Here is a 140,945-nt window from a genome sequence, read left to right on the forward strand (position 1 = left end):
TGACTCTAGGTGCAGCACTCTATCCATGATGCTACCTGGATGAAAGGGTATGCCATGTGCACAAATAAGCAAATGAAAAGGTAGTATGATGTCATTTCAAAAGGAACAGAGTTCTTAACTAGAAAGGCTTCTTGTAGAATGCTGCACTGACCTGTGCTTTAAAGGAAACAGTTCTACAAGGTAGAGATGAAGAGGGAGGGTATTATGAAATGAGGGAAAGCTTGGGTCAAAGGGCCTGAGACCCATATCATAGCCCAACATCCACACACAGACACTCACACTCACAATGCTCCCTTAATCCCAATAAATTCAGGTTCCAATTTCTTTGAAGACTCCACTCTCTTTTCATGGGTCTCCTACTCCTCTAACTCTACATCTGCTCTCAAGTCCCAAGGGTTCCTAAACTCCTGATACCCCATTTATATTTGACATGACAAACTGTTTTTTTTTATATTACTGGCCTCCTAAAAAGTTCTATAAGCTACTCAATTATTTTGTCAAAACTACATTTTTTTCCCTCTAAGTGCCAACTTTGTGGCAGTTAGATGGTGGAGTGGATAGAATGCCAGGCCTGGATACAGGAAGACCTGAGTTCAAATCTAGCCTGTGTGACCCTGGACAAGTCACTTAACCCTGTTTGCCTCAGTTTCCTCATGTGTAAAATGAGCTGCAGAAGGAAATGGCAAACCACTCCAGTATCTTTGCCAAGAAAACCCCAAATGGGGTCATGACTAAAACAACTCAACTGCAAAAAAAGCACCAGCTTCACACACTTGGAGGGACAGTTTCTACCACTGAGTTGTCTAATACCAGTCTCCTGGGTACATATAGCCCAAGGAATCACTATATATTAAAGACAGCTGCATAACCCTGCAGCCTCAGTTACACAGATGAACACTCTATCAGCATTCCCAAATTCTAATAATAATAACTAACATTTATATAGTGCTTTAAGGTTTGCAAAGCACTTTACAAATATTATTTCATTTTAGCAAGGGAAGTAAATGCTATTATTTTTCCATTTTACAGTTGTGGAAACTGAGGCACAGAGGAGTTAAGTGACTTGCTCAGAGTTACACAGCTAGTTAGTATCTGAGGCTTGAATTGAACTCAGGTCTTCCTGAATCCAGACTTAGAGCTCTAGCCACTGTACCACCTAGCTACCTATAAGACTTCATTATCATCATCATCATTTTTACCACCACCACTACCATCATCATCATTGTCTTTCACTCTAACCAATATGTTGAATCCATGATTTGGATGACAACTTGGTGAAATGGCATTGGCCAAGAATCATGGGCATGATTATGATCTCAAGGGCATAGGCTTATAGGATCACAGATTTAGAACTCAAGGGAACATTAGAAGTCATCTAGTTCAGTCATTCGGTCAATGAACTAGCATTTATTAAGCACCTACTTTGTGCCAGGCACAGTGCTAAGTGCTAGGCATACAGAGAAAGGCAAAAAACAGTCCCTGCTCTCGAGAAGCTCACAGTCCAATGAGGGAAACAACATGCAAACAACTATGTACAAACACAATATTTACAGGTTAAATGAGATAATCAACAGAAGGAAGGAATCAGGAGAGGCTTTTTGTAGGAGGTAGGATTTTAGCTGCAACTTGAAGGAAGCCAGGAGGCAGATTTGAGGAGGGAGAGTGTTCCAGGCATGGGGGACAATCAGTTAAAGCGCCTGGGGTTGAAGATGAAGTATCTTGTGCAAGGAAAAGAAAGGAGGCTGGTATCACCGAATCAAGTGACATGTAAGAAAGACTAGAAAGGTAGGCAGGGACCAGTTTATGAAGGGCTTTGAATGCCAGGTAGAGTGGTTTGTCTTTTATTCTGGAGGTAATAGGGAGTTAATTGAATTGGAGGGGCAGGGATGAAATGGTCAGGTATGTTTTAGGAAGAACAATTTGGCACCTGAATGAAGGATGGATGAGAGTGGGGAGAAGCTTGAGGCAGGTAGACTGACCACCAGACTATTGTATTAGTCCAGGAATGAGGAGATGAAGGCCTGTAGCAGAGTGGTGGTAGTGCCAAAGGAGAGAAGGGACTTATACAAGAGACATTACAAGGGTTTAAATGACAGGACTTGACCATTAATTGGATATGGGGAGAGATGTGGATGGCACCTAGATTTCAAACCTGAGTGACTGGGAGGATGGTGGTACCCTCCACAGTAAGAGAGAAGTTAGGAAGAGGGGAGGTCACTCCTCTCATTTTATAGTTAAGGAAAGTGACACCGAAAAAGATGACTTGACTTTCCCAAAGCTACAACAAGTAGTAAGTGCCAGAAGCAGGGTTTGTAGGTCCCAGTTCCTCTGATTCCAGCCAGCTTTCTACTGGTTAATAGGAGGCAAGGTAAGCAATAATGCAGTTCATCTTCCTTTTGGGCATGTCCCTACCATTTTTACCAGATCTATATTGGAAAACAATGGGGGCAGCTAGGTGGCGCAGTGGATAGAGCACCGGTCCTGGATTCAGGAGGACCTGAGTTCAAATGAGGTCTTAGACACACAACACTTATTAGCTGTGTGACCCTGGGCAAGTCACTTAAGCCCATTGCCTAACCAAACAAACAACGGAGAAAAAAATGGATAGATTTTGTCATATATTTATGTTTGATCAAAAAATAGAGCTTATAAGGAAAGATCAGAAGAACTAAAATTATTTAGACTAGAAGAGAGAAAGCTGAGGAGAGATTTACTTGTTTTCTCCAAGTATAGGAAGGGATAAATATTAGTGCCTTCCTATAAAAGTAGAGCAGTCCTGTCATTAAAAAGTGCTTAGGCTGTTAACGAAAAAATTAATAATGACCTGTGTGCCCAGGCATGAGCTTGCTAGGGTATCAGTACCTCTGCTGAGGAGCCTATGTAGCATAAGGCCCATGTGGCAAAGTGAATACAGTACTGAACTTAGAATCAAGAAGACCTGAATTTAAATCCTGCCTCAGTCACTTACCAGCTGGGTAACCCTTAGGTAAGTCATTTAACCTCTCTCAATCTCAGTTTTCTCATCTGAAAAATGGGGATAATAACAGCACCTACCTCACAGGGATGTTGTGAACATCAAGTGAGTTTAACACTCGTAACACCCTTTGTAAACTTTAAAGCACTACATAAGTGCTAGCTATTATCATTATAGTATTTACCTAGAGCCTGTTGTAGTTACTCACAAATGGACATCTCAACACAAGCCTGGCAAAGGCGTGACCATGGCAGGCCCGTGACTCCTGTCCATCCCGCAGAGGCGCCCATTTTGTTTGCAGAGAACAGTGTGGGGATAATTCATCAGTTTTATTGGTCTCTGGGCTTAAGCCTCACCGAGAGATGGATGAATGACAAGGACAGAAGGGGGTCCCTGAAGAGAGCTCAGCTGGTGAGCTAGCACTGGGAATGTTGGTGATTGTCACGACCCCAAGTAAAAGAGTAGGGGATAGGCTCAGATTCCTATAATCTAGCCAATAGCTCACTAATGTTCAGACTCCTTAAGAGCCTGGCCAGTGTAATGGATATTCTAATAAACCTTGTCTTTGGCTGAAAAAAAAAAGAGTAGGGGATAATTAGGGCTTTATCTTGTTTGCCTTACACCACAGCAATGACTTCGGACAGGGCTGCTCTTTATTTGGAAACACAGAGAAGGGTTACCCAAGCAGAGGAATTCTGCTTGGGGACTGAATTCTCCCTGTTGCTACCAGGTTAACTAGAATGACCAAAGAAACATAAGGAGCCAATTATTTTTTTAAAAATTTGATACATTTTGATTGATATATTTTTATATCACCAAAATTTTCCCTTGCACCCTTCCCCTTCCCCTCCTACCAAACACCCTAAAAACCCAAACACCCAAACACCATAAAACATATTATATTTGCTTAAAAAGAAGATAAAAATAATCAGCAAGGCTGATCATAAAAAAAAATATGAAAATATATGCAATATACCATTCCCAGGGACCTCCCACGTCTCCAAAGGGGTAGAATGGGAATGTCTTCTCACAACTCCTTCAAATCTCTGCTGGTTCTTTATAATTTTGCAACATTCCCTTTTGACTGTTTTGTGTTTGTTCTTTCTGTTTATATTGTTGCAGTAACTGTGTATATTGTTTTCTTAGCCCTGCTTACTTCACTCTTCATCAGTCGTATCAATCTTTCCTTGCACCTCTGTATTCATCATATTCATTAATTCATACAACAGAGTAATATTCTTTCATGTTCGTGTACCACATTTTTTTTTTAGCCATTTCTCAATTGATGGGCATCTAGCATGGGGATTTAATTCTATTTATTAAATACCTACTACATTCAGGAAAATATGTTATTAGATAATACAGAAGCCCTGTCCTTAAGGAACTAAGATATAAACACCAACATGATGACCTGCTACTTCTTCTAAGCCTAGATATTCTTTGTCAGTAGTTTCAGGGCTTACACCTGAGGTTAGGTGGGGAGCCCTTGGGGTTCTCTGTCCACTTATTTTATAACAGGAAGGTGGTATTTGGTTGAAATCAGCCAAGGATCTGCTTAGGGTCCTACCCCAATGAAAGGAGCTATGCCCTGAGGACTCAGAACTTTAGTATCAATCACAGGTCTTGGACAAATTATGGTAAGAGCTGTCATTTGGACAATCCAGCTACAGTTGGTAAACAGTCCTTGTGGAATGTTTCCACAATAACTAACTGAGGTCAGTTGGAAGACTTTTTAGGCATCAATGCTTTCTTATCACCTTTATCTAGTCATATTTATGGCTTTTATCTCTCTCATTGTTACTACCAACACCATCCTTATTGACATCATTACTCGTTCATTTATTCAACAAGTTTTTTATTAAATTTATTTTTTGTTCTGAACTTTAAAACACCAAATATAATGAACATTTCCATACATAGTAGAAAACAAAAAGGATCGTATGAGAAACAGTAAATATTATGTACAGTTTGCTTTTCTTTTATATGATACATGATAAATTCATTTGATAAATTCAATATGTGACTTTCAAAGTTGTCCTCATTGTTTGTTATTCTTTTTGACCTTTCTGTTTTTTTAATATGCTTTTAAAAATTGTTTCAAGGACACTTTAAAAAAAATTTGGGAGAAAGGAAGGAAGGAAAGAAAGAAAAACAAAACCTCCTAACAAATATTCAGTCAAGCAATAGAAATCCCCACATTGGATGCATTCAAAACTTTATCTCGTTCTGTATCTAGAGTCCATCACCTTTCTGTCAAGAGGTGGGTAAGGGTGCTTTATCATCAGTCTTCTAGAAACATAGTTGGTCACTGTATTGATCAGAGTTCTTAAGCCATTCAAAGTTGTTTTTCTTTACAGTATTAATATTATTGTATAAATTGTTCTCCTGGTTCTGCACACTTTGCTCAGCATGATTTCCCAAGTGCCAATTAGTATTTATTAAGAGCTTATTATGTAATCAGCACTGCTCTAACTGAAGGGGAAACAAAAGAAATTTAAGACATGATTCCTGACTTTTAAGAGCCCACAATCTATATGGTAACAAAGAAAGCTTTATTTTAAAATCATGTCATGTTCTTTTTGAAATGCGTTAAATTGTTCTGAAAAAAAAAAGAGAGAGAGAGAGAGAGGTCTCTGTAAGAATTTTAAAACAACTTATGTCAAAACTTTGTCAGAGTCCAGGCAAGGATTGCTCTAAGTTTGCAGAGCCAAGTGAAGAAACTAATTGTATTCAAGTTGCCTGTTGAAAGGGAGGGAACTACTTTCAATTTGGAAAAAAAAAAGACCATCACTACAGATTTCTCTGTCATATCTGCTTTTACTCATTGGCTGGCTACAATCACTAGCAAACTGTTTTAAAGCTTTTAACAAACTGGGAGTAGGCTAGGGATCTCAGAGCCACAGACAGGTTGCCAACAGGCCAAGAAATTATAAGAGTAAATGAGCAGTTTTTCCTTGAGATAGGAGTTAAGACTAATTTTATGTTTGGCAGTAATCAACAACAAATTAGGGAGAAAGGTATCAAAGTATACCTACATGTTTATACTTTTTAAATTTTCTTCTAAACTACATTTTCCTTTCAAATCAGCAGTTCTAATATTAGCAATTAGTGGTTAATTCATATTAGAATTTCATTGTTTTAATAAAGAGTATTGTTTGTGTAGAGAAAGCCTAATTGTATGTTATAATCCAAGACTTAGTTAACCATGCCTATGGGAAGCCTCTTTGTTCAGTTTAGGGCCACAGATCATCTTAAGGAGAGAGGTCCATGATAAATTTCAGAGGATGTGTAAACTAGGATAGGAAAATAATTACAGCTTTATTTTCACCACTCTCTAAATGTAATTTAGCACTTCTATTGTTTTTTTTAAAAAAAAAAACATTGTGAGGGAGCAGCTAGGTGGTACAGTGGACAGAGCACCAGCCCTGGATTCAGGAGGACCTGAGTTCAAATGTGACCTCAGACATATAACACTTACTAGCTGTGTAGCCCTTGGGGAAGTCACTTAAACCCATTGCCTAGCCAAAAAAAAAAAAAACTTTCTGACAAGAAATCCATAGGTTTTACCAGACTGCCAATCAGGTCTATGACAAAAAAATGCTAAGGAATTCTACCATTGACCAAGCATTGCTTTTTCTGTAGCAGTGGCTTATCAGAAATGCAAACGTTTATCTAAGAGGAAATAAACACCCTTATAAAAGCTAGTGTCCAACCCTATATATATATATATATATATATATATATATATATATATATACATATATATATATATATCTCAATAGTAAATGCCACTCACACACACACAATACTTAAGAATTAATCCAAAGTATAAGTACTATCATATTTCATCTAGGGCAAGTGATTAGCACAAACTGAAAAGGGGCAATCTCTTTCTGGGCAGAGGCAATTGATAGGCTTCCTTGTTCTTCTAGATGTAGCAGATGGTTGACATTGGGTAACTTGCCTTTGGAAGCTGTGATGCTTTGTGTGGTCATTTATTTTTGCCATTTTTTCTGTGCTAATAGTTCCCTTAAATAAATCAGGTTGTAGTTACTTTGACTCTAAAGCCCCCATCTCTACTCTGGAGAGCTCTTCTCATTCACAACTCTATTTATTATTGTTACACATACAGTCCATTCTGTAAACCCACATGTTTATGATATAGGACAGAATTAACAGAAGTGTCTCTGACCATTTTCCAAAATGAAAACCTCATCCCATTGCCTTTCTTACTTTCCCCAGGTAGTGAAAGGATTAACAAAAGGAGTTACATGTGGCATTCCTCTTCAGAGGTCAAAGGCCTACATCAACATGAAGCAAGTGAATGTTGTAGGAGGAGACTTTATCTCTCCATCTCACCAGCTGATATAGCTCTCAAAACCTTCTAATGTCAGGTGGCCCCAAATCCATCTCTAACCAGATCTGCTTTGCCTTACTCTGATCCGCTAGTTCCTATAGACCCAGTAAGCAGTTCACATCTCTATTCTAGGTCTGGGTCACAGTTCTTGTACTTACTTCCTATTCCCCACTTACCCCTGGTGGCCAGGTACTAACAGGTGGACAATAAACTAGGCCCAGAACTGAATAGAAATAAAAAGAGTCATGGCATGTAGGAAACTTTTCAGTGTTTTCAATGACCCCAAGTCTCTCCCTGAAATAAAGAACTACATTTTAAACATTCATATTCTTCCTGTGAGTCTATATGGGCATATGGCCCAAAGGACTACAGCCTCCAAAGAATATAGGGTAAAGGCTTCCCAAAGGACATTGGAGAGGTACATGGTTGGGTTGCATGCATATTATCAATAAAGAATTGCAAACAACAATAATAAAATATTTATATAGTGCTTTACATCTAATGCCTCATTTGAGACTCACAGCAACCCTGTGGAATAGGTACTATAATTATTCCCATTTTATAGGTGAGGAAACTAAAACTGAGAGATATTAGACAGATAAGGCATTTATTAAGAGCTTACCTTGTTTTGTGTCAGGCACTGGAGAAACAAATACAAGCAAACAAGACTTGCCTTCAAGGGGCTTCCATTCCAAAAGATAACACATAAAGGGGAACTGAAAAGTAAGGTGGGAGGGGGGGAGTTCACCCAAGGTCACACAACCATTAAGTATAAGAGGCAAGAACTGAACTCAGAACTTACAGATACCAAGACTACCTCTCTCTCTCTACTATACCACCTACCTGCCTAGGTATAAAGGATATTGTCCAAGGGGATTTATTAAAACTTGAAAAGGAAGTCCCCTGGTCATTTAGTGAGAGGGATGGATAACCAATGAACAATCCAAAGCTCCATCAAAAGATCTAGACAGAGGAAGACCCACAGCATGTAAATGGACTCCCTAGGGGAGATTTCTAGGAGGACACAGACAAGAGTTTACACAGCAAGAAAAGCTGTCGACAAGTCACCATCTGCACCAATAGGGGGTGGATCCACAGATCCATCAGAGTAACATTTATGAAGCATTCACTCTTATTCTAACTCTTCATTTTCCAGTAGCTGCCCTGCTTAGTTTCAACTCCACAAACATCATGCCCCTGCACCTGAAGCCCTCATGCCAGTACCCTCAGGTGCTCCCCCTTTTCAGTTTTCTTTCTGTGTGTAAGTTCCTTGAAGGAAGGGGCTGTCTTTATTTTCTTTTATGTGTATACTCAGTGCTTAGCTTGGTACCACTAAATGTTTATTGACTGATGGACTGTGCCAGTTAACTTGATGAATGTAGATGGTGCTAATTAAATCAAAGCCCTGGATTAATTCCCCAAATGAGACAATTAGTTTAGCTCTGGTCCGTAGGCAGACACTCCATTCCCTGCTAAGTCCCACAACACAAATGCAACACCATATAAGAGAATGCAGACAGCTCAATGTTACCCATCCTCACCACTGGGAAAACAATCCAGAGCCCATGAAAGTTCTGCTTATAGAAAGTCCATCATAAAATAGAATGCTAGAGCTTGAAGGATCTTAGAGATAATCTGAGTCCATACCCTTCATATTACACATTTAGGAACTGATGCCCAGAGATGCCAAGATGACCTTCCTAAGGTCATGCAATAGGTTAATGCCAGTTTTAGAACTAGAACTCAGGTCTTCTGACTCCAGTCCAATTCTCTTTCCCCTATATCATTTCCAAAGATACAACCCATCATCATTACAGAATATAGAAAACAGATAAAATCCAGCCTCCATTTTCTTTCTCCACACTGGCAAACTCCCATATATCAATTAGACCCTAACTTAGCCAATAAGACAAAGGGTCCTCTTCCATCCGAACCATTGGTAAAGATGCTCCAAATTCATACTAAGTCTATTAGGAAGAGGGAAGGACCTGATAACTAAGTGGAGGCCAATGAAAAACCAATCGTAAAAAGAAGCCTAGTAGAGAAAGTACTGAACTATGAGCCAGAACACTGGTGTTCTAGGCTCAGTTCTGGTAATGACTGTGGGACATTGGACTCATCACTTACCCTCACTAGCTCTACTTCATCTGTGAAATGTAGATGGAAGGAGTTAAGAAGACCTGGGTTCAAGTCCCAGCCCTTTTACTTTCTGTATCATCTCGGGCAAGTCACTTAATATCTCTGGGACTCAGTTTCCTCATATGTAAAATAAAAAGATGGACTTTATAGCTTCTTTAGATCTTTTATAGCTCAAAATCTGCGATCCTATTAGTATTCTTTCTATTTCTATTTGGGGAAAAATGGAGACAGCTCAGAGCACATAAAGGGATGGTGACTCAAACTGGATATAATAGTATTAAAAGTTCTCTAAGTCAGAGATTCATCAATGGAGCCCAGAAAATAAATGGATTTAGAGTGGATAAAATAATTAACCTTTCCAAGGAAAGTCTTGAGACTGAGCCTGAAACAAAGCCTAGAAACTTCTCAATTTCTGTTTCTCCTTTTCTTGGGAATTGTTTTTGGGTTTGTTTGCTGTTTGTTTTTAATACTTTTCCATTCTCCAGTGCCTCTGTTCAGGAGAGAATTGCAAACTGAGAAAAGGTCATGAGTTTTGGCAATTAGGAGAGCACTGACAACCTGGAGAGAGCAATTTTAGTTGGGTGATGAGTCAAGGATAACACAGAGGTTGAGAGCCTGGAAAACTAAAAGGATGGTGGTACACTCAACAGAAATAGGAAACTCTAGGATTTATGGAGAAAGATAATGTATTGAAATAAGCATGCAGATTATAATCTATTCATATCTGGTTATCTTGTGCAGTTCATTCTGTCTCACTGAAAATAGGAATGGAAGAGGTCAGGCTCTATTTTACTAGCCCCTGTCCCCAATCACAAAGCATGGCCCACTGAGGGGCCCCTGTTGTATGAGGTAATCAAGAGGAAAGAAAATGGGTACACTGCATGAGAGGGCATCAGGGGTCCCCAACAATATCTATAAAGATGTTACAGATGCCCAAGAGCCAATGCCCAGCCTAGAAGATGAAAGGTTTGGCATCTGCACAGCCACAGAGGGCAGAGTGGGACACGGTTGCACAATAATGGGTAAAGGGGGTAATGTAATTGCTGGAGACAAATCACAGTAAGGGTAGGTGCAACCCATCTTCACAACATAGGCTACTATGGATATACAACCCCAGCTTTAGAGACCAATGCCCTAAACAACTTTCTTAGACTAGAAGTTGCAGAGAAGGTACCAGTTTGCATCTGCAGATGAAGTTTCCTCTTTGGGAATTCCCTATACCAAAAAAAAAAAATCTCAGATCTAATCACATCTCCAAAGGTCTGATATGAAAGAAGAGTAGGGAATGAATACGAATATATAAGACTAAAAGACATTCCCCATTGGATCAAAATATGTAAACAAAAAATTCTCAAAAGAAGAATTTCAGATGATTAATAATCATATGAGGTACATAGCATTTCAAAAATCTTGGTGCCATTTTAAGCTTTAATAAAACTGTATTAAAACTTTTTAAATACTCTGCAAGCTCCAAATCACTAATTAATAACAATAAAAACACAAACTAAAACAACTGAGTTTTTACCTTGCACTCAACAAATTTGCAAAAATGATAAAAGATAGAAACAACCAATGTGGAGGGGTTATGGAAGGATAATAACAGCGTATTAAGGTACAGTTAGAGTTGGTTCAACTATTCTAGAACACCATTTGGAATTATGTGGGGAAAAGTGACTAAAATCTCTCTACCTTTTGACACAGAGATTCTGTTGTTAGGTATATCCCCAAGGAGGTGAATGGCAAAAAGAAAGGCCCATACACACCAAAATATTTATAGCAGCACTTTTTTGTAGTAAAAAAGACCTAAAAATAATGTAAAAGTCTATCAGTTGGAGAATAGCTAAAAAATATTCCACTGCATGAATGTAATGAAATATTACTTCCCTGTAAGAAATCATGAGTATGAAAAATACAGAGAAACATGGGAAAACATATGAACTGATGCAAAATAAAGTACACAGAACCAGGGAAACAATATACATACACACTGACTGCAACAATATAAATAGAAAAACCCAGTAATTAAAAAATTGAAATTGAACACTACATAATTATGATGACCGAGCTTGACGCCAAAGAAGACATATGAGAATGTACCTCTCTTCCTTCTTTTCAGGGACAGATGATTGATATTATGGTTAGTTTTACTGAACTGTTCCCCCTCCCCCTTTTTTTTAATTCTTTAAGATAGCTCTCTGGGTAGGGGAGGAAAAAGAAATATATTGGAAAATAAGGTGACAAAAACCAAAAGAAATTAATAAAAAATTTAGTTGTCTATCAGCACTGATACAGAGTTTCCATTTGTTCGTTGTCAGCCAGTCAGTTAGCATTTATCATGTACACAGGAAATATAAAGAAAGACCAAAAAAAAAATCCCATCCTCAAGAAACCATATTCTAATGGAGGAGAAGTGCAAAAACAAAATAAAACAACAACAACAACAAAAACCCCACAACTATGTATGTACAAAATATAAATAGTGTCAATGGGGAATAATATCAGAGGGAAGTCACTAGCAATGCCCCTTAATGCTTTAGTCAGTATCTGGCACATAGTAAATTCTTAATATTTGCTGAATGACTAGCATGGGGGGAAGGGGAACAAGGAGTGGGGAAAGGCCTCTTGAAGAAGGTAAGATTTGAACTGAATTTTAAAGACAGCCAAAGAAGCCAGGAAGTGGAGATAAGGAGAGAGAACATTCCATGTAAGAGGTATATCCAGTGGAAAAAACACAAAGTCCGGAGATGGAATGTTTATTGGAAGAACAAGAAGTAGGTCAGTCTAGCTGGGTCATAGAATTTGAGGAAAGGCATAAGGACACAAGCAGAGATCTCTGAGGGCTGGAGCCAGGAGGCAAAAAGCAGGAGGAGGCCAAGGAGGAGTCACACCAGGAGCAAGGCTCTCTGCAATTAGTTTAAGAACGCGCATGGTCCCTAAGCAGCCAGAAAGCCTTGGAAGGGGGAGACTCTTCAACCTCCTATAACTCAAGCCCCTTTCACACCAAAACCCATGAATTCCTTGAGGTCAGGGACCATGTCTTCTCCATTGCTGGTTCATTCAAGCATAGCCACAGGGCTGGGCACACAATATGTTGATTGATGGTTGAACTTCTAGGTTCTCTGTCCTCTGAGTTTACAATCTTGGGCAGATATCAACATGCTTGCACATTGCAAGCAAATATAACAAAGGGCAAAAGAAAGGCAAGTGGAAAGCTATTTGTACCATGAGTCTAGAACCAATGCAATTATAAAATACAAGTATACAGAGCCATCCCCAGCCATGGGCTATTAGGTCTTCACCCACCTTGGGGGGAGGAGAATATACTATCTCCTTCCCAGTCTTCTCAGGCTTTTTTTTGTTGTTGTTGAGTTTTCTATTAAGGAATAACTGAGTACAAGGCAATTAAAGATACATAAAACATTTCTATCATCTATTAAAGTTAAATAGAGAAGCCTTTCTTGGCTACAAATGGAATAACAGCTCCTCCAATGGATGCCTCTTTGAGGGCAGAGACCACCTTAACTATCTCTGGAGCTTTCGTTATTGCTTCTATACTGTATTCTAGCACAAGTCTGATCATGACACTACCCAACTCAAGAAGCTTCAAAGGCTCCCTATTGTTTCTATGGTAAAATGCAAACTTCCCCGTAGTATTTAAAGCCCTTCACAATCTGGCTCCAGCCTAGCTTTCTGGACTGATTTACACATTATCTCCTCTAATATCTTCTACATTCCCCATCAAATTAGCCTATTTGTTGGACCTAGTACCTGATATTCAATCTCTTAGGGTGTGTGGGACATTCAGGAGGACTAGCATCTCTGGTTCAAGGGCTTCCTGAGCCCTTCTCAGGGCTACTCATCACCTTTGGTATCCAACCAGTCACCCAACTCTCACCTATAGCTCCAAGAAGCTACACCTCAATAAACCATCTTGGCAGATGGGCTAACCCAGGTTGAGGGTAACTGACAGGCCTCAAACCCATTGGTGAGTTGGGGGGGTGTCTACCCCAACCATGTGAAGACTTCTCCCAGTGGGAATGGGCAGATGAGGACAGTTTGTTCTGATGACTGTGAAGGTGGCTGAAGCAGGCACTGTGGAGCACTTAGAGCTTGGTTAGACATGGAAGACGCCAAGGTCATCCACTGCATCCTGGGCCATAGCCAGTCATCTTGACTTTTGTCTTGCCACTGGACTTTGATGACTCTGGAAGAGAGAATGTGGCTAATGATTTTGTGCAGCTCTGTCTCATTTATAATCCAAGTGAGTCAAGACATCACCGGTGATGTCACTGGTGCTCTTGAAAACAAATAACAATTCAATCTCCTGTACCTGGGCCTTTGCAAGGCTGCCCCTGCCTCTTGGAACCCAAAGCTCCCTTCAAGGTTGGCTGAAACCCCCTCCTCTTAGAGGTCTTTCTTGATTACCCCTATTATTAGTGTCCTCCCCAAAATTATTCCCTATGTACTTATCCATGTACATAGGATTATAGATTCTAAGCTGAAAGGAATTTAGAGGCTACCAAGCCCACCTCCCTTATTTACATATAAGGAAAGTGAGGCACAGAAAAGTTAAATGTCTTGCCCAGGGTCACACAACTTGTAAATATCTGAGGTGGGATTTGAATCCAGGTCTTCCTGACACTAAGTCCAATGATCTACCCACTAACATTCTGCCACTATCGTTCTATATCATACTCTCCCCCCGCCCCCCGCCACCAAGTACAACATGAGGTCCTTGAGGAGGGTGACTTTCTTTTTTGTCTTTGTATTGCCAGTGCCTGCTACATAGTAAGATTTTAATAAATGATGGTTGAATGGAACTGAATTGAACTGAAAAAAAAATGATTACTGACCAAAGAATAGCCCCTGGAGATTTAATTTCCAGATTCCATATAGAGGAGTTATTTAGAATGACTGGATAATGACCATAAGGCCTAATTTGATTCTTTTCTCAAGGTCATTTTTGGAGTATGGATCATAGAGTTAGAGATGAAAGGGACTTCATCAATTATCTGCTTTCAGATGAAGAAACTGATACCAGAGATGTTAAGTAGTTAAATGTAAAGGTCACACCAGCGTTAATGGAAGAGGTGGGGTTTCAGCTGAGGTTCTCTGACTCTTTCCTCTCCACTTAGCAGAGTTGCCAATTAACAATCCTGCTGGAGAGTGACTCTACGAACCTGCCATTGACTGCTGACCTGCCAGCTCTGAATTCTGAGTTTGCAAGATTGGATCTGATTCAAATCTGGGAATTGGCAATCCCCTACTCAACCTCAAATATATTTGAAGTTTTCTTGGCAAAGATACTGAAGTGGTTTGCCATTTCCTCCTCCAGCTCATTTGACAGATGAGGAAACTGAGATGCCTTTGGTGCTCTCTCCAAAAGAGAAATATTGGAATGGAAGGACTAACTTAGGAAAAGGATATAGGTGGTCAGTAGGAGTACCCTTTCTTGTACCTAGTACAATTTAGACAACTGGGCAGCACTATGCATAGAACACTGGACCTGGAATAAGGAAGATTTGAATCAAATGTGACCTCAGATACTTCCTGGCCAAGTGACCCTAGGCAAGTCACTTAACCTCTGTCTGCCTCATTTGTAAAATGGAGATAATGATAGAACCTACCTCCTAGGGTTGTTGTGAGAATAAAATGAGATAATTTTTACAAAGTGCTTTGTAAACCTTAAGGTGTTATATAAATGCTATTGTTATTATCATCATTATTATTATTATCATATCATATGTTATAAAAGTGTAAGGGACCTTAGAAATCATTTGACCCAGTACCCTCACTGTACAGATAAAGAAATGGAGACCCAAAAATTTAACTAACCTGGAACTAGTATCTTTCCACCACACAACACTGCCAGTTATCACACAGAGACTGAGACTTGATTAGATCTTCTAGTATTTTTCACAGACTGATGATTAAAAAAAAAAATCTGTCATTTTCCCCTTTTCCCTCCTTCAGGTTCCTGCTCCTTTCCAGTCTGGGTTCCAAAGACTACTAGAATAAAACGGAAGGATGTCATTCAATAGGGAGGGGTTACAAACCAACAGTGTGGTTTAGTAGGTAGAGTGCCAGATTGGGGGTCAAGAAAATCTGGGTTTGAATCCCACCCCAGACATTTACCAGCTGTGAGACCATAGGCAAGACAATTTACTTCTCTGCACTAGTTTCCTCATCTCTTAAATAAGGGGTTTGGACTAGATGACCTCTAAGGGTCCTTCCAGCTCCAAAATCTATGTATGTCGATAACACTATACATAGAAAAGACTGTCTTCTATGAAATGTGAGAGGGAACTTGGCATTGGATTGGGTCATTTTATTTCTTGGTTAATGGGGAAAAATTCACTATAGGAGACACTTTTTATCCTAAGTGCTGAATGAGGCATGGATTTTCACACATGGCCAATGTGTATATTTGTTTCACTTTACCGAACTTTTATTATAAGGGAGAGTCCCATTGAGGTGGTGGTGTATAAGAATGTCACAATGTTCCAAAATGTCTTTGAGAAATGACAGTGAGGCATCATTGTGCTGTGGGGAAGAGGAGACAGCTTTCTGAGCCCTAGAGAGTGAGATTCTACCTTCCTGAGGTCGTATCCCAAGAAGACAAGGACAAGCAAATTCAGTTTAAGGTGAAAATGATGATATCTCAAGAAACTCAGACATATGCTGTCAAAAACAAGGTGTATCAACTAACTCACTCAAATTTGTCTTAGAAGGTTAGAGAATTGCTAATAATCATACTCCAAAAGAATTGGTCATAGAGGAAGAAGATGTGATTGAAGTTTATCATAGACAGGGGGTCATTCAACAGTTTAGATAGCCTTTTTTTTCTTTTCCATTAATCTTTTTCTATTTTTTAACAATAGTTCTTTTGTAATGTGGTATTTGAAACTGGCACACTATCTATGGGAGTCTTATTTTCAAAGTCTGGTATTTTGAATTCTGGTGCTATTCTGGTACGCTATCATTTGTTTTCATTTTGCTGAACTCTTGTGATTAAGCCTCAGCCCTCTTCCTACTTCCTTATCATCTCCTTTTCTTAAATATGCATATGGACTTGCATGCCATATTCACTAGGACTGTGCATTGCAGACTTGATGGTGATAAAATCTCCCAGAGTGAGTGTTCTAAATGACTTTCCTATTGACCCTGGAGTTCTGTTCTGTCATTGCTTCACTTCTGAATTATAACTTTCAGCAGGGTGCTGAAAGTTTTCAGTGAATTGAACTGTGAAAAGAAAATGACATTTCCTTCATTTGAAGGTACTTTTTATATTAATCTGATGGTCTGGACTAGAAAGGAATATCAGGCTGGAAATGGAGATGATAGACCAATCAGGTTACAGTCATGACTAATTCTAGAAGTACTTTCCCAAAGACATAAATCATTTTAAGATTTAAAATCTTGTCAGAAGTTTGCAGAAAAGTTACTAATTTTCCATTAGCAATTAATAAAGGCATTGGTGAAGAAATGTATGTGGCAGACCAATGCTAACTTTTGATCTCTCTTGTACTTTTTGGCCTGAGACATGGACATTGTCTGTACCAGCTTCATTAAAGTAAATAAAATATTTATATTAAAAATAAGAAAGAAGTGGCAATGATGAAGAGAAAAGAGGGAAGGCTTGATAAAATATTTTAAAAAGAAAAAAAGAATTTAAGACGTAAAATGAAAAGAAAGCTAAACTGTTCCCCTCCCCCCACAACAATAAAGGGGCTTCCAAATTGGCTAAGAGTAAGCAGCAGAGAGTTTTAGCAGAGGCAGAGCTGGCCTCAGGGTATGGAATATCTGGGTTGAAATCCTGCCCCTGATACTGTTAGTTTTGTGACCCTGGGCAACTTCTCAGAGCCTCAGATAAATACCTGAGGATATAAATTGCAGAACAGTTGCAAAACTACATCTGGCAAAGTAGGTTTACTCACCAAGAGTTCTCTACACCTGGGATATCACAGCTCTGAGAGAAAAAAAAGAAAGAAAGAGAGGGAGGGAGAAAGAAAGAAAGGAGGGAGGAGTAGAGAGAGAGAAAAGGAAAGGACCAAGGAAGGAAAGAAGAGAGAGGGAGGAAGAATAAATAACTGATCTAAGCCAAGTTACCAAGCATTTATTAAATGCCTACTCTGCGCCAGGCATTACACTAAGCACTGAAGATACCCTGCCCTCAAGGGGCTCACCATCTAATGCAGAAATCATTATGAAAACAACTACATTCAAACAAGATATACACAGGATAAAGTAGAGATCATCTCAGAGAGAAGGTACTAAGATTAGGGAGAAACAGGAAAGATGAGACTTTAGCTGAACCTTGAAGGAAGCTGGGAGGTGGAGTGAGGAGGGAGAAAATTCCAGTCATGGTGGACAGCCGGTGAAAATGCAATTTGGGAGATGGAGTGTCCCATAGGAGGTATGTGGAGGGGAGTAAGATATAAGAAGGCTAGACAAGTAGGAAAGGGCTAAGTTATTAAAGGCTTCATAAGCCAAATAGAGGATTTTATATAGCAGCAATAGGGAGTCACTAGAGTTTATTGAGTAGAGGAGTGACATAGTTAGATCTGAGCATTAGGAAGATTCACTTTGAGTGATGAGTGGAAGACAGAGCAGAATGGTGACAGACTTGAGTCAAGGAGACCAACCAGAAGGCTACTGAATTAGTAGAGGGGTGAGGCAACAATCACCAGGGTGATGGCACTGTCTGAGGAGAGAAGGGGGCACTGAGTGATGTTTTTGAACACAGAATCCACCAGACTTGGAACAGATTGCATATTAAAGATGAGAGAATGAGGAGTCAAGGATGAAGTCTAGGTTGGGAGCCTGGGTAACTGGAAGAATGGTGGTGTCCTGGACAATAATAAGGAAATGAGGAAGAGGAGAGGGCTTGGGAGGAAAGATAATGAGTTCAGTTTAGAACATGTTGAGTTTAAGATGTCTATAAAACAGCCAGTTCTAGATGTCCAGTAGATAGTTGGAGATGTGAGTGGAGGTCAGAGAGAGAAGTTAGTGCTGGATAAACAGATCTGAGTCATCTGCATTGAGATAGAAATTGAATCCATGGGAGCTGAGGAGATAATTAAATGTGCCCAAGTGAGTGAAATTCACATTTGAGTTGAGGAGGGGAGGTTCTGTTACAGAATAGCACCATTTGGGGGCAGCTAGGTGGCACAGTGGATAGAGCACCAGCCCTGAAGTCAGGAGGACCTGAGTTCAAATCCAGCCTCGGACCAAACACTTGACACTAGCTGGGTGACTCTGGGCAAGTCGCTTAACACCGATTGCCTAAAAAAAAAAAAAAGAATAGCACCATTTTGAGGGGTGCAGAGGGTGGGCCATGATGGAAGCAGACATTATGACCCCTAGCCTACAGAGAATCATGGGAATCAAGCTCAGCTTGATAAAATAGATTGAATGTTTAACTACTATTTAGCCTGTGATGGTGACTAGAATCTTTTATACATATATCTTATCACCCTACACTAGCATATTATTTCTTTTTTTCTTTTACATAGTATTTTTTTCCAGTTACATGTAAAGACTTTCTAACATTCATTTTTTAAATAAAATTTTGAGTTCTAAATTTTTTCCTTCCCTCCTTCTTCTCCCTCCTCCCTAAGATGGTAAGCAATTTGATATAGGTTATTTGTGTGCAATCACATAAAACATATTTCCCTATTAGTCATGTTGTGAAAGAAGAAACAGAACAAAAAGAAAAAACTATGAAAAAATAAAGAAAGTGAAAATAGTATGCTTCAATCTGCATTCAGACTCCAGCAGTTCTTTCTCTGGATATGGATAGCATTTTCCATCCTGAGTCTTTTGGAATTGTCTTGGATCATTGAGAAGAGCTGTGTCAATCATAGTTGATCATCACAAAATGTTGCTGTTACTGTGTACAATATTCTCCTGATTCTGTTCACTTCACGTAGCATCAGTTCATACAAGCCTTTCCAGGTTTTTGTGAAATCTGCCTGCTCATCATTTCTTATAGCACAATAGTACTCCATTATATTCATACACCACAACTTGTTCAACCATTTCCCAGTTGATGGATAGCATATTATTTCTGAATTAGATAACTGATTCTGGAATCTGAGGATCTAGATTCAAATTATATCTTTGTGCATTTGAAAGGTCATACAACACATTCTCCAAGGGCACATATCACTTAACCTACCTGAGCCTCAGTTTCCTCATATGTAAAATGAGGAGTTTGGATTAGATAATTTTCAGCTCTAGATTTAAAATCCTATGAGTTGATAGTGGTTTTTTTCCAATCTAAACAAACCCTAGAAAATGTGCCCTTATGGTCTAGAATGACTGGTGCCAGGGGTAAGAAAGTAAAGGAATGGGTACTAGACTAATCAGTGTCAGAAGAAGGGGAAAAGGTGTCTGGGGGACTGAGTGTAACAGATCTCCAATTCAATTCAATCCAATCCAAAAAGCATTTACTGAGCACCTATAATATGCAAGGTGCCAGGCAAAATGAAAAAGACAAAACCAAAAACAATCCTGCCCTCAAAGAGCTTACATTTTCCTTGGGAGAAATAACATGTAAACAGATACATTTATACTATACACAATCATTTGAGGAAGAAAAAGGCACTAGCAACTAAGGGACTCATGAATGGGTTCTTTGAGGAGATGGCAAATGAACTGAGTCTTGAAGGAAGATAGAGATTCTGAAGTGAAGGTGAGAAGCAAGTCTATTTCAGGCATGGAGGACAGCTTATGCAAAGGCTTTCATAGGCAGGAAATGGAGTATCCAGTTCAAGAAACAACAGCCAGACCAGTCTGGCTGAAACATGGAATACATGAAGAGGAATGACATGAAATTAATCTGGAAAGCTAGGCTGAAGCCAGACTGTCAAGGACTTTAATCCTCTTCAGAAAAGGTTTGTAATTTATTTTAGAGGCAAAACAGCACCATTAAAGTTTCGTGAGGAAAGAAAAAAACTAGCGGAGAATAAACATAGGCAAAGAAAAAAATAATTAACACTTTTTGCAGATGATACGATGGTTTGCTTAGAGAACCATAAACAATTATCTTAAAATAGACTCAAAACAAGTAACAATATCAGCAAAACTACAGAATATTTTAAAAAACCCATGCAGATCACCAGCATTTCTGTATAATACCCAAAAATTGTCTTAAGTAGAGGAGTAACTGGATCAGATTCACGCTTCAGGAAGATTATTTTGGGAACTGGGTAAAGAATGGATTGGAGAAGGGAGACACTGGAAGCAGAGATACTAATCAAGAGACCTATGCAATAGTCCCATCTTGGGATAATGAGGGCCTGAACTAGGGAGGTAGTGGTGGCATTAGAAGTGAGAAGAGGACATATTAGAGAAAAATTTTAGAGATAAAATTGATAAGACTTAGCAAATGATTGAATATGAAGGGGAAAAGTTAAAGATGAGTCAAAGGTTGCAAGTCCAGGTGACCAGAAGGATGATGATTTCCTCAACAGAAAAAGGAACATTTTGAGAAGGGCTAGGTTTAGAATAAGAAGATAATGACTTCTGCGTCAAGGAAATCAAGAAAGATCCAAAGCTAAGGTCAAGAGACTTGCCGAGATATTTGGAATTGAGAGTTTAGTGATTAATGAGGTTTAGAAAGCATTAATTGGGTCAAGGTCATGGTCCCTTAGACCAGTTACAAGAAGGATCTGATGCCTCAAAAAGAAAATCATGCTTCAACTAGAACTAAGGCTGGATCCTTCCAGTTTGACAGTTCTGGTCTGACGTTTCTCCCATCTTGTGCTAAGTCCTTTACTGAACATGGTCAGTGATGCTAATCCACTATGTCAGAGTCAACAAAATATAAAGAAAACAAAGCAAAAAGAAAACAGGTGGGTTTGGGAACACCTGGTGTTTGGGGCTAGGAGTCAGTTTCAAGGTGAAATGGTTCTGAGCATCTGGTTTCTTATTTATTTCACCGCTAGTTATTACATGAACAGCATACTCATGGTGCTATGAGCAAAACTAGGAAGAGCTGGCATTTTCTGAGATAAGGTGGAGGTAGAGGTAATGGGGAGGGGGGAAGGGAAAGAGACAACCACAGGTAGGCTTCTCTCTAATCCATATCCTTCAGCTGTATTTTCAACAGGAGGCCTCTGCTTAGACAATAAGCATCTCTGGATGGAAGGACAAGACAGGAGGATGCCATGTCAGCTTAAGGTCACTTTCAGGGTCCACTGACTCCAAATTACCTGCTGAGCTGCTTTATCCATCCTAAAGCCACCAGCAATTCAGAGAAAGGGCTCTATAGAAGTCTAAAGAACTCTTATGAGATGGAGGTGGAGTTGGCTGCTTCCCATAAACACTGCTCTTGTGGGTGATTACTGTTTAAAGGGAGGATCAGAAAGAAATGTGCTGGTCTTTGCAGCATGGCACTAGAATATGCTTCACACTCCCACCACTACCTACCGTGCTTGACCCTTAATACCAGTGCAGCAAAGGACTATCCTAGCACTTTCCCCTCCCAAAGGTCTTTTGCCAACAGCTAGTCCAGGATGTACTGAGAGAAAAAGGATGAGCAGGAGACCTCAGTGGTTTGGGAAGGGTGAATTCACAAGGATACGGAACATCAGTGAAGGAAGGGGCCAATTCAGCTATCCATCCATCCATCCCTTCAAAAAGCATTTATTAAGTGTTTTTATGTTAGGCGCCAGGGATATAAAGGAAAAAATGGAAAAAATGTCCTTACCTTCAAGGCTCTTACTTTCTATCAGGGAACAACAATATATGTTGTTGTTGTTCGTTCTTCATTTTCAAAAAGGACCAATGACATCCCAGAGTGATGTCTTGACTTGCAAGTGAACTGGATTTAAGTGAGGCAGAGTTGCACAAAGTTGTCAGCCTCACTTTCTCTTCCAGGGTCAATGAAGCCCCAGTGGCAGGACAAAAATCAAGATGACTGGTAACGGCCTAGGATGCAGTGGATGACTTTGGCATCTTTGACGTCTGACCAAGTTCTACGTGCTCCATAGAGCCTGCTTCAGCCACCTTCGTGGCTATTGGAACAAATTGTTCTCATCTGCCCATTTTGCCTGGGAAAGTCTTCACATGCTTGGGGGAGACATCTTCCTAACTCACAGATAGATTTTTTGTTTGTTTGTTTGTTTTAGGGCTAGGCAATGGGGTTGAGTGACTTGCCCAGGATCACACAGCTAGTAAGTGTCAAGTGTCTGTGGCCACATTTGAACTCAGGTCCTCCTGACTCCGGGGCCGGCGCTCTACCCACTGAGCCACCTAGCTGCCCCCTCACAGGTAGATTTGAGGACTGTTGGTTACCCTCAGCCTGATTTAGCCTCACTGCTAAGACAGTTTTACTAGGGTATGGTCACTACAAATACTACAGCTTCTTGGAGCCAGAGGAAAGAGCATTTGTTAAAGGCCTACTATATGCTAGGCACAATCCTAGCATCTGTAGATACAAATGCAAGGAATAAAAGTCTCTACTCCCAAGGTTGGGCAGCTATGTGGGACAGTGGACTTGGTGTCAGGAAGATCAAATCCTTCCTCAGATTCTTACTAGCTATGTGACCCTGGGCAAGTCACTTAACCCTGTTTGCCTTAGTTTCCTCATCTATAAAAATGATCTGGAGAAAGAAATGGCAAACCATTCCAGTATCTTTGCCAAGAAAACCCCATATGGGGTCACGAAGAGTAAGACATGACTGAAACAACTGAACAACTCAAGGAATTTAAGGGAGAAGCATCAAGTACAAAGATAAGTATATACAAAATAAATTAAAAGATAATAAATGCAAGTGGGGGAGGGCACTAGCAAGTAGGATTTTATATATTTATATAAAATACATTACACATGTTTGTGTACATATACATGTGTATATGAATACATATACATGCATACATATATGTGTGCATACATACATACACATATGTGTATATATACATATATATGTATATATACATATATGTATATATACATATATATGTATGTATGTATATATATATGTATATATATATATATACATAAATATGTATATATATATATATGGCCTCATTTTACAGGTAAGGAACTAAGGGACCCAAGATCAAAGCTAGTGTGTGTCAAAGCTGGGACTCCCCAAATTCAGATGTTCTGACTCAAAGGTTAAATGGTTACTTAATAGTTAATTTGCAAATCACTCCTTGGCTTACAAAGTACTTTAGAATACATTATCTCTTTTGTTCCTTGGGTGAGTTGTTCGAGTGTTATTGTTATCCTAATTTTACAAAGGAGGAAACTTAAGTCCCATGATGTGACTTGTTCAACATTCCACAGCTGGTAACTAAAGGAACCTGAATAGGGACCTGGCTTCTCTGAGACCAGACCCTGTCATAGGCCCTGGCTGGCAGACCCCTTCCAAAAATGTCAGAAGGTGCCCAGAAACATTTAGGCCTCCAGAGAGGAGAACGCTCTGTAATGTTTCTACCACCATGTCGACTGGGCCTCACTACTCTTGCTAGATGCCTGTTAGTTTTGTTTCAAGCCTGCTGAGACTTGTCTGTTAAGAAAATCACAAAGACCGAGCAGGTTGGTTAACACCAGCAGTTCTGCCAAACTGAGGGTTATAATATTTGGAGGGGGGTAGGGGGTGGAGAAATCTTCCAGTCTTGGAGGTCAAGGTTAACAACAGATAATTATAAGCTATTGCAAAGAATGCAAACAGGAAATGTCACAAGATGCAAAGGGATTCCTCCCACGTGCACTGAAGTGCCTATGCTCTAAATAGAAAAAATGAGACAGCCTCATTAATAATACCACCTACAAAGTGTAGTAGCTGTGATCTGGGGAATCCCTGATTTGCTCGACAGGGCAACTTCCCACGGGGCTGGACGTGAATTCTGGATCTTTGAGAGGTGGCTCAGTCTAGCAAATCAGGGGTTCCCCAAACTCATAATTTCTGATGCAGAAGATTCCTTATACCTCTCAAGGAGAGGGAAGAAGGAGAGGAGGGGACTGTGTCAGAGAGAATTCTAGAGGGGAAAAGACCTTAGAAGGAATGCAAATTTTTCTTGCCCAAGGTAAGATAACTCCTTGAGGATGTTGGAGAGGGGAAGTATGGCTTGGAGTAAGAATGATGCTTGAAGGTCATGTTCTAGTCTGGCTATTCTCTGATTCCATAAAAATTGTTGTTGTGTGCCCTTCATTTTTGGAGAGACCAATGACATGACAGGGTGATATCTTGACTCGCTTATGAATTGGATTTAAGTGAGGCAGAGCCGTACCAAGTCATCAGCCTCACTCTCTCTTACAGAGTCATTGAAGTCCAGTAGCAGGACAAAAGTCCAACTGGCAGTGGTTCAGGATGCAGTGGATTACCTTGGTGTCTTTAGTGCCTGACACAGTGCCTGCTTCAGCTGCCTTCTTGGTCACTGGAACCAATCATTCTCATCTACCCATTCTGCCAAGGAAAGTCTAAATAAATTAGCATTCACCCATGGTCCTACAATAGCCCCTCTCCATCTGTTTCCTCAAAGCTTTAGGAACCATCTGCTAGAGACACAGTAATCCATAGCTAAAGCCATGGGTGTTCACTATTGGCTTCCCTTCTGCATCAAACAATTGTCTAACCCTTCCCAATTCAGTCTTGACCCAGAAAGGAACTGGGCTTCTGGGGCCCTATGAAATCCCCATAGAAAATTATGAAGTTTAACGGTTGGAAAACTGCCCACAATTACAAAATCTCTGTTGTATAGCATCTCCAAAGGATGCTGTACTCTCTCCCAAATGCTCATGACCACATTCCTATTCCCCTAAAAACGGCAGCATTCAGTTATGCTAAATACCAAAGAAGGCATCCACCAAGTTGGCAAAAATGATGAACTCGACCAAGGCAGAATCATAGAGAAACAGATACACATATACATGGATGGTAGAACTGCAAAATGGTGAGAGTTTTTATTTTTTGGACAGCAATATAGCAATTTATTACCAAAAAAAGAAAAAAAACCCAGAGCTGGAAGATGGCTAAACAAACTGGTATAGCCATGTAATGAAATATTACTATGCAATTAAGAATGACAAAGATGAGCAATACAAAGAAATCCCTTAGGATCATAGATTTAGAGCTCACTTTAGAAATGCAGACGCTGAGTTCCAGAGAGGTCCGGCTCTATAGGTAGCCCGCTAGATAGAGTACTAGGCCAGGAGTCAAGACCCAAGTTCAACTCTGGCCTCAGATACTTACTAGCTGTGTGACCTTGGGCAAGTCACTTAACCCCTCTCTGTCCCAGTTTCCTCATGTGTAAAATGGGGATAATAATAGCACCTACCTCCCAAGATTATTGTGAGGATCAAATGAGATAATTTTTACAATCATAAAGCACTTAGCACAATGCCTGGCACATAATAAGTACTATATTAATAAATGTTAGTTATTGTTAAATGACTCACCCAAGGCCACGCAGATAATAGATGACAAAGCTGTGACATAAAGCCAGCTCCTCCCAACACAGCTTTTTTTTTAGGCAATTGGGGTTAAGTGACTTGCCCAGGGTCACACAGCTAGTAAGTGTCAAGTGTTTGGTCTGAGGCCGGATTTGAACTCAGGTCCTCCTGACTTCAGGGCCAGTGCTCTATCCACTGCACCACTTAGCTGCCCCCGCTGTGCCACCTAGCTGCTCCACCAACACAGCTTTCTTTTCACCATGCCACAAAACCTCTGGGCAAACATCACAGGATTTAGACTTATAGTAGAAATAGTTTTACAAGATCATAGGATTTAGAATTCAGAAAGAACTCTGAAATCACCTAAATCAAGAGTTCTTAACCTGGGGATCCACACAGAGATTTCAGAGGGTCTGTAAACTTGGATGGAGGCAAAAAAAAATACATTTTTGTTTTCATTAAATTCTAAGAGAAACTCAGTATATTCCTCAGTCATTTAAAAGCATTATTCTTAGAAAAGGGTCATAGGCTTCACCAGTCTGTTAAAGGATCCATGACACAAAACAGGTTGAAAACCGCTGATCTAGACCAACTTTTTATTTTATAGATGAGGAATCTGAGCTCCAGAGCTTGGAAAGGAATTGTCCAAGGTGACAACAGCAGAGCTTGGATTCTAACCCAGCCCCTCTAACTTCAAATATAAAAAAGACATAAAATAATACAAAGCAAAGAAAGTGAGAAAAGAATAACAGTGAACATACTGATTATGACTAGATAAAAAGATAAAAGGTACACACAAGTACAGGAATAAATAGGCAAAAAAGAATGGAAGGGGATACAGAGTAATATGTTCTATAGTAATTACATGTTAAAGTTCATTTTTAAAAAGTTATTCAGTCATGCCCAACTCTTCATGACCCCATTTGGGTCATGATACTAGATACCAGAGTGGCAAAGATATGAGAGTGGTTTGCCATTTCTTTTCCCAGCACATTTTACAGATGAGGAAACTGAGGCAAACAGGGCTAAGTGACTTGCCTAGGGTCATATTGCTAGTATCTGAGATCAGATTTGAACTCAGGCCTTCCTTACCACCTAGCTGCTTTCAAAAATATAGTTTAAAATATATAGTTAACTAAATTTGTGGTCATGTAAAGTTAAGTTCAAATAAAAAATAATGGGCAGAGGTGGTGCAGTGAATAGAGCACCGGCCCTGGAGTCAGGAGGACCTGAGTTCAAATCTGACCTCAGACCAAACACTTGACGCTTACTAGCTGTGTGACCCTGGGCAAGTCACCTAACCCCAATTGCCAGAAGGAAAAAAAAAAGGAATAAAAAATAAAATTCTTTTCATTCAAAGAACTCAAAAGAAGCCCAGCTATCTTGAAAGCATTTCTTCATATCCCCCCTCATAACACCCCTTTCATATCTCCCCTCGAATCTACCCACTCGCTTGACAAGGCCCACAACCACTGGCCTCTTCTTCACACTGCCTGGTCTGCTCTGTGAGCCCGACTCAAGCTTGGTTATGAGGTTTCAAGTCAGAAATCTGGCCAGAACTGGTTAGGTGAAAGATAATGCAGCTAAAAGAAAAAAAAATCCAACTCCCCTCATGGAACAGCTATCTCCGAGGGACTTGTGCCCTGGTTGAAAGTGAGCCACACCTACATTCTTTAACTAAGAAGGAAACAAAACCACTCAAAAGAATGAGGGACCCAGACCCTGACTCCCAGCTTTCACCATCAGGAAACCTTCATAATGGCAAACCTGCCCCATTGCGGTAGAAAGAGCACTAAATTTAAAGCCAGACCATGAGGATTTGAATCCTGGTTAGATTCCTTCTGTGTTCATGTTTCAGTCAAACCTCTTTGCACCTCAGTTTTCTCATCTGTAAAATGAGAATATAGTATTAAATCAGTGGGGTCAAACTTTACACAAGGATCTCTCTGGGCTGTGTATATTGACTTAGCTTTAAAATGCAATATCTACATTTTATGGTATTTTAATTTTATTATATATTGTTTTATTGCATTAATTTGGTTAAATATTTCCCAATTCTATTTTAATCTCATTCAGTGGCAGTCAGGTGTGTTGTGGGCCATCTTTCTAGCTCTAAATTTCACACTTCAAAAATTCTCCCATTTATATAATTACTTTAAGGTTTGCAAAGCACTTTACAAGCCTCATCTCATCTGATCCTCACAATGACCCTGTGAGGTAGGTGCTATTATTATCCCTACTTTAGAGACGAGAAAGCTGAAGCTGAAAGAGGTTAAATGATTGTCCAGAGTTGCAATGCTAATAAATTATCTGAGGCTAGATTTTCACTCAGGTCTTCCGGGCCCCAAGTCCAACACTCTATCCACCGTACCACCTAACTATTGAGGTTAGGCACCCAGGGACAGTGGAGGCAGAATAACAGAGCCAGACCTGGAAGGGACATCATGGACCACATAGTCTATCTCCCACATTTTACAGATGAGGAGGGTAAGTGATTTGCCCAAGGTCATACAGTAAACTTCTGAGGCAGAATTTGAGCCCAAGATCTCTGACTCCAGAGTCAGTACTCTTTGAGAGAAGTGGAAAGGTATGGGTGAGTTCTTGTCCTTTGCACTAAGAGCTACAGTAGTTTATTATGTATGCTCTGGACCCATATAGTCATCTCTCTGAGAATGAAAGTTAAACTTGACCAGTGTTTGATAGGAGCTTACAATAAATCAGGACAGATTTTCAGGGAAATAGAAAGTAAAGACCAGTTGAAGGGGAGGAATGAACCGGGAAGAACCATAAAGAGAAATGTTTGGTAAAGCAATTGGAGATTCACAGAGGCTTTTATAAAAACCCAGAATATGAAAATTTGACCTCAGTTTGGAGCTGGCAGTGGTCCCAGCAGAAGGCTATAAGGCCAGAGGCTGCTTACACTAATCTCAGGGAAGACTTCAATGCAGGGCAGAAGGCCAGGAATTTGGTTGGAAGGCCAGACGACAAACTTTATAACCAAAAGGAGACCCCTCAGGCTGAGGGCTCCTGGCCAGCAGTTCTGGCTGTAGCTATTACAAGGATCTACTTATTGGGTGTCTGTGAGTGGTTGGTGAGGCAGGGGTGGCAGGGAAGGAGTAGACGTGGAACTGTGACCAACATGATCATGTGAGACATTTTGTCTTCCTGGAGACTTTTTTCTTCTAGAGGAAGGAAATTCAATCTTCCTTTTCTCTCCATTTGCCAATACCCCACCTTAATTCCATTGTCCCATTCCCTTGGTTTAAAACTCCCAACACAAGTGGCCTCTTTTACGTAGACAAGAAGGATGAACAGCCTCCACCCAAAATTAGGAAATCCCAACTAGTTTTCCATCTAGTCTGACATCTTTGGAAGGCTCACTCCCAGGGGAGGGATAGTCCCAGTTCTATTAATGACTGAGCACACCACCTACTGAAAATGTGAGAACAGGAGTCACGTTATGGACTTAGCAACATACAGCATGATGTAGGGTATTAATCAATCGATCACTCAATAAACATTAATTAAGCATGATGTGACAGGTACAGTACTAAGTGCTGGGGATCCAAAGAAAGCCAAAATCAATCCCTGACCTCAAGACACTTACATTCTTACAGGGGAGATAACATAAAGAGAGGTACCTACAAAAGACACAGAGTACCTTTAGTATCTACAAAGAAGGAGGAAGATAACCTTAAAAGGAAGACTCTGGTAGTTGGGAAGCCCTTGTAGAAGGTGACATTTGAGTTGACTCTTGAAGGAAGTCAGGGATTCTAACAGGAAGAGGTAAGGAGGGAGAACATTTCAGAAGTAGACAGATACTGCAAAGGCATGGAGAACAACGTGTTATGAGGAACAGCCAGTGTATTGCAGAGTGTGTGGAGAGAATAGAATATAGGAAGATTGATAATGGTAGAATGGGGTCAGATTGTGAAGGATTCAGTTCCAAACAAAGTACTTAATATTTGATCCTAGGGGTAATAGGGAGCCACTGGAGTTTACCGGGTAGCTGGGTATCATGAGCAGACTTACTTTTTAGGAAAATCTCTTTGGGAACTGTGTGGAAGATGAACTGGAGTGGAGAGAAAAGAGGCACCAAGGATGACATCAAGGTGGCACCTAGTCCAATCACTCAATTAGAAGAGGAATATAGAATCCACCCTCCCCAAATGTTTAATTACTTTCATTGCCAGGGAGCTACTTTACAAGGCAGCAACATTCTTGAACAGCTCTAAATGTTAGCAGGTATATATATATACATATATATATATATATATATATATACATATATATATATATAAAAACACAGGTATGTATATACACATGTATATGTACCTATGTACGCATACACGTGTATGTGGATAGGTATACACATATGCACATATACATATGGGTATATGCATGTGTGTATGTACACATGCCTATATTTATACACATGTACATGTATGTATGCATATATACATACATAAGCACATCTGTATCCGTATAAATGCACATTCATATGCATGTACACATAGGTGTATTATCATGTGTATATGTGTATATTTGTGTGTGTACACATATATAGATATCCTGTGTTGAAATCTAACTCCTTGTAGCTACACTGATCCTAGTACTGCCCTTTGGAAGGACAAAATTCTAATCTCTCTTCCATACAATAGCCTTTAAATATTTGAAGAACGCTAATAGGTCTTCTCCAGGTTAAATGTCCCTAGTTTCTATGTCTCTTCTCCATAACACATGGTTGTCAGATTTCTTCACCATCCCAGTCATGCTTCAGTCTCTTTAAGTGTGACTCTCAAAACTGAACAAAGTATTACAGATGAGGTCAGACCAGAGCAGCTATTAGTCCATTTTCAGATTGTTAAAAGAGGGGAAAGTACCAAATGATTTTTTTTAAAAATCCAGACATCATTATACCACCACCCCCAAAGCAATTAATAGGATTGCCTAATTTATTTTAGAAATAGCTAGTGGCACAATAGATAGAGTGCTGGGCCTAGGCTTACTAGTCCTGAGTTCAAATTTGGCCTAAAACACTTGCTAGCTAGTGTGAGTTTTCTCAACAGTAAAACGGGAATAAGAATACCACCCATCTCAAAGGGTTATTGTGAGGATCAAGTGAGATATTTATAAAAGCAATTAGCCCAGTACCTGGCACACAGTAGGCATCATATAAACACTTTCTCCCTTCCCCTTTACAAATTTTTTAAGAGAACAATTTACACATACATTGAGGGTAACATTGAGGAAGAAAAAATGAAAAAAGAACAGACAGTCTTTCACAAGACCAAAAATAGGTGCTGGAGAGAGTATGACTGGGAGAAGCAGGGTGGATTAAAGGGCCAGTTTTGAAATCAGCAAACTGCCTGTGATCTGTACTAGCCCCATGATTATGTCTATAGTCATTTAACTTCTCAGTGAGTCAGGCAACTCTGTCAAATAATGATGTGTAGGGTTGGAAGGATTTTTTACAAGAGTTCCCTATACTGATTGACTGAAAAGCACAGAGAATATAAGACACCACGGTGCTTCCTCACCAGACACACACACACACACACACACACACACACACAAATTGACTTGGTAAGGCAAAATGCAGTCTTAAAGGGTGTCTTCTCCAACTTGATGGAAACATCAGTAGTCACATCAATTGAAGTATAAAACAGAAAGGGATGGTGCCAAAGCTATTTGTCACTGTCACAGAAGACAAAAAGAAGAGGGAATGTGACCTACAGATGATCATGTTCTTCAGAAGTTCCTATCTGCCAATAACACTATGCTGATGGCATCTATCTTCATTTCTGGCATCTAACCCCTTCCCTCCACCAACACGTTTGCCCTGGTTGAAGGCCTCATCTCTTCTGGTCTAAACTTTTGCCTCCTAACAGATCTTGTTTCCGCTCTTTCCCTCTCTCCAATTCATATTCTATACAATTACCAAATTATTATTTCTAGAACATAGAGCCATGTCACTCCTCTACTAAAAAGAAATCATCAGTGGCTCTCTATTGTTTCTAGGATAAAATACAAAATCCTCAGCCTGGCATTCAAAGACCTTCACAATGTTGCTGCAGCCTTACTAGTCTTCCTTGATATCATTCTTCTTCATAACACTCTCCATTCTCATCAAACTGATCCACTAACTATTCCCAGTATATGACATCCAATCTCCTGCTTCCCTGACTTTACCCAGCTTTCCTCCCATAGCTGGAATGCCCTCCCTCTTCACCTCTGCTTATTAGAATACCTCAGCACAGTCTATGGCCTTTGCTAATCACCCCAATTGTTGATGCTTTGTCTGGCTTCAAATTTCCCTGCGGTGTATTTATTTGTGTGTATATTGTATCCCCTCAGTGAAATGTAAACTTCTTTGAGGACAAGAACTGGCTTTGAGTTTGTCTTTGGTGCCCAGGACCTAGCATATGCCTTGTATGTAGTAGTTGCCCCCCAAATGGTTAATGAACTGAGAAACCCAGGTCTCCTATAGCGCTACTATGTTCGTTCTGCTACATTCACAGCTGCCTTCCAATTCTTAACGATGTTTGTTTCCACTCTTTCTAGATGAAAAGATAAATTCTCCTTGATGAAGCCAACCAGAAATGGACTGGTCTTGCTTTCTCTGTCTCATTTTTGTCAGTTCCACCCCCACTTCTCTTCCCACATACACAAGCTGCTAAAACAAGACCTCCAAACCTTGACTTGGAAACAACCTCGGCGGCCAAAGTGCTCCTTCACGAAATTGACACACCCTGCAAAGGGACAAGTCGGCCGGGCATGGGACAGAGGGAAAGTAGGTGAGGACAACTGCCAAGTCCAGAGGGCCCAAAAATAATGTAGAGGACACAGTACTTAGCAAGTTCTAGGGAATGGGCCAAAACAAAGATATACAAAATGCCCAATCCTGGGCCACTCCTCACCCCACCCCAAGCTGGAACCCTAGTGTGAGCCATGGAGTGCTGCCCAGCACCCCCTCCCCCATCTCCTTTGGCTGAGATATGACCACCAGAAAGTTAGGAGCCCGAATACTTTTGGAGGAAAGTTAGATATATAACAGCCTCTGGCCTTTCTAACTCGACCTGACTCGCCTGCACCCCAAGCGCCGAGCTCTAAGTCCCATGCCTTCTAGGAAGTCGGATCCTGGGCTTCAGTGGCAACAGGGTGGGTCGTTCTCGGGTTAGGGGAGTAGAGCCAAAGCCCCAGCTGCAGGCGGGCCGAGCCCGGGAAGGGCCAGGGTGGAGTGGGCTGAGCTGGGGAGGGAGGAACGTCCCGCCAGCCCGGACCAGAGCTCCCTTAGGCAACTTTCTGGGATCTCACGGTCATATACAGGGAGCTCCCAATACAAGCCAGAACACGGCACCCAGCTAGTGAGCCGCGGAAACTCTACGGACTTTGCGGTGCTGTGCGCTAGCCAGACAACCAGCTCGCTCCCTCCCGGGATTCCCTCGCGTGACCACAGCCGGGCGCACCCGAGCCCACGCCCTCCTCCATCTCCCCCGCCCCCGCGCTCCCCGCCCCTGCCTCTCGTCTACCTCCCTCGGTCCTTCCCAGGACAGCGGCGGAGCCGACTAAGGTAGGAAGCCGAGCTAACCCAGCCTGCCGCCTGCCTTCTGACCCCCGCCCAGGCGCATCTTCTCCAGAGCCGCCCCCGCCACAGCCGCACAGGTAAGGTGGCACTCAAGCTAAAGGATACCCATCTAGATTCTGGCATCCTGGGAGCTTCCAGGGACTGCTGGGGACGGGGGACACTTAAATCCTGACGGAGTGCGAAGGGAGGAGGTGCGGGACCAAGGGAATATCAAGCCTTCCCGGAGAGAATCTTTCCCCAGGAAAGCTCAGGCACCAGCGGGCAGTCAAGTGCAGGAAGGGCGTGTGGGGCTCTGAAGGAGACCGGGCCGAGAAGAAAGGAAGTCACAACTGCGTTGTAATACCACTTCTACCCTGGTTACCTGGCTCAACCCTTGTCCTATTCCGTGCCTCAGTTTCCCTAGCTGTGAATAGCGAGTGACCACTTGCCTGACGATTTGGCCTTATTGAAGTCTTGTAAAGCTAACCAAAAGAGAGCTCAGTCATGGGAAAAACAGAAGAGGGGAATGGGAATGAAAAGAGAATTCTGCCCATCCCAATGTCTCACCTCTACTTAACCCAGCCAAATCAGATGTCCACAAGGGCGATGGCAGGGGGAGGGATTTCCATCCTGTTGAAATTTTCACCAATCCCTTTGCCCAACTATCCTTGGAAATTAAAAGTTCTTGCATTAAGTAGTCAATAATAAAAACCAGAGGGCAGGATACAGGAGACAGCTATGAATAGGTCTGGAGTATATACTTCTGGAGATGCTTAGAAGAACATACACCACTACACACACACACACACACCAGATTATGTGTGTGTCCCGAGTCTGCTTGGGAGAGGTAGAGTTGCCTCAATATTCTGTTCTGGTTCCTGGAATTGTATGTGTTTGTATATGCAGTGGATTAAGCCAAGGTTGTAGATTGTAGGTATAGTGTTGACTGAAAGGCATATCCTTGACTTGAAAAATAACAGGATGGTGCTGTGCTTTTTACATCTTCTTGGAATCCTAGAACTAGAACTGGAAGGGACTGAGAGGCCATCTAGAACAAACCTCCTCCAAGAAGTATTCCAACTCCAGCCCCTCACATTAATTCTTTTATTTAATCACAAACCATCCCTATATGGGGTACTTTTTTTCTTACAGGAGGATAAGCTGAGACAGAAAATTTATTAAGTAAGCAGCAGAATGGGTTCTTCACACACAAAATAAAAACAGCAAAAATGCTGCTCTGGTTCAGCCACAAGAGCCATCATCTAGACTAGGATTTTGTTTGTCCTGTAAGTACTCTCCCTTGGGCCCTTGGGAGAGTAGGGTAATATAGGGAAAAGAAGACAAGGAGTTAAAAGACTTGGGTTATAAGCCAGCTTTGCCACTAATTTTATATATATAATATTACTATATTATTTATTTATTATAATATCTTTATATATTTATAATAATTTTAAATTTTATTTTTAATTTGAGTTCCAAATTCTCTTGCTCCTTCCACCCCCTTCTCAACTATTTGAGAAATCTGCAACTATTTCTCTATGTAACCTTGAGCAAATAACTTCTCTGGGCCTTAGTTTCCTCATATGGAAAATGAAAGGATTATACCAGATGATTTATAAGGGCTCCTATGTATTTGAGAAACTAGGATTCTATATATGGTTTCTCCTTATCAAATTCTAAGGTCAGGATAAGGCATAGGGATAGGGGCCTGACCTATGATTTCATTGGTACAGGAATCCTGAAATTCACCAAGGCTTTACTAAGCAGTCCCTATATACTGGGCACTTTGCTAAGCCCTGAGGATAAAAGGAAAGGCAAAAAAAAAAGTCTCAAGGAACTCACATTTTAATAGGGTAGAAAGTATGCAAACAATTCTATGTACAAGATAACAGTGTAAATCAGAGAGGATCTCAGAGGGAAGACGCAAGCATTGAGGGGAACCAAGAAAAGTGTCTTTTTGCAGAAGGTGGGACTTCAGCTGAGATTTGAAGGGAAGCCAGGAGGTGCAGTTGAGGAAAGAGAGAATTCCAGGACAGTCAGTGAAAATGCACAGTCAAGGAACAGCAGAGGAAGCCACTGCTTTGGAGAGTATGTGAAGAGAGCAAAGTGTAAGAAGACTGGAGAAGTAGGAAGACAGTGAGTTGTAAAAGGCTTTAAAAGCCAAACCAAGGTAATAGGGAACCACTGGAATTTACTCAGTAAGGGAGTGACTTGGGTTTAAGGAAGACTTGTGTTTAAGGGGAAAAAAATATTTTGTCAGCTGAGGAGAGGATGAATTAGCATGGAAACCAACCAGAATGCTATTGCAGTTGGCTAAGCAGGAGGTGACTTGGCTCTGCTCCAGGATTGGTGGTAATTGTCAGAGAAAAGAAGGGGTCAGAAGTAAAGAAATTCTCTCACCAATGTAGGTCAGCACCTTCTCTGCAGCTGATAGCCAAAGAACTAGCTGCCTACAGCATTAAGAGGTTAAGGGACTTGCCCAAGGTGATACAGTCCATATGTGCCAGAGATAGGACCAGAACCCAAGTCTTCCTGGCTTCTCCTGCATCTCTTCACTGTTCTAGGCTGTCCATAAGATTAATGATATCTAACTTACCTATTAACCCATTATGAATCTGCTATTCATTTTTCAAAACCATTTTTGTTACTGTTACTTTTTAGCCTACCAATGCATCATAAGATACGAGTTCTATAAATTTACTATCTCCTGGGTGAAGTAGGACTGTCTTCTGTCTTAAATTCGTCTCTCTCAAACTACCAGGGCTTCCTCCACGTTGACCCTTAACCCCACACCCTTTCCTGGAGTGCCCCAGCTTCTCCGATTTGGGGAACAATGCATGTTCTCCATGCCCTTCCCTGCTTGTCTGTAAGACTCAAAGCAAACCCAGCCTTTTCTCACTTACCAGCTTATGTGTCCTGAAACTAAGGGAAGATGCAGAAATGTAAATGTACTTACATGCATACCCAGATAACAATCAGTGACCTTTCCAAGGACCAGAGCCACTGTTTCTGCTCTAAGGATTAATAGCTCCTCTGTGGGAGCAGGGCTTCTAGAAAAAAATATTTGAGCAGGTCTTTTCAATGAGGTTTTTATCGGTAAAAGGAGTTGGGGGGACTTTGAATTCCCAATTATCTTCCTTTACTCTAATTGTGCACTCTGCTAAAAAAAAAAGTTTTATTTTTGTCATTAGTTTTTATACCACAGTCATCTCCCCCACCATGTGATAAAGCAAGACATTTAAACAAAAAAAAAATCAATTAACCAATCGGTAAACCTTTATTGAGTGTGCCTATTACATGCCGGGAACTATGCTAAGTGCTGGGGCTACAAAAAGAGGCAAAAGAAAGCAGCAGGATCTACCAGCATCTACCACATTCCACATCCAAAGTCCGCTGCCTCTTCTATGAGGATAGGGAGGTGTTGTCTTCGGCTCTCAGGCCTAAGAATGATCATTAGAATTTAACCCTAAATCCGATCATGTACCACATTTGGCTTAACTGTTCTCCAATTCAGTCCAATTCACTTCGAATTCACATTTTTAAAGTGTTGACTTTGTGCCAGGTACTGTGCGACAAAACTGTAATAGTTCCTGCTGTCAAAGGATCTTATGTTCTTTTGAAGATCTGCAAATAATGGATGCCTACTCTGTTTACAATTCTTTTCCTAACACCAAAAAAAAAAATAGTACAGCCTGACTAGCAGTAGTAGACTCAGCCCTACAATCTATCCACACCAGACCTTTAGCAGGTAAGTCAATTTGCCCCAGGATGGGAAGAATGGAACATCTGAAGCTCATTTGAAAATCTTGGTCAGCTGAAACCTGGGTCCATCCTTGTGCTAGTACCATTTATAAAAAAAATATTATCCTTTGGAGTGGTTCCTTGCCTGAAAACAGAAATCCTTAGGCTCAAAGGCTGTGGTGTTGGGGAATAGTGTTATCTTTGACAGAGAATGACACACCCCACCACGTGCTAGCCAGAAAAACCTGTGCTCCTGGGTTGGAGAGAAGGGATGAGACTATTTAGGGAAGAGATTCACACTCCTTGACTGTCATCTTCCTAAAACATACATACATGCAATCCTTCCCCTTTCTTTCTCCACACATTATGTCTTAACTTTTTTCTTGCCATTGAACTTCAATGACACAAGGAAGAGAGAGTGAGACTGATGACTTTGTGTGACTCTGGATCACTTAAATTCAATTCACACACCAGTCAAGACATCACCCTGTAATGTCGTCGAGCCTCTTTGAACAACCCAGTTGGAGACGTGAGTAAAGGCATGAATGTGTGATTTGCTTTGAAAGGAATAGGTTTTACATATCTCAAACCTTTGTTTACCCTTCTGCCCTCTTATAAGCATAGCTCTGCTTAGCAATAAGCCTCCTCCCCAAAATATCCCCAGGCTTATCAGCCTGACCTTATTAATTATGCCCACCCTAATTTACACCACAGAGATGTTCCAGGAGAGAAATATTTGGTTCTGACAAATTCCAACCTGCTGATCTTGAGAGGCTGGGGCATGATTTGTCTCCTCTTCTCATGTATTCACTGAGATGTCCCTTGGGTTTCTAAAGATAATTGTAGTTTCTAAGTTGTTTATTTCGTCTTTGTAGCCCTATCACTTTGCCTAGTGCCTTGCACTAGGCACTGCAAGCAAGCAATCAGCAAGCATTTAACTATCCTAGGCACAAAGATAAAAAGAACTCTGATTAACGTAGCCTTTTCACCTTCTATGGTGCTTCATTCTCAGTGACCCTGTACTCTGATTGGTGAGCTCTTCTTGGAACCTCCATTTTGAGGTTCCATTTTGAGCTGGCCCATGCCAGCCCTATTCATTCCTTCACTTCTCTCCTAGCCATGCTCAATCCTAACTCTCCAGACTTCTCCTCCATTCTCCTCTATTGGTACATCCTGCTTTTCTATTGCCTTTTATATATGTTGTCTTCCCTCTTTTGAGTGTAAGTTCCTTGAAGGCAGGCACTATCTTTTTCGCTATCCCCAACACTTAGCACAGTGCCTGGCACATAGTAAATATTTAATACATCCTTATTGGTTGACTGAAATAGTCCCTGCCTTTCAGAAGCTTACATTCTATCAGACATTTTATAACTCTTAGTTGAATCTAACTAAATTGACTTATGGGTTCATTTAAATTTGTCATTTTAATGGTACAAAAGAGTCTGGAGCCAGGAACAGTTTTAATCAAAAATATTAGATGAGTTGCCTCACTGGTATAAAGTTTCTTTCTCCTTCACCTTCCTCCTTCTTGATACTCTTCACACACACACACACACACACACACACACACACACACACACAGAGCTAAGCCAATGATCTTCTGGGAAACAACTACCATTTTTTCATTTCCTATATGTAAAATACAAGAGGGTATATAAAGATAAGTAAAATAAAATCCTAGCCTTCCATGAGCTTACATTGTAATCCAGTGGTGTCAAACTCAAATAGAAATGGGAGTCACTAAGGTGTACATAAAGATCCCTGTGGGCCACACATTGATTTAGTTTTAAAATGTACTATTATCTATGTTTTATTGTACTTTTGTTCATTTTGTTAAATATTTCCCAATTCCATTTTAATTTGGTTCAGTGGTACTCAGGAGTATTGTGGACTGTGTATTTCACATCTCTGATCTAATAGCACATATAAGACACATACAAAATGGACTATGATAAATGTTTCAGTTTATCCTATATATAGCTTATTTGTACATAGCTATTTGCATGTTGTCTACCCACTACATTGTGATATCCTCAAGGAGATTTTACTTTTTTTTTTGTATTCATAGTGCTTAGTATAGTGACTAGCACACAGTAGACACTTAAAATAGATGTAATATTTATTGATTGACTGATAAATGCATAAGAGAACAAAGTCCTATGAGAGATAATTTCCAGTTGTGAGGAATGAGAAGGTTTCATAAAAGAGATGGCATTTGAGCTGGACTTTCAATGATGGATAAGATTTCAACATGTCAGGAAACATTCCAAGAGGAGTAGGAGATAGGGGAAATTGAAGAGACAGTCACTCATCCAGTTTGGCTACAGCATAAGTACAAGAAGTAAGACTAGAAAAGTGGGTTAGAATTAGATTATGGAGGACCTTCAATGCCAGACTAAGGATTTTGGACTTCATTCAATAGGTACTGGGAGCCATTAAAGGATTTTTTCTCAATTTTTTAAACATTTTTATTTAAAGTTTTGAGTTCCAAATTCTATCTGTCCTCTTGCATCTTCCTGAGACAGTAAGCAGATATAGGTTATACATGTGCAATTATGTGAAAATTTCCACATTAGTCATTTTTTACAAGAAGACTCGAATAAAAGAAAAGAAAGAAAGTGAAAAATAACATGCTTCAATCTGTATTCAATCAACATCAGTTCTTTCTTTGGAGGCTTTTCATCATTAGGCATTTGGGATTGTCTTGGATCATTGTATTGCTGAGAATAGCTAAGTCATTAACAGATCTTCATCAAATAATATTACTGTTACTGTGTACAACATTCTCCTGGTTCTATTCACTTCACTATGTGTCAGTTCATATAAATCTTTCCAGGTTTTTCTGAAATCATCCTGCTTGTCACTTCTTCTAGCACAATAATATTCCATTATAATCATATGCCACAGCTTGTTTAGCCATTCCCCAATTGATGGGCATCCCCTCAATTTCTAATTAATTGCCACCACAAATAGAGCTGCTATAAATATTTTTGTACAAATAGGTCATTTCCCCTTTTTGGGATGTCTTTGGGATATAGATCTAGCAGTGGTACTGCTGGATCAAAGGATATGCACAATTTTGTAGCTCCTTGGGCATTGTTCCAGATTGCTTTTCATCGTGGTTGGATCAGTTCACAAGTTTTCCCACATCCTCTCCAACATCCAACATTTTCCCTTTTTGTCATATTAGCCAATCTGATAGGTGTGGGGTGGTACCTCAGAGTTGTTTTAATGTGCATTTCTTTAATCAATAGTGATTTAGAGCATTTTTTCATATGATTATGGATAGCTTTGATTTCTTTGTTGAAAACTGTCTGTTCATATCCTTTGTCCATTTATCAATTGGGGAATGACTTATATTTTTAGGAATTTGACTCAGTTCTCTATATATTTGAGAAATGAGGCCTTTATTGGAGATATTTGTTGCAAAAAATTTTATCCAATTTTCTGCTTTCCTTATAATTTTGGTTGCATTGGTTTTGTTTGTGCAAAAACTTTTTAATTTCATATAGTGAAAATTGTCTATTTTACATTTTGGAATGCTCTATATGTCATCTTTGGTTCTAAGTGCTTCCCTTATCCATAAATCTGATAGATAAACTATTCCATGCTTTCTTAATTTGCTTGTAGTGTCACTTTTTATTCATCAATCATGTACCCATTTTGACCTTATGCTTGGTATAGTGTGAGATGTTGGTCTATACATAGTTTCTGCTACACTGTTTTCTCAGCAGTTTTTGTCAAATAACGTGTTTTTGTTCCAAAAGCTTGTATCTTTAGGTTTATCATATATCAGATGACTATGGCCATTTACTATAATGTAATTTGTACCCAATCTATTCCACTGATGCACCCTTTTATTTTTTAGCCAGTACCAGATTGTTTTGATAGTTACGACTTTCTAATGCAGTTTGAGATCTGGTATGGCTAGACTACCTTCTTTGGCAATTTTTTTCATTGATTCCCTTGATGTCCTTGAGCTTTTGTTCTTGCAGATGAATTTTGTTATTATTTTTTCTAGCTCTATAAAATAATTTTTGATAGTTTATTGGTATGACATTGAATAAATAGATTAAGGTAGGTACAGTTGTCATTTTTATTATATTGGCTTGGCCTACCCATGAGCAATTAATATTTTTCCAATTGTTTAGATCTGACTTTATTTGTGTGAAAAGTGTTTAATAGTTGAGTTCATATAGTTTCTGACTTTGTCTTGGCAGGTAGACTCCCAAGTATTTTATATTGTCTACCATTATTTTAAGTGGAATTTCTCTTTCTCTGTCTTGCTGATGGACTTTGTAGGTAATATATAGAAATGTTGATGGTTCATGCCGGTTTATTTTGTATCCTGCAACTTTGTTAAAGTTGCTAATTATTTCAAGTAGCTTGTTAGTTGATTCTGTAGGATTTTCTAAGTATAACATCATATTATTTGTAACGAGTGATAGTTTTGTTTCTTCATTGCCTATTCTAATCCCTTTAATTTCTTTTTTTCTCTTATTGCTATAGCTAACATTACTAGTACAATATTAAATAATAGAGGTGATGATGGGCATCCTTGCTTCACCCCTGATTGTATTGGGAAGGCTTCTGGCCTATCCCCATTACAGATAATGCTTGCTGATGCAAGATAATAGTACTTAGATAAATAGATAAATAGTACTTATCATTTTAAGGTAAGCTCCATTTATTCCTATTCTCTGGTGTTTTTAATAGGAATAGGTGTTGTATTTTGCACGAGGCTTTTTTCTGCATTTAATGAGATAGTCATATGATTCTATTGGTCTTATTATTGATATGCTGATATTTTCCTAATATTGAACCAGCTCTGCATTCCTGTTATAAATCCCACCTAGTCATGCTGTAATCTCTTTGCTAGTATTTTATTTAAAATTTTACATCAATATTCATTAAGGAAATTGGTCTATAATTTTCTTTCTCTGTTTTAACTCTTCCTGGTTTAGGTATCAGCACCATCTTTGTGTCATAAAAGGAATTTGGTAGGACTTCTTCACCTATTCTTTCCAAATAGTTTGTATAGTATTGGGATTAATTGTTCTTTAAATGTCTGGTAGAATTCATTTGTGAATCCATCTGATCCTGGGGAATTTTTCTTAGAAAGATCATGGATGGCTTGTTCAATTTCTTTTGCTAAGATTGGGTTATTTGAGTATTTTCTTTCTTCTGTTAATCTGAGTGTTTTATATTTTTATAGATAATTTCATTTACATTGTCAAATTTATTAGCATATAATTGAGCAAAATAGCTCCCTAACAATTGTCTTCATTTCCTTACTAGTAATTTGGTTTTTTCTTTCTTTTTTAAAATCAAATTAACAAATGGTTTACCTATTTTATTAGTTTTTTTCATAAAACCAGCTTAGTTTTATTTTAACTCAATAGTTTTCTTACTTTCAATTTTATTGATCTCTCCTTTGATTTTAAAAATTTCCAATTTAGTGTTTAATTGAGGATTTTTAATTTGTTCTTTTTGTAATTTTTTAAGTTGCATGCCCAATTTATTGATCTGCTTTTTCTCTATTTTATTGATGTAAGCAATTAAAGATACAAATTTTCCCCTAATTACCACTTTGGCTGCATCCCATAAATTTTGGTATGTTGTCTCATTGTAATTTTTTTTAATGAAGTTAGTGATTGTTTCTATGATTCATTCTTTGACCCACTTATTTTTTAGGATTGTATTATTTAATTTCCAATTAATTTTTAGTTTCTCTTTCCATTGTCCATTATTGAATGTAATTTTTATTGCATTATAATCTGAAAAGAATACATTTATTATTTCTGATTTTGTGCATTTGATTGTGAGGTTTTTGTGTGCTAATACATGGTCAGTTTTTGTGTAGGTGCCATGTACTGCTGAGAAAAAGATATATTGCTTTCTATTCCCATTCAGTTTTCTCCAGAGATCTATCGTATTGAACTTTTACAGAATTTTATTCAGCTCCTTAACTTCTTGTTTATTTTTTGGTGAGATTTATCTAGTTCTTGGAGGGGAAAGTTGAGGTCCCTTATTAGTATAGTTTTATTATCTATTCCCTTCTGTAATTCATTCAACCTCTTCAGAAATTTAGATTCTATACCATTTCATACATATAAGTTTACTATTGTTATGACTTCATTGTCTATGGTACCTTTCAGCAAGATATACTTTCCCTGCTTATCTCTTTCAACTAGATCTATTTTTGCTTTTGCTTTGTCTGAGATCATGATTGCTGTCCCTTCTTTTTTTGTTTCAGCTGAAGCATAATGGATTCTGCTCCATCCCCTTACCTTTACCTGTCCATATCTCTCTGCTTCAAATGTGTTTCTTGTAAACAACACATTATAGGATTTTGGTTTTTAATCCATTCTTTTATCTGCTTCCACTTTATGGGTGAGTTCATCCCATTCACATTTATAGTTATGATAACTATCTGTGTATTTCCCTCCATGCTATTTTTCACTTGTTTATCCCCCTCTCTCTCTTATCACTCACCCTTTCCCTCCTCACAAGTGTTTTACTTCTGATCACTGCCTTCCGCAATATAGCAATATACCCTCCCTTTTATCAGTCTCCCTTCCCACTTCTATTATCTCCATCCTTTTTTTTTACTTCCTTATAGGGTAAGACAGATTTCTATATCCAACTGAGTGTATGTTATTCACTCTTGAGCCAATTTTGATGAGAGTAAGGTTTAAGCTTTGCCTGCCGCCACCTACTCCTCATCTTCTCCTCCATTACAATAGCTCTTTCATGCCTCTTTTATGTGAGATAATTTATCCCATTCAATCTCTCCCCTCCTTCTTCCAGTGCAATCTTCTTTCTTACCCCTTTATTTTGCTTTTTGGGGTATCATCCCATCAAAATCACCTTATATCCACACCCTCTGTCTACATATACTCCTAATGGTTCTTATAGTAATAAAGTTGTTAAGAGTTACAAATATTATCTTGCCATATAGAAATATAAACAGTTTAACCCTATTGTATTTCTTGTGTTTTCTTTTTCTTGTTTAGTTTTTGTGGGGTTTTGTTTTGTTTTGTTTTTACCTTTTTATGTTTTCCTTGAGACTTCTATTTGAAGGTCAAATTTTTATTCAGCTCTGGTCTTTAAATTAGAAATGCTTGAAAGTCCTCTATTTCATTAGATATCCATTTTTCCCCTGAAAGGTTATATTCCATTTTGCTGAGTATATGATTCTTGGGTGTAATGCTAACTCCTTTACCTTCTGTATATCATATTCCAAGTCCTCCAGTTCTTTAATGTATAAGCTGCCAAATCTTATGTAATCCTGACTCTAGCTCCATGATATTTGAATTATTTCTTTTTGGCTGCTTTCAATACTTTCTCCTTGATCTGTGAGCTCTGGAATTTGGCTATGATATTCCTGAGAGTTTTCATTTTGAGGTCTCTTTCAGATGGTAATTTGTATATTCTTTCAACTTCTATTTTGCCCTGTGGTTCTAATATAATGAGGCAGTTTTCTTTGATAATTTCTTGAAAGATGTTCGGGCTTTTTTTTTTTTATCATGGCTTTCAGGTACTCCAATGATTCTTATATTATCTCACCTGGATCTATTTTCTAGGTCAGTTGTTTTTCCAAGGAGAAATTTCACATTTTCTTTTATTTTTTTTTTACTTTTTTGATTTCATTTTTGTCATATCTTGAGGTCTCAAAGAGTCATTCATTTCCACTTGTTCAATTCTAGTTTTTAAGGAATTATTTTCTTCAGTGAGCTTTTGTATTTACTTTTTCATTTGGCTAATTCTATTTTTTAGGGTTATTTTCCTTGGTAAATTTTTGTATATCTTTTCCCATGCTATTGATTTTTTTTCATTATTCTCTTGCATTACTCTCATTTCTTTTCCCAACTTTTTTCTACTTCTCTAATTTGCTTTTTAAAATCCTTTTTAAGCTTTTCCAGGAATTCTTTTTGGGCCTGAGACCAAATTACATTTTTCTTTAAGGCTTCACATGCAGCCATTTTGACATTATTGTCATCTTCTAAGTTCATGCTTTGTCCTCCTTATGACCATACTAACTTTCTGTAGTCAAGCTCTATTTTTGGTGGGGTTTTTTTGCTCATTTTTCTTTCTACCTCTTTTTTTGTGACTTGGTGTTTTTATGTGAGAGTTGGGCTCTGGTCCTGCACTGTCCCATGCTTTTTGTGCTGGGTCTCTGGGTCTTACTGCTGGCTTTCACTGGGTTTCAAGGCTTAGCAGCTTGCTTTCTCTGGAGGGTAGGCTTCTCTTTTGGCTTGTGCTGGGTCAGGTTGGGGGAGGGGCAGGGTTTAGCTGCTGGCCTGCTCCAGGGGTGGGACCCTGCTATGGAACCAGGATTTCTCTGATGATAGGCCCCAGGGGTGGAGTCTTGCTGTTCGTCAGGCTTGGGGCGGAGCTTCACTAGTGGTCAGCAATGGGAGTTAAGCCTTGCTAGTGCCTTATTCTGGAGGTGGGGTCACTAGAGTGGGGCCTTACTGTGCTGTACAGATTGCTCACTTGCCTGGGGGCTGCTAATTTGCAGGAAGGCTGGGCCTTGCTGGTGGATTGCCCCAGATTTAGAGCCTGGCTGAAGTCCCCCTGCTGTGAGGTAGTCTGCTGCTACTACCCTTGGACCTCACTCCCCTCCCACCCCAGTGAGACAGAACTTTCTTCCTATGCTGATAAGCTGCTTTGCTGCTCCTAGATCAATTCTGAGGCAGTTTTCTAGTTGCTTGGAAAGGAATTTGGGAGGGCTTCAGAGGGTTCCTTCCTCACTCTACCACCTTGGCACTGGCAGTCCCATTAAAGGTTTTTAAGTAAGGAAATGACATGATCAAACTGGAGCATTATGAAGATTAATCTGTCAGCAGCATGTAAGATGAATTAGATAGAGGTAGTGAGACCGGTTAGGAGGCTATTGCCATAGTCCAGATGAATGGTAATGAGGGCATGAACTAAGTGATGCCAGTGAGAATGTGAAGGAAGAAATGGATGGAATCAACAAGGCTTAGCAACTAATGGTGTGAGGAAGAGGGGAGGAGTCAAAGACAACACTAGGATTCTGAGTTTGGGTTCCTGGGAAGATGGTGATGACAGTAGCAGAAAGAGGGAAGTCACAAAGGGGAACAAGTTTGAGGAAAGAGGAGCATAACGTTAGCAAGACATGTTGAGCTTGAGACATCAGCTGGACATTCAGGTGAATGAATTGAAAAGATTGGAAAGCATGGTCAAGGCTGGAATTAGAAATTCTGGAGCCATAGTCATAAAGGCAAGGATTGAAGCTGTGGAAGTGTGGAAGATCACCAAGACTGGACATCTCAGAGAGGAGAGGAGAACAGTCTAGGGAAACATTTGTATTAAGGGATGAAGAAGAGAAGGCCCTGGAGTAATGATGGGAGTGGTCCAAAAGGCAAGAGAAAAGCAAAAAAAAAAAGTGGTGCCTTGGAATCTAAGAGAGAAGGAGGTGTCAGTTGACAGAGTTTGAGGAAGATGAGGGCTTTGAAAAGGTTACTGGACTTGATGATGAAACAGTCACTAGTCATCAGTTTTAGTGGAATGGTAGGGGCAGAAACTAGATTTATCTGGGCTGAGGAGTGTATAGATGGTGGGAAAGTGGAGGTATAGCCTACCCTTTCAAGAAACTGGCTGTGAAAGAAAGGCAGAAGGAAGGAGAGTAACTTTAAAGATAACAGGATCAAAAGAAGGGGGTGAGATTTTGTTTTTGTTTTATTTTGCTTTGCTTTATTTTAGGGTAGAAGGAACCTGAATATATAGGTAGGAGAGAGATCTAGTACAGAGAAAGAAGCTGAGAAAGATAAAGAATGAAAATATAGGTGGATGATAGAATTATGTCCCCAAGGAGAGAGGAGGACATAGAATCAAAGGCACCAGTGGAGGGGTTGACCTTTGCAGAAAGGAAGGCCACCTCTTCCTCTGAGAAAGGAGGGAAAGAGAAGCGTTGAGAAGGGGACAAGGGAAATTGAAGAAGTCATAATCTCATTAAAGTAAGAGGTAATCTTATCTATCTATTCTAGGGGAAGATGGGGATTGGGAATGAAAAGTTTGGAACAGGTACTGTGGAATTGTGATGAATTCCCTACAATAGTCAATCAGCAAACAGTTAATAAAGATTTATTAAGTGCTTGTTATATTCCAGGCACTATGCTAAGAGCCGAGGATGAATAAAAGGACTCCAAAGCATTGGAGAAAGTTCAGCAGAAGTTTTGTAGCACGAGTTTAAAATTAAAGTCCATCAGTTTCCTTTCCAACAGCTGAGTCAGTGGCTATCTCCAAAAAGTACATGAATGAACCCCTTAACTCATCATAGGGAACCTGACAAACATTCATACTTCCCTTAGCAGATAGGTCTAGCTTTTCTGGCTCAGACCCCTAATTTATAGCCGCAGGGTTTGGTTTTGTTTTGTTTTGTTTTGTTTTTTCCCTTTTCTCTCATGGTACCACATCCTTAGCAGTGAAAAGAGTAACTCTTTCCAAACAGGTTAGTAAAGGTCAGATCCCCAGCATACTAGTCTAGGAAGGGACAGGAAGAAGCTATGTTCCACAGAAAGTCTAGCACCAAGACTTTGTCTTTAGCTGAAATGGGAGGGAAGGCAGACCTAGCCTAGAGATCCCTTGGGTGTTCAAGATTAGCAAGAGCGGCAGAGAGCAGACCCACCAGGACACTTGGAGCCATTTAAGGAGCATATCTGGGTCAGGATCCCTGGGGCCTCCATTGTAAGTATGTACTTGGCCTGTCCTAGCACATACTTGCCCCTCCTTTGGAGTTGTACCAGCCTTCTAGTATAGGATGTTGGGGGATTTATACATAGGTTTCACCTTATTGTGGGACTTCTAGGATAGAAGTGAACATGAAGAAAAAGTACAGTTATCCCTTCCATATCGCAACTTTCCCAATTATGGTTCTGATATATGTAGGTCGGCATAAGAAATTAAATGGGAATTTTGGGGGGAGTTTTGCAGAAGCCGCAGATGACACATGAACCACACAGAGCCTATGACCAAATTCTTAACCCGAATTTTACAATAAGGTACTGTAAATAACCCATAAAAGAAAAAGAAAAAATCTAGACTTCTTCTCTGGTACAAAGGGAAGGCCAAAATATTTTACGTGGATTTTCCAGATCGGAAGGCATGGTGGCTAACCCTCTGGATGTGGAAGGGAAAATTATACAGTCTATCTTCAACATTCTTGCATTTAACTTTCATGACTTCATTGGCAAATTCATTTTTACTTTCCCATTGGCAACCACACACATTCACGGCTATGCACAGTAGAGGAAAAAATGAGAGGCAGGATATGTGCAAGTTTGTGGAGAGGCTGGTATCCTATTAGGTGCTTCACTGGTCTTGTTCACCGTACCATTGGAGAGTAAAGAGCTCTTGGTGCATTCATTGCATATTTTCATGGCCTTAAAACTCAAATTTTGTGTTGCAGTTATGCAACCAAAGCATATATGATGCAAGTCCTTTGGGCTCTAAGCCCAAGTGCGCAAAGTTACTGATAAGGCTTAGGGAGAAAATAAACATGTTAGACCGATAGGCTAGAATGTCTGCAACCATTATGAGCCCTAAGTTTGGGGTTAACTAATTGACAATTCATTATACAGTACAATGCCCTCACACTGCCATCTGATACAGTGGAAAGTAAGGTCCAGGTAAAGATGTTTTAGTTTTATGTATGGTATTTGCTGTACGGTATTTATGGTACTGTAAATTTCATGTGTTCTCGGACAGACTTCAAGAGATAGAAGGGCTGGTCAAATACAACTGAACGACTGAATGACAAAAGACTTCATGCGTTACAAAAAGTGAATATTGTCTAAAATCAGTGTTTGTTTTCTGAGATGTTAGCACAAAAGATAACAGAATTCTAGGAAATTACTAGCCAAAAAACGTTTTACATGTTGCCAGTTTTATTTTGGGTACCCATAAAATGAGTTATTTCATAGTTACTGTGTTAGGAAAAGTTCATATTATCAGAATTAATGTTTATTATAAAGAATTATATTAGAAAAATGTATTTTCAGCTATCTCTAGCAAAAGATTGCAGGTTTTGGTGGTCTCAGGAGCCTAACCAGTATTACCCATAGGTTCGCTGTATCAACATTTGCTTTTTTTGACTTTTGTGCCATTTTCTAGAAACATTACCCCCCACAACCCTCAAAAGTTGGGAATTAACCGTATCACCAAAGTATCACCAACAAACATATCACCAAAATGTCAGGAGAAGAGGGGAGTAGAGAGAGAAAAGAATCTCCTAATAATATGGGGGACCTCCATAGCAAATTTATGGTACAAAGTGGATGAAAGATAAACAGGCTGGGCAGACATGAGTTCCATCTAATTCAACATGCATGTATTAGACACCTTGCTATCTGCCAGGCATTGTGTTAGGTCTTGGGAATAAACACAAAGACAGAAAAGAAATCGTCTTTGCTCTCAAAGAACTTATATTCTAGTGGCTGAGGAATAACATATACAAGGATAAGGAAACAGAAAATATGTACAAAGTAAAAACAAAGTAATTTGGTGCCTTTCCTTCCTCAATTATGAAAGGCTCTGTGTATAGGAGGTAGCATTGAGGTAAGTTTTAAAGGGAGCTAAGGATTCTTAGGAGAGGGAGAGGGAAGAGCATTCCAGGTGTGGAGGACAGGTAGTGCAAAGTGTCCAAAAAAAATTAATATCATCTTCTGAGTTTCAGCCACAAATCTGCCAGAAACATTTTGAAATTAAACATTATTTTAAATGCAAACATTTCTAGCTTAAGCAAGAGAAATGTCCAAAATGACATAGTCCCCCCACACACACCAAAAGCCCTTGTACATCTCCACCCCAAGACAATTTGAGGTTACATAGGAATCTTGAAGGGGGAGAAACATAATATGTTAAAATACCATTGAGGGGTCAACATTTTAAATCAATAATCTCTTAATCTTCTGGTAAAACTCCTTGATTCCTTCCTTGACCACTCCCCTCAAGAACTAAAAGGGCTTCCTTCCTGTCACCAAAATCCTAATCCTTTTTTTGAATGGAGAAGGGGGCAGTGCCCTTAGATGGATCGAAGTACTAACCCTTTTAGGGAATGAGGAAGGCCACCAGGTCAACTAGGTGAGAGGCCCTTTTTTTTTTCCCCTAAGTTGGGTTACCAAGTCATTTTGACTATTCATAAATACACAAATTTAAAATAAAAGACATAGGAAGACAGATGTTATCTGCATCCAAGAAAAAACTGATAAATAAAGTATATAGAATAATTTTACATATATATCTATATGTGTCTAATGGTAGCCATATTTAGGGTGGAGGTAGAGGAGTAGGGAGGGAAGAAAAAAAACAGAAAAAAAGAAACTTACATGATAACTTTGTTGTATATTTGGAGGGAGTAGCAAGTTGTACATGGTAGATTTACAGTTTCATGCACTATCATCTTTTTTATTGTACTGTGTTATGGACATGCTTGTTTTGCTCCATGAATTGAAAATAAAATTAATTAATTTTTAAAAATAAGTTTTAAAAGTTAGGTTACCAACCTAAATCCACATACCTGGGACCTTTGATTTTGTTCTTGACCTCCTACACAGTTTCCTAAAGGGAAAAGCCTGGAAAAGGACTTTAGCCCAGAGAAATCTCTATTTCTTATTATCGGTTGAACTAAAAAAGTGATTTTTAATATACTTCCACAAAAGGTACAGAGTCAGGAGATGGAATGTTGTGTTTAAGTCATAATAGCCTATGAGCCATTTTGACTGGAGCGTGTCAGCCAAAGAAGTTCAGGAGGGGAAACAATGCGAAATTCATCTGGAAAATTAGGTTTAAAGTAGATTGTGTAGGACTTTAATAGCACACAAAGGAGTTTGTGTTTTATTCTAGAGCTATTGAAGCTTCTTGAGCAGGAGATAGACAAAGTCAGGCCTATGTTTTAAGGCAATCAATATGGCAGCTGTGTGGCAGGATGGCTAAGAGAAAGGAAAGACAAGAAGCAAGGAGACCAATTAAGAAGCTGTTGTCATAATCCAGTTGAGGGGCCCAGATGAAGGCCTGAACTAGGGTAGTGGCTGTGAGAGTAGCAAGAGGGGGATATATGTGACTGGAAGTGAGGGTTGAAGGAGAGTGGAAGATGTCTCTGATGGTTACAAACCAGAATGCCTGGAAATAAAGTGGTGTCCTCAAGAGGGAAGGAAGGAAGGAAGGAAGGAAAGAAGGAAGGATGGAAGGAAGGAAGGAAGGAAGGGAGGGAGGAAGAGAAGAAGGAAGGGAGGGAGGAAGGAAGAAAGAGAGGAAGCAAGGGAGAGAGAGAAAGGGAGGGAAGAAGGAAGGAAGGAGAGAAGGAAGAAGGGCAGGGAAGGAGGGAGAGGAGGGAAGGAAGAGAGGGAAGGGAGAAAGGAAGGAAGGGAGGAAACATTTTATTAAGCACCAACTATATTTCAGGCCCTGTGCTAATCCCTTTACAAATATTCCCTCATTTGATCCTTACAACAACCCTGAAAGGTGGATGCTATTATTATCCCCATTTTATAGTTGAGAAAACTAAGGCAGGCAGAAGTTCAATGACTTGCCCAGGGTCACATAGCTGGGGGAGTGTCTGAGGCTGGATTTGAACTCAGGCCTTCCTGACTCCAGACCCAGAACTCTATCCCCTGCTAAGGGAATGTCAACATCAATAAGATGGCCAGTCTGTTTGGACTGTCGGAATGTAAATAGCCCTTTATAAAACATACAAAGCACTCTCTCTCATAACAGCCCTCTGATATAGACTGCATAGATATTAGTATGCCCATTTTACAGATGAGGAAACTAAGACTGAGAAATTAAGTGCCTGGAGCCCAAATCACAGTTCATTCATATCAGAGAAATTAAACCCAGTTATTCTGGCTCCAAGTGCAATGTCCTTTCAATCATATACTACTGCCCCTAGTATTAGTAGGGAAGTGACAGTACCTGCAATGCTTGTGACATGTCCGTCCTCCCCACCCCTAGGCATCTTCATGAGGCATATCATATTCCTATTTCCAAAGTAAAGGGCCCAATCCTGCCTATGTTGCATTTGGGGTCAGAAGAACTGGATTCAAATCCAGGCTCTGCAACTTCCTACCTCTGTGACCTTTGACAAGTCTTGACCTAGGACACTTCTCTGGACCACAGTTTCCTTACTTGTAAAAGGAGAAACTTAAACTTCACAGTCAGTATGATCCCTCCAAGCTCAAAAATTAATTTGAGTGGCAAGAGTGCTGGTTTTGGAGTTAGAGGTCCTGGGTTCAAATCCCATCTTTATCACTTACTACCTGTGTGACCTTGGGCAAGTCGCTTAATTTCTCTGGGCCTCAGTATATTCGTATACAAAATGAAGGGGTTGAACTAGATGACTTTGAAGGCAGCTAAATATTGCAGTGGATAAAGCTGGGCCTGCAGTCAGGAAGATCTAAATTCAAATCCAGCCTCAGATACCTTCTAGGTATGTGACCCTGAGCTTCACCTATACTTGCCTTCATTTCCTCAACTGTAAAACTGGGGCAATAATAGCATCTGTCTTCCTGGCTGTTGTGAGGAGCAAATGAGATAATAATTGTAAAGCATTTAGCACAGTGTAAGGCACATAGTAGGTGCTTAATAAATGCTTGCTTCTTTCCTCCCTCCCTTCCTTCCTTCTTCCCTCTTTTCCTTCCTTCTTTCTCCCTTCCTTCTTTCTCCCTTCCTTCCTTCTTTCCTTTCTTCCTTCTTTCCTCCCTTCCTTCTTTCTCCCTTCCTTCCTTCTTTCCTTCCTTCCTTCTTTCCTCCCTTCCTTCTTTCTCCCTTCCTTCCTTCTTTCCTTTCTTCCTTCTTTCCTCCCTTCCTTCTTTCTACCTTCCTTCCTTCTTTCCTTTCTTCCTTCCTTCCTTCTTTCCTCCTTCCTTCCTTCTTTCCTCCCTTCCTTCCTTCTTTCCTTCCCTCCTTTTCTTCTTCCCTTCCTTCCTTCTTTCTCCCTCCCTCCCTCCCTCCTCCTCCCTCCTCCCTCCCTTCCTTCCATCCTTCCTTCCTTCCTTCCTTCCTTCCTTCCTTCCTTCTTCCTTCCTTCCTTCCTTCCTTCCTTCTTTCCTTCTTTCCCTTTGTCTCTAGATCTATGATCCTATGAATCCAATATTAAAGGGGCTGATTTAGCATTTCCTCCCAGCGCACCCTCTTGCCAGTGGGTATGGCTTAGATTTATCCTTGACAGTAAGCCCTCCTTCTCTTACATAGGCCCTCTTGACCTGACTTTATCCTACACCCGTAATTCAAGGGCTCGGCTGGAATTGTACCAGCCTCCCACTTTGAGATGCTAGAGGGTTTACACATAGCTTTTACCTTATAATGGGACTCTCAGGAAGGAAGAGGATTTGGGAAAGAGAGAAGCAAAGGAGTCACCTATTTCTCATGGTCACATTCTGGTGCTCCTGCCTCTTCCTCCCCTCCTGTACACACAAAATATCTCCTATCTGCTGCCTAAAGACCTGTTCCACTTCTGATGTTTACTCCTTTACTTGGGGTGCTCTGTACCTGGTAGATAACTATAGTCTGTTGATTCGCTGATTGTTATCTCAAGGTTTTGATTCACCCTTAAAATGCAAATAACCTTGCCTACAGCTTCTCGCACCAAGACACTTAATAGACATAGGGTGGTGAATGTTGTTACTATCCTTTTACCCTTTCCTCTGACTTCCTGGCCTCCACTGAGTTGACCTTTTGGAAGCAGTTATTGGCTCACATTTCCACAGAGGATACTATCAGAACAAAAGTGTTATCTGGACTCTGTATTGTTCTGGGCTTCTATTGTCAGAGGGTAAACACTCAGCATTAATGCCAGTTCAGATCTGAAGAAGATTAAGCTGATCTTGCTCAGCTCTAAAGATTTACAGTTTCCAGTCCAAGGAATCCAGTTTATCTTACATTGTATTTCCTTAGGTTGGAGACATTGACTCAGAAGAGAAATCTTATGACTTTAACCCTTCATTTGCCACTCTCCTGAGGAAGCTAGAGCCAATAAAAGCTTGAGTTCATGTGAAAGTAGCCAGGTGGCACAGAACTAGACCTGGAGTTAGGAAAACCTGAGTTTAAATCTGGCCTCAGATACTTATTAGCTGTGTGACCTTGGGCAAGTGACTTAACTTCTGTCTGCCTCAGTGTCCTTAACTGTAAACTGAGGATTCACATAAGATTTACATAAGACCTCCCTACCAGAGCTGTGAGAATAAAATGAGATAATATTCATGAAGTACTTTACAAAACATTAAGTAAATGCTAGTTGTTATTACTATTACTATTATTATTATCATTATTAAATCCAGGAGTTAGAATAGGGAAAGAGAGCTAGTGAATGTCCTAAGAGCAGTCTCTATGCTCCCAAATGAGAGCTGCTGCCATTCACCATGACTTACAAGTAAATGTCAATTGTTCCGGAATGACTGGAGGAGAGAGTGAGATTGATGACCTCACAGCCTTGTCTCACTTACATCCAATTCACTTGCAAGTCAAGATATCACCCTCCTGATGTCATTGGTCTGCTTCAAAAACAAAGCACAAACAACAACAACAATCTGGGGAACCCTGGGTCCCTGGATTTCAAGGCTCTACTCTCCCTAAGTTGTCCTGTTTTCCCCTTTGATACAGTTGGTCAGGTCTAGATGGACTCACACCGGGTTCTGACATAGTTGAACTTTGTGGAGCTGAGAGGCTGTGGATAGGAGAGAGAATGTGGTTTTCCTTACCCATGGACCTCTGTACCAAAACTTTCCAGGCGCACCAACAAGTAAATTGTTTCCCAGTGATCATCTGGGCACCAATGTGAAAGGTTGTAGGGACACAGAGCTATCTATCACTCAACAGGAATTATCATGTAAGTGTGGAACTCAGAACAGGCTGCTCTGGAGAAAATTCTTGCCCTTAGAAAAACTAAGATCAGGAATTCAATGTAGTTTGTTTTTGTTTTTGTTTTTTTACTGACTACCTTCCCTTCATGAAAAGACCTTCTGATAATCACTAGAAATGTGTGTTAGTTGGAGACTGGGAGAGAGGAAGAAGGACAGAAAGAAGGAAACAAATATAAACCTTCAGATTTTAGCTCAAGTTGAAGAGCCATAATTTGTAGACTTGGGGTTTGATGGGAAAGCCTTCTGAATGAGGGAACCCCCTGAGTTAGATGAGATAAGAATTCATATGTTGTGGGGCAATTCATATGTTAAGGTCCCCATCCTCTCCCTCAATAGGGCAGAGTAGAACTCTTGCCAATTGGCGACCTCCCAAAGGCATGATTCAGCCTGGTTTATTTGTTTGTTTCTTGGTGAGGACTAATGTCTTACCTCAGAGATGGGCACCTAGATCATAACAACATAGATAAAATGACTCTGTGTGTGTGTGTGTGTGTGTGTGTGTGTGTGTGTGTGTGTGGAGAATGCAGATATTTTCTTTAGTTGTTTCCAGAGGTCTAACACTAATTAGGATGATAAGGAACATTTTTTAATGTCATACGTGTAAGACAGGTATTATTAGATAAGTATTATAATCCCATTTTTACAGATGGGAAAACTGAGGCTCAGAGAGGTTAGGTGACTTAGCATGGTCACATAACTAGAAGTCATAAAGTTTAATAGTTTAATAGTATAAATGACCTTAAAGTTCCTCTGGTCCAATTCTCTCATTTCACATATGAGGAAACTGAAGCCCAGAGATATGAGGTGACCTTTCTTTGGCCACACAACTAATAATCTTTAAGTTTCATAGGCTAAAACTGGGGGGACATTGGAGGTCACCTAGTTTTTTCCCCTCACTTTACAGATGAAAAACTGAGGACAAGAGAAGTTAAGTGACTTGTCCAAGGTCACATTGGTACTAAGTGACAGGGCCCATATTCGAACCCTTGGCTTATGACTATAAGTTCTATAGTTCTCTCTCTCTCTCTCTCTCTCTCTCTCTCTCTCTCTCTCCCTCCTTCCCTCTTCTTCTTCTTTTCTTCTTTCCTTCCTTCTTCCCTTCCTCCCAGGAGGTATCAGAGGTGGAACCCAAGTCCTCATGATTTCAAGTCCAGTGCCTATCCACTATACTACATTTCCCTTTGTGGTATCTGACAGGAAAAACGCATACACACCATTGATACGCAACAGAATTTTTTTTTAACTTGCAATGCAAAAAAATATAAATTCAGTTTGATTTTCCTATAAGGCTTCTTTTATACAGAAAAGCAACAAAATTAAAGGAAACTCTTACTCTATTCGGATTGGCTATGCATGGAAGTAAAGGCATTCTCATCATTAAGAACTATCTGCTTTTACAAGATGTAAGTGATATCAATAAACATTAAAAGCAGGATATGAATGATCAATGGTACAGAGAATTAGAACAGGATATAGATTATATATATATGTATATATATATATATATACATATATATAATATGTATATGCAATTAACTATAGAAAGAAATATCTATTCAAGCAGGATATAAGCATTTTTCTTTTTTTGTGTATCCCAGAAAACTACAAGATGGAGTTACTTTGGTTCAAAGTGAGTTAATTCTATTTCACTCTTAGGGGTCAGAAAGAGATTCAACTTGGCACCAAGGAAGAAAGAGTTAGCACCAAAAGCTCACTCGTATGATGGTAGGGAAAAGACCAATATAAAGGCAGGATGCTAGGTCTCTAGTTCCACTCTGCAGGCCCTGTTGACCCTCAGCTTCCTTCACTGGCCAGCTAGATTCCAAATGGAAACACCTAAAGTGACTTCTGGCTTGAGGGATTCCCTTCATGTACTACAGTTTGATTTTGAAAGTGCTACCACTGAGAATACCTCTGCTCCCATGCTCAAAATTCATGAAATCCAGGAATTCCCACCCAGGTTTGGGAAAGCTGCCAGGCCATGGGTTTTCTGAGGCCCACTGCCTTCCAGATTCAAGTCACTCTGAAATCCATGGACGGGAAAGCATATGTCAGTTTTGCATAAGAACAATCAATCTTGTTTGCTCTACCAAAAAAAAAAAAAGAAAAAGACCCAAGATATTCAGTTTCTCTTTCAACAAATGATGATGTTATTCATTTTCAAGGTGTCTAGTTCCCTACCATCCTGTCTTCACCTTTGGCAGTGGAGAGGAAGAGAATGGAAAATTTTGGTCTCTGATTTTACTTAACATTTGTTTTAGCTAAAGCCCTGCATGAGGTTTCTTATTTTTGCTTTGTTGTTTAACCACTGAACTCCCTTCTGTAAGAATAGATTTTAATCTCCCCAACAAAAGGTGCAAAGCCAGACAACAGCTTTCTAAATACTTTGGGTGTTTTGCCTTGTTCTGGGCCCTGTAACCTTGTGCTGTCGCCTACACAAATTCCTATTACCAGAGATTCTCTCACCAATATTTCTCCAGAAGTTGAGGATTGGGGCGGGGGGGGGGGTCACATGAGGAGGGGCGAGTTTTCTTTAAGAGGGCTTTCCTGTACAATCCAGAATCTAGGAAAAGATTGGTTAGGGCAGTTCTAGTCAGATCCCAGCACCTGGCAACAGGTTTCCAAAATGCATTGTAGCTTAGCCACTTGATTCTCTCCCTAACCCTTAGTCCAGTCCAGGGAATGCAGTACCTTGAGCCAGGATCCTGGATCATATGATAGGTCGAACCACAGGGCACAAAGGAGCAGGAAAGCAGGCACTTGAAGCTGAGACTTAGTAAGTAAAATGGATTTTCATTTAAGGGGAAAAAAATTAGAAAACCTTTACATTTTTTTTTCTTTTCTCCTTCTGACTTTTGCCTTTTAGTTTATCATTTGGGTATGGATGCATGTGTACATACATATACATATGTACATACTTACATACTTAAAATCAAGTTGAGTTTTGCTGATGGTTTCATAAACCAAGATATATATGAAAATTCCTGTAAGTGACAGCTTTGTGTCCTTACAACCTTGTGCTTTGGCAGCCTGGTGGTCATTAGGGAACAATTTACTTTTTGGCATGCCTGTACAGTGTGTGGGACAGGGGTCCATAGATCAGGAAAATCACATTCTTTCTCCTCTGCACAGTCTCTCAACTCTGTGAGATTCATTTATGTTGGAACCTAGCATAAGAATCCACCCAGTTGGTCACCTATACCGATGGGATAACTGAGGGAGAGTAGAGCCCTGAAATCCAGGGATCCAGGGTTTTCCAACATCTCCTTGGAGGACTAATTGAGGTGTGTGTGTGTGTATCTTTATTTAAGAAATCATCAACAAAACTCACCTTGAACTGGGATAAACAAAACTTCCTAAAAGACAAATTCAGTGCCCACCAATAGACAGACAAGGCAGGCTGCCCAGGGGGCTTCATCATTACAGGCTCCATAGGTTGGGAGATGCTCTAAGGGCAACAAGCCAGCCTTTCTTTCAGTTTTAATGGCCCTGCCAGTTAAAACTCCGTTTTACTTGTTGCCAGGAAGACTAAGGAAAGCTCACTAGGCAACTGAAAAACAGCAGAGACAAGGTGTATTATTCCAAAGTGGCCAGATTGAAATAAAAGTATATGGATTTATTATCCTACTCTTTTTGGCTGTGACAATAAACCTGCTGTAATGAGGGGAGTGTCCTCCTTGTTTTCTAGCTCCTCAAATAGGTACATTTCTAGCCAGTTCCAAGGATGCAGTTTGCCAAGTGGGAAGACCATTGGACCTAGGGTGTAGAGAGACTGAGGGTACCCTCCTAAGTCCTAAGCTCTCAGGCCAAAGGCTTTGTTTACTCTCTAATCCTCAGTTTCTTTGTAAAAATGAAGACTTAGACTAGATGACCTTTAAAGTCCCTTCCAACTTGAAATTTTTGCTAAGATGATGAATTTTCAGAGTGGGTTCTAAAATTGGCTTGCTTAGGACCAGGAAGGACCTGAGTCTGGAGTTGGAGGTTGGGGGGAATCTCTCTGAGTTACACCACACACACACACACACACACACACACACACACGCAGAGTCTTAACAGGAATGGCCAGGAAATAAACACAACCAGACATACAACTGTTGGCTATAGAATTCTATACCCACCCCATCCCTTTCACAATGCCATCCTGGACACTCTGTATACATTTCTAGAATATAGATAGCTAAGCTAACAACTGGTGAAGAAAACCAGAGACCAAAACCCTGGTAACAAAATTCAATTCAATTCAATTTAACAAATATTTATTTAAGTGGATATTACGAAACCAACACTGCGCTAAGCCCTGGAGATTTAATGATCTATCCCTTGCCCTCAAGGAACCCTGAATCAAACAAATAATTGTGATTTAGAAGAGAGTGAGATAAGTGAGATAAAGGAGTGGTCCAAGCAACATACTATGAGAAATTTGAGGAGGGAGAGACTGCTTTCACACAGGCCCTAATTCCAGAATTGGACCCTGGGTTGCCACCATTGAGAATGCCCTTCATACAGACAGCTGAATCAGAATGGGTCTTGTTGAGCTGAGGGAAAGGAAAGGAGAGGAGAGGAGAGGAGAGGAGGAAGGAAGGAAGGAAGGAAGGAAGGAAGGAAGGAAGGAAGGAAGGAAGGAAGGAAGGAAGGAAGGAAGTCAGTCAGTCCATTTACCTTCCCCATGATAGCCAAATCATCAGCTTGTCTCCAGTACAACCACGCTACCATCTTCACCCATTATTGCTAACCACTCCACCCTCACTCTGCCCTTTCCACTGCTGGCCTCCCTCTAGACAGTTATAACCTAACTGATGACCCATCACCCACATCAATGGCTACTCCCCAGATTAACTCCCAAGGTCAGCCCCTCAATGGGTTGGCTCTGTGATCCATCCAAAGCAGTGCCTGGTGACTAAGAATCCCTAGTTTCTCTGTCTGTCTGTCTGTCTGTCTCTCTCTCTCTCTCTCTCTCTGTTGGTCTCTCTATCTGTGTCTCTCTCTCTGTCTCTGTCTCTCTCTCGTGAGTCACACAGGATGTACTGTGTATATTGAATATTTCATTACATTATCTTTCCCCAAAATCTACTTCTCTTCTAAATATCTCTGTCAAGGGTACCACCATCCCTTCAGACTCCCAGATTCTTAATTCCTAATGTTACCTATAAAAACTCCTATCTGCACACAACTTGGGAAAGAGAATTTGCCAGCCAGTTTAAAAATCTTCCTAATGAAAAGTTTCAGTGGTTTTTTAATCTGTTGGTTAAAAACACAAAAATGCAACAGCTTTTGCCTTGTTTGCAAAAACAATTGGTTGACATCAGGAAAGATGTACATTTGTTAGCCAAATTTCAACAAAAAACTTTGGCATAGTTGGTGGATGAGACTGAAAATCAGTATCATTATTTAATAAGTATAACCAATGATGTGGTCCTTCCATTTGTATCTACGTATTTTTTGTGCGATACCTTTTTCAGTTATGAGAGATATTAAAACCAGGTATGGAAATAAACTGAAGGGGGCAGCTAGGTGGCACAGTGGATAGAGCACCAGCCCTGGTCAGAGTTCAAATCCGACCTCAGACCAAACACTTGACACTTACTAGCAGTGTGACCCTGGGCAAGTCACTTAACCCAATTGCCAAAAAAAAAAAAAGAAAGAAAGAAACTGAACTTAGCACCACACTTTCAAATATGTTCAAGATTTTCAAAAATAATGGGGCATATTCAATCATATTGCTTTCACTAAAATAGTGATTTTAAACACAATAATATCAATAATGTTAATTATCAATACCAGTATTAATCTGTATCACATAATATATAATTGTATTATATTAATAAACATTATTAACATTAAGTGAGATAAAAGGGGGTTTTGGTACACTTAAAATCTTTGAAATATTATTTCACCTTTATCTCTTAAATTTTTATTTCTTTTATAGTGTATATTATTATTTCAGTAGAATGTAAATATAGTTTATAAATATACATATATATTTGGTGTGCGTGCTCATAATTTTTTTTAGCTGATAAAGTTGCATAATCAAAAATGTTTAGAGATCACTATTCTAGACAAGAAGTGATGAGATCCTGAACTAGGTGATGATATTATTAGTAGAGAGAAGAGAAAAGATGCAAGATATGTCGTAGACTTGAAAAATCTTGGCAATTAATTGGATATACAGAGGAAAGGGAGAGAGAATCACCTGATATGATTCTAAGGTATAACCTCAGGGTGACTGGAAGCATGGTGGTACCCTCAACCAGATTCCACAGGCAATCTTGGAGGAGAGGTGGGTTTAGAGTAGAAGGTAGTGAGTTCTCTTTATCACAAATTATGGGGAAAGCATAGGAAAGAGAGCTGCCTTTTCTCCTTTCTTTTTTGGAAGACGGTCCATGCATGTGGATCAATGCTCTCTATTTATACAATGTTCATCCTCACTCCCAACACCAAAGACTCTCGGCCTCAGGCAGCTCAATCCAGACATCTCTAGGGAGGGGAAGAAACAGGAATATGTGAAATAGGAGGATATTTCAAGGACCTCTAGAAGGAGTGGGAGAAGATCATGAAAGAGGCTTACATAGAATACACTACAGTCAAGTTAAGTGAGTCAGTAGAGGAGAAGGCAGATAGGGTGAGGCTGGAATTTAGGGCTCTGGATGGACAAGGAGGAGGTGGGGAGCCTTATTGGCAGGTGGAGAGTCCTGGAGAAGGAGCTCAAAGTTAGGAATGAGGAAAGAAGGACAGAGAACTGTTACCTGGGGAAATTAATTCAGGGTCAAGTGCCTCTTTTTTCCCCCTCTTTGGACAGCTTCTAAAGGGAAGGAGATTGTGTGTGCATGGGTAGAGGTGGTGGAAAGTGAAGCAGAATAAAGAGGATTCAACACCATAACGGTATAGCTCTGGATCCAGTATTATCCATTATTAAGAAGGGAAACAGCATGTTGTATTGGAAAGCACAGAAATGACATTATGCTGAACTCAGGCAGCCAGGTGCCACAGTACATAGAGTACTAGGCCTGGAGTTAGGAAGACCTGAGTTCAAAGTCAGCCTCAAACATTTACCAGTTGTGACCCTGGACAAGTCACTTAACTTCTACCTGCCTCAATTTCCCCAAATGTGAAATGAGGTTAATAATAGTACCTCCCTCATAGGATGGTCATGAAGACCAAGTAAGATAATATTTGTAAAGTACTTAACACAGTGCCTATTAATAAATACTTGTTTCCTTTGCTAAGAGCTGAGAGAATTTAGTTCTAGTCTGAGCTCTGCTACTGACTAGCTGGATGGCACTAACCAACATACCTCCTCCTTAGGCCTCAGTTTCACCATCTGTAAAATGAGGGCATCAGAAGACATGATTACTAACATTACATGAGTCTACAACACAAACAGAAAAGCCAGCTGTTCCTAATTTTAGGAGTAAGCCAATTTCCTTCATGCCAACCACCCTCCCACTTGCCTCACCAGGAACACTCCATCATTCATTTGTTGGGTTGGTGGCAGAATCTTTTTATAGCAAAACTCATGCTTAGAATTCTAAGATTACTTGTAGGGGAGAGTGAATGGGCAAGGCCAGTTTAAATTCAAATCCCTTGTAGGCACAATCCTATCTTTCCCCAATTAATAAGCATTTATTTCCTCTTCTATGTCCAAAATTGAACTTAATATCTTTCTCCCAAACCCCCCTCCTGTTCCTACCTTCCGTGCTAGTGTGGAGGGCACCACTATCTTCCCAGTCACTCAGGCTCAAAAATCTAGGTGTCATCTCTGACTCCACTCTCTCTCACTTCCCCCTGCACCCATATCCAATCTGTTGCCAAGTCCTGTCATCTCCATCTTGATAATATTTCTCCTAAATGCCCCTTTCTCTCCTCTGATGCTGCCAACACTTTGGTTCAGGCCCTCATCACCTCATACCTGGACTACAGCAGTAGCCCTCTAGGGGCTGAACTCTTGTTCAGCCTCTACTTAGCCATAGAAATGATCTTCTTAAAGTGTAAGTATGACTCTATCATTACCTCCTCCCTCCTCCCTTAATAGTCTCCAGTGGCTTCCTATTACCCCCAATAATAAATAAATTCCTCTAGACATTTAAAGTTCTTCACAACCTGAATCCTTCCTATCTTTCCAGTCTTTTTCTACTCTAGTCCTCTTCATGTATTCTGTGATCTAGTGACATTTTCTGGTATTTTCACTGATTATCCCCCATGCCTAGAACTTTCTCCCTCCTCATCTCTCCCTCCTAGCTTCCCAGCTTCCTTCAGATCTCAACTATACAAAGCCTTTTTCAGTCCCCCTTAATGCTAGCACCTTGTCTTTCGCATGATCTCCGTTTTATTCCTACGTAGTCTGAACATAGTTCTTTCTGAGTTGTCTCCCGCATTTGATTTCTGAGCTCCTTAGGGGCAGGGGCTGACTTTGTCTTTCTTTGTATCTCCAGTGATTGACACCATGCCTGCTATGGATTGGGCTCTTCCTCCCAACTCCCCCCATTGAAAAAAGAAAAACAAAATGTTTACATTCTACTTTAAATCCATATCACACTTTATAGTTCTCATGGTGCTTTCACAGATATTATTATCACATTTGATCCTCCTCACAGCCTTGTGAGAGAGGCAAGGCAGGTGTCATGGTGACCATTTTACAGAGAAGGAAAGTAAGGCTTGGGAGTGGGAGTCTAAAGGACACAGAGCTGAGCAATGATTGAATTGGAACTATAACCTTTGTCTGTGTTCTGGCTCCCTGTCTCCAACTTATGAGTTCTGCCTACTAATCTTCACACTAAAGGGACATATACATAATATATATATATATATATATATATATATATATATATAATATATATATATATATATATATATATATACACACACACACACACACATATATGTATATGTATATATGCATATATATACATACATATATATATATACATGTATATGTGTATATATATGATATGTGTGTATGTGTGTATGTATATATATACATATATATATACATGTATATGTGTATATATATGTATATGTGTGTATGTGTGTATGTATATATATAATTTTTTTTTTTGCTTTTTGGTGAGGCAGTCGAGGTTAAGTGACTTGCCCAGGGTCACACAGCTAGTGTCAAGTGTCTGAGGCCAGATTTAAGCTCAGTTCCTCCTTACTCCAACTCTATCCACTGCATCACCTACCTGCCCCTAAAGGGCTTCTTTAGTTTGCTTTTTTCCTCTCCCTAATGGGTGTCTTGGTGAGTAATCTGCTACAAGTAAGAGTAAGAGAATTACCAAGTCAGATTTCAGGACAAATTCATCACAGCTCCTCACACACATTTTCTCTGGCTATTCCCCATGTCTGGAATGTCCTCCCTCCTCTGCACCAACCACTGGCTTCCTTTAAGTACCAACTAAAATTCTACAGGAAACCTCCCCCAACTCTTAATTCCAGTGTTCTCCTTCTTTTAATTATTTCCTATTTCTCCTGAACATAGATTGCTTTGTATGTATGTGTTTGCATGTTATCTTCCCCATTAGATTGTGAGCTCCCTGAGGACAGGGACTGTCTTTTGCCTCTTTTTGTATCCACTGAGCTTAGCATTGTGCCTGGAACATAGGAGGTGCTTAGTAAATGTTTATTGATTCATTGGATTGATTCCAGATTTAGTGGGACGCCAGCAGTGAAGTGATGCTCCCTTTCTGTCTATGGCTGTAAAGGAGCCTGAGCCCTGGAGGGACTTGCTGGAGGTCACCCTCCACACCAGGCAAGCTCAGCTGGAATGATCTTCTCTCCCGTCAGTGCCTTCACCTCATCGATGCCCTGGTCCAAAGTGCACTTCATAGGCTGGGCTGGACAAGAGGAGGAGGGATCAAAGCCAAGACAGGTTTGAGTACTTGCTCCAAGGCATTTAGTGAGAACCACAGGACCTGGGCCCGCGCGGGTTTAACTAGATTTCAGATTAAGCATTATTTGATTCTTTCCCTTTTAGGTCTTAAGTATGATTTACAGCATTTGAAAGGCCAGGACTGGTCATCTCTCAGCTGCTAAGCCGTTTCTGCGCAGAGGTAGCCCTCTCCTTTGTCCCTCGTCAGCTCATAAATCTTTTTCCAGTTTGCTTGAGGATCAAGGAAGTGGGCTGAAGGGGTCGCTGCTGGGAAAAAGAACGAAAGCCACTGATCTAGTCTAATCCAGCCCAGGAAATGCATCTGCTCCTAAACAGTATTTATATAGTGCTTTAAAGTGTGCAAAGCATTCTACAAATATTATCTCACTTGTTTGTCACAACAACCCTGTGTGGCAGGTACTGTCTTAGACTCTCATTTTTACAGATGCTGAAACTAGGGCAGACACAGGTGACTTGTTCTAATGGTTGATGGGAGGATTTGAATCCAGAGCTTCCTGACTACAAGTTTCCACTAGCTGCCTCACATGAGGACTAGGAAAGTTAAGTGACTTGTGCCAGGTCCCTTGTTCCCCAGAAGCAGACCACCAGAAACATGACACCCACCAAGTCATCTTGTTCTTACAATTTTACTCTAACCAAAATGTGTATTTGGTCATCCACCATTTAACGTAGTGCCTGGCACTTATTGACCTGACTTGACTTGTTATCTGGCATGTTCATCCATTTGTTTAAAAAAACCCAAAAAACACCAGTTCATACCTTCCCCCACTCACTCCACCCTCACCCTCATCCCTAATCCCAGCAACCTGGTAGAAAGAACATGAGTTGCTCAGTTCAGAAAATTAAAGGAAAAACTTCCAGATTTGGAGCCAAGAGATCTGGGCTAAAATCTAAGCTCCAAGACTTTCTAGCTATGTGACCTTGGGCAAGTCATGTAACCTCCTCATGTTTCCTCATGAAAATGAGGATAATGTATGTGCCACCTACCTTATGGGGTTGCTGTGGATATAAGTGGAAACGTTGTTATTGGTGGTGGTGGTGGTGGTAGTCCTTCATTTTCAAAGGAAATTTATTACGTGGAAGCTGGTGAATAGCTGGTCTCCATCTCTACTATAGACCAAAGAGTTTAGAATGCAGCCTGAATTTAGGTTAGATATAAGGAGGCATTTCCTGACAGTGATGAAAGGGATATGTTTCCAAGGGTGGCCAGAGACTTTTATTCTCAGGTCAGCTCTGGAAGCAGAGTAGCTTCTTTTCTGTGTCTGGTCATGAAGGGAGGCAGCCTGGCATAATGAAATAGGTTCAAATCCCAGCTTTTCCACTTACTCCTCAAGTGCCAGTAATCTCTCTGCCTGAGTTTCTTGATCTGTAAGTTGAAGAAGTTGGACCAGATGAACTACAGAGCCCCTTCTGAATCTATAACTACAATTCTAAGGAGGTAGAGATGATCTGTGGTTGAGGTGACAGGTTCAGGATAACATTCCCATTTGAATCCATTTTGAAGTCTATCAGGCTGTCTCATACCATCTTCCCTTTTTACCCTTGTCTTCTCTCTCTGCCTCTTCCAATCTTCTCATTTAATTTAACAAACATATTAAGCATCTCCTGTGTGAAAGGGACTCTGTTGCTACGCAAAGGCAAAAAAATTAAACAGTCCCTGCCCTCAAAGAACTTATATTCTAATGGGAATGTAAGCTGTTTTCTTCCCACTTGTGCCTTTCTTATCCAAAGCCCAACGTGGCAGATGGTGGAAAAGACACTGAGGATTGGGTAAGAGTATATTGGGGTTTCCTTTTTTCTCCTACTTCTCAGTGTCTGCTCCCAGCTCTGCCATGTTCTGTTAAGACAGTTTTGCAAATACACCTATAAAATGACCAACCTCTTCACTCATCTGTCTCTGTCTATCTCTCTCCTTGTCCCTCTCCCTCTCTCAAAAGGCAGACTTGGACCACCTCAAAGGGCAACTTGTAAAGGTTTGGGGGCCTTAGGTTCATTTCCAGCAGTGTCAAGTGATCTATCCAGATCTCCCAGTAACTTCAGCTTTGCCATGCTTTCTTGATTCCTTGGCTTTTATTCTGCCAAGGAAAGCAACGTTTTTGTTTTGTAAGGTATGTTGTATCATTACCCAAGCTTCGTCACAGCCTGGCAGAGAAGATATTTCCCAGGGCCCTCTAGAGAGGAAATCCAGATTTCCTCAGCAGGATGATCAAAGAGAGGAAGATAGAAGCAACATTCTGGCTTATTTGCTGTCACTGCTTTTCACCCCTTTTTGATGGGCAAGTAGCCGCTTGCAAGGCTATGTTAAAGCACTGTGCTCCAATGTTGGGTTGATGCCTGGGGTGCCAGGCTCAGACATAAATCTGTCTCTTCAGTGAGATGAAATGAATTGGCTTCTGTGAGAGAGGCTTGTTCCCTTGTAATTGTGATTGCACTGGATAAGGACTAGTATGGGCATTAAGGAGAGCAAACAAGGTTTAAGATTATGTCAACAACAGATAGAAAAGAGAAAGACAGAAGGCAGTCAGAGAACAATAGTAAGAACTAGTGTATCTTTGACTGAAATCCAGGGACAAGTTTGGCACTCACTATAAAGAATGTAGGCATTCTCTCTTTGAGTCGACATCTAGAAAATATGGAAACAGTTTACAGCTGAGGAAACTGAGGCAGATAGAGGTTAAATGACTTGTCCAGGGCTACATGGCTAGTATCTGGGGCTGAATTTGAATTCAGGTCTTCCCAACTCTGGGTTCAGCTCTCTATTGACTTCTAGATGCCTCTTTACCTCTTTGGTTCAGTTTCCTGGTCTATACAATTAGGGAGATTAGACTAGACGAGCTTTGAAGGCTTCTTCCAACTCTCCAACTATGATCTAGTCAACAGGCATTCGTTAAGTATCTACCATCTGCCAGATTCTCTGCTGGGCACTGGAGACATAAAGACAAGAAAAGAAACAGTCTTATGACCCTATGACCTAGTCTGATCCTTTCATTTTGCAGAAGAGGAAACTGAGAACCTCAGAAGTGATGTGACTTGCCCATTGTCACACCATGAACAACATGGCAGAACCCATGACTCCTCACTCCCAGACCAGCGTTCTTTCCTCTAAATATATAAAACAACCTTGTAGCTAGCTAACTCCTTACCTTATTTGCTTGGGCTGAGTAATAAAAAGTGAAACAAACAAACAAAAAAGAAATGGTGAAATGAGGAATAGGTGTGATGGGAGGAGCGCTACGCTTGGGGAAGTCCTTTAGCCCCTACGTTCAGGAACTCGTCTGTACAAGGGAGGGCCGGGGGCACCAGCTGTTGTGAGGATCAAATGAGATAATAGGTGTGAAAGGGTTTTGTAACTATTAATCACTACATAAATATGAGCTGTTATTATTTACATAAAGCAAGTATCAGGAATCCTAACTTGTTTGGCTTCCCTTGGTGTCTCTGTTTCACAGGGAGTTTTGCAGGTTTGGTGGGTTGGTTGGTTTTTTGAATGGGACCCATGATTTCCTTGGTTTAGAGAACTGGGAAGTGAATTCCTCCTGCCGCTGCAGATCTCCATTTGTTTTATAAATTGTAGTCCTAGAAAGCTGCCTGGGGACAATGAGAAGGTAAGGGACAAGTGGGGCACAAGTCAACATGTGTCAGGTGAAGGATTTTAACCCAGATCTTCCTAATTCCTAGGTAGCTCTCTTCTTCCTAAACCATACTCCCTCTCTTTCACAAAGACTTGCAGCCCATTAAAAGCAACCATAAAAAGGGATGAGTCAATTTTTCCTCTATCTCTTGCATGTGTTGCAGTCTCTCTCTTCTAACCCTGCTTAGACCCTTATCACTTCTCACCTGGACTATTGCAATAGGCTTCTAAGTGGTCTCTCTCCAGTCTCCTCTCTCCAATCCATACTCCACATAGCCGCCAAATTGGTTTTGTTAAAGGATAGGTCTATGCCATTCCTTTGCCCAAGAAATTCCAAGATTCCCTGTCACCTTTAGGATCGAATACCATCTCCTCCATCTGATATTTAAAGCCATTTACAATCAAGCCTTTCCAAAAATATTAGACATTACTCCCCTTCACATGCTCTACGGTCTAGCCCAGAGGGTCCCAAACTTATTTGGTCTACTGCCCTCTTTAAAAAAAAAAATTACCAGCGCCACCCTGGAAATCTACTTTCTTTAACCCTTTAACAGTATTTTTGAAATTTGTGTCATTTCAAAAAAATGTATTTTTTTAAGTGACACATCTTAAATTTAACAATTTATTGTAAATTTGTGGGGTTTTTCCTGAACTGAAATTTTGATGATGTGATGTTGGGTCATGTAACCGTACAGTATTGTAAGCAAGTCATTACACACACATATTCCTGCTGATGCATGCTGGACTTCCTGACAATGAGGGACGCTCTAGCCAGCCAACACTTGCTTATTAAGACCTGTCAGACAGACTTGACCACTGATTGGTTATAACTTGCATTTTGTGTGTTTATGTGGAAAGTAATGTAATCACTACAACTTTAACTCTGTTACACGACAGATGAAACATGTACAAAAGGTTTTTCAAATTTTTCTTATCTTCTCATTTTCCCTGATGCTTCTATCGCCCCCTTATTTTTATTCAACAACCCCCCCCAATTGCACCCGAGGCTACTACTGCCCCTGTCCTCCCCAGTAGCTCTAGCGCCTTCTAGGTGGTGGTGTTGCCCACTTTGGCAACCTATGGCTAGCCAAAGTAAGCTGCTTGCTGCCCTATCCATGAGGCCTTTGCACAAGCTGTCTCTTGGACATCGCCTGGAATGTACTCCCTCCTCACCTGTCTCTCAGAATCCCTAGCCTCTTTCACAGCTCAGCTTAAGTAGCACTACTATATGAAGCTTAACCTGATTTCCACCCCACCTCCCAGCTACTGCTGCCTTCCCCTCCCCCCCAAAAAAATACAATGAAATTATAGATCTTTTGTATTGGCTTATGTCTTTTATAGTGTTTTTCAATATCCTTGAGGGCAGATTCTCCCTTTTTTTGTGCTTTCTAACTTCAGCACTCAGACAATGCTTAGTACCTAGTCAGCATTGACATACTTATTCACTATGTGAATTGGAAGGAATTCTTCACATTTAAACTAATTCTCAATCATTCAGGGACAGGTCATTCAGTTTGTAGAGTATCTAAAGCCTTTTGCTTTCCCATTTTGTGTCTGACTTTCTGGATCATAGTGTCCCCATCAGAAAAGTGGAGATAGCAATCTTCAGAAAACATGGTTAAATAGATCATATATTAACTATAAGATATCTACAGATATCTTTAGAATTATCTCACCCCCAGGTGAGGGGGGTAGAGAGGTGGGGAGGGAATGGGCATGAGCTGGGAAGGGTGTCTCACTGTTCAGCACTGGGATTTGCTTACATTTGAGCAGTAACTATACTGCCGAAAAGAACAAATTTGCCTCCCCAAATGAAAATTTCATTTTGATAACCTACAAGCAAAGTCCTCATCCTCAAGCCTTGACTTGTTGTAGGAACACAAGTCAAACATACAGAGAACCCAGGTTACCGACTCGGTCTTGTACAATTATCTGAGGGCTCAGACCAAAGAAGACGAAGGCCAAGAGGATCGCTGTTTGGGGCCATACATACAGCCTATGAAGTTTGTCACTATACCACAAGGTATAGATACCCTTGGAGAACAAGGAAACAAAAGCAACCCTAGTGATCCTCTAGGCCACATTCCCAGGCAGGTCCAACAGGGTTTGCACTGGATTTTGGCCAAATGAATTGAATGTGCATTTTGATCTGTCTTTTCTGTGGCTATTTAGATGTGTTAGAGTTTTCCCCTGGCATATTCCCCTAGACCTGATGATGAAATTTTGTTTTCCCTTGGTTGGAATAGATGTGGAAGGTAGAAAAAGAATTCTAAACCTTCTGTGATAGAGGCTGATTTCCTTCCAAAGTCTACTGCAGGCATCCAGCTATATAGAAAATTACAGGGCAGGCTCATTAGGAACCTTTCCATACTATGCAAGGCAGTGTGTGTATTTGAAGTGGAAAGGAAAGGCAGGGTGTCTGAGTCACCAATAACAGTTTGTTTCATCTTATCCTGACACGAATAAGACTAAGAGGTAAGAAGGAACCCAATGGTTTTCATTACCTTGCCTAAAACTTGTACACATCTAAACATTTGTGCATATCTACCTGCTCCAAGAATTAAGCTGACTCTACTGGTCTCTTTTTACCCTTCATCCAACATTCCTAGACATCTTAGGTCCTCCATAACATCCAGTGATGCTACAAAATACACTCAGTGGTATTCCAAGATAGTGTTTCCTACCAGTTTCCAGGCAGTGGTTAGACTTTTGTGAACCTTTACACAGAGAATCGGTCCAGCATCATTAAGTTTCTGGTGATCAGATTGTATCTGCTCATGGAACCTAAAACTAATTTCTGTCATGCTTAAATGAGTTAATACCGGCTTGTCACATGTCAAGAAGCCTTTCTAAGACCTGGAGTCACTGACTAGTATATTTGATCAGGCAAGAGGCATTTATTAAACACTTGCTCTGTGCTGAAAATACAAAGAAAAGACAAAGACAAGCCCTGCCCTCAAGAAGTGTGCATTCTAGTGGTAGTGACAGCATGTAAATCACTAGGTATGTAGAGTAGATGAAAAGGACTCTGAGAGAGTGAGGCACCGGCAGCTGGAGGGACTAGGAAAGACCTCTTGCAGAAAGTGGGACTTGAGTTGAATCTTGAAGGAAGCCAGGGAAACAGAGGCAGAGAGGAGGGGGCAGAGCATTTCAGGCCTATGAAAAGCCAATGAAAAGGCACTAATGAAAGATGGAGTATAGTATTCAAGGAAATGAAAACAGGCTATTGTAGTTGGGTGATGGGGGTATGTGGAGGAAGCAAATAAAGTATTTACAAAATACCAACATGATAGGTTCATAAGATTTATACCTGATTTGTTTGACTATGCATATTTGTGGCAAGGGTCATGTTTTTCCATTTTTAAGTTGGAGGTGTGGAAGGGAAAGAAAGGAAATTTTTTTTTAAAAAAAGAGAGGATTCATAGTTGGAAGGGACTGTGGACATCATTTAATCCAACCCCTTCATCTTACAGATTGAGGAAGCTGAGGCCAGAGAGATTAAATGATTTGCTTATGGTTACAGTCAGTAATTAACAGAGCCGGGGTTTTAGAAAGAGCAAATAGTTGGTTTTCAAAACTCAGTCTTCATTTTTTGAGCTGGTTTTGTTTTCCGTGGTTGGGCAAATTTCATTTCAATACATAAAATTACCTGGGTGGTCTGTCTCCTTCCCATAACTTGATGATTATCATGGTTTCTGTATGGTCTTCTGATCATCTCCATTATAGCCTTCGGTCTGGAAACCAATCAAGGTAATTGTGTTGTGATTGGCTGACTCCACAGGGGCATAGGGGAACTCCAGACCTCAGGTACCCTCACAGAAGCCAACTGCATATGCCCCCTAATTAAGTCTCTGGTTAAGTCTCTGGACTTTCCAAAATGCATGAGATTACATTGGAGTATGAAGATCTGGGTTCTAGGACTGACTGCCACTAAGTAGCCTTAGTTCTTTTATCTGTAAAATGGGTAGATTGTGCTGGATGATTTCCAAGTCTTAGTCATGAAATTCTATGAGTTTGTCTCTTCTCTTGTGGGTCTAAAAAAACATTGCTCAGAGAGTCTCACTTTGTGCTTTTGCTGTAGATCTATACTGTGATGGTTTCTAACATTATAGAGAAAATATTGGATGAGTCAGACCTGGATTCAAATCTTAGTTCTGGTGCTTATTTAGTGATCTTGTGTAAGTCACATACTCTCTCTGAGCCTCATGGTCTTCACTGTAAAATGAGGGGCTACAATGAGATGGACCTCTAAGCTACCTTCGAGGGATATTGGGGAATATTATACATATTGTCAGATATGGTTGATACATTGGGTGGTTTTGCCAAACTGTTTTTTTCTTTATCTTTCTTTTTCATTCTTTGCTGTAAAAGATGACTCATTGGGTAGAGGAGGGAGGAGAGACCTATTCAGAAATGAAGGCAATGAATGTTAAAAACAAAGGATATTAATAAAAGCAAAATTTTGCAAATAAATGGGAAGCCCTGACAGTGAATTTTGCCATCAGTGTCTGCAGCTAGAGAAGGCTCCCGCCCTCTCTTCAAAAGGCCCTTTGTGGGGCAGCTAGGTGGCATAGTGTATAGAGTACTGGCCCTGAAGTCAGGAGGACCTGAGTTCAGATCTGGCCTCAGACAAAACACTTGACACTTACTAGCTGTATGACCCTGGGCAAGTCACTTAACCCCAATTGCCAAAAAAAAAAAACAAAAAACCAAGCAATCAAAGGCCCTTTCTACTGTCAAGTAGGAAATGATACCCACCTTAGTGGTGAGGGCTTCTCACACACACTACTTCTTCAAATATAAACTCAATCAGCAAACAAACCTGGGTGCCAACTCACCCAGGCAAGGTCTAGAACTCCTAAAAGGAGTTGACTAAAACTGTATTGGAGGGGAAAGCAAGCTTTACCCAGCCCCTGAGGCAAGACAGGCTTCCCCCTTGTTACAATGGCAATCAATAAAGTGAACATTATTGTTCACAAAACATGCCGACTTCCACCAAGTTGGACAAATTTCAGTGCCTTGGGGTATAGGGGAACCTGTCAGAGAGGAGGTCATCCAGCTTAAAGTTGGACAAATCCTTTCTCCCTCGAATCATATCATTATGCTTTATATTGCTGAATCAGCGAAGGATGCCACATGTTGTAAATAACTAGGACATTCCATATCATTGTCACCAAGGGCAACTTCAGTAACATCACTGTTATCAGAGCTCCAGCCTGTGGACTGAAATTCTGTGATGGAATGGGGGGGGGGATTTTCTGTTAAGACGAAGCATCTGGAATTAATTTACTGGGAAACAAGAATAAAATAGTACCATAATAAAAAGCTATGTTGTTTAGTCCTTGACAAACAAACTAACCCTAAAAAGTGTCACTTCTAATACTTCACAATAGAAACCTTTTGTGCTTATGGAGAAAAGAGCCCTGGACTAGTAGTCCCAAGAACTGAGTTGAAATCTCAGTTCTGCTTGTTGCAGCTGTGTGCCCTTATCCTGATCATTTTACTTCTCTGGTCCTCAGTTTCCTCCATTGCAAAATAAGGGGATTGATATATCACAGAATCACAGAATTTGAGAATTGAAATGGATCTCAGTGACCCTCTAATCTAACCCATACACAGAAGGATTTCCCCACTATAACATACCCAACAAGTGACCAATTAAAGAAAACAGCTAGATGGTAGAGTAGCTAGAGAGCTGTGTTTGTAGTCAGGAAGGGCTGAGTTTCAACCCTGCTGCAGACACTTATTAGCTCATCCTGGGAAAACTTGCCAACATTTAGCCTCTCAGACTCAATTTCCTCATCTGTAAAATGGAAATAGTAATAGCACCTACCTCACAAGGTTATTGTGAGAATCAAATGAGATAACATATGTAAAGTGTTTTTCAAACCTTAAAGAACTTTATAATGCTGTTATTATTATTATTAATAATATCATTAATATTATTATCCCTTCCAGTTCTAAATCCTGTGATCCTCAGTTGACCTTGTCTTAGTTATCTCTATCCTTTTATAGATCTCTCCCTCTTCTGCCCATGGCCCCACATGTGGACTAGGTCATAATTATTTCTGAATGGAAACAGAACATATCCACCGCTTCTTTGTAAAATAAGCCAGAGCTGAGAGAGCAGTGCATAACCCTGCCATGAAGGGGGCAGACCAGAAGGTGGCAGCACCAAATGAACATAAATGCGTGTATCTTAGCACATGAAATAGTGGACAGTATGCTGAATTTGTAGGAAAAAGTCCTGGGCTTGAGTCCCACTTCTGTCACTGTCTTACTGTGTGACCTTATGTAAGTTACTTAACTTCTCTGATGATGGCGATGATGATGATGATGATGTACTTTGAGGTTTGCAAAGTGCTCATTTTATCCTATACTATTATAATCTCGATTTTGTAAATCAGGGACGGAAACAGATAAAGATGAAGTGACTTGCCTAGGGTTACACGGTTAGGAAATGTCTGAGGCTGGATTTGAATTCAGGTCTTCCTGACTCCGGGTCTAGTTGTCTCTCTGCTGTACCACCTACTTTCTCGCCTATGAACCTCAGCTACTCCATCTATAAAATGGGGATAATAATACTTGCAATACTTATCCCACAGGGATTCTTCTGAGGATCCAACAGATAAAGTATAGGGTGTCACAAAAGTCTTAGCACCTACGATGTATGAGGCACTGTGCTAAGCACTTTACAAATATCTCATTTCATCCTCGCAACAGCCCTGGGGGGTAGGTGCTATTATTACCCCCACTTTGCATACGAGGAAACTGAGGCAGTCAAGGTTAAGTGATTTGCCCAACAATGTGCAACTAGGAAGTGTCTAAGGAGGGATTTGAACTCAGATCTTCCTAAGTCCAGGCCCAGCACTGTATCCACTGCTCCACCTTACTGCCTGCCATAGGAAGACCACACAAAAGAGACAAAGCTAGCCTTCTTTCTCTTTACCCCAAATGTTATGATGCCCATTTTGAAGAGGTAGTAAAGGGCCAATTAGTGTAATTTACTCTGTTCGCCTAACCATTCTTTTTAACTTGAATGTGGTCTGGCAGTTTCTGTTGGCCAACAGGGAGTCAAGAGAATTGGGTTCTCTTTCTGTGTTTTCCTCTGACTCACTGTGTGACTCTGAGCAAGTCACACTTTGGATTCTAACTTCCCTATCTGTGAAATGGGGATAATTATACCTTCACCTACCCACTCTTATTTTTAAAATCAGTTATTTATTTATTTTTAATTTTCAGCATTCACTTCCATAAGATTTTGAGTTTTAAATTTTCTCCCCCTCCCTCTCCTCCCACCTCCCCAAGACGGCACACAATCTGATATAGGTTCTACTCATACATTCATATTAAGCATATTTCCACATTAGTCATGATATAAAGAAGAATTAGAACTAATGGGAGGAACCACGAGAAAGATACCTACCCACTTTTAAAAGGATGCATGAGCATGAGTGAGATCATGTCTATAAAGTGATCTCATATCTTTTGGAGAAACACTGAAACCCTGATTAACAGAAACCTCCAATTAAACAGAATTTTTCATGAGCTCTGCTTTTAGGGGAAAGATGATTGGTTTATTTGTTTATTTATTTGCATGGGAAGGAAGAGGATATGGGACTGAGGAGTGGAGGAAAGATTATTATTATCATCATTATTAATGATGATGATGATGATAACTGACATTGGTATACTTTAAAGTTTGTGAAGCTCTTTACAAATACTGTGCCCCTGAAACCTTGGGGTAGTTTTAAGCATTAGAGTTTAAAGCTGCACATTAAAACTTAAAGCTTCTCTAAGACTTTTAGGACATCTTGTGTTATAACATTTGATCCTCAAAATATCCCTGAGAGGTAGGTACTATTATAATCCTCATTTTCTAGATTAGAAAACTGAGGCAGACAGAGGTTAAGTGACTTGCCCAGGTCACAAAGTTAGTAAGTGTCCAAGGCTAGATTTGAACTCAGGTCTCCTTGACTCTAGCATTCTATTCACTGTACCCTCTAGGGAAAAAGGAAGACAGAGATGTGGCTAAGCTTACGAAAAAAAATTTATTTTAAATTACTGGAGTAGATGGCCACTGATAGCCTTTCAAACTCCGAAGTTCTATGATTCTGCCATTCCTTGACACTATATTTTGGGTACATCTCAAATTCAGCCTAATGGTCTGTGCTGTCTCCACAGTTATGCAAAACACTTCCATAGTAGACATGTTGTGAAAAACTAATTCTATTTCTCTTAATCCTATCCTGCCCATCCACTTATTCTATTCTTTCATTTGACCCTGTCCCTCCTCAGAAGTATTTGCTTCTGATTACCCCCTTTCCCAATCTGCCCTTCTCTCTATCATCCCCCTGCTCTCTTGTCCCCTTCCCCCCCTATTTTCCTCTAGGGTAAGACAGATTTCCATACCCAATTAAATGTATATGTTATTCCCTCCTTAAGCCAAATCCTGTGAGAATAAGATTCATTCATTCCCTCTCACCCTCCCCCATTTCTCCTCCACTGTAAGAGCTTTTCTTTTCTTTTTTTTTGTGAGATAATTTACCCCAGTTCTACCTTTCCCTTTCTTCTTCTCCTAGTATAATCCTCTCTCATCCCTTAATTTTATTCTCCTGATATGACCCCTTAATCTTCAACTCATCCTGTCTATCTATCTATCTTTCTATCTATATCTACATACATAAATTTTTTTCCTCAACTACCCTAATACTGACAAAGGTCTCATGAGTTTAAAATATCATCTTTCCATGCAGGAATGTAAACAGTTCAACTTAATAAGTCTCTTATGATTTCTCTTTCCTGTTTACCTCTTCATGTTCCACTGAGTCTTGTATTTGAAAGTCAAATTTTCTATTCAGCTCTGGTCTTTTCATCAAGAATGCTTGAAAGTCCTCTATTTCACTGAATGACCATTTTTTCCCCTGAAGGATTATACTCAGTTTTGCTGGGTAGGTGATTCTTGGTTGTAATCCTATCTCCTTTGCCCTGAATATTATATTCCATGCCCTGCGGTCCTTTAATGTAGAAGCTGCTAAATCTTGTGTTATCCTGATTGTGTTTCCACAGTACTTGAATTGTTTCTTCTGGCAGCTTGTAATATTTTCTCCTTGACCTGGGAACTCTGGAATTTGGCTACAATATTCCTAGGAGTTTTCCTTTGGGGATCTCTTTCAGGAGGAGATCTGTGGATTCTTTCAATTTCTATTTTGCCCTCTGGTTCTAAATATCAGGGCAGTTTTCCTTGATAATTTCTTTGAAAGATGATGTCTAGGCTCTTTTTTTGATCATGGCTTTCAGATAGTCCAATAATTTTTAAATTCTCTCCTGGATCTATTTTCCAGGTCAGTTGTTTTTCCAATGAGATATTTCACATTTTTTCTATTTTTTCATTCTTTTGGATTTGTTTTACAGTGTCTTGATTTCTCATAAAGTCACTAGCTTCCAATTGCTCTATTCTAATTTTTAAGGAAGTATTTTCTTCAGTAATCTTTTGGACTTCCTTTTCCATTTGGCCAATTTTCTTTTTAGGGCATTCTTCTCCTCATTGGCTTTTTGGACCTCTTTTGCCATTTGGGTTAATCTATTTTTTAAGGTGTTATTTTCTTCAGTATTTTTTTGGGTCTCCTTTAGCAAGCTGTTGACTTGTTTTACGTGATTTTCTTGCATCATTCTCATTTCTCTTCCCAGTTTTTCCTCTACTTCTCTTACTTGCTTCTCAAAATCCCTCTTGAGCTCTTCCAAGGCCTGGCACTGATTCATATTTTTCTTGGAGGCTTTGGATGTAGGAGCTTTGACTTTGTTGTCTTCTTCTGGTTGTATTTTGATCTTCTTTGTCACCAAAGTAAGATAATATATTCTGACTCTTTTTGCACTGCTTGCTCACGATCCTGGCCAATTACTTGGTTTTTAACTCTTTGTTAAGGTAAGAGTCTGCTTCCAATGTTAGAGAATGTACTGTCCCAAGCTTCAGGGGTTTGTACAGCTGTTTTCAGAGATACTTGTAGGAACCTGTAAATTTTTAGTTCTTCCAAGGTGGTATGATAAGGCGCGAGGTGTTTACTCCTTTCCTGGCCTATGCTCTGGTCTATTAGTGACCACAAGCACTTCTTTCTGTCCTGCAACTGTGAGGAGGATTTGATTTCCACAGCCACTACAAGTTCCACCACACCAGCACTTCTCCTAGCCCCAGGATTGCCACCCAGAACTGTGACCCAGATCCAAGCACGGGCAAAGCAAGAGATTCCTGCCTCAGCACTGGCAAAGAGATCCCTGCAATCTCCCTCTGATCAGCCACTCAATTCCCCCTTAGTCTGTGGGCCAGAAGCTCAGGGGGCAGCCCCCACCCTGGGCCATGCTCAGGGAATAGAGCTGAGACCACCTCTCTTCTCTCTCAGCACTGCAGAAACAGACTTCTCCCACTGACCTTCTAAGTTGTTTTTTGTGTTTGTGGGGTGAGAAGTATGGAAACCGCCACAGCTGCCCACGATTCAGTCCTCTGAGGCCTGCTCCAGGTTTGCTGTGGCCTGCGTGCTCATGCCAAACTGCGCTCCTTTGCCCACATGTCGCAATATACCTTTCTGATCAACCATCCGGGTTGTCTTGGGCTGGAAATTTGCTTCACTCTGTCTTTTTGTAGGTTCTGCTGCTTTAGAATTTGTTTAGAGCCATTTTTTATAGGTATTTGGAGGGGTTTGGGGAAGAGTTCAAGCAAGTCATCACTTTCACTCTGCTGTCTTGGCTCTGCCCTACATTTTCTTACAAATGAGGAGACCAAACCCCAGAGGTGAAGTCACCTACCTAACCCAAAGCACATGCAGACTAGAGCTCCAATTCAGGAGCTCAAACCCAGGCCCTCTGAGTTCAAATCCAGTGTACTTTTCAGAGATTCAGCAAAGACAAATTCCTTCTTAGTCACTAGGCTGTCCCAGTTCAGACAAAAATCGAACTAAAACAATCTAGAAAGATTTTCATTAAATCAGATTATAGATTCAGAACTGGAAGGAAACTCAGAGGTCATCCAGGTCAGCTCCCTAATTTTCCAGATGAGAAGCCTAAGAGATATTAAGGGATTTGCCCAAGGCTACACAGGTAATGTCAATGCTGAAATGCAAACTCAAGTCTCCTGACTCTAAATCCCCCTCTCTTTCCTTAGTTAGCCAACAAGCATTTTTTTCAGAATATTTTTCCACATTAGTCATGTTGTAAAAGAAGAAACAAAGCAAAAGGAAAAAAAAATTGAGAATAGTATGCTTCAATCTGTCTTCAGACTCCATCAATTCTTTCTCTGGATATGGATAGCATTTTCCATCATGAATCTTCTAGAATTGTCTTAGATCATTCTGTTGATGAGAAGAGCTAAGTCAATCATAAGTGACTATCACACAGTGTTGGTTTGTATAATATTCTTCTGGTCCTGCTCACTTCACTCAGCATCAGTTCATGTAAATCCGGGTTTTTCCTGAAGTCCACCTGCTCATCGTGTCTTATAGCACAATAGTATTCCATTGCATTCACATACCACAACTTGTTCAGTAATTCCCCGACTGGAGGATTGTTGTAAGGATGAAATGAGATATTTGTGAAGTGCTTAGCACAGGGTCTGACATGTAGTTGACACCATATAAATGGTATTCCCTTCCCCTTCCCAAACATGTTGCCCTCTTTTTGAAGAAGGCAGAGCTTATCAAACTGTGTGCAGACCTTAGGTAGGGTTTGAAAAATTTGTCTCTTGTTCTTACTGTCGCCTGGAGGCTTTGAACTTTCATGTAACATGTGACAACTCATCCCAAAACAAAGACCAATGTGCAATAGAAAGCAGAATTTTCTGGCATTATGATACGTATACAGGTAGTTCTATCTAAAAAACTATACTATGCAAATAAAGCAAGAAAAACCATGGGGCTTTTGTGACAATAGGGGCACAACACTCACAAACTTTGTAGGTGATGCATCTTTAAAAAGTAACATAGTTTTATACATATTAAATGGTTAAGAAATACCTCAATACTATAATCAGTAGTGGTCCCATTAGGATTCTAATGCTGCTGCTCGGCCTGTTGCACCCTGCATAGGAATAGGCTACAGCTAAAGGCTAGTGGCAGAAGGCTCCCACTGCACCAGAAGATGTACTATTAATATGGCGATTTACCTTGACAAAGATTTGAAGTTTGTGAAAGTGGGTGGAAGGGATGTAGCTTGTGAATTATTGTGAAGTAATATGGTTTTCTGCCTTCTTACTGTTTCTCAAGAAACTTGAAATTCACATAATGTTAAAAAAAATTCTGCAGGTTGTCAATCGTGTTGGAATAAATTCACATTTTTGACACACGTTAGAGCAGAACTATTTATAAAGAGGAATGTTAAAGAATGAGAGATTGTGTGCAGTAGGGCAGACAGGGTTGGCCTCTACCTCACATTGTCTGTTTGACCCAAGGGTTTGGACTTCCAGTTTTTAGTTTCGTTTGGCTTTTCTTCGTATCCTTAGTGTTTAGTGCCTGATACATAGTAATCCCTATGTATATGAAGATGGCGGAATAGGTCAGAAATTTATAAGATCTCCAGATTTTCTGCACAAACAGATAGAAAATCACCACGAAATGAATGTAGAGCAGCAAAAATAAAGTGGTAAAGTAGTTGTCCTCCTAAGATAGCTTGAGAGGACCTCAGGAAAGACAGAACCTCCAGGGGTTATATAAGTATTAGCTACTATTATTATTCAGGCAACTCTCAGAACTTTTAAACAATAGCGCAGGTACAGATCTGTATTAGTAGAGGGACTTTCCTTGCTGGGAGAGCATAAATAAATCCAATAAAATCATCACCAATTCTAGTTCAAAAATCTTTAAGAAGGCCTTTCATAGGGCCCAGCAACAAATTGCACCATTGGCACTGCCTACTTTGTCTACCCCAAGAGTCAATATAAGAACTATCCACATGAATGGTGATTTTGTGTCATTTGTAAAATTATAATTGAAGAAGTCAGCTATCCAATGTCCCTTTCATTAAAGGGACATGACAAAATTTTGCTTGTTTAGTACTAGGAAAATGTCTGTCTTTGATCAATGTTTTCTTAGATCTTAAAATGAAAACTACATTTCACTATATTTCTTTCTTTTTGCCCAAGGATCTTAGAGCCAAATGTGTCACCTAGTTATAGTAACCAGCTCATCTCAAGAGCCTGGAAGCTTCTATCTTCTTTGCTTCCATAGGATGGTATTGGTTCTGTTCTTATCCCTCTTAGCTTATTATGTTTATTTTTTAATATCCTCATTCCCTTCTGTATGTCAGCAGTATACATTCCTAAAAATATAAATAGTTAATATAAAATTGAAATATAACAATAAGTTAACATAATCCAAAATGATCTGGTACCTTTTAATAACCATTGCTTACTCATTATGTACTGAATGATCTTTCAATTTCTCAACTTGTCATTCAGGGCCTCCCACAGCCTATTCTAGGCCTAACCTGCCTTTCTAGCCTTATAATGCCCCTTCAGATAGTTGACATTCCATACCCTTTACCATTTCCCATAGTCATCCGGTCCTTTCCTACCTCCAGGTCTTTGCTCAGACCTAAGACATATCCTCTCCACCCCTCTCTTTAACTTCCTCATCTCTACCTGTTGAAATCCTTTCCCTCCTTCAAGGCCCAGCTCAGAGTACTTCTTTAATCTAGCCTTCCTGGACACTCTCTTTACTCTGAGTGGGGTGTGGGAAGTGAATAAGCTCCCCTTTCTTAAATTTCTCATAGCACTCAGTAATTTTGCCCCATGCTTAGAACATTCTATTCTGGATTATAATTATTTGTAATCTGACTTATCTCTCTAGTAGATAGCAAATTCCTTGAGGGTTAACCATGTATCTTTTTTAGGACCTAGAACAGTGCTTTTTACTGAGTAGGTCCTCAGTATAGATTTTTTGACTCGAATTCATCTGAATGGAATGTGTCCATTTAATAGAAACACAAGAAACTTAATAAGGATGACATATTCTCCTTTCCTATTCCTTGTGTCTCACCATAAAGTCTAGATGTTTTAAGAATGTAATTTTAAAATAAAGAAATGTTTTAGATGTCATACTATGGACGGTTTTCTCCAAGATACAGTGGAAAGCATGCTGAATTTGGAGTCAGAGGACCTGGGTTCACATCTGAGCTCTGGCACTTTCTCCCTTTGTGTCTTGGACCTAGGGCAAATTACTTAATCTTGCTGGGTTTCAGTCACCTTATTAGTAAAATGAGGGTGCTGGACTTTGAGGGTCTGTAAAGGTCTTTTCTAGCTCTGAATCTATGATTCTATGACCATCCCTTGGTTGGGAAACTGAGGCTGAGGGGAAGATTGATTTGCCCTCTGAAGTCCATTATAGAGAAGTAGATGTCTTGTAATAAATGCCTTATGGAGTCACCTTTTAGACACCAACTACCACCCTCCCCACTGAGTTATCTGTATTCTTCCCTTGTCAGTTAGCATATGCCACCTGATAGCATCTCCCCAACTAGACTGTAAGCTTCTGTAGGGCAGGGAGTGTGTCTTTTATGTCTTGGTATCCTCAGACTCCATCATAGGTGCTCTATAAATTTTTTCTGATAATGGTGTTGATGAAATAGGTCCACAAGCCTGGATCAAGGTGAGTCTGAGGACTTCCCTGTGCTCTGGAGATAGTCTGTTTCCATATCTTTCCTAATCTGAAGGATCAGGACAAAGAAAGTTCACTCTAGTCCAATGTTAAGGATAGGAGTCACTCCAAGGTAGTATTGAACCTCCATTTGGGTTTGGGACCTATAGAAGTAACTGAACCTGTCCCAGTCAGCTTTTGAACTAAGAGAACCCCAGCAAGGCTAGATGACCCAGGCCCGGAGCAGAACTAGATGCTACTTAGAGGATTACAATAAGGGACAGAAGGCCAAAAAAAGCCTTCTCCTGGACTGTCTGCCCCAAGACATTTGCTGTTTTGACAAGAGTCAAAAAGAAACCAATCAGGAAAAGAGCACAGGTCTTCCATCTCTGAGACTCCTAGACCAGACCAGGCTATTGGTTTAGCAGTGAACTTGACCCAGACATATTTCTGATATTTAAGGTATGAGTCTAAAACAAAGGCAGTGTGGTAGCAAAGAACTGGAAAAACAAAGTGGGTGTCCATTGATTGGGGAATGAATAGTTGAACAAACTGTGGTATGTGAATGTAAAGGAATATTATTTGCAACAAGAAATGATAAATATGAGGTATTTAACGAAACCTGATTGAATTTATATCAGCCAATGCCTAGCAACCTAAGTAGAATCGAAAGACCGGCATACACCATAATGTCTAACCATATAGGTGAAAAGATCCCTAAAAGAGAGCTAGACTTTGAGTAATTGAAAGACTAACAATGATCCCAAAGGACAGACAATGAAAAAGATCTCCTTCCTCTCTGTAGAGAGGTGGGAGACAACTATGGCAAAGTGTTGCATATGTTGTCAGAAATGGTCATTATATTGTTTTTTTATTTATAAAATAAATAAAATTTATGGAATGAATTCTTAGTTACTAGAGAAGATTCCATTATAGGGGTGGTAGGAAGTATATGCAGAAAATGATTGTGATGTAAAGACAAGAAAATAATGGTGGTGGAGGCTGTGATAGGAGGAGGAGGAGGAGGAGGAGGAGTAGAAGTAGTAGTAATAATAGTGGAAGTAGTAGTCCTAGTCCTAGTCCTAGTCATAGTCATAGTCATAGTAGTATTTTGAGATCCTTTACAGAACACTTATGCCAATAAGTGCTAGTGGTAGTAACAAGTGGTGGTAGTGTTTTTGAGGTCCTTTACAGAGTACTTTCCCTCCTGTGCAGGAAGTAATGCAAAGATTAGCATCTTCATTTTACAGATGAGTTAACTGAGAAGGAAAATTAGTTGTTCGTGGCCATACAATTAGTAGTAAGCATCATACCTGAGATTCAAAACCAGATCCCTCCTAACTCCAAGTCCCATACAACTATTTGTTGCTCTACCCCTCTGCCTTTATGGTCTCATGAGTCAAAGATACAAGAGCCGCATGGAAAGCATTCAGTCAGTCAATAACATTTATTAGGCACCTACTGTGTACTAGGCACTGTCAATACAGAGACAAAAGTGCAACAGTCCTTGCCTTCAGAGAAGTGACATTCTATGGGAGGAGACCACCTAAGGATATTTGAAGATATGCCCAGGTTTGAAGGGTTGTTGTTCTTATCTGGCATTCAGCGTCAAGGATGGGGAAAGGCCAAAAAAAAAAATGTGGAGAGAAACGCTGAAATTAATTTTTGTGCCTTTCTTCCCCTCTCTTCCCTGTGCCCTAGGTCCCATGAAGAAGCACCAAACATGAATGTGAAAAAATACCTGGTGAAATGCTTGCACCGCCTGCAGAAAGGGCCGGGCTACACCTACAAGGAGCTTCTGGTCTGGTACTGTGACAACACCAACACCCATGGACCCAAGCGCATCATCCGCGAGGGGCCCAAGAAGCAGGTCATGTGGTTTATCCTCACCCTGCTGTTTGCCTCCCTGGTCTTCTGGCAATGGGGCGTCTTAATCCAGACTTACCTCAGCTGGGAGGTCAGCGTGACCCTCTCCATCGGCTTCAAAACCATGGAATTCCCAGCGGTCACGATCTGCAACGCCAGCCCCTTCCGGTGGGTTCTATCTAGACATCCCAGCAGAGGAGCTGGGAGGCAGAGTGATGAGGAAGAGGTTGAAAGGGAAGGAAACTCAAGTAATAGTCAGTGCTCATAGTGGGACAGACCCTAGAGGAGATATTGAAGAAGGAAGGTGGTACAGTGGACACAGGGCAGGGAATTCTGGGGGCTTTCCCCAAACACTTGAGAAATAGTTTTGTTTTTGCAAAAAAAAAAAAAAGAAGTGAGATTTAGAAGATCATTTCATAGCATGAAAGGGGCCCTGCCAAAATCTGGTCATCCCCCTATTCCTACTCAGGATGGTTGCTAAATGGATATACAGGTTTTCTCAAAAGTCCTAGTGCAGTTTTAAGCTTTAATAGTTTAATAAGATTTAATAAATGAAAACTCTACTAAGGCTTTTGGCACACCTTGTGTAAGGATTCTTTCTGAAAAAAAGGAGATTCTGAATCTCTAGCATTAACCAATTTCTACTATCAAGAAGTTCAGCCTTGGAGCTAACCTAAGTTCCTCTCTGCCCTCAGAGGTGATAGTCATGGAAAGCATGGTGGCAAATTAGAACTGAATTTGGAGTCAGAAGACCTGGGTTCAAATCCCAGCTCTGGCACTTAATCCGTGCATAGCTTTGGGCAAGTCACTTAATGTCTCCAGAATTCAAGTTTCCTCATCAGTAAATCAAGGGATTGGATATTACTGAACATGGCCAATATGAGAATTTATTTTGCTTGGCTATGCCTGCACATATGCTTATCAGCATATGCAAGAGTTCTGTTTTTGTTTTCCACTGGGGTGGGAAGGGAGGGAGGGAGAAAAAATAAATGCTTGATAACTGAAAATAAAATAAAAGGCTTGGACTAGAATTAGGAATGGGGAGTCTACAGCCTTGAAGCCACGTGTGGCCCTCTAGGTCCTCAAGTGTGGCCCTTTGACTGAATCCAAACTTCACAGGGTCCTCAGGCACAGCCCTTTGAATGTGAAGTTTAGATTCAGTCAAAAGGCCGCGTTTCAGGACCTAGAAGGCCCCATGTGGCCTCAAGGCTGCAGGCTCCCCAACCCCGGCTAGATGATGTCTAGGTCCCTTATAGCTCTAAATTTATGTTCCTGTGATCCTTTCCATGTAATCTGTGCAGATTTATAGACTATATAAATAATAACTTAGATTTACAAGGCACTTTATAGACATCTCATCTGTACCATTACAGATAAGGAAACCAAGGCCCCAGGCCCTTTTCCTTTGCCTTCATCTTCTCGTCATCTGTGTTCACTTTTAACAGGGTTCACGTTCATGGAACAGTCAGTATGTGTTTGTCCATGTCTGAATCTCATAAACCTTAGGAACCTCGGTTGCTCACCAGGGTTGTAGTCCTCTCTCCTACAAAAAGTACCCAGAGCAGAGACATATCACTTCCATTTGGAAGCCTTGGGGAGAAGGTGGATCTGAGATTGGTTCCGTATCCCTTTTGATGAAGTCTTTCCCCCTTCTCCCCCATGTAAAATCTGTATGGGTGAGGCTGGGGCAGGTGTAGATAATACCAGGGAGGAGTTCCTCAAATTTCCCCTCCCTCAATATGCACACCAAAAAAGGGTGGTGTCTGATTTGTACAAACAAAATCTTGAGCTGTTCGATTTTTATAACCTGTCTGCTAGGCTGGTTTGTTTGCCCTGTTGATCACTCCAGGACCCCAGCAGCCAGGCAGAACAGCCAACTGCAGATCTTTCTGGTTCCGGCCTGTGATGGATGGCACAGCCATCAACTTGTGCCTACCTCTCCACACCCACCTGAGGCGTTGGGAAGGGGGTGTCCTCTCTTTTGTGGTTTTAATGGCAGCAACTTAACCCTCCTTAGTCCTTCCCCCTTCCCTCTCCCAGTCTCCTTAGCCTGTCCTTATATTAAGTCATCAGAACAGTAACACCATCACTCTGGTTTTCTTGAATGGGATAACAGCCATACCACAGGAAGTCAGGATGATACAGCTACAAGCTATTTAATTAGGTCCTCCTCAGTCCATCAGGCAATTGCTGCCTTCACCCTCATGGCATACCTTACTCCCTTAGGTATTCTAAGGTAAAGCATCTTCTGAAGGAGCTGGATGACCTGATGGAGGCCGCTCTAAAGACTATTCTAACACTCGAGTCTGGTCCTGATAATGTTAATTACACAGAAGGCCTGAACATGACCATATGGAACCACACACCCCTGGTCGTAATCGATAACCGAGACCCCTACCACTCTGCTATCGTGGACCTTTTTACCTTTGGCCGTAATATTTCCGAAGCAAGCTCCCCATCTCCACAGGGGACCTGCAATGCCCAGAAGTGCAAAATCGCCATGAGGCTGGTAAGTAATCACCGGGAAGCATGTACAAATGTTTCCTCCAGGACTTACCCAATAAATGAGAACTTACATTGAAGATGTATTGAAGAAACTGGGCACCTATGGCCTGTAGAAGAGAGGTCTATGGGAGAGGTTGGTGTATAGAAGACAGGACAGCCATCTTTGGATAGTTTTAGAATTGTCTTAAGCAAGAAGGATCAATCTTATTCTGCTTGGACCCCAGTGGGAAGAACTAGGAACACTGGGGGGAAATTATGTCAGCAGATTTCAGCTCATATAAGGAAATATTTCCTATCAGAAAGCAATCTAAAATAGTGAGAATAATAAAAAGCTGATACTTATATGGCACTTTAAGATAATAATTATAATTATAATAATAACTAACACTTTTAAAGGACCTACTACGCACCAGGCACTGTGCTAAATGCTTTACAATTATTATGTCATTTGATCTTCAAGCAACAGGTGCTATTATTATCCCCATTTTATAAAGGAAGAAACTGAGGCAAGCAGAGATGAAGTGACTTGTCCAGGGTTGCATAGCTAGTGAGCATCTGAGGCTAGATTTGAACTCAGGTCTTCCTGACTCTGTGCCCAGCACTCTATCCATTGTGCCACTTACCTGCCAATAGTACGTTATGTCATTTTGCAAAAAAAGTTGAATTCTCCTTTGCCCAAGGGCTTTCATGGAAGGCTGGTTTTGTTTAGTCATGTTGCAGAAGGAATTTTTTTTTAAGACAATTGGGGTTAAGTGACTTGCTCAGGGTCACACAGCTAGTAAGTGTCAAGTGTTTAATCTGAGGCCGTATTTGAACTCGGGTCCTCCTGACTTCACGCGCAGTGCTCTATCCACTGCACCTACCTACCTGCCCCCAACGCAGAAGGAATTCTTGATCAGACGTGAAGTAGACTCAAGGACTAAGACGTCTGAGATTCTGTGACTTTGTTTCTTTCAAACCCTACATAGTTACTGAGGGAAGAAAAGGCAGACACTTACAAATTTTGGATGTGGCCATTTATCAAGGCAGCTAATTGGCACAGTGGATAGAGAGCCAGATCTGGAGACAGGAAGACCTGAGTTTACATCCAGCCTCAGACACTATCTAGTTGTGTGACTCTGGGCGAGTCACTTAACTGTTGTCTGCCTCAGTTTCTTCATTTGTAAAATGAGGATAATACTAGCACCTACACCCCCCCCCCAGTGTTATTCTGAGGATCAGAGGAGATCTTATTTATTTTGAAAAGCATTTAACATAGTACCTGGCACATAGTAAGCACTAATAAATGTTAGGTTTATTTTTATTATTGCTGATATTTTATCAACATCAGTATCAAAATGAAATCCACAAAATCACAGAGTCTGATGGTTTGAAGGGACTTTGGCAGCCATCCAATGAAAGGGATCCCCACTATATTTCTTTTCAACCAGTACATGTAAAGCCTTTGCTGTTGTGCCTACGACTAGGCTAAGGATATAGGGGAAAGAGATGTTACTAACCTCTGCTCTTAGGGAACACCCAGTCTCTGTCCTGTTAAGGGCTTTAGGCACAATGTTATATATTGGAAGTGAAAGTGCAGGACAGACTGTTGTTTGGTGGAGAAAGAGGGTGGGATACCCTTCCTGGGTAAAAAGCAGCCATCCTGGGAACAAAGGGCAATAGTCATTCTTCCCAATTAACTCAGGACCCTCCATATTGGGGTTTCTTGGTTAGTGAAGGACAATTTGTTCCCAGTGTCATCCCACAGGCTGATAAGCCCATAATTGGTTGGTTATTGTCCTTCATTCTTGAAGAGGACCAAAATGTTGATCATGTTTTCCTAAGGGGGAAGTTGGCCTTGGGAACAGGAACAGTCAGTACCCCACCACATACCAGCTATAGGAAAGGCTTCCCTGAGACTAGCCCATCTGAAAGTAATGTTGCAACCTTGGTCAAATACCTAAGGGTTACGAAGGCACGCTAAGACTTTTCCTGTAAATCCTGGCAGTTGGATCTCAGATTATATGTATGAGAATTTACATGTATATACATACATCCTTGTCTGGGCCCTGAGCTACCTCATATCTTGAGGGAATTCCCACAATTAACATAAGCAGACCCATTTTCCCACCTCAGTGATAGATTGCCCAGAACTGGCCAGTCAAGGTCAAAGGATCATAGATTTAAACCTCAGAGACACCTTAGAGGTTATCTAGTCTCATCCCTTTATTTTACAGATAAGAGAATTGAGGCCCAGAGGGGTCTGTCAAGAGTTTTGCCCAAGGTTCCCAGAACTTGGATTGAAACTCAGGTCTTCTGACTCCATTTCAATGCCCACTGTATCATGCTGGCCTTAGAGGTCAGAAATCTATTTGCATGTGACATTGAAAAGTCAGTCCTTCCGCCATCGGTAAAACACAGATCTCGAGCTCTGTATGACAACAAGGCTAGGTTTGTTGAGCCCCTCAGTGGACACAGCTGTTCAGGTGCACATTGTTCAATTACTGACAATGTTGTGAGGTACAACAAGAAGAAGAAAAGGGGGCAGGGAAGCCGATAATTTTGGATACCCCAGGACATTCCCAAAGTCCTCTAAGACCTTGAATGAGTAATTTTACTTAGATGTTAAAGCAGCTTTTCAAGATGAAAAAGGAAAGGATCTTGATTCTTGCTGCCTACTTAGGACTTGAGCTAAGTTAGATGGCAGTCATCCTTCAGAAGATAAACACTCTGTCTCTCGGGACATCTGGGGAACCACCACCCAGGTGACAAGGCTTAACCTGAGGTCACCCAAGAGCAGAAGCTCTTGGACCTGCTACAGAGCTAGCAGGATCCCCAGGGGGACCACGTCTCTCAGTCAACAAGCATTTACTAAGCCCCTACTATGCGCCAGGCACTGTGCTAAGCACTGAGGATACAAAGAAAGTCAAAAGATAGTCCTTGCCCTCAAAGAGCTTACACTCTAATGGTCTCAAAGCATGCAAAAACATCTGTAGGCCTTGATGTCCCTTAGAATCTCCTGCCCTTCTATCAAAAACAGACATAATTCTGCATAGGTTAAGACTGCGGTGGGCCAGGGGAAACCAGGAGAGGCAGGCAGGGAGATGGAATGAGTGATCTGTACATTAAAGACCAGCTGAAAACAGACTTCCCGCGTTAGCAATAGCCTGCTTGGTGAGAAAGTACAGTCAGAGTGCTTAATTAGGACTTGAGCAGACTGATGACGAAACACACCTCTTGTCTCTCAGCAGAGAGCTACAGAATGAGACAAGTGTTTTCAGACACAGCCAATGTGTTTGGTTGTTTTGCTTGAATGTTCTTATTTATTACAAGTAAAGGTTCTATTAGTAGCAGGAGGGGTCACAGAAAATAAATAGTGATTATTTTTTAAAGAATATAAATAGGGGCAGCTAGGTGGTGCAGTGGATAGAGCACAGGCCCTGAAGTCAGGAGATCCTGAGTTCAAATCTGGTCTCAGAGCAAACACTTGACACTTACTAGCTGTGTGACCCTGGGCAAGTCACTTAACCCCAATTGCCTAAAAATAAAAAAAAATTTAAAAAAGAATATAAACAAAGCTTTTAAAAAGGAAAAAAAAATAGAAGTACAGTCAGATGACTAGGATGGATGTCAGGGTAAAGGCTTGATCTTTTTTCTTATTCATGGAGAAAAGTAATGTATCCTCAGTATGGAGAGTAAGTATGATTCTCAGTGGCACTGAGTAGAAAGTGGAAGAAAGGAAAGAAGGAAAGAAGGAACAAGTAAGGAAGGAGGGAAGGAGAGAGAGAAAAAGAGAGAAAGGGGGCAGCTAGGTGGTGCAGTGGATAGAGTACCAGCTTTGGATTCAGGAGGACCTGAGTTCAAATCTGGCCTCAGACACATAACACTTACTAGCTGTGTGCAAGTCACTTAATCCCCATTGCCCAACCAAAAAACAAAAACGAAACAAAAAAATGAAAAAGAGAGAAAGGAAGGAAAAGGAAGGGTAAGGGAGGGAGGGAGGGAGAAAGGAAAGAAGGAAGAGAAGGAGGGAAGAAAAAGCATTTATGAAGCACTTACGATGTGCAAAGCACTGGAGATACAAAGAGGAAAGCAAGACAGCCCTGTCTCTCACAAACTCACACTGTTACAGAGGGAGACAACACATACAGGGGGTTTTGGCAGCCAATCATGTGGAAAAGCCTTATGGTCTTTAGGGTGTAGTGGCAAAGCAGAAAGTAACACATCTTCTTTCATATCATTTCCATCAATAAAACCTTATCCATTTCCAATATTGAGCAATTTGTCCCAAGGGAACAGTCAAAGTTGCTGCTTGGCCCTATGGAGGAAGGGGAGGCAGAGTAAGGTGGAAACATCAGAGACAGAGACAGATTTAGATGTGGAGAAAGTCTGATATTCAGGAGGCAATGTGGGGGACAGAAGTATTCACACTGCCTTAGCAGTTATGTTGAAGGAGTCCTAGAACAAAGATCACAAATGATATAATTCAAAGGGTCCTTAGATACCAAACCCTCTTACCAAGAAGCATCTGGATTTCATTGTCTCCTAAATTAAGCCATTGTCCATAGCACTCCTACAAAATGACCTGAGTTATGGGGATCGAGAAAGGAAGACCTCCATTTGGAGGGTGACAGTCTACCAAAAGCCTGTTTGTCAGTTCTGGCCCAGCACTGCCTTACCCTGGATTTTCCCCCCATCCACAGTGCAGTCAAAATGGCAAAGTGTGCACCTATTGGAACTTCACCAGTGCTGCCCAGGCAATGAAAGAATGGTATGTCCTACAGTCCACCAGCATCCTCTCTCAGGTTCCCCTGGAAGAGAGGATTCAGATGGGCTACTCAGCAAACCAGATGATCCTGGCCTGCCTATTTGGGGCAGAACCCTGCAATCACAGGTATGGACACTTCTCTTTTTCCTGTCTTCTCCTTCTCCTCCTTCTCCTCCTTCTCCTTCTCCTCCTTCTCCTTCTCCTTCTTTTTCCTCTTCCTCTTCCTCTTCCTCCTCTTCTTCCTCCTCCTCTTCCTCCTCTTCCTCTTCCTCTTCTTCTCCTCCTCCTCTTCCTCTTTCTCTTTCTCCTCCTTCGCATCCTCCTCCTCTTTCTCTTCCTGCTTCTCCTCCTCCCCCTCCTTCTCCTCCTTCTTCTCCCCCTCCTCCTCCTCTTCCTCTGTACAGAATGATCCCTAGCACTGTTGCCAAATCTCAATCATAGGTTCCTAGACTAGAAATGGACTTCAAAATTCACCTAGACCATGTCCAACACAAAGGTATATAGTCCAAGCACTATTATACCCACTTTACAATTAAGGGAACTGAGACCAAAACAAGCTAAGTGACTTGCCCATAGTCATACTACAGTAAATGTCAGGGCTAGGATTTCAACCAGGTGAGCAAAGTCTCTCCTGGCTCCAAACCTAATGGCACTCTTTCTGCTACACAAATGCTTACAATGTGCAAGGCTTTAGTGATAGGAAGATGAAATATGGTGCTGTCTCTGCCATCAAGAAGCCAACTTCCACCAGGGGGAAATACATGTACCCAAATATTAGTCATGCTATAAGAGGGGCAAAAGAGAGAGCTAGACAATGTGCTTAAGGAAAATTCAAGGAGGTAGAGATCACCTTCTCCCAGTGTTATCAAAGATGCCTAAATATCCCTAGTTCCTTCAACTGATGCTTCTATGGCTTGATTTCAAATCCCATCACCATCACACTAGTCCAATTATCACATTTTTACATATGAGGAAACCGAGGCCTAGAAAGGCCCACCTTGAATGGTAGAACTAGGATTTGAACCTGGGTCCTCTGATTCCATATCCAACATTCTTTCCACTATTCCACACTACAGGACTCTGGCTAAATCCTGTAACCTACTCAATGTGGTCTGTGCCAGGGCACACCTTAAGTCTTATCTATTAAGTCACAGATAGGTTGTGAGATCTGTTGGTGGAGGGAATCCCTCACAGTTCCCTGTGGTGGTAGTAACAGGTGACGAAACCCCAAGATCCTCCTCTGTTGAGGCTTATAAAGCACTTTACATACATTTTCTAATTTGGTCCTCACCTGTAAGGTTAGTACTACAAGTATTATCCCCATTTTACAGAGGAGAAAACTAAGGTTCAAAGAGATTAAATGACTTTTCCATGGTCATCTAGTTAGGAGGTACTAGAGTGAGGACTTGAAACCAGATATGCCTCTCTGGACTACAAGTCCAGTATTCTTTTCACTGTACTAAAATGTGTCCCTGGGGCAGCTAAGTGGCGCAGTGGATAGAGCTCCGGCCTTGGAGTCAGGAGGACCTGAGTTCAAATCCAACCTCAGACACTTACTAGCTGTGTGACCTTGGGCAAATCACTTAACTTCTCTCTGCCCCAGTTTCCTCATATGTATAAAGAGAGATAATAATAGCACCTACCTCACTGGGCTGTTGTGAAGATCAAATGAGATAACATATAAGCATAAAAAGCTTAAAATTTCACCAAGACTCTTGGGACCCCAGAGCTTTAATAGCTTAGAACTGCCCTGAGACTTTTGGGTCACCAGAGCTTTAAGTTTTAATAGCTTAGAACTGCACCGAGACTTTTGGGACCTCAAAGCTTTCATAGCTTTAAGTTTTAATAGCTTAAAATGGCACTAAAACTTCTGGGACACCAAAGCTTTAATAACTTTAAGTTTTAATAGCTTAAAACTGCACTAAGACGTCTGGGACACCAAAGCTTTAATAACTTAAAACTGCACTAAGACTTTTAGGACACCCAGTATGTAAAGTGTTTTGTAAATCTTAACGGGACACATAAATGCTAGCTATCATTATTAAATGTTAGTCATTATTACAATTGTTTGCCTAAATCGATACCTGAAAACCATGGAGTGTTCACATCTACCATTTGGAGTAACTCTATTTTCCTTTCCTTAGCTGTTTTGCAGCTTCTTCTCAAGCGTTTCCCACCTGCTGACTGTCTAGGGCACTTTCAAGGAAGTATGGTGCTGTGGAATGAGGACTGGCTATAGTCATAGGAGCATAGATTTACTGCTGGGAGGGACACTAGAGGACAATAAGTATAACCTCCTCATTTTACCAATGGGGAAACCAAGGCCCAGATAAGGTAAATGACTTTCTCAAGGTCACATGGCTGATAAGGACCTGAAGTGAGATTTGAACCCAGGCCTTCTGGCCTCTGAGTCCAGTGCCCTATTTACTATATCACACTTACTGCCTCTTGAGTCAGATTTAAGTTTCCTACTTATTAATTGTGGGACCTTGGCCACATTATTGAACTTCTCTGGCCCTCAGTTTCCTCATTTGGAGGGTGTTGGACTAGACAGCTTCTGGGGTCTCCTTCCAGCTCTATAATTAGAAGCCTAAGTGTCCACCAGACATAGCAGCCAGAAGACACAGCCCAGAGAGATTCTTTTCCTTATTATTCCCTCCCCTTTTTTTATTTGGCACCTTGAGTTGTTCCATGAAAATGCTTGAAACTGCCTTTGCTCTCAATAAACTATGTTATCCATGAACAAATAGTTTGTATTTGCCCAAAGTGGGGAGCAAAGCAGAGATTGCAGACTGAAACTGGGGTGGTGATATAGGCCCGCCCTGCCTCTCTCTCTCTCCACAATATTGTGTTTCCCGGGCTTCAATGTGGAGTTACAGCATGTCCTTGGGAAAGGAGAACACCCAGCAGGTGTGTCTTCTCCACCAAGGAAGAGCCTGGCTTCAGTTCATTTGGCCAATGCCAGTCCCTCTAGGGTTTCCTGTGTCTGCGCTGGGATTCCGTGTCAATAGCACTCTTAGTTTGCAGGTTGAAGGCCAACCCAGGGCCTGTATTGAGACTGGAGATTGTCTACTCCAAACTGGTGACCCTTTGAGAACTCCCTGATATCATGCCCTCTTTCCAGGTCCTACTTAACTAGCCCCAGTAAATACCTCCTTCCTCTCACCTGGAGTTCATAAGAACCTTCATCATCATTCACATGTCCCCAGTGCTGGGACAAATATAGCCACAAGGAAGAGGGGAAAGTTTGTTTGACCAAGACGGATATCGTATTTCAATTTCCTCTATTTGCCTGGGTTCCCAAAGTCTCCTTTCCCAGCCCCTTTCTCTTGAATCTATTGGCAAACAGTGTTAGTGACATTTCAGCTTTTGCCAAGACCACATTCACACAAGACTGCTACCTTCCTGAAAAGTAACTCAAGGAAGGGAAGCCAAAACTGACACCATCCATGTAGCTCTCAAAGTGATTTCTATAGGTGATCAATGAAGATCGGATTGTTTTTAGAAATCAGTGCAATGACTCAGACTCAAGGAATGGGCTTGACATATAAGGGGCATACCTGAAGCCCTCTGCTCAACACTGGATGTTTTTCTGAGCAGTATTTCCCCCTTCCACTAAACACAGGGCAGGAGGGCTGAGCTTAAACTATAGTTGGATAGGATTCAATTAGATATTAGGATCAACTGCATGAGTATACAGGTTGTGAGGCCATGAAATGCTGTGTGGGAACAGGGGCGAAAAGATTGGAGTTAGGATTGGGATACCTGGGTTCCAATTTTGGCTCTGCCATTCAATAGCTATGTGACCTTGAGTAATTTACTGCCCCTTAATTTCCTCTTTTGTCAAAGAGATTTGGAGTAGGTGGTCACGTTTCCTTCCAGTTCTATGATTGTTACGAAAAGAGGTCATAGACAATCTTCATTCCTGAGAAACAGGTAACAAAATGTGTTCCCCCTCCTCAATAAAAAAGCGGAGCCCCACAGGGTCAGAATGTTGAATACGTTGTCTGACGCAGTCACCTCTTAGTTTTTTTTGCATAAGTGTCATTCTTTGTTGCAAGGGTAGAGTTCAAGCAATTCTCTGCCTGAGTTAGGGCTGGGATGGGAGGCACCCCAAAATGACTCTGATGCAAAAAGAGAAGGCATCCAAAAATCTTATTTAAAAACAAACCCAAAGGAGAGGAAAGGGAGTAGGGAAGTTGTATGATCTCTTCTGGGGACTTTAAAGAAATCTATCTGAGTTAATGGGGCAGCTAAGTGGCACAGTGGATAGAGCACTGGGCTTGCCATCAGGAAGATTCATCTTCCTGAGTTCAAATCTGGCCTCAGACATTTAACTAGCTGTGTTACCCTGGGCAAGTCACTTAACCCTTATTCCCCCCAGTTCCTGATCTGTCAGATGAGCTGGAAAAGGAAATGGCAAACCCCAAAAGGGGTCATGAAGAGTCAGACACAACTGAACAACGACAACAAAATCTGAGTTAATGCATTAGAAGTGAATACGCTAAAGTCCTCTAATCCATTCCCTTGGCATGTGACTTTAGATTTTGCAATAAAGAGGAGTTCTGGGTTCATTTCTGAATCAGGTGGGGTGGTCCAGGATTGAAAAGTAACCAAACTTAGCAGATGCCAGCAATGAGGCTGGGGCTGATACCAAGACCTATCCTGGGTATTTCTGTATCTGTGGCACAGCCACTATCACTAATGAGCACTTCTTTTAGGAACTTCACTGCAATATTTCATCCTGACTATGGCAACTGCTATGTCTTCAACTGGGGCATGAATGAAAAAGCCCTACTCTCCTCCAACCCTGGAACCGAGTTCGGTAAGTTGTAGAAATAGGCAAGGGCTGTCCAAGGGACAGTCACGTGCCAGAATCTTGGCTTTTCAAATCCGATATAATCCAACAAGCATTTATTAAGTGACTGCTTTGTGCTAGGCATTATGCAGATGCTAGAGACAGAAAGACAAAACAAAAACATTCCCTGCCCCAGAGGAAAAAAATAGGGTATTTCTTCTTATCGAATTCCTAGCTTCCTTCAAGGCACAGCTTCTGGTATCACCTATATAAGACCCTTCCCATCCTTAGCCTATCTCATATTGTTGGCATTCTCCCAGTGTTGAAATTCTTCTGTATCAATTTTTTAAATATTTTCTTTGTATTTACTTGTGTAAATGTTAGATCTCCTGCTCTCTGAGAGCAGGGGACCACTTAGCTTTTGTCCCATACTAGCAGCCAATCACAGTGCCTAGTACATAGTAGGTTTTTAATAAACGTTGAATTGAATTGAACTGTGCTTCCATCATGTAGGGTAGAAACCTCAAAATCCCTTCTAACACTTAGGAAAACACTAAGAAATTAGGCAACCAAGAATCAGAATCTCCTTTTCAAAAATCTGATTTTTCTTGCTGTTGAAAGTTCCTTTAAAAATCATCTAAGTAGGAGTTTGGCTTAAGGTATCAGATGGGGATCAAGAGGGGATCTTTTAACTCTATCTCAAAGATCAGCAATTATAGTGTGTGAGAGAGAGATATACCAACTAACCCCAGGGAGACAAGAGGACCAAGCGGCAGGAAAATGGAGGATATCTGGGTAGAAAGAGATTACCCAGGTGTGGTCAAGCAGCAAGCATTTATTAAGTTCCTGCTGTATGTCAGGGACTGTGCTAGGTGCACAAGAGGGAATCAAAAAACAAAAAGTGAAACCACTCTGGCTTTTAAGCAGGAATATCTGTCCATTTCCTAGAAGAAGCACTATAGTATAGTGGTAGCATATTAGACCAGAAGTCAGGAAGAACTGAGTTCAAATAGTCCCTCAGACATTTTACCAGCTGTGTGACCTTTAGACAGCTCACTTAACCTCTCACCATCCTGTAAAATAAGGCTAATAATAGCAGCTGACTCAGAGTTTTTGTGAGGAACAAATGAAAAAAAAGAAGGACGTGATGTTCCTTGTAAACCTTAAAGTGCTATATAATTTGTTATCTATTATTATCATTATTCCAAGGCTAGGGATCCACCCAAGTGGTGGATCCTAGCATCTTTGAAAGGATACCAATGTGGGGCAAATTGAAGAAGTCAAGTCGGGGCCCTGGGGATCCAAGAAGCCTGGCAATAGAGATTGTCAAGGTGGAATAAATAGATGTGACATTGAGCAATCTTCTTAGAAACCACCTCTAAAACCAGGCCAGATTGGAACAGGGACTGAAACCCAGGTCCCCAGGTAGTGTGTGTCTCACTTAGAGGAATCCTTCTGTCCCTCAAAGATTTGTGTATTAGGGATGTTTGCTATTTAAAGCAATTTTGCGGTGTGATGAAAGATTAGTCAAGGGAACTGAGTTTGGGTCCCTGTTCTGTCATTGGGATACTGCTATATTGTGGACAAGTTCTTTCATCTGTCTGGACCTTGGTTTCCACCTCTGTAAAATGGGAGTATTGAATACGATGATTCTCAACATTTCTTCCAGCTCTAAAGTTACATAATTCTGTAATTCCTTTTGTAAAGAGAAGCATGACCTGCTAAATTTATATGTGTTCAATCTGGATTTTCTGCAAGGGGGACCTAGCTGATCATGGCTCCTTGACTGGGCCTTTCTGGTCTGCCGAAATAAGATATGGGCCTCCCTTTGCTTTTTTGTTTTGTTTTGGTTTTTTGTTTGTCTGTTTGTTTGTTTTTGCTTTTAGGCAATTGGGGTTAAGTGACTTGCCCAGGGTCACACAGCTAGTAAGTGTCAAGTGTTTGGTCTGAGGCCAAATTTGAACTCAGGTCCTCCTGACCTCAGGGCCCTATCCATTGCACCACCTAGCTGCCCCAACAGGCTTTCAATTACATGTGTTTATTATTTTCATTAGTTGTTGTTGTCAGTCATGTCAGACTCCCCATAACCCCATTTTTTTGTTTTGTTTTTTTGGGCTAGGCAGTGGGGTTAAGTGACTTTCCCAGGGTCATACAGCTAGTAAGTGCCAAGTGTCTGAGGCAGGATTTAAACTCTGGTCCTCCTGACTCCAGGTGGGCCTCCCTTTGCAGAGTAGGTAAAGGAAAGGGGAAGAAAGGAAGGAGGGAGGGTAAGCAATTCTTCATAACCATGGACTCAATTGTGAGCTGCCCCTGCTACTGAAATGTTCTTCCGGGACCAACTTCAAACCTGAGTCCCCAGCCTTCATAATTTCCTCCTGCAGGCCTGAAATTAATCTTGGACATTGACCAGAAGGATTATGTCCACTACCTCACCTCCACAGCTGGGGTAAGACTGATGCTCCATGAGCAAAAGTCCTACCCTTTCCTCAAAGATACGGGTATCTACGCCATGCCTGGAACGGAGACCTCCATTGGCGTGCTGGTGGTATGTATACATTACCCCATTAGCCTTCTGTGAGAAGCGTTGAACTCTTGGGCGCACAGCCAAGGCCATGCCTGCTGAAACCGGAGAGGTGTTTGTAGAATGGGAGTGTTAAATGGCCTCCTGATCACAGTCAGCACTGTTTGCAGAAGGGCAGTTTGTGCATGGGTCTTCTCTAGAACCCTTTCCCCTGTTTTCCCTCTCCCCAGAGCTTCACTATTTTATGGAGTCTTAGGAGGGGCCCCACTCCAACATAGCCCCAACCCCCATCTGGCACTTGTCTGCCTGCAGCACTGGCCTCTCATCACCCACAGAGAAAACCTGACATCAGTCAGTACATATATTTAGTGCAATCCTTGTACCTGACATGGAACCATTTCTGGTTTGGGCTAACTTGGCTTTCCAAATGACAGAGGCTCCCAAAGGCTTCCCTCCCTAGCTTTGAAGTATGTTGTGAACCTTGTTCCCCTTCTCTGCCCTAAGGCTACTCTTCTCTGTTAGGATGTGAGCACCATGAGGGCAAGGAATGTGTTTTTGCCTTTCTTTGTATCCCCAGAGCTCACCACAGTGCCTGGCAAGATGTTGTTTGTCCTTTATTTGTGAAGAGGACTGATGACATCACAGGCAATGTCTTGACTTGTAAGTGAACTGGACTTAAGTGAGGCAGAGTCACACAAAATCATCAGCCTCACTGTCTCTTCCTGAGTCACTGAAGTCCAGTGGCAGGACAAAAGTCAAAGAGACTGGCAATGTCTTGGGATACAGTGGATGACCTTGGTATCTTCAATGCCTGACCAAGCTCCAAGCATTCCACAGTGCCTGCTTCAGCCCCGTTTGTGGCCATTGGAACTAATTGTTCTCATCTGCCCATTCCACCCAGAAAAATCTTCACATGATTAAGGTAGACATGCCCCTAACTCACCAATGGGTTTGAGGCCTATTGGTTACCTTCAACCTGATTTAGCCTGTCTGCAGAGATGGTTTACCAAGGTGTGACCACTGCACATGCTAACGGTTTCTTGGAGCTACAGGTGAGGGTTGGGAGGAGGCGGACACCAAAGGTGAATGAGCAGCCCTGAGAAGGGCTCGGCAGGCCCTCCCACCAGAGGCGCTAGTCCTCCCTGAACACCCCATACTTTTTGGCATGTAGTAAGTGCTTAATAGATGCTCACTAATCTAGGATGATTCTCAGACAAAAAAAAAAAAGATGCTCATTGACTGACTCCTTGTTTAACAATATCCCCTTAATGGGGAGCCATGGAAGGTTCCTAGTGGAAGTACATAATGTGGTCAGAAAGTATATTGGAAAAATAAGTTAATTTGACAATATGTGAGGGATGAATCAGAGGAGGGATTTTTCACCTTTTTTTGTGACATGGGCCTTTTTGGTAGTCCAGTGAAGCCTATGGACCTCATCTCAGAATAATGTTTTTAAATGCATAAAATGTAGGCATTTAAACTTATGCGTTTTATACAAAAAAACCCTAATTATATTGAAATAGTTATCAAAATATAGTTACTCCTGCGTGTGTGTGTGTGTGTGTGTGTGTGTGTGTGTGTGTGTGTGTGAGAGAGAGAGAGAGAGAGAGAGAGAGAGAGAGAGAGAGAGAGAGAGAGAAAGGGAGAGACTGAAGGCAGGAGATAAATAGCTCAAACACTGGCTCTTTCATTACCTAGCTGTATGACCTTGGGCAAGTCACTTCCCCTCTATGAGCAGCCAGTTTCCCCATCTGTAAAATGGGGTGTTGGACTAAGTGATTTTTTAAAATACTTCCCAGACTCCGGTTCTGTGGCCTCTGGGGCAATAACAAACAGCCCCAGAAAGGGGAAGCTTAATCTTTGTTCTTGGAGTGTTGGTGGCGTTGTGGGGGCGGGAGGCTAAGAATGGCCTAACTTTTTTAACTTTCTGACTTTTATGGATATGCTGGTAAACTTGGAATGACTGTCTAAAAGGTTCTTAAAGTGACTTGAATAGCCAGGAATTCCCTAAAGTTGTAAGTTCCTTTGTTCATTAATTCACACTCATTTATTAAGTGCTTATTGTATACCAGCCAGTGTGTTGGGTGCTGGAGATACAAAAACAAAATCATATATCCCCAAGGAGCTTACATTCTTCTTTTTTATATTATTATTTTTTATTGATTAATTTGTTTTTAGTTTTCAGCAATCACTTCCATAAGCTTTTGAATTTTAGATTTTCTCTCCCTCCCTTCTCACCTCCCTCTCCAAGACAGCGTGCAATCTGATATAGGCTTTGCATATACATTCCTATTAAATATTTTCACGTTAGTGATGTTGTAAAGAAGAATTAGAACCTCCAATAGGAGGAACCACAAGAAAGAAAAACAAAACAAAATAGAAGGGAAAAAAAGAGCAAATAGTATGCTTCAATCTACATTCAAACTCTGTAGTTCTTTCTCTGGATGTGGGTGGCATTTTCCATCATGAGACTCTTGGAGATGTCTTAGATCCTTGCATTGCTGAGAAGAGCTAAGTCTATCAAAGTTATTCATCCAATGTGGCTGTTACTGTGTACAATGTTCTCCTGGTTCTGCTCACTTCACTCAGCATCAGTCCATACAAGTCTTTCCAGGTTTTTCTGAAGCCCGCTTGGAGCTTACATTCTTCTAAAACTGTGCTGTATTTGGGTTTCAGGATAAACTAGAGCGGATGGGTGAGCCCTATAGCCATTGCACCATCAATGGATCCGATGTTCAGATCCCCAACCTCTACAGTGAGTTTAACACATCCTACTCAATACAGGTAAGGTATTATAGATAATAAAAGATCTACTCACTTTGGAACATAGTATACTGTCATTATGGCACAAAGAACAGTTATTAGTGATGAGGTATCTAAGTAAAATGAAATACTTATTGTATTTAATTATTAACTAGTATTTACTGATAAGTATATCAATTTGAAGATAGAACTATGGGTTATATAGGCCAATTAATGAGCAGGGAAGAGAAAATGTTGGCCCTGATTGTTACGGTATGGTGTCACTGTGGCTGAAATGTTACTGGCCTTTAACATTCCTCTAGACTCTCCAAAAATCCGCCTTAAATCCTCAACCATCATTATCATGCTTTTAGGGGATATAGTAGAATCCTAGTAAGCTAGATGTGGAAGGAATCTTGGGAAAACAGTTACGGGCTCATATACCATAAATTCAGATCAAAACAAACCATAGAGACCGTTCAGTCCAACCCTTCTCATTTGATAGATAAGAAAACTGAGGCCTAGATGGGTGGGGTGATTTGCCTAGGGCCACAAAGGGAGCAAGTGGCAGACTCCATCTTCAATCAACTTAAGTTGATTTCAAATCCAACACTCTCCTATGTAGCACTGTCTCTCCATCTACTGTACTCTCTCCCTGAAAATGAATCCCCTCTATAAAATCCCCAAGTAGTCATTCAGCCGTCCCTTGAAGATCTCCAGTGGGGCAGAACTCACTACCTGGGAAGGCAACCCATACCATTTCTAGGTAGCTTTGTCAGGAAGCTTCTTCTGTTGAGCCAAGCTATTTCACCTCCTGCTTCTAAGTTTGCCCCCTGGGACCAAAAAGAGCAAATCCAATCCTTCTTGTATAAGACGACCCTTTAGTCAGTGTGTTGAGAATTTGTTTTCCAGGGTTTTATTTTTCTTTTTCCAGTGATGGAGGGGAGGAACATGTGGAGAAGAATAAATAAATGCTTAATAATCTTCAAAATAAAATTTAATTTAAAAAATTAAGAAGAAAGAGCAATGAATTTAGAATCAGAGATCTGGGTTTAAATTTTATCTTTGCCACTTACTGTCTGTGTGACCTCAGGAGTGGTTTTGTTTTGGTTTATGGTCTAGACCTATAATGTAGGGAACTCCCTGGTAAGGAAAATCCCTCTATCAATATAGGTCAGCAACACGTCTGTACCTAAGTAGATTAGGGTACTGAAGGTTAAGTGAGTTGCCCAGGATCACACAACCAGTATGTGTCAGAGATGGGACTTGAACGCAGGTCTTCCCGACTCCAAGGCTAGCTCTTTGTCCACTACACAATGCTGACTCTCTTTTGTTGTTGTTGTTGATGTTTTGTTTGGGGGGTGGGAGAGATTGGAGGCAATGGAGAATAACTGACTTGCCCAGGGTCACACAGCTAGTAAGTGTCTGAGGCCAGATTTGAACTCAGGTCCTCCTGACTCTAAGGACAGTGCTTTTATCCATTGTGCCACTGAAGCATCTCTGAGTTTCAGTTTCTTCATTTTATTAAATGAGAGAATTGGATTAGATTACTTCTCAGGTTCCTCCCAATTCTAAAACTATCTTATTTGTCCTTCTCCACGCAAAGCAGCTCTAATTACTTCCACTAATCTTTGCATGGTTTGCAAGGTTTCCAATGCCCTTGTCATCCTGGTCACCCTTTTTTAGACACACCCAAATTGTCAATGTCCTTCTTAACAGGAGGTACCAAGAACTGAACACAGTACTCCTTGTGGAAGGTAGCCTAGAGCTGAGTGTAGGGGAACTATCATCTCCTTCATTCTGAGCACTGGGTTTCTCCCAAATGCAGTCTAAGATTGTATGAAAATTTCAGCCTGATAGAGGGATAGCATCTTAACAGTGAGAACTTTCCAGGGAAATGAACTGCATTTCAAGGAAGTGAGTTCTGTCTCACTGTAGTCTTCCCCCAAAAGTCTGAATGACCTCATTTGTTAAGGATATAATAAACAAGATGCTTGATTTGGGTGTGGGTTGGACTAGGTGACTTCTGAGATTCCTCCCAACTCTAAGTCTGTGATTCTGTACCACCCACCCTTCTGTCATCGGCAGATTTGTAAAGAATGCCATCTGTCTTCATCAAAGTCTTTTAATAAAGTTGTTCAACAGAACAGAACCAAGAGTAGAACCTAATGGTACCCCTTTAAAAAGTCCCCCCAGGCAGACATAAACTTTATTTATTACTACTCTCTTGGATCTGTCATTTAACTAGTTTCAAATCATGTAATGTAGTCCACACAGCTCCATCTTATCTTCAAAGGGTATCACAAGAAACTTTGTAAAAATTCCTTGTTGAAATCCAGGCGTACTGTGTACATAGCATTTCCCAGATCCACCAGTCCAGTAATCCTGTCCAAAAAGGATGTTTGGTTGGTCAAGTATGACTTGTTCTTATTGGACCCATACTGTCTCAAAGTGTGTGTCACCACTTCCCTAAGTATGCACAAACCATCACTTTAATAATCTATTCTAAATTTTACTAGGAATAGTGTCGAACCCAATGGCCTATACTCTTTTTTTCCCCAAAATTTATGTTTTTTTGTCTATTAAAAATTACATTTTATTTTTTCCAATTAGCAAAAAATTTGCCTTCTCACCCCAAGCCCCAAGCTTTCCTTCCTCTCTAATTGAAGACTAAAGAAAAACAAAACCCATTACAAATATGTATGATCAATCAAAATTAATTTCCACATTAACTGTGTCCAAAAAAAATTTATCTCATTCTGCACTGGGTCCCTCACCTCTCTATCAGGAGGTAGGTAGTATATTTCGTTATTAGTTCTCTGGAATCATGGTTGGTCATTACATTAACAGTTCCTGATTCCTTCAAAGTTGTTTGCCCTTACCATATTGTTGTCATGGTATAAATTGTTTTCCTCATTCTGTTTACTTTGTTCTGCATCAGTTCACATAAGTCTTCCCATGTTTCTCTGAAACCATCCCCTTAATAATTTCTTTGTTGTGGTTGAGTCATTTCAGTTGTGTCCGACTCTCTGTGACCCCGTTTGGGGTTTTCTTGACAAAGATACTGGAGCGATTTGCCATTTTTCCTTCTCCAGCTCATTTTATAGATGAGAAACTGAGGCAAACAGGGTTATGTGACTTGCCCAGGGTCACACAGCTAGTAAATGTCTGTGGCCAGATTCGAACTCAGGTCCTCCTGACTCTAGGGCTGGCACTCTATCCACTGAACCACTTAGCTGCCCCTGATCATTTCTCACAACATAATAATATTCCATAACATTTATATACCATAACTTGTTCCTCTCTTCCCCAATTTATGGGTACCCCCTCAGATTCTCATTCTTTGGGACCTCAAAAGAGCTGCAAATATTTTTGTACGTGTATTTGTTTATTCTTCCTTCCTTTAATTAGTTCAGATGAGAGTGAGGTTGAAGTGTCACTTGCTCTCCCCACCCTTTCTTCTTCGTTTGTATAGATGTCTACTTGAGCACCCTGCTTATGTGAGATAATTTTCCCTAACCTTCCATTCCCTTCCCCCTGCCCCCACCCCACCCAGTGTATTTCTCTTCCCCTTTCTTTCCAGTCTTCTTTTAAGACCATGAAGACATAACAGAACCATTCCCAGGATTTGTCTAATTAGATTCTTTCTATGATCCTGATGGTGATTAGATTCAGAGGGTATATGTATCTATCTATCTGTATATATCTGCAGATATATACAAATATGTAGATATATAGCTATAGATATCACTTCCTCATATTTGAATTAAGCCATTTATTCTGTTTACAAGAGAACTTTAGCATACTCTGCATTATTTTATGTTACGTGATAACCTACTGTTTTTCCTAACCTATACAAGTAATATACCAAGCTTTATAGATCATTTTGCATTGTGCATTTTATTGTTTTTCTAAAACTTTTCTAAATGAGCATTTAGGGAAACCAATCATTTTCCCATTGCATTTTCTTTTGTGTGAACATATCTACTAGGATCTATATAAGCATACCCAAATACGAGATTCTTTAATAAGTCACTACCAAATAAATTGCCTGCTTAGTGAATTAGCCTGTATGCTCTTTGCAAAACATCCATGTTTGTATGTAGTTCCTTCAAAACTCCAGAGGTGGCCCCACCAATGTCTAAACCTTTGAAAATGTTGAATCTTGGAATTTTTAACAATTTCACAATCATGTAAATAAATGTATAAATAAAATTTACTTTGAAGACTTCAAAAAAAAACCCACCTCATGGAGAGTTAAATATTCTCTCAATCAAGGAGTTACTGAGCAGGAGTGTTCTATTTCTTATTCTTCTGGTCACCCAAAGCCATTACTGCTATGAGGGTAGACGGAAGAGATAACAGGGTCTCAACTATAAGTTCCGAGTCCTGTCTTCTTTGGTTGGCCCAAGGGACAAAATATGAACTCAAACCTTTAAGACAAAGCTCTTTCTTCCAAGAACCTGGACTGGCCTGGGCTAATCTCTGGGGAATCCTCATTCTCCCTAAGGAGCAGAAGGAGTTTCCTTAGACCACACTGTCCCCTGAAAGGCAGAACCACTTGCTCTGCAGGCCCCACTACATTTTTGTTCAAAATGGTGAAGTTTGCCAAAGGATTTGGCCTTAGGAAATGCTCCTGAGTTCTGTAGAAGCCAGACCCTTGGCTCCATCTATGAACTTGGACTGGTTTTCTCATGTGTCCCATTGTTTCCTTCACGGCCTGTCTTGGATGGTAAGAATTTGGGCCGGGTAGGAGCTTGCTCCCAACAGGTCTGTGAATATGGGGCACAGGGCACAATCATTAAAGGGCAAAGTATTCTGTGATTAATTCCTAGATCCTAATAATTTGTTATAAAGGACTCCAAGATCAAAAGGCAAGTTAAACTTTTAGGATTAAGACATTTAAGGGTTCAAGAATCCAAGACCTCCACAAATTCCTGTTCCAAAGAAGTTGTTCTTCATGTCTAATCTAAATCCTGCTTTCCATATTTAAGTTGATTCCTCTTGTTTGCTGTAGGCTTGGTAATAAGTCTATTTTGGGGAACCAATCCTATGAGTGAATGAATGAATGAATGAATGAATGAATGAATGAATGAATGAATGAAAAAGCATTCATTAAGTAATCACTATTTGCAAGGCACTGGGGATTCAAATAGAAAATCAGGAAACCCATTGCTCTCAAGGAGCACATTCTAATTGGGAAAGATAATGCATAAAGGAAGATATAACCATAGGCCATATATCAAGGACCATGGGTCCTTAGAGTGTGTTGGCAAATCAGGTGACAATGCCCATGGGTCTAGAGGGTATAACAGCAGAGCAGATAGTGAGACCCAATCATCTTCCATCTTCTTGGAAGAGAAAAGCCTTTATGGTACAGCCATATTACTAGGGCTTCTCCATGGATCCAGCCTCCATAATGAAAATGAATACCTACCTATAATACACATGAATATATACCTACAATGCCATGATGGTCTTCTGAGAGTATCAATCAGTTGTGGGCACCACATTTTAGGAAGAATGTGGACAAGCTGAAGAACATCTAGAGGAAGGCAATTAAAATAGTTATGGGCCTTGAGATCTTGCCATGTGATGATTCATTAAAGGAATGGGGGATATTAGCCTGGAGAAGAGAAGACTTGGATGAAGGTAGAATGGACATAATAACTATCTTCATGTAGAAAGAATGTAGAAGTATTAGTTCTGTTTTTCTAGGCCCCAGAGGATATGAATGGAAGTTGCAGAGAGAAAGATTTAGACTAGATTAAAAAGAAAAAAACCCTTCCTAACAATTGAAGCCATGAAAAAATGGAATGGGCTGCCTTGGGAAGTAGTATGCTCCCCTTGACTAAAAGGCATCGGAAGACTGTTTAACCACTTCTAGGAAATGTTATAGAGAGGATCTTCAGTCAGGTATGTGTTGGACTAGATGACCTGTGAGGTTCTTTAATTGTGTGAGTTGCATCATGTTTCACCATTCTTCCTTTCTCTTATGAAACTGGCACCCTCTCCTTTGTGAATGTAGAAACTATTGTTCATGTTTAGGCAAAACAGCATACAGACAAAGAAACAGAGAAAGCGGGGGAGGTAGAAAGAGAGAGAGAGAGAAAGAGAGATAGACAGATGGGGGAGGGGAGGTCAGCATTGGAATTCAGCATTTTGACCCTTGCCTTAGTCCCTGAACCTCCCGCCTCCCCATCCCTCTCCAGTAAGGTTCCTCTGAAGAGCATATTTCGAACTTAATGTGGCTTTTTCCTCTCCTTTGCTTTAGTCACAGGAAATAATCTTTTTATGATCAGCATGTGATCTTTTCCTGAAGCCTGAAAGACAGACTCATCAGCTAGGGGAACTTTTCCACCCCTGTTTGCTGGCTCAGTAGGGTTTTCTGTCTCTTGAATACATTTATTCTTGGTCCTAGAGAGACCAAAGGGCTAGCCAAATTGTTAGTTGTCTGCAGCCTACTGAGGTCTATCTGTTGGCCCTACCTGTCTCTCTGCAGAACAACCACATGGGACATCAGAGATGCCAAAGAAGCAAAGGTGTTTGAGAGGCATGCATTCTGGGAAATGTGGGGCAGGCTATTAAAGGCCAGAATAGAATGGAAACAAGAGTTGGACTAGTTGACTTCTCACATCCCTTCCCACTCTAAGATTCTGTGAGAAGTCAGTAAAAGGAAGTTCCTGAACAATCAGACTGAACATTCAATGGTCAGGTTGGTGATAGGTTTTATCTCATTCTCTCAGCTATCTCTACTGACCTAGCCCTGGCCCTGAGTCAGAATCCCAAGGGTGAGAACTTTGTTGTAATGTGGGGACAATCTGTGGAAGGCATTGAATCATAGGCTAAGGAGTTTGTATTCTATTCAACAGGAAGCAGGGCACCAGTTAAGTTTTTGAGTAGGGTGGTTGCATCATTAGATGTATGTATGCATTAGGATATTTCCAAGACCCATGCTTTTGTTGGCATGGGAACTCAATCAACATAGACCATATTGGATGATTTTCACTCATTGCTATGATCAAATAATTTGTCATCCAGTAGCCATACTCCCCACAATAATGAAAATCTCTGAACTTAGGCTAGTCCTCAGATCACAGACACATGCCACTGGATCTCATGCTGGAAACAGTAGTCTACATTTATAAAGCACTTTACAGTTCATAAAGCCCTCTCCTCAGAAATACCCTAGGAACGGGGTACAAGTATTCTTATCTCTGTTTTCCAGGTGAGTAAACTGAGGCTTAGATATGTGTGTGTATATCTATATCTATATCTATATCTATATCTATATCTATATCTATATCTATATCTATATCTATATAGATATATATCTATATATATATCTATATCTATATAGATATATATCTATATAGATATAGATATAGATATATATGCACACACATATATATATGTAGGTATATATGTGAGTGTATTATATATATAGGTATATATATGTAGGTATATATAGGTGTATATATATGTAGGTATATGTATATATATAGGTATATATATGTAGGTATATATGTGAGTGTATTATATATAGGTATATATATGTAGGTATATATAGGTATATATATGTAGGTATATGTATATATATATAGGTATATATGTAGGTATATATATACACACATATACACACACACATATATGTGTACACACACACACACACACACACATGCACACACACATACTCTTGCCAGAGTTTACACAACTATTAAGTGGTGAAGAGAGGACTCAAACCTAGGTCTTCTGGCTCCAAATTCAAAGTTCTTTCCACTATGTTATCCAAGAAAAATTATCTCACCTTTTGTTTATAGGATGGATTGGAAGGGGGAAAAATAGTGTAGTTAGGAGACTGCTATAATAGTTCAGGTAAGTATTTTGTTCATTAAAGACTTAGTTGTTTGAAGGTAAAAAATGAAATGCCTAGTTCAAGACAGACTCCTCTAGAACTTGGTGATGGGTTAGTTTTAAAGCATAGGCTAAGACTCCACAGTTCTGGGCTTTATCTTGAGTTTTTCACTGATCACTGACGTCAGGAGATTTCTTAGATTAGCCCAATCTTTCTCTGCCCTGGACTCCCTATATATTATGCTGCTGCTCCCAAAAGCTTGCGATTTTTTCCCTAGGGTGAGCAGGCCCATTTCCAAAGGGCCACATACCCCAAGGAGCCTTCCCCTGAGCCAGAGTTATACAAGGCTCCAGACTCAAAAATGGGTGGATCCTTCTAGTTATCCATAGTCACCACTTGCAGACTCCAAGGAGAAATATGACCTCATTGGGAAAGGGGATGTAGTTGACTGCCCCCTGGGCTTTGCAGTTTAGCCTAAAATAGTAGAAATAGTCTTCAGCTACTCACTTGGTGAGCAACATTTTGTTACATTAGAAAGAACACTGGCTTCGGAGCCAGAGAATTTGGGTTCAAATCATGTCCCCAGTCATTCATTATCTCCCAGATCTGCTCCTATTCTGATAAGGGTGCTGGTCTAGGAGGCAGGAGGACTGAGCATTAGTCCTTAATGCTGACTCAGATTGTTCCATGACCTCAGACAAGTCCCTTTGCTTCTCAACCATCTGCCTCTTTCCCTTCTCCCCTCCCTCCCATCTTCTCTACATATCTGGTGGGCAGGGACTATTTCACTGTTTTTATTGCTGAGGTCTTGGCAAATTCAGAAGATTAGTAATTGTATTCTGTCTCTGGGAAGAAAGGTGTTGAATCCTGATGGTTATGACGTCAGGGTCGGTTGGAGATTATTTTTGAGAAAAGGGTCACAGAGACCCAAAACAAAGCCTAAAGATTATTCCCATCTAGGCTGCGCAATATGTCTCACTCAGCCAGCCCAACAGGCCCAACCAGACGGTCCCGCATTGGGTCAGCACCCAATGTCCGAGGTAAAGAAGGCTAAAATACCTTCTCGACTCAATCTTACAAATATGTATTAAAAACCTACGTAGTGAGCTGGCCTCAGAATCAGCAAGCCCTGGGATTGAGTCCCACATCTGACACTGTGACTTTGGAAAGTACGCTCTTAGGGTTTCTAGACAGCTCTCTAAGACTGTAAGTTGAACAGCAAATGCCTAATTAAAGAGGGAATTCCTCAATGAAATCACCGATCCAGTCCCCAAAAGACAAATGTGTAGGGTACAGTGGTGATGGAAAACTAGAAACAATCCAAAACAAACTCGTGATCTACAATCTAGTTGGGAGAACTGTGGAATAAAATGAATAGATAACTCTAGTGTAAGTTATAATGTAAGTACATGAGAGTAGTATGAAAGATTTGAAAGAGAAAAGATCTCTTCTAGCTGAGGTAATCAGAGAATTACTTCTCCTTCACCTTCACGAAGGAGGTGGTGCCTCAGCTGGGCTTTGAAGGAAACAAAGAATTTCAAAAGGTAGAATTGTAGGAGGAGATCATTCCAGGCAGGGGGACAATGTGTACAAAGGCACAGAGGTGGTGAGAAAAGGCAGATTGATAAGAATGGTTTTCTCATATGTACCATTATTGCTCTTTTGTTTGTGGATCTATCTTTCTGGACTGTAAGAATTTGGGTCCCCTATTTACCACTGAGACACCCAATGAGCTATCCCTTTTGACTAGAATGCTAAGTAAGCAAAAGGGGTAAGTCTGGAAATCAGAGTTATATTGTAAAGGGCCTTGAATGGTAAACTGAAAGTTTTTATTGTTTCCTAAAAGAGATAGGGGCCATTGAAGGTTTTAGAGTGTTCTTAACCTTTTTGGGTGTCATAGACCCTTCTAGAAGCATGGTAAAGTCTATGGATCCATTCTCAGAATATTTTTTAAAAATTTTTCAATGAGCTAGCATTTACTTTATCTCCCTCCAATTTTCCCTTTCACCCAATGGAGGAAAAAATAAGAAAAAAGAAAAAACCCACTTTGTAACAGATATGCATAGTCAAGACAAAAAAAAGAAAAAACAAAACCCCTTTGGCCATGTCCAAAAATAAATGCCTTATTCTGCACCCTGAGTCCATCACCTCTCTGTCAGGAGGTAAGTAGTGTTGTACGCCATTGATCCTCTGGAATAATGGTTGATCACTGCATTCATCAGAATCTTTAAAGTTGTTTTTATGGTGTTGTTATAGTATAAATTGTTTTCTCTTCACTTTGCAGCAGTTCATATAAACCTTCGGCTTCTCAGAAACCATCCCCTTCATCATTTCTTACAGAGCAATAGTATTCCATTATATTCATATGCCATAATTTTTTTAGCCATTCCCCAATTGATGGGCAAAGTAATCTTTTTTGGTTGGGGGAGGGGTTGTTTCTTTTTTGTTTTTTTTTTTTTTTTGGTGAGGCAATTGGGGTTAAGTGACTTGCCTGGGATCAAGTGTCTTGAGGTCAGATTTGAACTAAGGTCCTCCTGACTCCAGGGCTAGTGCTCTATCCATTGTACCACCTAGCTGTCCCCAAAGCAATATTTTTAAATACATAAAATAAAACTCATGAGATTACCAAGGAAACCAATTATATCAAAATTCAGTTATTAAAATATTTTAAGACAGAAAGAGAGATGTTCACAGGCCCAGGTTAAGAACCTTTGTTTTAGACTGAATGAGAGAGTGATGTGGTCCTGCCTGTGCATAGTAAAATTAGCCTGACAGCAATATGGAGGATGGAATGAGAGCTATAGAGATGAGATGCAGGGAGACCAGTTAGGAGGATACGGCAGGACACAATGATGACCCAAAGGTATTGGGAATAGGTGTAAAAAGGCTGATGAGTTAAGAGGAGCCCCACTGGAAGGGCTGTTTCTGAAATCAGGGTACAGGAAGGCTTTCTCCTGAACAGTGCTCACCTCAGGGAGGAATGGTTGCCCTTCATCCCCATCCTTGTCCCCTTCCTCAGGCCTGCCTTCGATCCTGCTTCCAAGAACACATGATTCAGAGCTGCAACTGTGGTCACTACCTATATCCCCTTCCTGAAGGGGAGAAATACTGCAACTACCAAGACTTTCCTGACTGGGGTGAGTATTTGAGCCCTAGATGATACCTCTAGACCTGGTGTTTAAAGATCCCCCCAACCCCCCATGCCCCCCAACTCCCACTTAAGTAGCAACTAGGTCTCAGAGGCTTCCATATTCTTAACTAGTGAAGGAGGTCCTTATGTTGATGCAAATTGATCAAATTGGAGCTCCAGTTCAATTCAGTTTCAAGTCAATTCAAAATACGCATACTATTTGCACTGTGCAAATATGTGCAATATGGAGCCTACAGAAGTGAATAAGACATTTGACCCAGACTTCTTACAGAAGAACTTACAAAATGTATAAAGAGAAGTAAGAAAGATTCGAGTTCAACTTCCATGTCTGACACTTATTACCTTTTACCTTTAATGCCTTTCTTTTATTGCCAAGGCCATACACAAGATTCAGAAGATTGGTTCTCACCAGGTTGTGGTGAAGCTCCTTTATCTACTAATCAGATTTTACATGTATTTCCAGGACAGAATCCACCAATAAATATCCCAAGGGAAAGAAGCAATGCATTTCTATGTGGCTGTCTTATTGGCGGGGGAAGGGCGCTCTATGCCATAGACAATATATTCCATTGTATTTATGAACCCATCTATATGGTTATTACCTCCAGTGATATAAATTTCAGATTGTTTGTCCCTGACCAAAACAAATTGTCAAAGATATCAGGTTAAATGGTAATTCAACTCAGTCTATTTCTAAAGCCAGTTTTATCTGGCTCTGGGCAGCCCTGGGCCCTCCTAGGGGAAAGCAACTAACTGGTGGTAAGGACATTCTGTATTGGAATCAGCAAACTAGTTTAAGCTGGACCCTGCCCCACCCACAGAACCCAGCCTAGATTTCTCATATTGTAAATAACAGCCTCTTTCCTAATCTTAAAATTGTTGTCACCAGGAGTTATCTAAGAAGTATGGGTGATAATTTGGAGTCCTGAAGACCTGGGTTTAAATCTCACAGTAGCTAGTTGTGTGACCTTGGGTGAGAAAATGAGCCTATCTCCTCATCTGTAAAGTGGGGGTAGTGGTAACTACCTCACAGGCTGACTGTGAGGCTCACTGTAAACTTCAAAGCACTATATAAATGTCACTTATTCGTAATCTCCCACAAGGTCTCTAGCTGAGGTTTAAAGATCTTCATTAAGTTCAAATCCGGCCTCAGACACGTATAACAATTACTAGCTGTGTGACTTTGGGCAAGTCACTTAACCCCAATTGCCTCACCAAAAAAAAAAAAAAAGAGGTTCATTAAGTAACAAACAAGGCTACCAAGGCCTCCAAGAGGTACTTTGACCAATTTCAATTCAATTCAAAGTATCATTCCTGAAGGCTTTCTATTTGGCAGCTAAGTGGCTCAGTGGGTAGATCCAGAAGACCTGAGTTCAAATCCAGCCTTAGATACTTACTAGCTGTGTGACCCTGGCCAAGTCACTTCACCTCTGTTGGCTTCAGTATCCTCTTCTGTAAAATGGGGATAATAATAGCACCTACCTGGCAGGGTTGTTGCAAGGATAAAATGGGACACTTAAACATGCTTTGCAAACTTTAAAGAGCCATATAAATTGATAGCTATTATGCTAGCAACTATTATTCATAAAGGACCTGTGTTGGGCAATGTGAGTCCTACATGGGCTTGGGCCTTTGGGATTTGACACTCATGCTCCTAGCTTTCAAAATGGCTCAAGGCAGACGTCAGCTCACCAGCTTGCCACCAGGGAATATTTAGCCCATGCTAGGTTTTTCAGTTTAGTGTTAACCGCCTCCCAGTCCCTCTACCTAATCCTTCCATCAATCCATCCATCAGCACAAAATGATTAAGTATCTACTATGTGCCTGGCATGGTAGGGCAAGGCACTGGGGTTACAAAGACAAAAGGGAAAGAAATCCTGTGTGTGTGTGTGTGTGTGTGTGTGTGTGTGTGTACGTGTACACACGTAATACATGCCCACATATACAGAATAAAATCAAAACAAACACAAGGGATTTAAGGAAGGAAGAGCCTAGTACAGGGTGAAGAACCTGTGGGCTCAAGGCCACATGTGGCCTTCTAGGTCCTTGGGTGAGGCCTTTTGACTGAGTCTAAGTTTTACAGAACAAATCCTTTTATTAAGGAGATTTGTTCTGTGAAGTCTGGATTCAATCAAAGGGATGCACTTGAGGACCTAGAGGGCCACATGTGGCCTCGAGTCCTCAGGTATTCCCCACCCCTTTGGGGAGATCAGGAAAGGCTTTCTATGGAAGGTACTGCCTGCTCCCAGCCCCCTAGGATGCTCCCTCTAAGTCCTCCCCATTTCTCCCTCATTACTCAACAATCCATTTGGTTTGTGTCAAACAGCATACTGTTACTCGGCCCTCCGCATGAGTGTGCTCCAGAGAGAAAACTGCATCAGCCTGTGTAAGGAGTCCTGCAAGTGAGTACTTGGAAGGGAAGGGGATCAGTGTGACAGGAGGAAGCAAGACTTGGAAATAACTCCATTCCTATGTTAATGAAAGGACAGGAAGCATCATACTTGGAAATTCTATTCAACAATCATTTATTTTGTGCCTACTGTGTGCAGAGGATGGTATGAGGCGCTAGGAGAGATATAAAATTTAGATAATGGTCTCTGCCTTCATGGAACTTATAGTCTAGTAAAGGGAACATTCACAAATAATTATAATTCTAAATAACATATGACAAATGCATAGAAGTCTGAGGACTGAGAGGGGTTGGGGGGACACGGAGACATTATTGACTGGGGGAGGGGGGAGGATTGGAGAAAGCTTCCTGACTTCACCAGTGCCCTTGTCTGTTCCAGTGATACTCAGTACAAGATGACTATCTCCATGGCTGACTGGCCATCTGAGGCCTCTGAGGTAAAGGAATTAGATTGGTTAGGCTCTGGTGTGACTCTGGCTGCCCCTCTCACTGGCCCCTAAGGCATCACTTAACTTTCTTTGTGTCCACTGGTTTATAAATGACAGTGATGCTCTTCAAGAAAGGTTTGAATAAAGCAATGAATGATAGGCCCTTTAGAGAAGCTGAGGTTGGTTTTTGGTTCTGTTTTGTTTCATTTTATTTTGGTTTTAAGGGAGAAAACCAGAGAAGTCAAAAGACGGGGAAAGGCTCAAGGGGGAAGATCATTTAGTGCATGTTTCTTTCTCATCTCTCTTATTCATGCTATCTTTTGTTCTCTTTTACTTTTTCTGCCTTTATATATTCACACACAGTGGAAATTATTGGGACGTCATGATGCATCTGCCCATCAGTGGGCTGAACAGCTCTCATCTGCTCCCCTTAATTATCTCAGACAAGAAATAAGGAGGGGCCGCTAGGTGGCGCAGTGGATAGAGCACTGGCCCTGGAGTCAGGAAGACCTGAGACAGTGTGACCCTGGGCAAGTCACTTACCCTCTGTTTGCCTTAATCCACTGGAGAAGGAAATGGCAAACCATTCCAGTATCTTTGCCAAGAAAACTCTGTGGAAAGTACTAGTGTGATGTGGGGTCACGACTTTTACTCCCTTACCTCTCCATCTCTGTTTTCCTGACTTCCTTCAAGTCGAAGTTCAAATCCCCCGTACTCCATAAGGACTTTCCCAGAGCCTCCCAGCTACTACTAGCCTTTCCCGTTCATGTTATCTTCCATCTCCTCTGTATATATCTTTTATCTACCCAGTTGTAGACGTGGTCTCCCTCATTAAAATGTAAGCTCCTTGAGGGCAGGAATTTTATTTTTGCCTCTTGTTGTATTCCCATTGCTTAGCACAGTGCTTGGCACATAGTAAGCACTCATTTAAATGCTTGTCAACTGAATGTTAAAAGGCCTGTGTCAGTGGCCCTGTACGCCCCAGCTACTGTAAATATTCTTGGAAGCACTTTGAGTTTGAGAGAAGTCATGCTGTCTTTGGTTTCAGGACTGGATTTTCCATGTGTTGTCTTACGAACGTGACAAAACCACCAACCTAACCATAGACAGGTAAGTACTCTTACTTTCAGAAAGGAATCCTAGGATCCTTGAGACTCCTGAAGGAAGGAGCTCCAAGGTGAAGTGTTATTTAAAGGACCTACAAGGCATCAGCCTGGAAATAACTCCTCTCCTGACCTTTCTTCATTACCTAAATCCTTCTGTTAGAATGATTCTTTTGCATTAAGGCAGTGTCTCCAGGAAACTCCCTTTAAAATACACGTGTGAAGTGGAGGGATAACACATTAGCAAGGGTTAGGTCATCACCATAGCTAGGATATTACCTTGGATGGAATTTTGAGTGTGGGGGCCATGGAACAACTATTTTTTTTGCATTTATTTTTTTAAATTTTATTAATTTATTTTGATTTATCAACAATCACTTCCATATGCTTTTGAGTTTAAAATTTTTCTCCCCCTTGCTCCCCCCCACCCTCCCCAAGACGGCGCACAATCTGATGTAGGCTTTATGTTTACATACCCATGAAACATATTTTCACATTAATGAAGCTGTAAGTAAAAATTAAAACCAATAGGAGGAACCATCAGAAAGAGGAAACAAAACTCAACAGAAGGTAAAAATAAGTGATAGCGATTTGACTTCCATAGTTCTTTCTTTGGATGTGGATAGCATTTTCCATCCCGAGGCCTCTGGAGATGTCTTAGATCCTTGTAATGCTGAGAAGGGTTCAGTTTAACAATCATAGTCATTGCATAACGTGGCTGTTATTGTGTACAGAGTCCTCTTGGTTCTGCTCACTTCACTCAGCATCAGACCATATAAGTCTTTTCAGGTTTTTCTGAAGTCATCCTGTTCATCATTTCTTATAGCTCAATAGTATTCCATTACATTCATATACCACAACTTGCTCAGCCATTCCCCAATTGATGGGCATCCCCTCAATTTCCATTTCTTTGGCACCACAAAAAGAGCTGCTATGAATATTTTTGTACATGTGGGTCCTTTTCCCATTTGTTTGATCTCTTTGGGATATAGCCCTAGAAGTGCTATTGCTGGATCAAAGGGTATGCACATTTTTGTAGCCTTTTGGGCATAGTTCCAAATTGTTCTCCAAAATGGTTGGATCATTTCACAACTCCACCGACAATGTATTAGTGTCATGGAACAGCTATTGATCACAGGTGAGTAGGCCTGAGTGGAAGACCACTGAGGCAGCCTGAGAACACTGGATGTCCAGGAAAGGGCTCAGTACAATAAGTAATTAAAGAGGGAACAACCAAAGTTAATTTGGTCAGAGGCCAAGAGTCAGCTCTTAAAAGAGCTTTAGGGACCAGCCTCCTTTTTAGACACTGATCATTGCTAGAGGTGGGCCTTCTACAGAACCTCAGCATTGTCAAGAAGCCAAGAACTGAGTCTGGTCCCATCAAAAGAGCCACCTGCATTGTGTGATACAAGCATGGAAGAAGGGTTTTATAGTTTGTCACCCTCAGTTATCTGTTGATATTTCTGACTCTGCAACTCTTGCACACCTATGGGGGAATGTCTGGTGGGACCATCACTCCCTGTCCCAAGATTATGAAGAGGCTGTTCCCTATCCCTGTTCCTGAATTTGGATAAGGTCATAATCACTGTTTCCTATCCCAGATAAGAAATTGGATTAAAGTTGAAATCAAACCCTAGAATCCATAGCTGATTTGATTAAGCTGGTTCAAGGCTGATTTCTTCTCCAACACAGCTCCATGAGTTCCAAAGGGAAAAAAAAAAGACAACGCTGGGCTGTAGGGGGGTCCAAAAAGAAGCTGGGCAAGTGTGTGTCATCCAGGAAGTGCTACCACTAAAGAAGTTTTATGTTTCAGACATGAAATCTGGGCAAGGAAGAAGAGTGTATGATGCCTAAGGCTCCAGGGATGGGCAGAGGCAACATGCTTGTTATCCTGGATGGGCACAACATCATGCCTCCCTGTTGGGAATAGAGCAGACTGGGAGGAGCACACTATGGCAATTAAGGGATGGCCTCAGCATCTTTCTTCCTCTTTTAGCTCCTTCCCCAACCAATACCACCCTTACCCTTCTTTCTATATGGGACTTGACTGTCTATACCTTATCTAAAGGAAAAGGTCTTTCAACCTAGTCTCTTACCAAGCTCATGGCCTGAGACCACCTAGTAGCCATGATCTCTCTCTTATCCACAGGAAAGGAATTGTCAAGCTCAATATTTACTTCCAAGAATTCAACTTCCGGACATTCGCTGAGTCAGCAGCAAACGATGTGAGTTGTAAAGCCCTAAAACACTTCCCCTTCCTCCCCCCAGCTTCAGATTTCTTGATTCTTGGGGAGTCAAGAGACCCTGATGCCCCTAAGGGATTATAGTCATGGACACCCCCTCCACCTGCCAGACTATTGCAGTCAAGATTGTATAGTCTGATCCCTTCATTTTACAGATGGGGAAACTGAGTCCCGGAGGAGTTGAGTGACTTGAGTAAGCACACATAGAGTTCAAACCTAGTCTTTTGAAAGCCAAAGCTCTTTCTACTACATCAAACTGCTACCCAGATACTGAGTTTGTAAGAAGAAGAAAGGTATACATTAGACCTGGGCCTAAAAAGGGACAAGGATATAGTCTAGATATCACCTGTAGACTATTTCCTGAGCCACATCAGGCCATCAAGCAGTCCTGGCCCTTCTTTCTCTCCCTTATACAGTTTTCCCCAGAGACCCAGAAAACATCTTGCTCTAAGCCTCTGCCAGGCCCTGTCCAGTGGGAGTTGGGGGGAGAGAGACACCACTAAGGCTTGGCAATGATCCCAAAGCCTTCTTAGGTTCCAGTAGGGTTCTATGGGAGCCTTTATCTTCAGGCCACATCATCTCCTCCAGGTGGTATGGTTACTCTCCAATCTGGGTGGCCAGTTTGGGTTCTGGATGGGCGGCTCAGTACTGTGCATCATTGAGTTTGGAGAGATCATCATCGACTGTATATGGATTACCATCATCAAGCTGGTGGCCTGGGCCAAGGGCCTGAAGCAGCGGCGGGCCCACGCCCGCTATGAGGGCCCACCACCCACAGTGGCAGAGCTAGTGGAGGCACACACCAACTTTGGCTTCCAGCATGACACCGAAAATAACACCAACTCTCCTCATGTACCCGAGGACTACTCAGATGAGAAGAACCTGCCCATCCCAGGCACCCCACCTCCCAACTATGATTCCTTGCACCTACAGCCCTTCGACATCATTGAGTCAGATAATGAAGGGGATGCCATCTAACCTCTTGGCTTCATCTTGCAATATCCTTTGGATAGTGGGTGAGGCCACAGTGATGGAAAAAGAAGAAAACAACTTCAAATGTTCCATTTGGCACTTTTTCACTCTGCCTACAGTCTTCACTCTGGCCAGACAGAAGACCAGGCCCATGCTCATTCCCTGAATGTCTTTACCCTGCTGCAGAGCCTGGAATTCACCAGCTCCCTATTCATTCACTGCTTTCTTCCTTTGTTACATTTCCCTGGTACCCCAACTAGGCTGAAATCCATACTGATCTGGGGGAATGTGAGTGAGCGATCATTTTATAGGAGCCTGTTGACCTCTAGAGGAATAGCACTTGGCTCTGAAGAGTCAAGGAACTGATGGGATTATAGATTTAAAACCAGAAGCATCCTTAAAGGCCATCTAGTCCAAGCATCTCATTTTACAGATGAGGAAACCAAGACTTAGGGAAGTTAAGTAATGCCCAAAGCCATAAAAGTAGCAAATGGCTTGGCTAGAATTTGGAGCTGGGTCCTCCTGACTCCTAATCCATTGTTCTTTCTATGACATCATTACAGTCAGACTTCTGACCCTGACATTTCATGCGAGCTCAGCTCCGGGGAAGAGCAAATTAATGTAGACCCGAATCCCATGCTTTGGTATAACCTCAGTGTCCTGCCCGGTCAAACAGCCCTGGCCAGTGAGCCATCCTGTTATAAGAGAGTCATCCCTGTATCAGAAGTACCCAGGCCAGGACCTAGAGGGCCCTGTGGGAGGAAGCTCATTCATTCTCTGTTCTCTGAAGCCCTTTTCTACCTGCCAGGCTGTTGTGTACCCCTAATAGGAGGCAGGACCTCTGTTCCTATTCAGTAACTGAAAGGAGAAGCTAGTTGAGTTATCCCTTCACCTTCTGTGTGCTCCTCATTTGAGCACCTCTACCCAGGTTCCCAGAACCAGTTTTCTCTCCCACATCCAGTCACTTATCAGTCTAGAGTCTGGATAAAGAGAGATCAGTGGACTGTATTGTGACAACTTGCTTATTCAGAATAAAAAAGTGATAATTTTTTTTTTCTGTTTCTAAAGTGACTGGCAGCTATGCGTTGGCTTAGCTTGGAGAACTTGGGGTGTGTGAAAACACAGGACTTGCAAGAACAGCTGAGTTTGTGCTTAGCAGAGCTGAGGACATCTCTTCAGTTCTGTATCTGTTTCTCTTTATCTCGCTCACTCTACCAAGGCAGCTTAGCAGCTACTCTGCAGTTTAGAATCTTAGAGTCGCCTGGGGCAATGGGAAGGTTGGGTGACATCAGGGGTAGTAGGGTCATTAGCAGGACTCGAACCCAGGTCTATCAGAAATTAAAGCTAACTTGTTTTTTGTGGAGACAATTGGAGTTAAGCGACTTGCACAGGGTCACACAGCTAGCAAGTGTCTGAGGTTACTTTGAACTCAGGTCCTCCTAACTCCAAGGCCAGTGCTGTATCCGTTGAGCCACCTGGCTACCCCATTAAAGCTAACTTTCAATCTACTACACCACAGTGCCTTTCTCTCTTTTCTAATGGGTGGGTGGAAAAACACACACACACACACACACACACACACACACACACACACATAACTCATACTCTGTCCTGTGCCCTAGCCAATGTTCTCTGACAGTCCCCTCCCAATAAGATTTGCCAGAACAGTACCCAATACTGAGAATGCTAAGGTACTTCCTGGACTGCTTCATCCACTCGGCTCCCTGAAGGACAAAACTGTTCAGCAGGGGCACAGGGTCTCTTAAGTGCTATAAAGTTCCCTTCATGAGGCTTACAATTCTATGATTCAGGGATCGCCCCTGGGAAAAAATATTGTCCCAAGAAGTCTTTTAGGACTTTGTAACCTGACCCTCTCACTCCTCACATTTCCCTAATAGCTCCCAGGGCAGGAAGAAAAGTGACTTTGGCTTCAGCCTTCCTGATTGAGCTCCACTTTATAGCATTTGCTTTCCTGCCGGCACATACCAGTTAATCTCTCCTGGAAACAAACACACATCTCCCATAAAGTGCCCAGCTAGAGGGGTGCGCCTGTACCTCCCTGTCCCCTCCATCATCATTGATACAAACACCAGCTGGCATGACCCAAATGGATTAGCTGAAGGGGAGCAATAAAGAAAGGACAGCTCCAGGTGGAAAGGGCCAACTGGGAGCTACTCTTCCCTGTTGGGTAGTGTGGTCCAGAAAATGCCACCTAGGCCCTGCACTTCTCCCAACATCACAGGCTAGCTGATCTCCAACTATCCACCTGTGGTCAGAACTACCTTGCCCTTTCCCCAGAGGTCTAACTAAGGGAGGGGCCACATCACAGCTTAGTCCTAGGGCAGAAAATTTAAAGGATGTGGCAGCACTTATCCCCAGGTGTACTTCTCCCCCCCTTTCCTCAATCAGCAGAGAGCTTATGCCAGGCTCTTCTTCCTTCCCCATGACAGAAACTTCCTAGAGTTTCAGGAAGCACATATTTCCTTAGCAGCTTTATGCCTGGCCCGTACTACATTACCAGAAGCAACATTGTCCATTTCCCCTCTCTCCACAGAAACCAGTCCTTAAATAATATAAGAAACTCTGGTGTCTACAGTACAGGCTTCCTTCCCCAACCTCCAGCTTGAACCCCAAGTGAGCTTTACCATCCTCTTGCCCCAGGCACAGAAATTGCTAGTTAGAGCTCTGCTTTTCCCTTCTTCCCACCCAATCTCAGAGTTGAGGAGGCTTTAGTGAGGGGAGGTGATGATAAAAAGGACTTTGCACACACATACACACACACACACAACACACAAAATTACCTTCCATGGCCGAAGACCACTAACAAACTGACCTCAAACCCAGCCAGATGTCTCTCAAAAGGGTGTCCATCATCATCACCATCATCACCACCATCTTGTGTTGGCATGGAGTATTCTACTTTTTTAAGCATTGTTGTGTCTATCATTTCACTTGCTCTTCCACAACTTTGTTAGGCAGGGATGGGATCATTTTCCTGCTCACTGAAAAGATGCCCTAAGTCACCTATTAGTGGCAGGAGTCAGGACTAGGGCACAGATCTCCCAGCTATGAGAATATGGATGGCTTGAGGCAAACCCACCTACTGCTATAGTGGATGGGTGCCATCACTGAATATATAGAACAGAACATTGTCCTAATTACTACCTAAACTAATTAAACAGAAGAGACTTGCCTCATTCACAGTGGGGATGAGATTGGTTCCCACCTTCTGCTTGAGTCACAGTATCAGGAGCAGAGCTAACCTGGTGAATAAGAAAGGTGTGGGACTTCAGGAAAATGACTTCCTGAGGTTCACTGGGGCTATGAAGGCATGGCCTTAGGCTCACTGGTTACAGAAAACAGAGTCTAAGAGTTAGTCTTAAGACTAACAGAGTTAGTCTAAGAAGAAACCAGTCACATCCAAAGATGAGGATCTAGAGGTGTGAGGTAGGGTGGGGGGGAAATCTCTGATAGAAAGTTGAGGCTCTGAATGATGACCCCAGTGAGAAAGAGTCAAAAAGAGTTATAGAAAAAGAGGGTAGGTTAAGGAAAAAGAAAGAGCCCAATTTGAGAGGGATAGGGACAGAGCAAAGGAAGTAGGACAGGCCACAATGGAAGCTTTAAAAGCAGTGACAGGAGAAAGGATAAGAGAAGAGAGAAAGCTTGGAGAGGATGAGCCTAAGATGCACTGATCAAGGAGGAAGGCATAGCTCGAGGAAACTGAGGAAAGAATATCCTGAGGGCCCTAGATTTAGGGGTAAAAGGAATCTTACCCTTACCTTTCATCAAACCCAGCCATCTCATTTAACAGTGGGGGAAACAGGCCTAGAGAGATTAAGTGACTTGCCCAAAGTCTCACAGAGCCAGGACTGGAACCCAGTTACAGGACTCCTTCCACAGTACCACACTGGCTCGAAGGCAAGGGATTCTTAATTTGTGGTCTTCGAACTTGTTGTTTTTTTTCATATTTTGATGATGGTAGTTTGGTTTCCTTGGTGTTGCTATATATTTTATTTTAAGCACTTAGATAGACTATTCTGAGAGGGGGGGTCCACAGGCCCCTTTGGACTGCCAAAGGCATCCATGACACACAACAAGCTAAGAACTCTTGGCAGCTTCTGCTTGGAAAACACTAGGGTCTAACTGTTGGGTCCAGTGGCTCCATAGAAGCCACAGGATGATTTGAGGCTGGTCCAGAAAGAAAAAGACCTAACCTCTCTAAGAATAAAAGTTGCTGAGAAGTAGTCTGTGTTCAGGAAGTAGAAGGATAAACCAACTGAGATGAACCGTGAGCCCCAAGTGTCAGGGTAATCCAGGGTAATCCCACAGCCTGCAGATAAAAGGGGAATGGAAACTGAGGGAGAACCTAAGAGAGATCAGTTAATGCTTTAAATCTAATTAAAGCCAAGAGGAAGACAAGCATGACAGTGTGAACTTCTAATTTGCTAAAGCTGTATATATAGTCTGTTCCTTGAGATTCTCTCTCACTGTAATAAAGAGATTTGCGCATTACTGTGGTTGATTGTTTTCTCTACATCAGAGGTGCCGGGGACACTGTGTGGTGGTGAGAAAGACACTACCCAAGAAAAGAGCCCATGATGCCAGGCCACAGCCCTTGGAAAAGCAATGCCCTTCCCCATGGATTCCCAGGTGGTAGCAGCAGTCAATTAACTAGGAAAAACATCACTAGATTTCTGTTCAAAGGCTGCTCCAGGGACATTATATTTTTTTTTCCACCAAAAATCTGAAAATTCAATCATTAATTTTTTTTCAGCCAAAGACAAGGTTTATTAGAACATCCGTCATATTGGGCAGACTCTTAAGGAGTCTGAACATTAGTGAGCTATTGGCTAGATTCTAAGAATCTTGAGCTTCAATCATTAATTAAACCAGCGTTTATTAATCACCTACTATATACAAGTCATTGCATTAAACTCTGGAGACACAAAGACAAACCAGGAGAAGTAGAAGGGATCTTCTAGTCCATTCCCATCTTTTTGCACATAAGGAAACTGAGGCTCAGAGAGGCCAACTCCCACAACCAGCAAGCAGTAGAGGCCAGACCTGAGCCCAGCTCTTCTGATTCCCAATCCAGTGACCTCTCCCCTACACACACATTGCCCCTTTGTGGGCTGGTACGTCAGAGCCACTGGCCTGAGGTGAGTATTGGGTTGAGGCAGTGGGGTTATTTACACTGCAAACAAGGGATGGGATAAGTCCAGAAGAGAGAGAGAGAGAAAGGACCTACCAGCCCATACCATAAAGAATATCAGCAAAAAAAAAACCCCAAATTTTTTAAATGGGGCAGCTAGGTGGCACAGTAGATAAAGCATCAGCCCTGAAGTCAAAAGGACCTGAGTTCAAATCTGACCTCAAACCAAACACTTGATACTTACTAGCTGTGTGACCCTGGTCAAGTCACTTAACTCCAGCTGCCTAAAAAAAAAATTTTTAAAAGGAACATCAGCCTGCCTTCAGACCCCAGAACCCATCCATGAATGCTGTTGGAAAGAATCACTAAGATTTGCAGTTAAATGAATGAGTATCAAATTCAAACTTCACAGAGCAAATCCCCTTAATAAAAGGATTTGTTCTGTAAAACTTGAACTCAGTCAAAGGGCCATACCTAGAAGGCCACGTGTGGCCTGGAGGCTGCAGGTTCCCCGCCCCTGGAATAAGGCCTGGGGTGGGTCAATGATTTCAGTTTGCATGAAGACATGTAAAACTGGGAGGAACCCAAGAAGCATATAGTCAAACCCCTTCATTTTACAGATAAGGAAGCCAATTCCCCAAAAAGACAGGTGATGTGTCCAAGGTCACATGGTTGTCCTTCATACTCAGAGGACTAAAATGACATCACTGTCAGAGTCAAGATACAGTGCGTCCAACTGTGGCTGATCAGACCCATGCAAGCTCAGCTGGCTCTACCAGAGGTTGGACAGCAATAGTCCCTGTGAACATTTAGAGTGGAGCTGGCTCTAAATTTGTGCATTGCACGTTTCTTTTGAGCTACTACAATTCTGCTTTGCTCATAGAGCACAGCACCTTCTTTTATGGGATCATGCCATGCTGGACAGTCCTTTACCAATGTCTCCCATGTCTCATAATCGATTCCAAAGTTCTTCAGAGAGACCTTGAGAGCATCCTCATATCGCTTCTTCTGACCTCCAACTGGTGCACTTGCCTTGTCTGAGTTCTCTGTAAAATAGTCTTCTAGGCAAACATTTGGCATTCGAACAACAAGGCCAGCCCATCAGAGTCTCCCTCTCCGCTGTAGAGTCTGAATACTTGGCAGTGATTGTTATGAAGTCTTTTTTTTTTCTCTACATCTGACCTAAATCTGCTCTCTGCAGCCTCCAAACATTGCCCCCAGTTAAGCCTTCTTGGAGGCTTTTCTACATGACAACCTATTGAATATCTGGCTGGGAAGTCCTGGCTCTGACCATTACTACCTGGATGACCATGGACAAATCACTTAAACTCTCAGCTTCCATTTCCTCATATGTAAAATGGTAATAACACTTGCCCTCCTTGCCATATATGAGTGTTAGGTCCACTTTACAGTAACTATTCAGGTCCTCAAAGTTCTCCCCAGGTCTTGAAGATGAAGTAGGCACTTCCTTTCATCCCAGAGATTCTTCCTTTCTTGAACTTTGGGGCTGTTCTTGCACAGACATTATAAGAACCAGAAGACTATAGCTATAATCTCTGTAAGTCATGCTCCTATACCTGACCCACTTTTTTTTTCCACACAGGACAAATCAAGTGGATAAAGAATACCTATTGTTCAAACTATGATTTGCATAGTCCATAATTTCTATCTGCCTGAAGACTGTTCATTAACCATGAACCATGAATTTAGTTTCACACTCCATAATACCCTTGATAAGAGTTTTTCTGGTATTTTCTTTTTTTTGAATGGAAAGTATAGAGGAAGAGGGGTCCAGACCTGTGACTAGATTGGCAACTCATTTGTAAAATATAATTTTAGAGAGTTATTAGAGTACACGGAGAGGTTATATGAATTGCCCATAGTCACTTAGCCAGTATATGTCAGAAGTAGGGCTGGAACCCAGTTCTACCTGACTCCAGTGCCACACCAAGTCTACCTCAGCTTATATTTACATAGTGCTTTAAAGTTTGCAAAACACTTTTAATGATCTCATTTGGGCAATACAAACCAGCCTGTGAAGTAGGTATCATAAGGATTATTATCCTCATTTTATAAAGGAAGAAAGTGAGACTGAATGAAATTAAATGACTTACCCAGTGTCACCCAGTTAGCGTAGGCTTTGAAGTCAGGTCTTCCTGACTCCAAGTCTAGCACTATTATACACTAAGCCTTATTGCCTTTCTTTTATAAAATAGAATACAAAATATAAATATATAATATAACAAATAATAGAAAATATAATACGTAGTTATATATTACATATACATACATACAATACAAAGTTATTTCCCTATTCCCATACAAAACTTCTACAAGCAGCTTTTTACAACAACAATAAAACATTTAAAAAATTATGTAACATGTAAGAATCAAATATGTTTCCCTCTTAATGGCGCTTCTGGGAAGAAGCCAAGATGGGCAAGGGGGGAGTAGGACATACAGTAGTCAGGAGGTTAAAGAGGGACAGGAGAGAGTAGGGGTCAGACCAGTCACAAACCAAATGAATTTCTGCTTAAATGGGAATCATAAAGAAAGAAAAGGTAAGGACTTGTGATCCAGGTCTAGGTGGGGAGAAACATGAAATGGAAGCAAATCACTTTCAATTCTAAGTCACTAGGGTTGATCACATTTCTTCTCTTTCATTTCCTTCTTTGTAAAGACAGAAGAAGTAGGAGGCAAAGACAGGAAAATGTTTATAAGATGTGATGAAAGGAAATACACAATTAATCATCAGAACTGTGAACATGAAAAGGTTGAGCTCATGTATAAAACTGAAAAGAACAGCAAAATGGATTAAAAAACAGAATCCAACTATAGGTTGTTAACAAGAAACACACTTAAAAAAAAAAGATAATGCAATCCCACCTTCTGGGGCAGCTAAGTGGCACAGTGCATAGAGCACAAGCCCTGTAGCCAGGAGGACCTGAGTTCAAATCTGACCTCAGACACATAACACTAGCTGTGTGACTCTGGGCAAGTCACTTAACCCCAATCGCTTAGCAAAAAAAAAAAAAAAACATAACGCAAAATGAGAAACACTTTAACCATGAAGATCCACACAGAATTAAAACAAGAGGTTAGAGAAGAATTTATCATGCTTTAAGCAAACTCAAAAAAGCAGGGACAGCAATCATGATCTCAGTCAAAGTAACAGTAAAAACAGGTATGATTAAATGATATAAACAGGAAAATTACGTAATGCTTGAAGGCACCACAGACAATAAAATAATGTTAATACTTAATATGTGTGTCTTAAATGGCATAGCATCTATGTTCTTAATGGAAAAGTTAACATAATTACAGGGGAAAATAAGACACTAAAATCAGAATAGTTGGGGACCTCACGATACTCCTTTCAGAGATAGACAAATGTAATGAAAAAAAGACAAACAAGAAAGAAGAGAAGGTCCTGAATAGAACTTTAGAAAAATTAGATGTGAGAGATCTCTGCTGATAGTGAATGGGATAGAAAGGTGTATACATATTTCTTAACTATGCCAGGAACTTTTACAAAAATTGATTTTGAATCTCATAAACAAATGCAGAAAAACAGAAAAATTAGATATCCTTTCCTGAAAATACAATAAAAATTATAATCAATAAAGGACCTTTGAAGCAAGAATTCAAACTCAAATGGAAAATAAATAATTTAATTCTAAAGAATTGATGAGGGGGCAGCTAGATGGTACAGTGGATGGAGTACCAGCCCTGGATTCAGGAAGACCTGAATTCAAATCTGGCCTCAGCACTTGACACTTAGTAGCTGTGTGACCCTGGGCAAGTCACTTCACCCCACTGCTTCGCAAAAAAAAAAAAAAATTGGTGAGTCATAGAAGAAGTTACAGAAACAATATATAACATTACCAAAGAAAATAACAATAAGACAACAAAAATCTGAATGGTAAATTGGACTTGCAACTTAAAAAAAAACAATTAGAAAAGCAACAAATAAGAAAAGCAACAAATAAAAAAAGGAATTCTCTGGGCAGGCAGGTGGCGCAGTGGATAGAGCACTAGCCGTGGGGTCAGGAGGACCTGAGTTCAAATCCAGCCTCAGACACTTAATAGCTGTATGACCCTGGGCAAGTCACTTAACCCCAATTGCCTTGACAATAAATAAATAAATAAACAAATAAATAAATGAATGAATGAATGAATGAATGAATGAATAGATAGATAGATAAATAAATATAAATGAATAAATAAATGAATAAATAAATGAATAAATGAATGAATAGATGAATGAATAAATGAATGAATAAATAAAATGAAAATTCTGAAAAATCTAAGAAGAGATGAACAAATTAAAAGTTTTTTTTTAAAAAAACCACTGCATTGATAAATAAAAGTGGCTTTTTTGGGGAAAAAACTTTCTCAAGTAAATAGCTACCATGGTTTTTTAAAAGAAAGGAAAATCTAATTTGCTAATAGAAAAAAAGGAGAATCAACAACAAATAAAGAAATAAGGAACTTTAGAAATATTTAAGAAAATATTAGCAAAAAGGCAATATATTTAAAAGGTTATACACTATGATTAACCTGGATATATGCTAGGAATTCAGGGTTGTTCAACATTAGGAAAACTATAAACATAAGTGACCATGTTAACAACAAAACAATAAAATCACATGATTATATCAACAGATATTATTAAAAAATTGAGGAACAAGGAGACCGTTCCTTATTTGGATACATAGTATCTCTCTAAATCCAAGAGCCAACATTATGGAGGAAAATGTAATAGAGAAAAACTAGAGGTCTTTCCAATAAGTTAAGAGGTAAAACAAAGACTTCTTTATCACCACTATTACTTAGCATAGAAATTGCTATAACTAGAAATGTTGCCTATAGAAATAAAACAAGAGAAACAGAGAGAATGTGCATAGGCAAAGAGGAAATAAAACTACAGCTTTTTACAGATGATAAATCAGTCTACTTAAAGGAAGAACCCTAGAGATTTAACTAAAAAAGTAACTAAAATAATTAACATCAGCACAGTAACTGGCTACAAAAATAGATGTACACTCATCATTAAAAAGCAGCTGGAAGGCATAGAAAGACAAATTCAATTTAAAAGAATTTTAGAATGTATTTAGAATTTATTTAGAATGTATTTAGAATTAACCTCCCAAGATACATACAGGAATTATATGAATACAACTATAAAACATCTTATAGAAATAAAGACAGACCTAAGTAATTAGAGCAATATTACTTATACTTGGGTCATGCCTATACTATGAAAACTACAATAGTAATTAAATTAATTTACTTATCTTGTATTGTTCCACTTAAATTACCAGTCACTTACTTTGCAGAGCTAAAAAAATAATAGTAACAAATTCATATGGAACACAGATAATAAATAATAAATGCTAATATTTATTAATGGTGCTCAGCAATTACTTATTAATGGTGCTCAGCACCCATTAATGTTTTACCACCCAAAAATGAAGATCATCTGGCCAGGTAATTTAATTCATCAAGTGCAACTAAGAGCTGGTTTATATTGGATATCTCCTGGTTTATATTGGATATCAGGTGAATAAGGAAAAAAAGACCATTTGAAGGAGGTAGCATTTCAAGACACAGAGGGACTGTATTCTAGGACAGAGATGAGGAGGAAGCATTCTAGGCATAAGGGACAGACAGACTGTGAAAAGGCAAAAGGAGAAGGGAGATGAATATTGTACATGCGGAATAGCCAGTAGGCCAATTGGCCAGGGTATAGTGGAGGAGGGAAAGTATGAAATCAACTTGGAAGAATAGGCTGGTGCCAGATTGTGAATAGCATTAGGGGAGAGGGAGAAGAGAATAAACATTTATATAGTGCCTACTACATGTGAGATACTGTGCTAAGTGCCTTACAAATTTTGATCCTCACAAAAATTCTATAAAGTAGGTGCTGTTATCTCCATTATACAATTGTGGAAACTGAGGCAGAGATTAAATGACTTGCCCAGGGTTACACAGCATTAAATGCCAAATAGCAGGACCAGACCCCAGGACCAGAGAGAGACATGTGCTGTCTTATCAAAAAACTACAGGCCATTCAGCTTGAAGTTGAAGTTCTAGAGCTGATCATTAGAAGTATCTTGTTAACATCTAGGAAGGAAAGTAATGATTAATGACAAAGAGCTAGCAGGGCTTTATCATGCCAGGCTAATAGAATTTCCTTTTTTTTTTTTTTAACAGACCAGCTAAACTAGAAGATCAGGGGAGTACTGTAGATATAGATTACCTGTAGAGAGATGTAGACTAGACAACAATATAATTAAATGGAATAGGAACTGGTTGACTGCTAGACTCAGAGTGGTCATTAATAGTTCAATGTCAGCCTGGAAGGAGGGCTCCAGGACAGTACACCAGGGATCTGTGCTTGGTTTAATGCTCTTTTTTTTTTCATCTTATATATAAATTTATTTATTTTTAGTTTTCAACATTCACTTCCACAAGTTTTTGAGTTCCAAATTTTCACCCCACCTCCCCTCTCCCCCCACCCCAAAATGTCATGCATTCTGAATATCCCTTCCCCTACTCTGTCCTCTCTTTTATCTCTCTCCCCTTCTCTTATCCCCTTCCCCTTCTATTTTCCTGTAGGGCAAGATAGACTTCTGTACCCCATTTCCTATATTTATTTCCCAGTAGCATGTGAAAACATTTTTTTAAACATATATTTTTAAAACTTTAGGTTTCAAATTTTCTCTCTTCCTCCCTCCCCGCCCACCCTCATTGAAAAGGCAAGCAACTCAATATAAGTTGTACATGTGCAGTTATGCAAAACACGTCCATAGTAGACATGTTGTGAAAAACTAATTCTATTTCCCTTAATCCTATCCTGCCTGCCTCCCATTTATTATTTCTTTTGACCCTGTCCCTCCTCAGAAGTATTTACTTCTGATCAACCCCTTTCCCAATCTGCCCTCCTCTCTTGTCCCCTTCCTCCCCTATTTTCCTGTAGAGTAACACAGATTTCCATACCCAATTGAATGTGTATGTTATTCCCTCCTTAAGCCAAATCCTATGAGAATAAGATTCACTCATTCCCTCTCACCTTCCCCCATTTCCCCTTCCACTGTTACAGACTTTTCTTTTCTGTTTTTTCTATGAGATAATTTACCCCATTCTACTTCTCCCTTTCTTCTTCTCCGAGTATAATCCTCTCTCATCCCTTAATTTTATTCTCCAGATATGACCCCTTAATCTTCAGCTCACCCTGTGCCCTCTATCTATCTATCTATCTATCTACATATACATACATATGATTTTTTTCCTCCAACTACCCTGATACTGACAAAGGTCTCATGAGTTATAAATATCATCTTTCCATGCAGGAATGTAAACAGTTCAATCTTAATAAGTCTCTTATGATTTCTCTTTCCTGTTTACCTCTTCATGTTCCACTGGAGTCCTGTATTTGAAAGTCAGATTTTCTATTTAGCTCTGGTCTTTTCATCAGGAGTGCTTGAAAGTCCTCTATTTCACTGAATGACCATTTTTTCCCCTGAAGGATTATACTCAGTTTTGCCGGGTAGGTGATTCTTGGTTGTAATCCTATCTCCTTTGCCCTCCAGAATATTATATTCCATGCCCTGCGGTCCTTTAACGTAGAAGCTGCTAAATCTTGTGTTATCCTGATTGTGTTCCCACTGTTTCCTTCTGGCAGCTTGTAAGATTTTCTCCTTGACCTGGGAATTCTGGAATTTGGCTACAATATTCCTAGGAGTTTTCCTTTGGGGATCTCTTTCAGGAGGAGATCTGTGGATTCTTTCAATTTCTTAATGCTCTTCTTAATATTCTCATCAGTGATTTTATTTTTTTAATTAGAGGTGGTGTGGTAGGGTCAGAAGAGACCTGGCTTCATAGCTAGAAAAACTTGAGTTCACTTCCTACTTCTCACATACTGGCCAGGTGACCATGGACACATCATTTAATCTTTCAGTGTTCTAGGTGGGTTTCTAAGACTTTAAGCAGCAGAAAAGGTGACAATCTACATTGGTAGAGGGAGTTCTTCACTGGGAGCTCCTAACACTAATGAAATCACAAATCTAATCCCCTCTATATATAATATATTCATCACACTTGCAGATAACACAAATCTAAAAGGTATAAATACTGGATGATGGAATAACAATCCAAAAAGACTTCGATTGGCTAAAACATTAGGCTAAATCTAAGAAGGTAAAATTCACTAGGAATAAATGTAAAATCTTACTTTTGGGTTCAAAAAATCAACTCCACAAGTATAAAATGAGGAGACTGTGGTTAGATAGCAATATGTCTGAAAAAGAGCTGGGGATTTTAATGCACCACAAGCTCGAAATGAGTCAACATTATAATATGGCAGCCAAAAAAGCTAACATGAATTTGAGCTTCATTAAGAGAAGCAGAGCTTTCAGAAATAAGGAAGTGATAGTCCCTCTATACACTACCTATATCTGAAGTATTGTATTTAGTTCTGGTTGTTGAATTGTCCAGAGGAGAGCACTCAGGTTGATGAAAGACCTTGAGTCCATTTCATGAGGACTGGTTGAAAGAACTAATGATATTTAGCCTGGAGAAGAGAAGACAGGAGGGAATAATGGTTGTCTTCCAAGTATTTAAAAGGTTGTCATATAGAAAAGCGATTAGACTTGTTCTATTTGGCCCCAAGGGAAAGAACTAAGAGCAATACACAAAAGTTGAAGAGTAGCTAATTCAAGCTTGACATCAGACAAAACTTTCTAACAATTAAAGCTGTCTATAAGCATAATGGGCTGCCCTTAAGTATAATGGGTTGGCATGAGAAGTAATGGGTTGCCTTTCATTAGAGGTCTTCAAATAAGCCTTGTTGACCATCTATTGGATATGTTATAGTAGAGATTTCCTTTCAAGTACGATCTATAGATTAAGTGGCAGCCAAGGTCCCCCTTCCCACTATAATTCTATGACTTTGTGATTATTGTCCAATTGATATGGGAATACATCTTCCTTCCATCAGTCAAGATGGGGGCATATGGATACGGAGTATAGTAAACAGACACTGTAGCTGTTAGATAACATTCATTACATGTTTTTCTTTGTTGCAAAGAAGGGAAAAAGGAAATGTAGGTGGTGTGAAAATAAAATATCAATAGAAGTTTTTTTAAAAGTATCATTTCTCAGATATATAAGGAACTGATGATTTAAATTTGTAAGAATAAAAACCATTTTTGATTGATAAATGGTCAAAGCATGTAAACAGTCAACTTTCAAAGGAAGAAATCCAGGCTATCAATAGCCATATTTCAAAATGTCCATATTCACTAATAATTAAAAGGAATGTGCATTAAAGCTACTCTGGGGTACCACCTCACATCCATCAGAATTGGAAAAGCTGATGAAAAAGGAAAATGACAAATGCTGGAGGGCCTATGGGAAAACAGGTATATTGATTAAGGAATGTGTTACTTGGTCCAGCCATTCTAGAGAGCAATTTGGAACTAGGTCCCAAAAGTCATTAAAATGTGTGTATCTTTTAACACATCAATATATGGTCTAAGTGCAGAACGAGACTTATTTGTAGACAAGGTCAATGTGGGAATTTGTTTTGCCTGACTACACATATTTGTTATAAGAGTTACAAGAGTTATTTCAATGAGGGGTGGAGGGATAGAGATGAACAGACAAACTAAATTTTTGTTAAAGAAAGAAAGAAATTTAAAGAATTTGAAAGAAATAAAATTATTTTTTTCTTTTTTTACTCTTTTTCAAAATTTTATTTTACTTTCCATTTAATAGTATTTCATTTTCCAATTACGTGTATAGTTTTCTTTTTTCTTTTTTCTTTTTTTTGATGAGGCAATTGGGGTCTAGTGACTTGCCTAGGGTCACACAGCTAGTGCCAAGTGTCTGAGGTTGAATTTGATCTCAGGTCCTCCTGACTCCAAGGCCGGTGCTCTATTCACTGTGCCACCTAGCTGCCCTGATAGTTTTCAACATTCATTTTTATAAGATTTTGAGTTCCAAATTTTTTCTCCTTCCCTTCTTCCCCTCCCCAAGATGGCAAGCAATCTGATATAGGTTATACGTGTACAATCATATTAAACATATTTCCACATTAGTCATGTTATGAAAGAAGAATCAGAACAAAAGGGGAAAACCACGAGAAAGAAAAACAAAACAAAACAAAAAAAGTAAAAACAGTATGCTTCGATCTGCATTCAAACTCCATAGTTCTTTCTCTACATGTAGACAGCATTTTCCATAATGAGTCTTTTGAAATTATTTTGGATCACTGAGAAGATCTAAGTCTATCATGGTTGATCATCACACAATGTTACTGTTACTGTGTACAATGTTCCCCTGATTCTGCTAACTTCACTTTGCATCAGTGCGTGTAAATTTTTCCCAGTTTTTCTGAAATCCATCTACTCATCATTTCTTATAGTGCAATAGTATTCCACTACATTCATATACCATAACTTGTTCAGCCATCTGCCAACTGATGGGCATCCCTTCAATTTCCAATTCTTTGCCACCACAAAAAGAGCTGCTATAAATATATTTCCATATCAGTAATGTTGTGAAAGAAAACACAGACAAAAAGGAAAAAAGTCTGCATTCAGATTCCAACAGTTCTTTCTCTGGAGGCGGATAGCATTTTTCATCATAAGTCCTTCGGAACTGTCTTAGATTTGGCATGCACTTTAGAAAGGAAAGGATGAAAAAAAGGATAAGGATGAATTTAGAAATGAAAGAAGTGGACAAAAGTAAATGTGCTACAATTATAAGTTATCATTAGAAACCAAGGTAAATCTGATGAAGTTATTTTCCTATTCATTGTATAAGAACTGCCAACAGTTGGATGACTCTGCAATCTCATCAATCTGGGGATTCTCTCTCATGATGCAGATTAAACTTCATTCCTCCCCATCCTATATGACTCTTGTCCATGTTCTCTCATAACTTCAACACAAGGGGTTCACCCAATGCTGTAGGAGTCTTCCTTGAGTTCTCCTCACATCCTAAAAATATCAGTGGGGCATAGTGTTTATAGATGTTTTCTTTTGAGGTAGGAGAAGACTTGCATATGTTTAAGTAGTGGGCAGACATGCAGTTTTCAGGTATAGTAATCAAAACTATCTATAGCCATATAAAAATGCTCTAAATCACTACTGATTCAAGAAATGCAAATTAAAACAACTCTGAGGTACCACCTCACATCTATCAGATAGACTAATATGACAGAAAAGGAAAATGATAAATGTTAGAGGGGATGTGGAAAAATAGGGACACTAATGCACTATGGCAGAGTTGTGAACTGATTCAACCATTATGGAGAGCAATTTGGAACTATGCCTAAAGGACTATAAAACCTTGCACGCTCTTTGACCTAGCAATATCACTACTAGGTTTGTAGTCCAAAGAGATTTTAAAAGCAGGCGGGGGATAATGATATAGATGTACAAAAATCTTTATAGCAGCTCTTCTGTGGTGGCAAAGAATTAGAAATTGAGCAGATACCCATCAACGGGGAGTGGGGGAAAGGGAATGGCTGAACAAGTTTTGGTATATGGTTGTGATGGAATACTACTGGAAAGACATGAACTGACGCTAAGTGAAATGAGCAGAACCAAGAGAACACTGTAGCATGCTCTCAACAGCATTAGCAATATTGCATGATGATCAACTGTGAATTATTGTAGGGTTCCTCATTGAGAAAAATAAAATATAATAATTAGGTGAAAAGTCATAAAAACTTAAACTCTGTGAAAGGTGAAAGCCCGAACATGGTAACCTGTTAACAATCATAAGTTAGACACTGAATTGTATTTTAGACACTGAGTCATAACTTAAGATACTATGACCTATGAAAGTCATAACAAGAATATTGTGACCTATATGTGGACCAAGACATGATCAATACACAAACTTATGTTTGGGCATAACATTGGCTTAACACCTAGGCCCACGACTAAGCAGAAAACCAAAAACATTCACCAATCAGTAATGATGCACCTTCTAGCGCCTCCTGCCTTTATTTCCTATACTTAACCACAGGGATGTGGGAGGTTCTTAGCGGGAATCCACTAAACTGTCTGGCCACCAGCCCAGACCTAATATTGCCCATTTCATAATGATTGATTAAACTGCTACCTATAATCAATCTGGAGTTACTTGGCCTCTTCCTTTCATGTCAAAAGAGCACCCCACAGTTATGGGGGAGGTACAAGGTTCCCCAGGCAGGGGAATTCCAGACCTTACAATGACTTAAGCTATTCTCAGAAATATAATGATCTGAGACAATTCCAAAGGATTTATTATGAAAAATGCTATCCATCTCCAGAAAAAGAACAAATGGAGTCTGAATGCAGATCAAAGAACACTTTTTCTTACTTCATTTTTCTTATTTTTGTTCTTTTTCATAACATACTAATTTGGAGATATGTTTTGCACGACTGCACATTAAATTGCTTGCCTTCTCAATGAGTGGGTGGAAAGGGAGGGAGAGAATTTGGAACTCAAAATTTAAAAAAAACTGTTAAAAATTGTTTTGACACATAATGGGGGAAAATAAAATCTTAAATAAATACATGTGCATGTGTATATAGATACACACACATATACATACACATGCACATATATATATACATATACATATATACATATACATATACATATACATATACATATACATATACATATACATATACATATACATATATAGTAGCAAGTGGGTAGATAAGCTTCTCTCTCTCTCATTGGCCATATATAAGAAGACATTTGTGTCTGGACAGAAGAGAAGATGGGGACTGAGACACAAGAGGCATAGAGGCTAAGTTTTACCTAGCTACCTGCAGAGAAGCCTAGACATTCATGAGGTCCCTTCAAGAATCATCACATGCCCCAAGGAGCCAGTGCCAAATGAAGATGATGAAATGCTGACAGAAATGTGACAGAGTGGAGGACACCCTGAAGATCTTGACTTTGCTAACACCAGAGATATCAGAACATCAAGGAACCCCCTGTACTGAAAAGCAAAGCCCAGAGCCACTGTGAGAAGGAACAAATTAGGCCTATACCTCCAATCATACTGAGAACTGAATGACAGGCATATGTCTCTAGGAAAGGTGGCATCCAATAGAAGAGAGGATTACTTGACACCTTCCAGAAATGGCAGAAGAGTTTTCCTAAAAGTTGAGAGGCTCAGACACCTAGAAACCCCTTTCTGTATGTTTTGTTAAATAAAAACCTGTCCTGTACCCAATAGCTTATTATTTTACAAGCCCCCTTTGGAAGAACAAATAAACCACATTTTCAAGGGGACATGAACCAGGAAAGATTTGTAAAAGATTATATCTATAAATCTTATCAGCAACAAGGGCCTAATATATGCAGAGAGTGTGTGTGTGTGTGTGTGTGTGTGTGTGTGTGTGTGTGTGTGTTTTATATGTTCACTGGGATCTGTCTAGATAGGGCTCTGGATGAATAAATCTCTCTGAAGTCTCCTCCATCCACTCTTCTCCAAGTGGGACTTTGATTCCTGCTAAGAAAAGAAGTAGGAAATTGGGTTCATGAGGTCATCACCCTACTCCCCTCAGAAAAAGAAGTATTTGGCTAGAATTATATCTATCACTATCCTACCCCTTCAAAATAATGTTAATCTAGTGGAAAAATTTTTTAGGCTCAAGTGTACTCCTGATCACTATCTCTTAATGGGGAAGGAGTACCCCAAGATACATTGTTATTGTTCAATCGTGTCTGACTCTTTGAGGATCCATTTGGGGTTTTCTTGGCAAAGATACTACAGTGGTTTGCCATTTCCTTCTCCAGTTCATTTTACAGATAAGGAAGCTGAGGAAAACAGGGTTAAGTGACTTGCCCTGAGTCACACAGCTAGTAAGCGTCTAAGGCCAGATATGAGCTCAGGAAGATGAGTTTTCCTGACTTCAGGCCCAGCATTCTGTCTATTCATTGCACCACCTAGCTGTGCCTGCCGCCTGCCACTTGCCCCCCACCCCCTTACCCCAACCCCACAGCTATATACCTAAGGCTTGAATCCCTTTCTACCAAAAGCCCATTACATAAAGACCACAAATAGCAAATATTTGTCCAAGTTCACAGCAAATAGAAATCAGAAAAGCTTTGCAGTTGTGAATATATCAGACAATACAGAGTGAATGGGGTTTCCTACTAAAAGTGAGATAACTTAGCTCAATCAAGAGAGAATCAAAGTCTCTAGCATGGCAAAGCTGGAGTTGGGACATAATCAAGGTACCAGCTCCTCTACATGTGGCTTCTTCCCACAGTCTTTCTCTACCTTCTCTCCCTAAAGAGCACCTGAAACAGCATGTCTTTTCTCTCAAAGTTGGAAGCCAGAAGATCAGAACCTTTCTTCTCTCAAGCTTTCACCAATTCCACTATTCCCTAAGTAATCTATTTCTATCAAAGAGGAGAATTTTATGCAAGTGGACCCCTAGTTACTTATGTACATATGGAAACACCTCTTTATAAGAAAATACTCTTCAGGCACAAGTAAAATAATGTAAGAATTGTGAGGGCAAGTCAATATCTTATTTGCCCCTCAATTCCCAGAATCTACATTATATACTCTGCACATATGGGTAGGATATTTGATGTTCTTTAAAATACTCTAACTCCTCAATCTACTCAGCTCTCCTACACATAGGGATGGTTATACCATTGATCTTGCCATCACCCACAAATGTTCCACTTTCATATTCATGAACTCTGAATTTCCTCTACCTGATCATAATCTTTTATCTTTCCATCTCTCCCTGTGCCTCATTACTTCTTAATCTACTTTTTGTCCTCATCATGACCTCCAACTCCCCCATCCTTCAGCACCCAGGCCCTCACCCCTGATCTGGCTTCACTCTCCTCCCTTCCCAATCTTGACCTCTTAGTAAGCCAGTTCAACTTTATACTATCTTCTACTCTTGAATTCCTTGGACCCTTTTCCTATTACCAATCATGTCTCTTCAAACCAAATAAAAGACACCAATAAAACTTTTATAAAAAGATTTTTTTAAGTATAGTGAAAAGGAGTAAAGAATAATAGTCCTAGAGGTAAGGATTCTTTTTCTTCTTTTTTGCATTAGATACATGATTTTATCCATGTAAAGAACTTTCTGGAAAATAAAAAAACCTTTCTGGATTATTCCCACCATCTGCTTCCTGTGCTTCTACTCACGTGATGCTGGAAGAAATCACTAAACTGTACTGCCTGGGTCTGCTATAAATTAT

The 140,945-nt window shown here is 40.6% G+C and overlaps 1 protein-coding gene across 1 annotated transcript; it reads left to right on the forward strand.

Annotated features, from left to right (window-relative positions):
- Positions 1-33,204: 33,204 nt before the first annotated feature.
- Positions 33,205-121,091, forward strand: SCNN1B (sodium channel epithelial 1 subunit beta). The gene is made up of 13 exons (XM_020978639.2): positions 33,205-33,543; positions 84,905-85,237; positions 87,296-87,578; positions 92,257-92,447; positions 97,043-97,146; positions 99,501-99,664; positions 102,317-102,424; positions 113,257-113,374; positions 115,715-115,790; positions 116,178-116,235; positions 117,275-117,336; positions 119,479-119,554; positions 120,161-121,091. Exons 2-13 carry the CDS (start codon positions 84,927-84,929, stop codon positions 120,548-120,550), a joined length of 1,941 nt encoding a protein of 646 aa, XP_020834298.1. The 5' UTR covers positions 33,205-33,543; positions 84,905-84,926; the 3' UTR covers positions 120,551-121,091.
- Positions 121,092-140,945: the final 19,854 nt, after the last annotated feature.

The sequence above is a fragment of the Phascolarctos cinereus genome, unplaced genomic scaffold, assembly GCF_003287225.1.
Source record: "Phascolarctos cinereus isolate Bilbo 61053 unplaced genomic scaffold, phaCin_HiC Scaffold_4;HRSCAF=312, whole genome shotgun sequence".
Taxonomy (NCBI): domain Eukaryota; kingdom Metazoa; phylum Chordata; class Mammalia; order Diprotodontia; family Phascolarctidae; genus Phascolarctos; species Phascolarctos cinereus.

Bases quoted from the DNA above. Each gene is read 5' to 3' on its own strand.
- SCNN1B (XM_020978639.2), top strand. From the start codon at position 84,927: ATGAATGTGAAAAAATACCTGGTGAAATGCTTGCACCGCCTGCAGAAA. The intron at 85,238-87,295 runs GTGGGTTCTATC...TTACTCCCTTAG, and splicing joins TGCAACGCCAGCCCCTTCCG to GTATTCTAAGGTAAAGCATC. The intron at 92,448-97,042 runs GTATGGACACTT...CACTTCTTTTAG, and splicing joins GCAGAACCCTGCAATCACAG to GAACTTCACTGCAATATTTC.